Source organism: Stegostoma tigrinum, chromosome 19 (assembly GCF_030684315.1).
Source record: "Stegostoma tigrinum isolate sSteTig4 chromosome 19, sSteTig4.hap1, whole genome shotgun sequence".
NCBI lineage: Eukaryota > Metazoa > Chordata > Chondrichthyes > Orectolobiformes > Stegostomatidae > Stegostoma > Stegostoma tigrinum.
In genome coordinates this window covers 16,767,221-16,901,141 of record NC_081372.1, presented here as the reverse complement: position 1 = coordinate 16,901,141, position 133,921 = coordinate 16,767,221, and the positions used below count along the sequence as shown (strand labels likewise).

At 41.7% G+C, this 133,921-nt stretch overlaps 1 protein-coding gene and 1 long non-coding RNA gene across 3 annotated transcripts; one reads left to right on the top strand and one right to left on the bottom strand.

Annotated features, from left to right (window-relative positions):
- Positions 1–22,458: 22,458 nt before the first annotated feature.
- LOC125461243 (uncharacterized) lies at positions 22,459–31,850 on the bottom strand. The gene is made up of 3 exons (XR_007249440.2): positions 31,750–31,850; positions 27,088–27,378; positions 22,459–22,525 (listed from the first exon to the last, which is right to left on the bottom strand). It is a non-coding gene; the product is annotated as an uncharacterized LOC125461243 (long non-coding RNA).
- A 568-nt stretch (positions 31,851–32,418) lies between these two features.
- LOC125461363 (translocating chain-associated membrane protein 1-like 1) lies at positions 32,419–133,491 on the top strand. Of its 2 annotated transcripts, none has more exons than XM_048550057.2 (11): positions 32,419–32,507; positions 78,293–78,356; positions 97,959–98,077; positions 110,269–110,385; positions 110,481–110,539; positions 114,482–114,566; positions 117,528–117,598; positions 119,149–119,253; positions 121,742–121,885; positions 126,632–126,792; positions 129,963–133,491. In XM_048550057.2, the coding sequence occupies exons 2-11, from the start codon at positions 78,314–78,316 to the stop codon at positions 130,034–130,036; spliced, it is 978 nt and encodes a 325-aa protein (XP_048406014.1). In that variant the 5' UTR covers positions 32,419–32,507; positions 78,293–78,313; the 3' UTR covers positions 130,037–133,491. The 2 variants fall into 2 exon arrangements, with proteins under 2 accessions (XP_048406014.1, XP_048406013.1); XM_048550056.2 differs by having other exon boundaries at positions 32,435–32,814.
- The last annotated feature ends 430 nt before the right edge of the window (positions 133,492–133,921 follow it).

Sequence of the window (133,921 nt, the reverse complement as noted above, 5' to 3'; positions counted from 1 at the left end):
TAATGAGGTCAGGAGTTCAGTGGCAGGTGAAAGCCAAAGCAAGAATCAATGAGCAGGGTAGCCTTGAGTCAGCACTGTTGGTGACTCCTTCCATTACATGGCTGATGGTTGAGGATAGACTGACGGGGTGACAAATGGCCAGGATAAATGACTGGATATGTCCTCCTGTTAGTGGTCAGATTATACTTGGGTGATTTTGCATGTTTCTGGTTGGATGCTTGCATTGCAGCTGTACTGGCCATGTATGGCTCGAAACAAGACTAGTTTTGAAACACAAGTCTTGAGTACTATTGGCAGAATTTCATCAGGGGCCATAGCCTTTGCAGTATCTTTCAGTGATTTCTTTATATCACCTGGGGTGACTGAATTGACTGATGATTGCCATCTGTGATACTGGGATCCTCAGGAGGAGTTTCAAACGGCCCATCCATTTGGCATATGTGGCTGAAGGTGGTTGTAAAGTGCTTCAGCCTTGTATTTTTCACTTGTGTTGGGCTCCCCCATCATTCAGGATGGGTATTTATTTAGCATAATGTTAAATCACACAACATGCTCAAAATATCTACACAATAAACTATGCAGTAGTCTCTCCTCCTGGGCAGATGGATGTGCGATGTGGAGATTGGTGAGGAGGATGTCAAGCAGGTTTTTGTTAGTTCCCTAATGACAGAATATAGGGACGTAGGGGTATTATCGCTAGACTATTAACCTGGAAGCTCAGCTCATGTTCTGTGGACCTGGGCTCAAATTCCTCTATGGCAGATGCTGGAATTTGAATTCAATAAAGGAACTGGAATCAAGGTTCAAATGAGGACCAGGAAGCCATTGTCAACTGTCGGGAAAACCCCATTTGGGTCATTCCATCCTTTAGGGAAGGAAATCTGCCATCTTTACTTGGTTTGGCCTACACATGACGTGTACCTAGCAATGTAGTTGAATTGTAACTGCCCTCTGGACAGTGAGGGATGGGCAACGAATGCTAGCAGAGCCACATATGCCTCCACATCCTGTGAGTGAATTGAAGAAAGAATAGCAGCTACCTTCTCTGAAGAACTGTGACTAACATTGGTTTTAGTGAACTTTTTGTTAGTGGCCCACATGCAAGCTAGTCAGCAAATTTAATGTTAATAGGATTAAACGGAAAGTATTAAGTTAAATTCAAATTTGGCTCTGTGGCAGTGAGTGAAGGGTTATGGTCACTTGGTGTTTTTGCAACCATGAGGTTATTTCCAGTAACTTTTGCTGAGCTCAGTGCTGAGTGTCTTGTTTCTGTCAAATGTCAATGGTTAAACTTAAATACAAATGACATAATGAAGATGTTTTCTCTTGATACTTTACTGCAGACATAAATAGATTGATGAAGGAGAGTCTGGCCATGTCTGAAAGGGAGTAGTCAGAGAGGCCATAAAGGGATAGAGATCCAGGTAAGCTCACATGGGATCACATATATTCTACACATTTCTTCCAAACCCACCACCACCAATTTCTCCCGTCTTGATAGAACCACCCTACCTCCCATCCTTACTCACGTATCAAAATATCCCGTTTTGACCACCCACCATACAGTTGGACATCCTGCTTTCAGTGGAGGTGTAATAATCGGTTACAGTAAAACTCTCATCAACATCAACCACCCAAAAATGGGAGCAATGATTGTAACCTAAAATTAAACTCAACCATGAGTTCAGAACTTTATGAAGGATCTAATCCTAAAATGGGACTCTGTTCCTCAAGCTTGTGCTAGGAAATATTCCAGGGTCAAGGAGCACTAACATTTTCTGTTACCCACACATTAAAATGTGGGATTATAAATTCAATGTCAGACTAAAGTCTCCTGTTTCAGGAAAATGAAACAAGGTACCAGTTCCTTGCATTTGAACTCTAAATTAATTGGACCACTGTATTTACACTGTAGCCCAACAGCATGACAAAGATGACACTTATTGAAAATGTTAAAAATAGAACAAAACTCTTGAGACATGAGAACTATTAAAGTGCAAGTACAATAGCATCTAATTTCTGTCATTTGTTCAGAGCTATTTTTGTACCTCTTTGTGCTCTCTCTTCAAGGTTTTTCAAATAAACAAAACCTAAATGCCAATCTTGTCATAGAGTCATAGAGATATTCAGCACAGAAACAGGCCCTTTGGTCTTGGAAACAGAAATCAGATCTAATCAAGCTTGTGTAATTCCACTAAATGCTAAGGCTATGGTCACGTTGTTCTGCTTCAAATAGCCACTGCATTCTGAGCAGTATGTTTTCCAAGGTCAGCAAGCAGTACATGGATCCTCTCTCATTCCTAGAAGCCCATCAGCCAATTGTATGACATGCCACATAACTAGATACAATCTAGCCAATACTGAGGAAGAAAAATTGATATCTCACCTAATTTCCACTAAACCTTGTAAAGTCTTTGTTTCATAAGTGAATAAGATTAGTGAATGTTATCTTTTTGACAGGGGGCATTTGGCATCTGACACACACAAAAAAAGTGCATTCCATTTAAAAGGGGGTGTTTAAGGAAGACTTGAGCGCAATTTCTTTTTTGTTTTCACACAAAGGGTCGAAAATGCTTGGAATGTGCTGCCACAAGAGATGGTGAGAGTCCATACACTAGCAATGTTTCAAAGGCATCCCGTCAGACATATGAATAGGCAGGTAATAGAAGGTTCTGGACACCATACAGGCAAAAGACATCACGTCTTGGTGGGCCTAAGGGCGTGTTACTAAGCTGAACTGTTCTTTGTTTTGTGATAGTAGGAAAAAGGAGGGTCTAGGTCCGAAACGTCAGCTTTCCTGCTCCTTTGATGCTGCTTGGCCTGCTGTGTTCATCTAGCCCTTGTTATTTCTGTTCTTTGTTCTCTGTTCACTTGCATATTAAAATGTTACTCTGTTAATAAAGGAACTCTGAAAAGAATGAATGTGATTTAGAGGAGTGTCCCTAGCACTGAACCAAAAGGTTTAGATTCAAGTCCTACCTAAGGGTATGAAATCCATACTGTGTATTGTAGTACATCCAGACAGATTTTTTTTTATAATAAGACAGGATATTACAAAATCATACATATAATAGGCTTGGAATGTAAAATAAAAATTCATGGATGTTACACAAATTCTGTCCTTCTCCATTTGCTCAAGCAATCTATTTTACCTATGTTGAAAACACCACCTTTACAGGAACAGGCTGTGGGAGTCGCTTGCTTTGTAGTGGATATTGGTGGCCAGCCTACCCCAGAAACAGAAACAGAGATGTCAAGGAAGGGAAGGGAAGAGTCTGCGATGGACCAGGTAAAGGTGAAAGCAGCATGGAAGTTGGAAATCAAACTCATAAACCTTTTGAATTCTGGGGGAGAGGAGGAAGCAACGCCAACGATATCATCGATAAACCAGAGAAAGAGTTGTGGTTGGGGGTAAAATAGGACTAGAACAGGGAATGTTCGACATCAACTGCAAAGAGACAGGCATAACTGGGGCCCATGCAGGTACCCATGGCCACCTCTGAGCAATCCTTGTGGAGGATAGACAATTTAATGATTGTATTTAATTCAGCCAGATGGACAGCATAGAATATGAGCTCCCTGATTGGGGTTGTTAATCTGGTCCAATCAAGGAGCCCTGGCTGACAGCTATATACAGGAGTACCAGAGGTTTTGTTTGCACTGAGAGCTGGCCCTTGGGAAGCCAGACCAGTGTCAAGTATGATACACATGTAAATAAAGGGTGACGTAATGTTGGGATATTGGACTCTGTGGAGTTATTTCGGATGTGAAAAGTGATTGCAAGTCCAGGTAAAGAGGAGGCAGCTAGAGCCTGCAAACTGGGAATTCTGAAACTGACATACATCCGCAATTCCTCTGACATTTTAAGTGGTAAGGGACTTGATTAGGGAAGAACAAAACTGAGTGGAGATAGGATGAGATTAGTTCTGTTGGTCAGGAGCAGACAGAAACAATGGGTCTGCCTGGGCAGGTCTAAGTGTGGATTTTAGGAAAGAGGTAGACGCAAGCTGTGCGGGATTGAGCAACTATGAGCTTGGAGAAAATGGGAGAGGAGATCACTATGAAATGAGGTTAGTGACCGTTATGTACACAGTAGCCTGATGTTCCATGGCGGGGTCATGGTCCAGGAGCAGACAGGTGGAAGTACCTGAGAGCTGGTGCTCAGCCTGTGCAATGTAGAGGTCAGTCTGCCTGACAATACAGCATCACTCTTGTCAGCAGGCTTAATTACAAAGTCTGGGTTTGATCTGAGAACACAGAATGCAGTCAGCGCACAGGGAGATAAGTTGGAATAGATAAGGTAGGGCAGAGAAATTGAAACAACTAATGTCATGTCGACGGTTTTCCATGAACAGGTCAAGTGCAGAAAAACGGCCGGTGGGAGGGTTTGGCAAACAGAGTGGTGCAGTGGTTTAGATACTGGCTTCTTCCACATGGGATCCAGATCAAATCTAGATTAACTTGACATCTGAAAGTCACCTCTGTCTGTAAACTCGTAAGGGAGATGCATGACATGCTTTTGGAAACTCTCAGTTCAATCTTAAAACTGTTCCTAATTGGAAATGCAATATTTAGCAGTTTTCCTCAATGAAGCCAAAGAATGATTGGTGTCGGAGATAGAAATAATGTTACATTGATACAGTAAGAGATTTTCCTTTATGGCTGGGGCTGTGGCATTTTGTCAAGACAACAGAAGAAATTTTGTTTGATATCTTACATGGCTTTATCTGACAAAAGTGTTTCATAGCTGTGACGTGGGAAGAGTTCCATTCCCTTAACATTCACATCTTCATTTCGTAGACTGAGAAAGAAATGTAGCAAATTTCTATCAAGAACATAAGAACCAGGATCAGGAGTAGGCAATTCAGCTCCCTGAGCTTGCTCTGCATTTTGAAACAATCATGGCTCATCTCATCTCAGCCCCAACTCCACTTTCTCCACAACCATTCTACTCTTTACTAATTAAAAATCCGTCAAATTACTCAATGTTGCAGCATCCATTGGACAATGGAGTGGTGAATTCCATAGATTCATGACCCTCTAGAGAAATAATTTCTCCTTATCTCTGTATTGACTACAATATCGAGATTAGTAACTCCACAGCTTCTGACGTTTTGGAAGGAGCAACCACTGATTAGAATATTGGATAGTGTATCAGAACACGAGTGTAAATTGGGATGAGACTTTGAATTCATAATCTCTCAAATGGTTGAGTCATCAAACTCAGCATTAAATTGTAGTACTATGAATTTTTATTCAAATCAGTCTGCATAAATTACTTTCACAATGAACTGCACCAGGTTTTACAGTTGAGGATGGATTTATGGAGCACTGCAGGTGTCCAATGATTTTATTGGACTATGATGTCTTAAACTTGTCAAAAACATAATAGGTAATTTTAAAAATATGTAATATATATAAATTTGTGAGACGCAATTACTAGGAATTAAATTCTGCCAGTTTCTATATGGCCCGCTTGGGCGATTGCATCGCATATTTTTCTTCAAAACAACTCACGATAAATTCCTGCAATGACAATTTAAGTGCATAGGGACAAATAAATTGAAAATCTTGAGGAATGATAATGATACCTCTAGATTATAATAGGTGACATACCTCAGCTTCCTCTTGACAAATCCTACTTTTGTCCTTAGTCCTAAGATACTTCATAATCTTCAGCCAATTCAAACCACATGATGTTATATCAAGAAAAGGGCAAAGGAAACAGCAATTGAAAAGACAACTTGAAAACACTCCAGCAGTAGTACTGAAGACCTGTGCTTCAGAACTAGTTGGGTGCCTGGACAAGCTGTTCCAGTACAACTACAATGCTGACATTTATCAGGCAATAGGGAGAATTGCCCAGTGAGGTCCTGTCCACACAATGCAGGATAAATCCATCCCTGTCAATTTCCACCCCATCAGTGGACTCTCAATCATCATCATGGAAAACATTGTCACTACCAAGAGGCACATCTGTTACATTAACCTGCTCACTGATACTCAGTTCAAGTTCTACCAGGGACACACAACTCCAGAACTCATTATTTCCTTGTCCCAAATATAGACAGAGGTGCTGAACTCAAGTGGCTAGTAAAGTGCGTCTGCTTTCACGTCAAATTGATTGAGTGTGGCGTCAAGGATCTCTGGTAAAACTGAAATCATTGGGAATAAGGGAGAAAGTCTTCCAACGATAACAAAGTGTGGGGCTGGATGAACACAGCAGGCCAAGCAGCATCTTATGAGGAGAAAAGCTGATGATTTGGGCCTAGATCCTTCACCAGAAAGGATCTGGGCCCGAAACGTCAGCTTTTGTGCTCTTAAGATGCTGCTCGGCCTGCTGTGTTCATCCAGCTCTACACCTTGTTATCACTGATTTGGACCAGTCATTTAAATACCGTGATTGCAAGAGTAGATCAGAGGCTGTGAACTCTGGCCCAGGTAACTGTCTTCCTCATTCACCATCGACAATATTGGATTCAGTGATGGTAACTCCATTTCTAATAATACTCAATGAATTGCAGCAGTTCAAGAAGGTTACTCATCACCTTCTCAATGGCAATCCAGTGTGAATGCTGGCCTCACTAGCAATGCACACATGATTTTATTCTTTTATGTAAATAAAAGACATAAATCCTACAACATTTAGTTAATCAACTTACTATATGCTACATTGATATTTTGTTCAACATAGCTACCATGTGGGAAATTATTTGGAGTAATAGCCCCAGCTTAAGAGTGGACAAAATTAAAAATTTAAATCAAGATTTTATAGCTGCTGTAACATTGAAAAAAAAATGATGATAAAGTGGATTTGTTGCATGGTAATGTTGTTGTTTGCTGCCTTAAGAATAACATTAACATTGGAAAGGAACAGATAGCAAATTAGGTGGAAAGCAAGGCACCATTAATTTTTAATGGTTGTGCTGCTTTAGTTATCATTGCTTTCTTCATCTTTCTCCGTCTTTTATTATAAACCACTATGCCACACTCATCAGCTATTCTCCATCATTTATTTGAATTCCTTGTATCATTTCTGTACTCTCTTTCTAAGCTTCAAATTCCCCTAGGAACCTTCTGCTCCTCCTCTCCCTCAACTGCATGTTGTCAGGAGCATATATCTTTTCCACCTCACTTGTTCCTTTGATTACCTCCAGCTGTGAGACTCTTTATCCAACACTCAGTCATGGTTGGGATTTGGGTTTCTTTAGCTCAATACCTAGAATAATAATGGCATCCAAACATGTGCAGCAAAATCCACTCCCTCGCTGACAGGATTCAAGATCAAGTTGTTTACATGTCAGCACTAGTGAATATAGAAGTAATGAGAAAACGTTTAAAGGAATTGAAAAAATGACTGTGACAGCTTAATTATATTTTCATTTGAATAGTGGGTGGCTTGATTTTAAATCCGAATTTGAAAATCCATTGCCCATATATTTTGGGGTTGCAACCCTACTTTGCATTTTTGCTGCTCATGCAATGTTATTTTCAAGTGTAGATATCCAAATTCAGTCAGTATTTAGCTGCGTACGAATTTGTTGTGCAAAGCTCAGTCAGGAGATGGAAGTTGCTGCTTAGTATGGTGATTAAACTTGGAGACTGCGTTTGTAGAGGTGGAAAGGTATAATCTTGGAGGTACGGCAGCCTCCCTGTGTAGAGAAATGACAAATGACAAATGGCCAACTACAAGGTGCTGAACCTGATCCAAATTTTTAAAGAAAATCTTGAATACTTAAATATATTCATGAATAACAAAAAATCGTAAATATTCCCGCACTAAAACGAATAGGACTGTCACATAAGGGACATGTTTATGGGCAACACAGTGGATCAGTGGTCAGCACTGCTACCTCACAGCATCAGGGAACTGGGTTCAGTCCCACCATTGGGTGACTGTGTGTGTGGAGTTTGCATGTTCTCCCTGTGTTTGAGTGGGTTTTCTCTAGGTGCTCCGACTTCCTCCCACAGTCCAGTCACAGTAAAAGTGGGGTTATAGGGATAGGGTTGGGGGCTATGTCACGGTGGGATGCTCTTCGAAGGGTCAGTGTAAACTTGATGGGCCAAATGGCCTCTTTCCACACTGTAGGGGTTCGATGATTATATTCTATGAGTCTACATGCACCAAACTGTCAGGGATCAGTGATTTGTAGATTACAGATTGCTTTTTTGTCCTTTACACGAGTGAGAAAAGCTGATAGCAGCTTAATCCGTCATTCATTGCAGGAGTGGGGTCCTGAGTCTTTCATCCTTCCTCCCTTTGACAAATTACAGCGCATCCTGAGGTGTTGGACCATTGAAAGGCTGTCAGGAAAGGCATTTCCAGTCTTGTTCTCATACCCACTAGTGATTGAGATTCTTGGCCGATATGCCATTCTCATTTAATGTGTGTGAAGAATATTTTGCTATTGTGTGCGTAACAATTGCTGGCCAAGACAATGCCCACATATTGCCAAGGAGAATTGTTTAATAGTACATAGCATGATCGAATTGCCTCGTGAGTTTTATATAGATTGTACAAAGGGGAAACAGAAATAGAAATTGCTGGAGAAACTCAGCAGGTCTAGCAACATTTGAGGAGAGAAAGCACAGTTATTATTTTGAGTCCAATGACCCTTCTTCAAAGCTTAACAAAGCTTCATTTCAAAGTACTGATTAAATAAGTTGATGGCTGGTTCTTCAACAATCATCCTTTTTGGTCAAAAGTGTCTTTAACAAGGATAAAACAAAAGAACTACAGATTCTAAAGATCTGAAACAAAACCAGAAATTGTTGCAGAAATTCACTGGACTGAAAATGTTAACTTTGTTTACTCTCCACAGATGAGTCACACCTGATGAGTTTCTTCAGAAATTTCTGTTTTTGTTTGTTTCAGATCTTCAGCGTCCGTACTTCATTTGTACATCTTTTACAAGATTTTCCGCTGTATTATTGAGTGCAATGTAATGTCTAAAATTTCTGGGTGTTGTTCTTCCATTTCTTGGGTGTAAAATAAATGAATATAGATAATTCCCAGTACCATTACCCATCTCTTCCATTCCAAGATTAATCTTAGTATTTGCTGCTCATTTTACCAATATAATAATACCAATGTAACCAATGTACCAAATATATTCTGATCAAGTTAGCAGTGCTGATTTGCGTTACTGCATGAAATTTCAATTTGCAGTATGAAATACACACCTTTAAAGCAACAAATATTGTCGTCTAATCTACTTGACTTTCATTTTCACCTGAAATAGCCACCTCCAAGAAAATAACTAACAAAGCCTTTGCAGCTCCCAAGGAATCTCTGCTTTTTTAAGACTTTCACTACTGCCAAAGTATCAAATCATTTCCAACAAAATCTGACACCAAACTCTAATTTTGACTTCCTGTTTCCTAGGTAGAGGGAAGTATGCTGGAGTTGGTTCTAAAATCTCTATTTCTGTTCAGTCTTAGTCCCAGACTACTTCTTGTATGTGCAAAATCACAGAACTAAGTTCACTTTACATCACAGATTCTTCATGAAGTATTGAATTTTGTTATAATTTTTGCTAATGTTGTCATCCTGTACAAAACGCACAAAACCAAATTAAAGATTTAGGAGCATACTTCTATTAAACTGTTTGCATTTACTAAAACTAGTTACTCTAATAAAAAAAAGGAAGAATTTCACGCAGTTAGTTTGTCACTACTTTAACTTTGGTGCTGTTTACATGCAAGATTGATAATCACCCCTGTCACGGGCAAATTTCAGATGTTTCCCTGTATTTACCAATGATTGCTACATTTATATGTAGATGTGTGCACTTCCTTACCATCTGATTCAAATTTAGTAAACCAGCAGCAAGCTTATGTATGTCTAACATTGTTTTTTTTATTTTCTCACATATTTGCTGGTAAGGTGAATAAAAATGTGGCATCTCACTCTCTCAACATATCCACATGACAAATGTAGACAAAACTACATAGTTGGTTCTGCTGCAATGTGACATTTGCATTCCTGTGCAACATCACATTATAGAAAATCATGCTGTAGAAATAATGGAGCCTATGGGAAAAGTGGGGTTGGGGCAGATCACCAAAAAACGTCACTCAGAATCGCTTAAAAATCACTCAAAAGCCTAACAAAAAGGATAACATGGTGTGAATAAATGTTTAATTCATATCTAATAACAAAATAAAAGTAAATTTAATATCTTACCTTGAAAAAATGTCAAGGTGACTTAATAGGGCAGGAGGTTTTTGCTGCTTTGCCTTTTTTCTCCTTTCATGAAGAAACTGTTGACAGGGTGCCAAATAAGATTTTGTTCCATGAACTGTTTCTCTGCTGCTTTCTGCATTGTAATCTTTGTCCTGTAAGAGCTGCAACCGCTTCTCAATTTCCCTCAGGCTAGAAGATAAAACAGGAGTGGAAAGCTCTCATGATGCTGAATCCTGGACTTCATCTCCAGCTTCCACTTATCCCTCAGGGACAAGTTGTTGTAGATCAGCTGTAGAGATGTCTTCACATGTGGGACTCAAGCAGCTCTTCAACATCCTCACTCTCCACTTCTTCAAATCCAACTTGCTTTGCAAGATCAACACAATGCTCTTTGTTGCTTGGGAACTCCTCGGACGATCAAAGTCTTTAAAATCTTGAAAAGAATCTGGGAGAAGTTTCCATCAAACTCCATGCAAGCAGTCCTCACCGACATCACCGCAGGCCTCCACGATGATGTTAATTATGTTCTTGATGTTAAAGCTCTTCCAAAGTTGGACAACACTGTCCTTATCCTGCTCAATGGCTGCAATCAGCCTCTTAAATGTGCGCCTTAAGTAATAAGCTTTGAAAGCTGCCATTGCAAACTGGTCCATGGGTTAAAGGAGAGAGGTTGTGTTTGGGGGTAGAAATAGTACTTTGATGTTTTCAAAAAAAACTTACCAATCGTGGGAGGATGGGTTGGTGCATTATCCAGGAAGAGGAGGATCTTGAGATCTAAATTTCTTTTCCTGCAATGCTTTATAAAACATCTTTCAAAACATCAACAATAAGGTCGGAAAAAAATTGCCCCATCATCCAACCTCTTTTGCTTGGCCTAAAGTATATGCCTCGAGTATACTTAAGGTAACCTTTCAAGGCCTGTGGATTGGCAGAGTGGTACACCATTACAGGCTTAAGCTTTAAGTCTCCACTCGCATTGGCACTTAGCAGTACAGTCATATGATCCTTTGCCACTTTAAAATCTGAAGTGTGTGCTTCATTTATAGAAATGTAGGTTCTTGATGGCATTCACTTCTGGTATAAACGTGTCTCATCCAAATTGAACGTTTGATCTAAATTATAGTATTCTTTGTCAATTAATTTTTAACTTTGGGACAAAATGCCATTGCATGCTCCTTGACTGCACTGGAGCTTTGCCACATCACGTTATGTTATGGAAAGGTCAAAAATCACATGAAACCAGGTTGTAGTCCAACAGGTTTATTTGAAAACACAAGCTTTCAAAGCTCAGCTCCTTCCTCAGGTGTAATGTGTGAGAGAGGGTGTGAGACACAGAATTTATAAGCATAAAGATAACAACTCTAATACTCTTGTTGAATCTTTGATCAACGAGGATGGAGACTACAGATTAAAACACAAAATCCAGATTCGTTTCAAGTCATTGTCCCAAGATAAATCAAGCTTTTATCAATGTATACAAGAGGTGACATCTCAGGTCAGACAATGCATTTTAGGCGTGAGGTCTTGCTTAGAATCTGCCTATGTTTTAAACTGGGATCAGGTTTTCTTTGAGGAAAACAGAATGTACCCAGAGCTATGCAAATATCTTTGATAAAATCATCCAGATGAGGGCCATGGTGCAAAATATCACCCAAGCACAACGCATGGCCATCCAGGTTCTTAAGACCAATCACAAGATAATCAGCAAACCAGCAGACAAAGGAGGAGCCATCATCATATGGAATAGAATGGGCTATTGCAATGAAGTGTCCTGACAAGTGAACAACCAGGAACACTGCAGACAACTACCTGTCAATTCAATCAGAGAACACACCCATGAACTCAACAGACTGATCAAAACTTTTGAAACAGTCCTTCAAAGTACCTTACACACTCTCATCCCACATACTTCTTGCGTAGAGGACTTTTACTGCCTTCCAACTATACTCAAAGCCAAAACACTTGGACGTCCCATTGTATCATAACTCTGTGTGAGAACCTCGCTGGCTATACCGAGGGCATCTTGAAACCCATTGTACAAAGACATCCAGCTTCTGTCGCAACATGGCAGATTTCGTACTGAAACTCAGGACTCACGGACTAGTTGAGCCAGAAACACTTCTTGTCGCAATGGACATTTTGGCACTCTACACTCGCAACCCCTACAATGATGGCGTCACTGCACAGCCTCAGTATTCAATACCAACAAATGCCAATTTCCATATGCCATCCTGCAACTCATCTGCTTCATCCTCGACCGCAGCATCTTCACATTTGACAACTGATTCTTCTTTCAGACACACTGAACAGCCATGCAGACACCCCAATATGCCAAAGTTTTCATGCACAAGTTCGAACAAGACTTCTTTGCTACGCAGGACCTCCAACCAATGCTATACACTAAATACATGGATGACTTTTTCTTCCTTTTGTCTAATGGTGAGGAATCATTGAAACAACTACATAGTGCTATCAACTTGTTTCATCCTACTATCAGACTTACTGTGGACTACTCTTCAGAATCAGTCTCATTCTTGGACACACACATCTCCATCAAGGATGTGCGCCTCAATACCTCACTCTGCCGTATGCTCATGGATAACTTTGCCATGCTGCACTTCTCTAGCTTCCACCCTAAACATTTTTAAAAAGCCATCCCCTGCAGACAAGCCCTGTGCATACATAGGATCTGTTCAGATGAGGGGGAATGCGACGGACATTTGAAGATGTTGAAGGGCGCCTTCATAAGAACGGGATATGATGCTCAACTTATTGATTACCAATTCTATTGTGCTACAATGAAAGACCGTGATGGCCTCCTCAGAAGACAGTCATGAGGTCCAACCAATAGGGTAGCCTTCGTCATCCAGGGCTTCCCCGGAACACAGAAACTATGCCACGTTCTTCGCAGCCTTCAACGCATTATCAATGGCAATGAGTACCTCACCACAATCTTCCCTATGCCCCACTTCTTGCCTTCAAACAACTGCCAAGCCTTTACCACACCATTGTTCACAGCAAACTACCCAGCCTTCAGAATGACACCACACAATCCTGTCATGGCAACCTCTGCAGGACATGTCAGATCATTGACATGGATACTACCGTCACACATGGGAACACCACCGACCATGTGCACGGCAGATACTCATCTGACTTGGCCGATAATGCCTATTTCAAATGCTGCGGGCAAGGTTGCCCTGAGGCATGGTATATTGGTGAGACAATGTAGACGCTACAACAATGCATTACTGGACACTGCACAATGATCACCAGACAGGGGTGTTTCCTTCCAGTGGGGGAGCACTTCAGGGGTTAAGGACATTCAGCCTCCGATCTTCAGGTGAGCACCCTCAAAGGTGGCCTTTGCGATATACAACAGCACTAAATCACTGAGCAGAGGCCATAACAGGGTTGCATACCCATGAGGATGGCCTCAATTGTGATCTTGGGGTCATGTCACACTACAGGTGACCCCACCACACGATTTACTCTCACACACATACACATTCAAACACACACGTATCATTTTATCCAAGATGTTTGTGTAGTTACAAATACATTCTGTTTTGCTCAAAAAAAACCTAACCTCAATTTAAAACATAGACAGATCCTAAGTAAGACCTCACACCTAAAATGCATAGTCTGACCTCAGATGTCACCTCTTGTATACGTTGATAAAACCTTGAATTATCTCAGGACAATAACTTGACAGAAATTTAGAGTTTGCATTTTAATCAGTAGTCTCCTTCCTAACTGATTAAAGATTCAACAGGGAGCAGCCAGTTTTAGGATTTGAGATAATGGGAACTCCAGATGCTGGAGAATCCAAGATAACAAAGTGTGGAGCTGGATGAACACAATCTTAGCAGCATCTTAGGAGCACAAAAGCTGACGTTTTGGGCCTAGACACTTCATCAGAAAAATTATTACCTTGCTGCTTATAAATTCTGTGTTTATATCCTCGGTCTCACACTACACCTGTGGCAGGAGTTGAGCTCAGAAAGCTTGCATTTCCTGTTGTGCTTTAGAAATAGTGTTCCCTATTCATTTGTTGTGTCATAGCCAATTTGCATTGCCATAACATGCATTATAGCAGAACCAACTGTACAGGTGAAGATAAAATTGTAATTAGAAAAGCAGAATTAGACTCAGTCTCTATTTCAGGGCAGACTTGATGTTTCTTAGTGGAGTTGATGCTTTGACTGGAGTGAAGGTGTGGAAGGCAAAGATTTCTTGGTAGCTGTGCAGATTTTTGAGGATGATCTATTTGGAGTCAATATGTTGAACATCAGGTTGCAGTAATTTACAGAACAGGTTGTTTTTCTCTCTCTCACACTCTCTGTCTCTCCTTTAACATATTGCAGGTAAATACTTAGTTGCTTAGCTGATTGCAGTGGCCTGATGACTTTTCTGTCAATACTTCATTTGTGATGAAATTCTGTAGAAAAAATGCTTGAATTCTGTTATATCTTTGGTTGAGGTGTGTTGGGGAATGGACTAGGGTGTCCTGGAGGGAACAATCCCTTCAAAATGAGACAAGGGGACTGAGGGGAAGATGTGTTTGGTGGTGGTGTCCTGTCAGAATTGTCTGAAATGGCGGAGAATGGTTCTTTGAATGGTGGGATGAAAAGTGGGGGCAAGGGGATCCCATCATGTTGTGAGTGATGAGAAAGTGCAAGGGCAGAAGCACTGGTGATAGGGTGGATACCATTAAGGGCCCTGTCAACTACAGTGTGTGGAAAACCACCCACATGGAATAAGCAAGTCACGTCAGCAGCACTGGTTTGGAAGCTGGCATCATCCGAACAGATGAGACATAGGCAAAGGCACTGGCAGAATGGGATGGAGTCCTTGCAGGGCGTGGGGTGTGATGAGCTGTAGTGAAGGTAGCTATGGGAGTCAGTGGCTTTGTAGTGGATGGCAGTCAACAGTTTATTCCCCAAAATGGAGACAGAGATCAAGGAAAGGAAAGTAAGTGTCGGAAATGAATAATGTACAAGTTATACAGGGGTGGAAATTGGAGTCAAAATGAATGAAATTTTCAAGGTCCTGGTCAGAACATGAAGTGGGCACCGAAGCAGTCGTCCATGTACTGAGAAAATAGTTGTGGTAGGGGGCCCATGTAAGATTGGAACAAGGATTGTTCCAAATACTCCATAAAGAGGCAGGTATAACTGGACTCATGCAGGTGCCCATAGCCACTCCTTTGTTTTAGCAGAAGTGAGATGAATTAAAGGAGAAATTGTTCAGTGAGAGAACAAGTTCAGCTGGATGGAGGAAAGTGGTGATAAATGGGGATTATATCAGGTGTCTCACATGAAGTGTCAAGTCATAGTTCAAATAAGATAAGATGGTAGTTCAATCAGCAGACTGGATTCTTCTCCCATGTGTGGTGTAGTCAACCAAAACCTCTCCTGTTTGCAAAGGAATATCTGCTTTCTCACAATGAAGGTTTTGAGGGGCCTTTTTTATCCTCTAGCTCAGAGAATCACATTACGAGGTATCTTTTGTCTTCTTAAAAGATAAGACATTCCAAGTCACTAAAGTGTCCATAGTCCGCAGTAGCCAGCTTGATGTCCATTCTTTTTAAATGTAGCTTTTAAAAGAAATAGTCCTGCAATATTTGTGACATCATCATGTTTCTGCAAAGCCACCAAACTGTCCAACACCAACTCACATTCTTATGGCAACTTTAAATCATCCTAAAACACTTCATAGGAGCATTAATAATCAGAACTTAAAACCAGTCACATAATAAGATAATAGCAAACTGAAAAAGACACCTTTGTTGATACCAGCAATATTTCCAGATTTTTAAAATTAAATATAAATTCTCAAACTGCCATGATGAGTATTGAATTCACATTCTTTGATTTGCCAGGAAGATAACAATGAGACAAGGATGCAGGAACAAGGATACAAGAACAAGGATATAAGAAGGGATTTTCCAAAGTATATGGCCACAGTGTGATCAGAGTGTGGGTGACTTTGTCCAAGTGTGAAGGAGATCTAATGAGGGTGTGGGCATTTGGGAAAAGAGGGGAAAATTGGTGTTTTAATTAAGAAATAAAGTCTCAGAGCCAGCAATGAGAAAGAGGGAAAATGAAGAATGGAGGCCGACCTGCACCGAGATCAAAGGTAACATGATGTCACAGGTGCAGGGAAAGCAGTTGATTGGTGAGAACAATTCGTCAGTATTTCTAATCTTTAAAGTGAATGTTGGATCTTGACTTTGTGTTGAAGTCTGTAGTCTTTTTTTCTCCCTTTTTCTTGTTAGCTTGTTATTTTTTCACTTTAAGTTTATCATTATTCTGTTGGTAACAAATAACTTCGGGGTTATGTGATGGCAGGTGGAGTTTAATTCTGTAGTATGTGCGAAGTCATGGACATACCATGCGTAGTAGGCAAATCTATCTGCAGCAAGTGTCACCAATTGCACAAATATGAGCACTGAGTTTCCAAACTTAAGCAGTGCCTGGAGTCACTGTAGTGCATTGCAAGGCACATAGCTATGCGGTTTGCAAGTATAGGAAGGTGGTCACACTGCAGATTAGTAGCATACAGGCAGTGAGGTAATGGGTGACGACTGGCGTCACAATAAACAGGCAGGTTGTTTTGAGTACTGGGAATCTATCATACCTGCTAATCTATTGATGTGTAATGAGAAAGGGCCAATTAATGATTAACAAGAGGTTGGAAAGTATGGAAGTACCAAGTGACCTAGGTGACCTCATTGACAAGTCACTAAGGGCTGACATACAAGTGCAGAAAGCTACTTGGAAAGCTAATGGAACGTTAGCTTTTGTGGAAAGAGGATTTGATTACTGGAGTAATGAGATCTTGCTTCAATTTTATAGGGGCTTGGTCAGATTGCAATTGGTGTCCTGTACGTAGCTTTGGTCTCTCCCTCTCAGGAAAAATATAATTGCCATAGAGGGAGTGCAACAAATGTTCACCTGGCTTGGCAGAATTATCCAATGAAGTGATATTAGTAAATTGGGCTTGTATTATCTGGAATTTTGAAGATTAAGAGGTGATCTCATTGAAACTTATAAAATTTTTAAAGGGATAAACAGGGTAGTTGCACGAGATGTTTCTCCTGGTTGGGGAATCTCGAACTGGGGGCATATTTTAAAAATAAGGGAGATGCCACTTACTCCCTGGATGAGGAGAATGCTTTTCACTTGGCAGATTGTGAACCTTTGGTATTGTCTACGACAGAGGGCTGTGCAAACTCAGTCTTTGAGTATGTTTAGGAGTGATAGATTTCTGATTACAGATAATATATAGGGTTGTGCTGATGAGGTGGGTAAAAGGCATTGAAATCTTTGATTGGCCAGAATTGTATTGAATGGTGGACAGGCTCAATAGGCTCAACAGCGTACTCTTGAACCCATGTTCCTATTAAAGTGTTAACGAACATCCCACTGAGCTTTTCTATGCAAATTTAATATATATCTTTAGAAACTTGTCCAATAACCTTTTGAATGCTGTAGTAAATTTAAAATCTACAACATAAGCTGGTGATCTACCACGCAGGGGTAAATAATCCTCTATGTAGTATCTCCTGAAATATAGGTCAAAGAGGCAGGGATGGAGCCAGTGAAGGTGAGTGTAGGTAGGGAGGGGATAGGTCAGTCCATGGAGGACGGACAGGTCAAAGGGATGGGATGAGGTTAGTAGGTAGGTAATAGGGATGCGGCTTGAGGTGGATGGAGGGGATAGGTGAGAGGAGGAACAGGTTAGGAAAGCAGGGACGAGCTGGGCTGGTTTGGGGATGCGGTAGGGGGAAGGGAGATTTTGAAGCTTGTGAAATCCACATTGATACCATTGGGCTGCAAGGTTCCCAATGTGGATTTCACAAGCTTCAAAATCTCCCTTCCCCCTACCGCATCCCCAAACCAGCCCAACTTGTCCCCGCCTCCCTAACCTGTTCCTCCTCTCACCTATCCCCACCTCCCACCTCAAGCCACAGCCCTACCTCCTACCTACTAACCTCATCCTGCCCCCTTGACCTGTCCGTCCTCCCTGGACTGACCTATCCCCTCCCTACTTCCCCACCTACACTCACCTTTACTGGCTCCATCCCTGCCTCTTTGACCCGTCTGTCTCCTCTCCACCTATATTCTCCTCTATCCATCTTCGATCCGCCTCCCCATCTGTCCTTATTTATTTCAGAACCCCATTCCCCTCCCCCATTTCTGATGAAGGGTCTCGGCCCGATATGTCAGTTCTCCTGCTCCTAAGATGCTGCTTGGCCTGCTGTGTCCATCCAGCTCTACAACTTGTTATCTCAGATTCTCCAGCATCTGCAGTTCCTATTATCTCTGTGACTATTTCCATATGGATTCCCAGCCATTCCTAAACTTTATGATGAACTAAATTTTTCTGGGACTATTACCAAAATTCCATTATTGCTATAATGAAATACGTGAATTATTAAGAGGCTAAACACGAATTAAATCAAGGGATAGAAAGAAGGAATAAATTATTGCAAATTAGGCATGATAACAGGTCAATACTTAAAATAATTTTATTTGTTAAACCACACAAATTTTTGAAGAGATGCAGAAACTGGTAACCAAACGGAATGAGAGGCTGGATGAACACAGCAGGCCAAGCAGCACTCAGGAGCACAAAAGCTGATGTTTCGGGCCTAGACCCTTCATCAGAGAGGGGGATGGGGAGAGGGAACTGGAATAAATAGGGAGAGAGGGGGACGCGGACCGAAGATGGAGAGTAAAGAAGATAGGTGGAGAGAGTATAGGTGGGGAGGTAGGGAGGGGATAGGTCAGTCCAGGGAAGGCGGACAGGTCAAGGAGGTGGGATCAGGTTAGTCGGTAGATGGGGGTGCGGCTTGGGGTGGAAGGAAGGGGTGGGTGAGAGGAAGAACCGGTTAGGGAGGCAGAGACAGGTTGGACTGGTTTTGGGATGCAGTGGGTGGGGGGGGGGGGGGGGGGGGGGGAAGAGCTGGGCTAGTTGTGTGGTGCAGTGGGGGGAGGGGGATGAGCTGGGCTGGTTTAGGGATGCAGTAGGGAAAGGGGAGATTTTGAAACTGGTGAAGTCCACATTGATACCATTAGGCTGCAGGGTTCCCAGGCGGAATATGAGTTGCTGTTCCGGCAACCTTCAGGTGGCATCATTGTGGCAGTGCGGGAGGCCCATGATGGACATGTCATCTAGAGAATGGGAGGGGGAGTGGAAATGGTTTGCGACTGGGAGGTGCAGTTGTTTGTTGCGAACTGAGCGGAGGTGTTCTGCAAAGCGGTCTCCAAGCCTCCGCTTGGTTTCCCCATTTCCCCAATGTAGAGGAAGCCGCACCGGGTACAGTGGATGCAGTATACCACATTGGCAGATGTGCAGGTGAACCTCTGCTTAATGTGGAATGTCATCTTGGGGCCTGGGATGGGGGTGAGGGAGGAGGTGTGGGGGCAAGTGTAGCATTTCCTGCGGTTGCAGGGGAAGGTGCCGGGTGTGGTGGGGTTGGAGGGCAGTGTGGAGCGAACAAGGAAGTCACGGAGAGAGTGGTCTCTCCAGAAAGCAGACAGGGGTGGGGATGGAAAAATGTCTTGGGTGGTGGGGTCGGATTGTAAATGGCGAAAGTGTCGGAGGATGATGCGTTGTACCCGGAGGTTGGTAGGGTGGTGTGTGAGATCGAGGGGGATCCTCTTAGGGCGGTTGTGGCGGGGGCGGGGTGTGAGGGATGTGTTGCGGGAAATAGGGGAGACGCGACCCAAGACATTTTTCCATCCACACCCCTGTCTGCTTTCCGGAGAGACCACTCTCTCCGTGACTCCCTTGTTCGCTCCACACTGCCCTCCAACCCCACCACACCCGGCACCTTCCCCTGCAACCGCAGGAAATGCTACACTTGCCCCCACACCTCCTCCCTCACCCCTATCCCAGGCCCCAAGATGACATTCCACATTAAGCAGAGGTTCACCTGCACATCTGCCAATGTGGTATACTGCATCCACTGTACCCGGTGCGGCTTCCTCTACATTGGGGAAATGGGGAAACCAAGCGGAGGCTTGGAGACCGCTTTGCAGAACACCTCCGCTCAGTTCGCAACAAACAACTGCACCTCCCAGTCGCAAACCATTTCCACTCCCCCTCCCATTCTCTAGATGACATGTCCATCATGGGCCTCCTGCACTGCCACAATGATGCCACCCGAAGGTTGCAGGAACAGCAACTCATATTCCTCCTGGGAACCCTGCAGCCTAATGGTATCATGTGGACTTCAACAATTTCAAAATCTCCCCTTCCCCTACTGCATCCCTAAACCAGCCCAGTTCGTCCCCTCCCCCCACTGCACCACACAACCAGCCCAGCTCTTCCCCCCCACCCACTGCATCCCAAAACCAGTCCAACCTGTCTCTGCCTCCCTAACCGGTTCTTCCTCTCACCCATCCCTTCCTCCCACCCCAAGCCGCACCCCCATCTACCTCCTAACCTCATCCCACCTCCTTGACCTGTCCGTCTTCCCTGGACTGACCTATCCCCTCCCTACCTCCCCACCTATACTCTCTCCACCTATCTTCTTTACTCTCCATCTTTGGTCCGCGTCCCCCTCTCTCCCTATTTATTCCAGTTCCCTCTCCCCATCCCCCTCTCTGATGAAGGGTCTTGGCCCGAAACGTCAGCTTTTGTGCTCCTGAGATGCTGCTCGGCCTGCTGTGTTCATCCAGCCTCACATTTTATTATCTTGGAATTCTCCAGCATCTGCAGTTCCCATTATCTCTGGTAACCAAATGGTCACTGTCTGATCAATTCAAATCTGTTATTGGTTTGTTTGCATTTAAGATTATTCTAGGATTTCGTTCAGTGTAATTAAGATTGAATAGTATAAACTTGTACCTTTCAGAAAGCAAGAAAATATTGCAAATTATTTTCAATTAACTTCTCGTTAGAATACTCCTATTGTAGTATAGTTGAAGGACAGCAGAGGGCAGACTTTTAATTTCAAAAACATAGCCTATAAAACTATCCTTTGTATACATACTTAGTTACTAAAGCAGTTTGGGTTTGTACAGTAGTATATGAAGAAACAAACAAACATTGGAGTTTGACTCTATCTAGCAAACAAAGCAAAGGCATTTCTTACATGTATATGGTTATATTTAGATATACTTGAGGCATTGGGAGGGTCCAAAAACTGCAAGGACCCCCATTTAACTTCAGCAGAAAGACCTGAGACAGCGGTCTTTCTCCACTGTGCTTTGGCGTCAGCTGCTCCAAGCTTTATTGAGTCCCTCATCACCTAGTCCTGGACCTTGGGATGTGCTAGTCTGCAACGTTCAGTCAAAGTCAACACCTTGCTCTGGAAGACTGACATGTTTGGGCAGACCAAAGGGCATCTTTCACTAAGTTGATGATCCTCCAGGTACAATCAATGTTTGTCTTGGTATGTGTCCCAGAAAATAGACTGAAGAGCGCAGAGTCCTGTGTCACTCTGGATGAGCATTGACAAAAACCACTGCATCTTTCTTCAGACATCCTTTGCAAAGTCACATTCCAGCAGATGTGTCACAGTGTCTACCGTCCCCTGCAGCTACTTCAAGGATGATGTGCAGTGGTGCAGACAGTCCAGGTACACATGAAGGATCTCATAGGTACAGCCCTGTTCACTAGCAGCTAAACAATGTCTTGGTGCTTGTTGGAAGTTCTGGTGATGAGGTATTCTGCCAAATGATTTTGACAGTCTACTCAGAAAATCACTGACCAGGATCTGCTCTCCCCTTTTCCTGCAGGGTCTTGAGGAAACTATGTACTGATCACTTCCTGATGGACTTGTGGTCATTGGTGCTTTTCTTTGCAAATTTCTCCACAAAGAATAGATAATACAGAATAGTCCAGCTACTTGGAGCGTTCTGTGGCAACAAGGCCAGACCGGTTCTTTGCAACACCAGAGAGAGGTAGCACCTCAACAGGAAGTGACACTTTGTTTGCATATTCAGGGTCTACGCACAGCTTGATGCAGCCACATATAAAGGTGGCCAACAGGTTGAGGGCAGAATTGGATATGTGCTTACCCCCAATCCAGAGCTTTGTACATGGTCTCTCTATGGACATGGTCCATCTTACATCTTCAGATGAAGTGAAGGGTGGCTCAGGTGAATGCAATGGCTCATCTTCTGGGAAGGAGACAAACCTGCACGATGTACAATAACAGACAGAGTGCCTCACTCCTGATGACCAGGATTTTACCCTCAATGGAGAGGGAGTGGTGCTCCCAGAAGACCAGTTCCTGCCTCACCATGGCAATGCGCTCCTCCCAAGATTTTGCACATGCTCTGGCCCATCCGAACCATATTCTCAGCACCTTCAGGTAATCTGTACTGACAATGAAAAGGATAAAGGATTAGTTGGCCCAGTTCCCAAAAAACATGATCTCTCTTGTCTTGATTCACCTTTGCTCGTGAGGCCAGTTGGATCTGGTCACAGACACTCATGAGTCTGTGCACTGATAGTGGATCTAAGCAGAAAATGGTGACATTATCCATGTACAGGGAAAATTTGACTTGCAGGCCTCCATTGTCTGGAATAGTCAGCCATCTCAGGCTCACATCCTTCTTGACAGACTCGGCAAAAGGTGTTAGACAACACACAAACAAGGCAGGAGAGAGTGGGCAGCACTGCTTGACCACGGATCTGATTGGGAAGCTGTCTGATTCCCATCCATTAATTGAGACTGCACTAACAATGTTGGTGTACAGCAGTCGGATTCAGTTGCAGATTCCCTCCCCAAAGCCTGTCTTGAACAGCACATCCCACATATGGGTGTGTGATATCCTGCCAAAGGCCTTCTCCTGGTGCAGGCTGATGATGGAGTCAAGCAGGGCTGCCCACTCTCTCCTGCCTTGTTTGTGTGTTGTGTAACACCTTTTGCCGAATCTATCAAGAAGGATGTGAGCCTGAGATGGCTGACTATTCCAGGCAATGGAGGCCTGCAAGTCAAATTTTCCCTGTACATGGATAATGTCACCATTTTCTGCTTAGATCCACTATCAGTGCACAGACTCATGAGTGTCTGTGACCAGTTCCAACTGGCCTCAGGAGCAAAGGTGAATCAAGACAAGAGAGATCATGTTTTTTGGGCATCCAGTACCTTGTCCTTCACATAGGCGATCTTATCCCTGAGGAGTGTAAGGCTTTCAGAGATCAGTATAGTACAAGTTTGGTCTGGATGAATCATTGATCCCACAGGAGACTGACACGGTTGGCTATGTGGGTTAACCATGGGAAATACACAGTTACAGACATCGGCTACGGGCTTGAGTCTGCCTGGGATGCTTTTTGGAGGTGCAGTGTGGACTCAATGGGCTAAATGGCCTGTTTCCATACTGTAGGGATTCTATGATTCTATGACCTTAGATGGGATTTTGTAACCTACATTCAGCAGTGAAATGAGTTACTAATTTCCAATTTCCTCCCTCTTCCCCTTCCGCTTGTAGATGAGAGTGTGGATCTTTATGAATTGTACCTGCTACTTGATAGGAGCATACTGTTGTACACCTCCAAAAGGTCCTGGCCAATTATGTCTCACTGAACTAGATAAAACTTGGCTGGTAAGCCATTGCTTCCAGGTATTTTATTCTTTTCAAAGGACTCGAAGGCCTTGGTCAGCTCATCCAGAGAAAACAGCTGAAGCAGCCTCTCCCATGTGCTGATATCTAGGGCCTCCGTGATAAAGGATAGGAATGACTGGGAGACTGTGCTGTCTGAGGACTTCGTGTCATACAGTCTGGCATTAAAGATTTTGCTGATTCTCACGATGTCATCCTGTGATGACACTACCCAGCAATCTTCTTCATTCAGATTGCTGATCACAGTGGTTTCCCTGCATATTTTCTGGAAGAAATAACATGAACATATCTCATCCTGCTCCATGGTGCAGACTCTGGACCAGAAGATTATCTTGGAGGCATCTGAGGTAAAGAGTGGCTCTTCACCTGCTGGAGATCATCTGTGACATCAATTCTCATTGTCTGCAGCAGGAGTTGGTTCTGCATGCTTTTCTAGAGTTGGACAGTCTTCCACATCCCTCTCCCTTGCCTGTGAGAATGAAGAACTCCTTGAAATTCCCCTTGACTGTCTCCCACCAGTCCACTTGAGACTCAAAGAGGGCTTCATGGTTCTCCAACCTGTGTAATCCCTTTTGAGGTCTTCAGTGTTTTCATATTTAACTTCCACATTCCATTGCCAGCCATTGTTTGTCCTGTTGAAGGTCAACCAGCAGGATACAGTGGTCAGAGAAGAACACTGGATAGACATCAGTGGATCTGAGCGAGAATGTGCAAGACATGAACAGGAAATCTATCCTTGGGCGACTAGACCCATCTGACTGTGACCAGGTGTATCGACACTGCTTTGTCTGCAGGGATTGTGAAAACGTCATGCAGCCTGGTGACTGTAACTCTTTCCATCAGGATTATGGACGTGGTACTTGGCTTGCTGTCAGTCACTCCAGACCGTCCATCTGTATCAATGATGCAGTCAAAGTGTCTGGCCAGAATGGCTGGCCTGAACATTGCCAGCTGCAGTGGGAGCTGCGGCAGAAAGACTAGCTGTTTGCTCTTTATCATCAAGGCATACACGTTAATTAGACTTGGGCAGTATTTTTGGACATAAATGTCTGCTGTGAGGAGGTGCCCACACACCACCTCCTAACATCAGAGATGGTAAAGTTGCCTCCTCCAGGCAGAATACCGAGGCTAGAGAATCAGCTATTGTTTCCCCTCCCGACCATATTGATGACGCATCGGCCCATAACGTTGAGCATTTCCTGTAGCTGCTGAGATGCAGCATCCCACACCTGTGCAGAAACACTAAGTCCACTTTAACATTGGGCCAGTAAGCCAGCATGGGAACATATTATGTATTAGACTGAATGCCATGCATGATAATACTGAGAATTTTAAAACCACTTTCAGAGTTGAAAGAATTATCTGTGGACCCAAAGTCCATTCATGTACGATGCTGGGAAATTCCCTGCATCCTTTTGACCACCATGAAGCTGCTTCTTTCCATTTTGCTGGAAATGGAGGTTTGATGTGATTTTGTGGTTGTTTCTTACTGGTATTCATTCCCCTGCATTGTTTGTTTCCTCCTCCTCCACTGACTCCATCTCTTCAGGTGGAGTTTGGGTTGATTGCTATTCCTCTATGCTGGCTAGCCTTTTCTTCGTGCCTGCTTGTCTCTCTTGCTAGTTGTCCCTTATTTGAGTTTTCTGGCTGGAGGGTGGCACTTTACTGTCCTTTGTGGGTCTATGGCACACGTTGTCACTTCCGACCATCTGAGTGTATGTGGCCCCTCCACGTCTTGGGCAAGCCTTCTATAGGTGGCCTGCTTCCCCACATAGGTTGAAGCTCTTGGTCTCCTTGCAGTTCTTGGTCAGGTGTCCCTCCTGTTCCTGCAGAGGGTTATTTTACAGTCTGTTGCTATGTGCCCTGACCTCCACAGTTTTGGCAGTCTCAAGGCTACCTCAGGTACGACAGGTAGCTTCAAGCTGTACATGCCTGCTGCTGGCACATAGGGGTCATACATTTGGATTGTAACAACCTAGCTCCTCTGTGCATGGTGAACAAATAGTTGTGCTGCAGACAGAAGGGAGAGGGGACCTTCACCTGCTTTCTCCTCAAGTACCTTCTAGGAAATGCTCACATTGCTTCTTGATCCTGGAGGTCATGTCGAGGTAGCACTGGCTGGGGAAATCCAGCAGACAGAAAATAACTGCTGCTCGGGACCCGCTGGAATCTAATAGGGCTCTCTACATGAAAAAGGTCTGATTGACTGCTGATCCTTTCTTTGCCTTCTTCACAGTCACCCTGATTGCAAGACTCCCTGGCCTGGGGCATGGGCACTAGCAGAGACCATTGCTCTGTTTGGTTGGTTATTGAACTGGTGTTAGGACAGCAGAAAGCAGACAGGCAGCTAAACCATTTCAATGCTACTTGCAAGTGCTGCTGTGCAACCATGAGGGAGGTGTGTGACCATTGCCCCTTCATCAGTTTCTGAGTAATGTTTCCACCTTAATGAAAAACACTTAAGAAATTATGTTTTAAAAACACTTGACATTGGTTTGGTTTTTACCCATTGTATCATGACCACTGTAACAGTGCATTTTTTGAAATATTTTCAATATTCTGCTATTTTTAATCATACCACAATTATTAAAAATCTTTCCAAAACTATTTAACAAGTTAATTTCCTGCAACGTTTTTTGACTCCTGCCAATGAAAGATCTTCAGAGTGAGGCTGATTTAAAAAGAAAAGTCATAATGTTATTTATTGTAGTTCAATTTGATTATTTCTTTTTATTTAATATTATTGATTGAGCTAAAAGTTTATTGAGTAGTAGCTGGTAAATTATTTTCCTTGGGAATGCTGTCGGAGCAACAGCCAATAAATGGCTCTCAATGCTAATGGCGAGAGCAATTTAAGACTCTTAGTCAACTCCAAATTTTCAATTAAATTTTCTGATATAGGAACTACCAGCTTGATAAGTTAGTGAAATAAGATTAGGATGTATTGAAAATTAGAAAATTTGTTGTATGGGTTTGGTGATTTAATTTACTGTCACATTCAAAGAAATACATTACAGGAAAATGTGCCTCCATCATATGTTAAATGTTGTGACCTCATGGCATGTGTTCTCATTTTCCAGTTTCTAGGACATGTTAATTTATTTTTCACACAACTTTTAAAACATAATTTCTTAAAATGCAACATGCTTTCACAAAAAATGCAGTTGTTGCTGTTATTCCTCCTAATACAGAAAAAGAACCAATTAAACGATTTGTCTTGGAAAACTCTGGAATTTAAAATGATTGATTAAATAGTTCATTCATAATAGGTTATAAAATATAACTTTGAAACAATTATAAATTTCTAACCAGGAATAAAGAAGACTTGAGAATCCTGTCCTTTTCTTGTCTTGTAAATGTAAAATATTCTTGTGGTATAATATGTTCCACATTCAGAGACCTGCACTTGAATCATGGGCACTCTGGCTTGTCACAGATGCAGAGCCGATGTCAGATACAGCACTGTGGAGTTGAGTTGTGTAACAGATGTTTTGTATTTCAGCACCTTTTTCTGACTTATAGCAGAAATGCATTGCAAGATGTTCTGGAGATGTCTACAGTTTTTCACTTGGAAACTCTAGGGTGAGCATCTTCTGTTGTCTAAAAATAAGAAAAAAATGAGTTGTTTATGTGTATGATTCTGCCAAGAGAAGTCAAAATTTTGTTAGAATTAAAGTGGGAGGCAAAATCCATCACACAGATTAAGGAATGATTAGAACACATTTATTTTCTTGATGTGAATCTGTAATAGACTTAATGACATTGTGGATTAATTGGCTTGATTACTGATGAGCAGCTGTATTAATATTTGTGAATCCTGTGGAATATGGCTGTTATGATAACATTTAATGATCTGTACTTAATCAATATAACTGACAATAACATGTTTAGTCCTCTGATCTCTTTCTCATAATTGCCAGTGAAACTTCATTAGAGATAGGAACTGCAGATGCGGGAGAATCCGAGATAACAAGGTGTGGAGCTGGATGAACACAGCAGGTCAAGCAGTATCTTAGGAGCAGGAAAGCTGATGTTTCGGGCCGAGACCCTTCATCAGAAATGGTGGGGGGGGCAGGGGGGAAAGAGGGCTCTGAAATAAATAGGGAGAGAAAGGGAGGCGAATCGAAGGTGGATAGAGGAGAAGATGGGTGGAGAGGAGACAGACAAGTTAAAGAGGCAGGGATGGAGCCTGTAAAGGTGAGTGTAGGTGGGGAGGTATGGAGGAGATAGGTCAGTCCAGGGAGGACGGACAGGTCAAGGGGGTGGGAGGAGGTTAGTAGGTACGAAATGGGGGCGTGGCTTGAGGTGGAGATAGGTGAGAGGAAGAACAGGTTATGGAGGCGGGGACGAGTTGGACCGGTTTTAGTGAGTTACAGCCTCCGACCTCATCGTTCCCCAACTCTGCACCACCCGCTTCTATCCCCTTCCCAAAATCCACAAACCCACCTGCCCTGTTGACCCATTGTGTCTACCTGCTCCTGCCCCACCGAACTCATCTCCACCTATCTGGACTCCATTTTCCCCCCTTCGTTCAGGAACTCCCTACCTATGTCTGTGACAGCATCCCCGCCCTCCACCTTCTCCAGAACTTCCAATTCCCCAGTCCCCAACACCTCATTTTTACCCATGAATATCCAGTCCCTATATACCTGCATTTCCCATACAGATGGCCTAAAGGCCCTCTGCTTCTTCCTGTCCTGCAGGCCTGACCAGTCCCCCTCCAGTGACACCCTCATCCGCTTAGCCGAACCCGTCCTTACCCTCAACAACTTCTCTTTCAATTCCTCCCACTTCCTACAGACAAAGGGGGTGGCCATGGGCACCTGCATGGGCCCAAGCAATGCCTGTCTCTTTGTAGGTTACATGGAAAAAAATCCCGCTTCCCTACCTACACTGGCCCTAAATCCCACCTCTTCCTCTGTTACATTGATGATTGTATCGGCACCGCCATGTGCTCCCACGAGGAGCTCGAACGGTTCATCCATTTCACCAACACCTTTCACCCCAACCTGAAGTACACCTGGTCAATCTCTAACACCTCTCTCACCTTCCTGGACCTCTCTGTATCCATCTCGGGCAACCACCTAGAATATGATATTCATTTCAAGCCCATCGACTCCCACAGCTACCTAGAATACACCTCCTCCCACCCACCTACCTGCAAAAATGCCTTCCCCTATTCCCAATTCCTTCGCCTCCGCTAAATCTTCTCCCAGCATGAGGCATTCCACTCGCATACAACTCAGATGTCCTCCTTCTTCAAGGACCGCAACCTCCCCCCATCGGTGGTCGAGAACGCCCTTGACCATGTCTCCCACATTTCCTGCAATTCATCCCTCACACCCCATCCCTGCAATAACAACCAAAAGAGTATTCCCCTTCATCCTCACGTACCACCCCACCAACCTCCAGATCCAATGCATCATCCTCTGACACTTCTGCCATCTGCAATCCAACACTGGCACCAAAGACATTTTTCCCTCTCCACCCTTGTCTGCATTCCGGAGGGACCACTCTCTCCATGACTCCCTTGTCCACTCCACACTGCCCTCCAGCCCCACCACACCCGGTACTTTTCCCTGCAACCATAGGAAGTGCTACACTTGCCCCACACCTTCTCCCTCATCCCCACACCAGGCCCCAAGAAGACTTTGCACATCAAGCAGAGGTACACTTGCACATCTGCTAATGTGCTATACTGCATCCACTGTACCTGCTGTGGCCTCCTCTACATTGGGGAAACTAAGCGGAGGCTTGGGGACTGCTTTGCAGAACACCTACACTCAGTTCGCAATAAACAGCCGCACCTCCCAGTCACGAACCATTTCAATTCCCCCTCCCATTCCTCAGATGACATGTCCATCCCACGCCTCCTGCAGTGCCACAATGATGCCACCCGAAGGTTGCAGGAACAGCAACTCAAATTCCACTTGGAAACCCTGCAGCCCAATGGTATCAATGTGGATTTCACAAGTTTCAAAATCTCCCCGCCCCCCCAACTGCATCCCAAAACCAGCCCAACTCTTCCCCACCTCCCTAACCTGTTCCTCCTCTCAACTATCCCCTCCTCCCACCTCAAGCCGAACCCCCATTTCCTATCTGCTACCTCATCCCGTCCCCTTGACCTGACCGTCCTCCCTGGACTGACCAATCTCCTCCCCACCTACACTGTCCCTGACAGGTTCCATCCCTGCCTCTTTGACTTGTCTGTCTCCACTCCATCTATCTTCTCCTCTATCCATCTTCGATCTGCCTCCTCATCTCTCCCTATTTATTTCCGAACCCTGTTCCCCTCTCCCATTTGTGATGAAGGGTCTAGGCCTGAAACATCAGCTTTCCTGCTCCTAAGATGCTGTTTGGTCTGCTGCGTTCATCTAGCTCCACACCTCGTCATCTAAACTGGGAAGCTCCTTTCCATAAGCAGGCTGGTCACCAACTACTCCAAATAACATCCATCGCAAATGTATTATATGTGATGCCTTCATCATAGTATCTTCAACAATAAAGCAGTAGACAGTACTAATAAAGAATGCTTTGTTTGAACGAATGACCAAAGAACATGGTAGAATGCAAATGAAAAGAACTACGCAAAATTGTAGGTAAGGGACTGATCGATGCAACCAAATAATTATTGATAGCAGTTATCACGAAAATTGAATTTCACGGTACATAGAACATAGAAAAGTACAGCACAGTACAGGCCCTTCGGCCCACGATGTTGTGCCATGGAATAATCCTAATCCAAAAATCATTAACCCAGCTGTGGGTAATCTGTCAATAAATGGTTTTAATTGAGGACAATCCTGGTCGACATCCATCATGCAAAAGATGCAAATTTCAAAGACAGTTGAGGTCTTTCTCCCTTAACTTTCCTATGGCCAGTGCTGGACCTGGTCACCAGGAAATTTGGGAAAGTCTTCCTCACCCCTGAATAATTTTACATTTCAAACTGCCCTGAAAACCTGCAGGAGGGAGGCCAAGAGATATAAGGTGAAGTCTCCAATGTGGAGCTTATGGCCCATATTAAACTAGCTGCAAAGTCTCAGAAACTCTATTGTAGTTGCACACCTATTTCAGGTAAGGTGATAGAATTTCATGGCTTTGAATTTGCAAGAAACTGTTTTTAGTGAGGCTACATCTTCAGTGATTAATTAGTAAATTGCACTCTTAGAACTAATATATATACACAAATACAAATTAACAATAGTAATGATTTGAATGTTATATGTCACTCAGCAAAGCCCCGAGTTATGCGACACAGAAGCCAAGACAAAACGTTTTGATACGTCTGCTTTCAACAATTCCCAGGTCTACAGTGATGCCATACTAAGCTCCAGGTTATTGTAACTTGCTCAATTTTTTCTCCCTATTAGGAATACGCCACATATCACTTTGACAGCTCAGGCATGACTGGAAGTCTGCAAAAGGACTTGCCACTGGCACATTCCTAAGTCAAACTATTCTGAGTTGTGGTATGTTTACACATCCAGTAACTTTAAACTCATTGGCTACCCGCATAACATCACTCACTTCTTTTGTGCCTTGAAATATACAAAACACCAAAAACAAGTGATTGCTGACTTTTTTGTTTTGCTCATTTTGAAAGACATTTTAAAATGAAACTCAGACAGCAAGCCCAACATTTTAAAGCAGACATACACAGCCACATGATCTTTTTTTCTCAAAACCATGCTCGTGCATATTTCATTTGGCACAAATCTGACTGGATAATACTAGAGTTTTCAACTTGAACGTTTATGTTTGTTTAAAAGAAACTAGTAGTCCTCTGATTAAATCATTAACCTCCACTTTCCGATCAGGCCATTTCCCTTTTAACCACATTACCTAAAGTGTTCAATGCAGCATTTATTAACAACAAGAAAGCCAAGTTTTCACATTAGGTCAAATTGTTCCAGATATATTTGGTATCACAAGTAGAAATCATTTTTTACAAACTCAGTGGTTACATACCTCAACAGTAATAAAACAGCTACTTCCGTGGACACAACTGCATCTGCAGGAAACCAAAACTTCACAATTTCATTTTACATAATCATTTTGCAATACTTTTGCTGTTGGCACAGATGTCAAAGGGGCATAGTTTAAACAGTCTGTGTTTAATGCAAGTTGCTTAAAGTCACAAAACTGTGTGGATTTAATTTTGAGTGAAATACAAATTTTTTTAAAACTAATTTTGTTTGAAAAGGGAGTGTCAAATTGAACATAATAGGAAAAAATGGCCATAAATAGAAAATTTAATGCCATAACAAAATGGTTTCACACTGACTGTATGATATATGCCAGAAACACCGCCTCAATAAGATAAGCCCAGCACTGAGAGACTCATAAGCAACACCTTGTTTGACAGTTGACACTTTAACTGGCATCTGCTGGGAAGCCATTTGCACATGCGCTGACGCCGAGCGTTTGACTCAACCCAAACCCTTCGCTTCCCATTATCCTCACGTCTGGTTGGTTGCTCTACGTCGACCAGATGGACGGAATTGTCCATTCCGAGCTCCTAACCGGCCTGTCAATCAGCTGACGGCCAACAGGTGCCCGAACGACCGTTAAGAGGCGCGGCATCGTGGAAACGCCGTGCTTGGATTGGTCACTGTGGCTGTCAGTCAAAGTTGTATGGGCGTCAGGAATGGTCGGCGTGGCGGTGGGCCGAGTGGCGTCAACACTGTACAGTTGTTGCAGGAGACGGTCGGCGAGAAGCTGGCTTGGTGGGTGTTAGGGAACCTGAGGAGGGAAGTGAAGTGGATATACTTTTATTATTTTTATTTTAAACACCTTCCCGACCCCGTTTTCTTACTCCCCTTCCTCTTGACTAAAGTTTTATTTTGTTTACGTTGTAGTTCGAAGGGAAGGGGGGGGGCATAAGGGTAAAAGTAGTTTCGGTCGTCAGCCGTCATGGGCCTGAGGAAGAAAAGCAAAAATCCTGCCGTCTTCAGTCATGAGTTCGTGATCCAGAACCATGCGGACATCGTGTCGTGCGTCGCGATGGTGATTCTGCTGGGGCTGATGTTCGAGGTAAAGGAAGGATTCATGAGTGGTCACGTTGACAAAAACGGCAGAGGCCCTGACTTGAATAGAAATATTCCCCTCGCCAACCTTGCGGGATTCAAGGAGGGAAAATATCCGGACCTGGGCTGACGAGAATGGTTGTCTCCAGGTGGAATGGGCTAGGTGTATACTGAGGTAGCCAGCCTTGATCCGTTAAGATTATTGATGTTTTAGAGGCGTTTCATGGGTTCGTGGACTCTACCGCTTTCCCCAAAGTGCTTTTTACTCTTACTGAACTTTAATATCATAATTTTAAAAACCAAAGTAGGTGGTTTGTTTTGTTTTGTAAATCGCCATGAAATATCAGTAAGAGTACAGCTCAATTTGTACCGATCTTATTGTTAATGGAATTTGAAATTTCAAAAATGAAGCCTTCAGTGAACGCTGAATTATTCCTCTACAAAGGAAATATTGTCAGTGAACAATTGGGTGACTTTGTTGCTCGGTAGTTGTCATTGGAAGTTAAAATCTCCTTTGTGCGTAGTTACTGATACTGGCTCGAGTCAACCACACGATCAGAGTTTCTATGTGATTGAAGCCGGATTTTTTTTGGTTTGAGAAATAAATGCTTCCAACGTCTGCCAACATATTGTCCGACAACCAAAGGGATGATTTCATTTATGCTCCGTTTTCTTCAAGCTGGAGACAAATTGTTTTAAGCTTTACTATGGCAAAGTGAATCATCTTTGTCACAAGTGTTATGCCCCAGTGTGCCTTTAGATAAGGCTTGATCATCCAGAATCACTTGCCAGAATTATGTTGATCATAGAATATTTTCCGAAGTAACTAAATAGCAAGCATTTTGAGTAAGGTCCCCACTTTTGCTGTACCTTTAATGTCTCTCTCTGCTTTGTGTTTTTGCTCTCCTGAGGGCTTCTGATGCTTCTGCCACTTATGTTTTTGCATTGTTTCTAAAACAACCTAAATGGAAGCAATTTGAATTGTCTGTTGTAGCAACTGAGACACCCAGCTGTTGTAATGATTGCTTTGCCTTGAGTTTTGTTGCCAGCGTCTTGTCCTATATTACCCTGCAACTTCAAAATCTGCAGCATTTTTTTATTGACACAGGTTAGTCCATTGTATAAGTTTTAGGTCTGATTTTGGGAAGTTTTTGTTACTGCTCCAATGATTTCAGTAGACATAACAATATAATTTTGGGCAGCTTAATTGAAGTTAAAAAAACACGAAGCAGTTTTGGGTGATTAGTTTCTGGAATTGTGTTTTTATGACAAGAGATTGTACAGATCATGCCTGTGCACATGCGATTTAGAAAGAATGTGATGGGATACGCTACTGAAACATGAGATCCTGAGAGGACTTGGCAGAGTGGATACCAGGAGAATGTTATGTCTCATGGAGAGTCTAAATGGAAGTGGAAGAAGAAGAAGAAGAAGAAGAAATCTCTCTCGAAAGCCTGAGAAGAGAAATTTTCTCAGTGATGAGGATATGGAATTCTCCTTGACGTAAAGTAGTACAGGCGGAGTCTTTTGAATTTATTCAAAGATGAGTTTGGCAAGCGAGTGGAGAGTTATGGGGGCTGACAGGAAAGCGGAGTTGAGATGATCACTTGATGAACCATGACCGTGCTAAATTCAGCAGGGTTGAATGGCCTATTTTGACTCCTGAGTCCTGCGTTCATATGACACTGAGAGGTGTATCTTAGCTAGGGAATTTGGAACCAATGTTATGTGCAAATTAAGTTTAACTGTAGTTTGTCCCTTGAGAAAGCATGTTGACTTTCACTTTGTTTAAATAAATAATGGATTGTTTGTTTGTTTGCTTTGTGGGTGAATGAATTATTAGATAAACCTGTAGGAGATTGCAACTGGGTCAAAATGTTGGAGCTCCCTCCTTAACAACAATAGATGCACCTACATAGTTCAACTGCAGTAATGAAAGAAGGCGGCTTATCGCCAACTGATTAAAGGTAGCCAGGAATGGGTAATAAATGTGTCCCTGCTGTGGGTGAACACCCACAGAACAAAGAATGGGAATAGGTTTTTAAAAAAAATTAACACCAGTCAACAGCTAACAAGGACCAAAAATAAACTGGCCAGCCTAACCAACCAAAAGGACAATCATTGGTCAGACACTTGGATAATAAACCTTTCAGACAAGAAACTAACAGACACAGAAAGTTGTTGTAATACACGGACTCAACTACAACCACAGAGATGCTAACAAGACAAGAATTTCTAGCCACGCTGAAGACCAACAACGTCAATGTGGAAACACAACAAGCTCTAAGACAGTCAGAGTGGTCCTGACACTGACCAGAAGGAGCGAACTTGATACTCGAACACATAAAGGAAGGACCTAGAAGGACTGAAACAAGACAATAACATAATACTACCGGTGAACAAAGGGCACATGACAATAATACTAAACAAATGGGACTACCTCACTAATGCACAGGTAAGTGCAAATAGACCGAACACCACAATTGGGTAATAACATAATCTACACATCAGAGAGAGTCAAACAGACGGACAAATCAACAAAACAGGCTACCTAAAAATGAAAGCTTTCCAAAGATGTACTCCTCATCACCGTCCATCACATAGATTAGCCAAGGAGCTACAATGAAGCTTAAAGCACCTCATCAGCAAATCACCCCACTCAATCCAGGAGTTCCTCAAATCCTTCAAGGACATAGGAATAGACAATGATGAGACCCTGGTGTCATTTGATGTTACCGCCCTAGTCACATTGATAGACATACCACTGGCAAAAGAAATACTAGCAACACTCCTAACAGAATGACCCCTGTGTGATACCTTCTCCGCAATGTGCTGAAAACTACTGGACTTGTACCTCACGACCCACTTTTAGCTTTTTAATTGCCAAATTTACAAACAGATCAACAGGACACCCATGGGGTCATGGGTCTCTGGAGTAATAGCAGAAGCAGTGATGCAGAGACTCGAAAACATAGCCCTTCCATAAATCTAGCCCAAACTAGGGAATTGATATGTGGATGGCGCTTTCGTCGTCATCAAACAGACCGCCAAACTAGAGGACACACACAACCTAGTACCCAACACTGTCACCAACATCACATTCACCAGGAGAGAAAAGAACCAACAGCTTCCAATCCTAGATGTCATGGGAGAACTCCGGGCCAACAGGGAATTCCTGATGATGATACACAGAAAAGTCACACATACTGACCAAGTCCTGAATTTCAACAGCAACCTCCCCACCACCCACATAGAAGTCGCATAAAAATACTATTTTAAATAAGCGACAACACACTGTAGCAACCTGGAACTATGTCAAAAAGAAGAGTACCTTCAAGTATTTAAGGACAACAGAAACCTGAACAACTGGATCAGATGATGCTTATCACACAAGTAACAGCAGGAGGATACAGTGTGCCCTGACACACACATCACGCTGTCTTACACGAGCACCGTATCTGAATTGCCCACAAGACTACTGCGACCATTGCGCATCAGAGTAGCGCACAAACCTATGTTAACTCAAACCAAAGACCCCTTATCCACTATGGACAGAGCCAGCATGGAAAAAAAGGTCCCATGCAAGGACTGTGACAAACATTACGTTGGATAGATAGGAAGGAAACTGGCCACAAGAATACATGAACACCAACTGGCAACCAATACTCACTTGTCTCCATTCACACAGACAAAGAGAACCACCAGTTTGACAGGATACTGATGTTGTCCCAAAGAAGGCCGAACAGAGACAACCCCGGGAATCCCTAGAGGTGTGGTTCTCCACCAAAAGGTCATCAATAAACATGTAGCATTAGACCCTGTATATGCGCCACTGCGAAGGAAAGCCGGAAATGAGGTAACCAATTCCAACGGACCCCAGAGTTTAAATACCAGATGGGCAAACACAACTCCCCATCGGAGGCTGCACTGATGTTACCCAGCATGGTAATGAAACGTCTGAGAACCAACCGCTGCATCCACAACCCGAGCAACAAATTTATTCAAGAACCTTTGACATTTTTCATAATGAGCTAAAGACTTAATTTTATCTTCTCGCTTATTTGTCACCTGGGTTGCCACAGTTGAATATGAAATATCAACTTTGCTGAATTGTGGACTTCTCTCTGAATGAGAAATCATGAAATTGAAGCTTGTTAACTTGTCTTTAATGTGTTACTAGGCTGACAATTCGCTGCAATAGTCAAGATTAGTTCTTCTGTCAATTCTCTAATGCTTAATCAGCCTAATTCTGTGTAATGGTACAACAACAGTGCAATAAGAAGGCAGTTCCAGGATTTTCACCCAGTTACAGCCTACGATAACGAAATCATTTCTAACGTGCGTTACTCACCACTTTCCGACCTCCCAAAAACCTGAGGTTGTGCATGTGAAATCAGCTGACGGACTACATGACACTTTTTTTTTTCCCTTTATGAAGAACAGGGAGTGAATATCTTGGCTGTCAGTTAACCCTATTAAAACAAATTAACTGGACTTTATTGACTTTCACTGGAATCTTGTGTGCGTAAGTTGTAGTGATTGCCTGCAACACTGGAGCCGGTGAATTACTGCTAAACTGCAGCGCCTTAAATTTTGTGATAACGCTTCATATATGGTTCAAGTTCTGTACGTAAATGGAGATTACTTTTTTGATATACTGGAGTTAGGTATTTTGAGTTCCAGAACACTTTAGATACTGTGAAATGCTCACCTTTTAAGGAACATAGCTTGTTTACCTTGAGGCTTGTAGGTTATACATCAATAGGAAGTTGAATAATGGAATCTAATCTAGGTAACAGGATAAAGGAGATATCGTCCCTACCATCGGAATGTGGGAAGTTCTGAAACATTCAAACTTTTCATGGTATAAGTGTTATGAGTGTTTTCAGTAATATAGCTGTCTGGATGAATGAAAAGCTTTTGCTAAAATGCTTCATGAAAACTCCCAATTAAGTTTTTAAAATTGTAGGATTCTACAGTTGATTATGGGACTGGATTAAAGTACACCTGAAAGCCGTATAGTTTACTGGGAGATGCTTGTCAAATGAAGTCTAGCTTTGACCCATGTTCATAAACTGTCTCAATGTTGAGATAATTACATTTCTTGCTGATATGCTATATGCAGAGCAATAACGGTAGGAAAGGAGTGAAAGAAGTCTGAAAAGATTTGGAGTGACTCTACAATGGGGTAGATGAGTGGTATTTAAAATATAACATTTGATAAATGTCAATTATTCATAATCGATTGACTGACTGAAAAATAGAACACAAGCAGATTAGATGGCCAAATTAAATTCTGTTATTTGAAATGAAGTGAACTTGTTGATTCAAAATCTGAAACATTAGCAGAAATTACTTGAGAAACTCTGCAGATCTGACAGCATTTCTGGAGAGAAAATTAGGATTAATGAAATATTGAAAATGCCACTCATATAATAACGATAAAAGAAATTTGAGTGTTCAGACCTTCCTACGTTATGCTGTGGAGAGTACCACCTCCTGCTTAGAATGGACTCTTATTCAAATTCTTCAGCATCCATAGTTCTTTGTTTTATTATTCGTTCAAGGGTTAATATGCTGTGTTTTCCTCAGCTTTTACTCCATCTTTGTTCATCAACTACTGTCAGTTTTGTGATTACAACCTTATCCTGGCCATAACAGTGCCATGATTAGAATTAGCATTTCCAAACCTGGGAAGGCACAAAGTGTCATTGCAGACCATTTCAGTGTTTTGAAATTCATTCCCTGGATGTATGCATCACTGGCAATCCAACATGTACGACCTACACATAGTTGTTGACTTTTTAAAGTTTTGATGGACCCTCTTTTTGAATGTCTCCAGTCCACATTGATGTGCCAATGGTAGGTAGAGAGCCCCAGGTTCCTGATCCAGGAGTGGTGTATGAAGTTTTGACTTGATGTTTCGGCAGCATTCTTCCTACAAATTGAATTATAGCGAATGATGTTATGATGGGTCGTTATCATTCATCATCATCTTGGTACTGGACTTGTATATGTACTCTTTTTATAAGTATTAAAGGTATGTTATCTAGGCTATTAGATGTGGTTGGTGTTGCAGCTTCAAGTGATTACTTAATAACCTGCCTTGTACATTGTAGATGGTAAGGAATTTTGGGTGGTCTGAAATAGGTCTCTCTCAGTTAAATACCTGGGCTCTGGCCTCCTGTATTGGCATTTGACTGGCTGGTCAAGTTAAGTTTGTGGTCAGTGGTGACCTGAGGATGTTGATGGTGGGAAGCTGCAGTAATGGTGACACCACTGAAAATGAAGGCACGATGGTTCAGCTATCATGTTGAAGATTGTTGTTCTCAAACTGCATGTTCATAGTGAAACATAATTGAAGATAATACATTTATATTAGTTAGATCTTATTCAGTCTAGAAAATATATTTGGGAACCAACAGAAATAAACAAAAGTTCAAAGGAGAAGTGAAAAACCATTAGAGAAATGAAAAGGGATAATGAAAAGATTGGTACTGAATGCAAAGGGGAATTACAAAGCCTTCCACAGGAAAACAATAGTACAGATGCGATTAAAAGGAGGAGGATAAGTTACAGGTCATAAAGGGAAGTGGCATGGAGGTTGTATGGCTTTGCTGTCAAATGAGTACTTTGTATCTTTTTTTGCCAAGGATGATAGTGAGAATGGTTCAAAATTAATAAATAGGACATGTTGGGTATGTTGTTCATACTTAGGATTGGTAAGGCACAGGGACCAGAGGTGTTGTATCCAAGGAAATTGAAAGAAGTGAATGAAATTTAGAAGGCCATTGGCTGTAAACTTTCAGTATTTCTTAGACTTAGGGAGATGTCAGAGGACTGGAGAATTAGAGACATTATGGCCATGTTCAAGAAGGATTACCAGGATAAGCCAGCAATTATAGATTGGTCATCTTAACTTCAGTGGTAGGGAAGCTTCTAGAAATAACTACTTGGGATATAAGTGGTTGTCAATGTGGAGAAAGGTTAGTTTATTTTTCAGAAGAAATCAGTTTTGATAAACCTGTAGGAGTTTTCTTTGAAGAGGTAACAGGCTTGATAGTTCTTGCGGTTTAAACAGCATTACTGTGAATGCTGTAAATCATGAACAAGAACAGAGTTGCTGGAAAAGCTAAGCAGGTCTGGCAGCATCTGTGAAGGGTAAAAAAAGAGTTAACGTTTCGGGTCCGGTGACCTTAACTTTTATTTTCCATCATAGATGCTGCCAGACATGCCGAGCTTTTGTAGCAACTTTGTTTTTGTAATGATGTTGTGTACATGAACTTAAAATGTTTGCAGTGCCACACTTTTTTGATCTGTGAGAAAAGTTATAGTTCCTTCAATAAACGGGATAGCAGGAGTGTGAATTCAAAATGGCTGAGTGTTGGGAGCCAGAATGTAATGGTCATTGGGCATTTTAAAGGCTGGTGAAAGGGTTTATAGGAGAATTCTGAAATGGTGAGTAATGGAATCCTGCTTCTCTTGATGTACACTAATGATGAGAGAATTTGAAACATTGTAAACCACATAGGGGACAGTACTGACTTCCAAAGGGACATAGACAAGTTTGAGAAGGCAGATGACTTGTCAATGAAATTGAATATGGAGACCTGTCCTGTGGCACATTTTAGAATGAAGAACAAGGGCAGACAAAGTGAAAAAGGGGCTACAGCACAGAGATTGCAGGAGCAGAGGGACCTAGGTGTATACATTCAAGTGGTGGAAGGACAGGTGGAGAAGGAATTTAATAAAGCATGCAATACAATGGGTTGTTTCAATAGAGCTGGAGAGTACAAGAGCAAAGTAGTTATTCTGAACTTGTAAAATACTTTTTTTCAGCCCTCAGCTGGAATATTGGATACAGTCTGAGCATTACACCATAGGAAGGATGTGAAAGTATTGGAGAGAGTGCACAAGAGATGGACAGAAATTGTTCCAGGGATGAGAAGCTTCAATTATGAATGTTGATTGGAGAATTCAAAACTGCACTTTGGATAGGAAAAAAAAGCTAAAAGAAATGATGAAGGTCTCAACATGAGGCATTTGGATACGGTAGACAGAAATTGCTCCTGCCCAAAAAGGATTGAGAATGAGGGCAGGAATAAAGTGGCTTTGAAATGTGACATGAGGGAAAGTCTTTCTCCACACAGGCAGTTTTGATATAGAATATGCTGTCTGGAGGTGTGGTTGAGACAGAAAATCAAAAGAATATTGCATGATTAGTTGAAAAGAAACAATTGTAAATGAACATGGGGTGGTGTGTGTTGCAAAGTAAGGTAGAGTACTTGTGGAATGGAAGGCAGGACATTAAAATTTGTTTGTAAAATTTTGGGGGCTGGGTGGTGTGGGGGGGCGGGGGGGGGGAAAGAGTGTGGCCCTTTTAAAAGACTATTTGCTTTTTTTTAGGCTTGGAGATTTAAAAAGGCACAGACTTCCTGAAATTGAAATATTTGTATCAAAAGGCTACATGGTTAGCATTAGTCTTGTTTTGTTATTAAGGCAACCAGTTTGAATCAGCCAACTGATTTAAACCAAGCATTTAGAGATTTAAAAACCAGTTAAATCTGATGGATTTTGACAACCTAGGACTAATCCTATTGTAAGAAACTGATGGATCATCAAGAGTATAAAGTTGGTGAGAGAGCAATTGCCATCTGGTAGAGTTGACTACCACCAGCCCAAAAGAGAAAAATCACTTATTCTCTCAGAATTCTCGAAGTTGTCAGAAAACCATCATCCGACTAGAAGTACAACGGCATTCTCAGCTAATATTCCTGATGCAATAATTTGACAGAAAAAGGTATTCCTTTTGGAAGGGCAGTGGAGAAGAGAAGCCACAGAACATTTTTGGAAGATGTGTCCTGGCTGTAATTTTGAGAGACTAAGTTTTTTTTGAAAAATTAATTTTGGTTATATAAGTGGGACTTCTATTAATTGGAACAGTGTACCATGAGAATTTTGTCTTATTCAGGAATAGTTCATAATTTAGGGGGGAATTGTTTGATTTGTTCATGGTTCAGTTAATTTGTTCACTGTTAGATAAATTGGTTGTTGATTATAAATAAAATGAACTCCTTTCACTCATCTAATTTCTTCATAACAGGTTGGCGGGTGAGAGGCAGATTATACCACTTTTCACGTTTCCTTTAACGGATTATGAGGCAAAGTGAGCTTCTCTGGGTGTTTTGAATTTTTGTTTTCAGAGGAGTGTCCCTGTCCGCTCTAACAGTGGGAAAAGCAGCTGAATGATGCTGAGTCATAATTTTAGTTGGAGATTTAGTGTAGGCTCGATGGGCTGAATAACCAGCTGTACTAAGTAAATCAGTGTTACTCCGTTCAGTTTGGGCATGATACAACAGGAAATTGAGTTTTGGAATGTTGCAGGAAACAGATGAGAAAAATTGTAATTGTAGAGGGACTTGTTAGCTTAAATCTCCAATTTAAGAATGGACATAATTCAAAATCAAGCTGAAATATCTTGCTTTGAATCAGGAATTCGAGAAATAAGTAGCCATGAGTGAAAATCAGTTTTGAAAAATATTGTGCTCGGATGACTTTCTTTCCTGAAAGTTCCCATAAAAATTGGAGCATCTGTTCTTAAATTCTGGCAGTTTTGCGCTCTCCTTCTTTATCGCTTGTATTTTTCTCCATTTTACTTTCCTATGTTAGTTGGTAAATATCTTTCAGTTTATTCCACACTATTTAATTCATTTCAAATTCTTCCCTCCTTTTTGACCCATTTGATATTTTCTTATTTTTTTTGTGATTTGTCATTGAATTGTCTTCCATTACATAGAACATTTCTTTTAGAATTAGAAGTAACTTATTCAATCCAACAAAAATAGTTTGTACATCAAGAATAGTCTAGCGTGTTACTCTGGTGACAGACACCAGAACCAGTCGAAGCACATCATTTATTATAAGTTGGGACTAAACGCTAAGCCCAGTCTTTGGCCTAAATGGAGTTCACTTAGTTGGAGAATTCCGTGTTTAGTTTACAAGTTAGAATACAGAAAAGGAAAACAAACCTGTGCAAATGTACTGAACCCTTGTAGCAAGTGCTGAGAATGTTGTTATCACTGACCCCAGTATTTGGAATGTGTAATATAGTTTAGGTTGGGTATATGAAGTTAGCAATGATGTTTTTGCACACTTGGGCAAAAGTATTGTACAGGGTATCGGGAACATAATCTTTGTTGACACTGACAATTTTTTATTAAAGTACTATCAGCTTCTGTAGATGCCTATGTTATCATAATTATTCTAATATTATTAGCATCATTAATCTGATCATCAATTCATTTTATGCCTCACTTTACAGTTTAAACTACAGTAATTTAATGGATCATGTTTAAAATGCTTGTCCAGCTCTCTGTATACAATCGATGTTTTCCAAATGAACTTGAGGGTGAAGTTTGCACATTCCCACTGCGTCTGTGTAGGTTGCCTCTGATTTCTCCCACGGACCAAGGGTGCGCAGGTTGTGGATTGGCTGTGCTAATTTGTTTGTATTGTCTAGAGTGGGAAACAGAGGGTTAGGGTAGCAGGTGGGTCTGGGTGGGAGGCTCTTTGGAGAGTCTGTGTGGACTTAATGGGCCCAATGCAATCATCTAAGCAAATGAGAAGAGTTGGCCATCATAGAACTGACTGGAGCCTTGTAGTTGATGGGCAGAGTTTAGGAAGTTAGGAGGATAGGTTGCTCACTTTTCTGTACCTAGCTTCTTGCCTGCCTTGTGGCCCTGGCATTTGTACTGCTGGCCTAGTTGAGTTGCTCATCAGTAGTAATGCTCACTGATGTGAGGATTTCTATGGTAATACTTCTGAGTATGAAATGAAAATGGTGAGATTCTCTCTGGCAACTGTTTTATGCCTGGTACTTGTGCAATAGTTACTTATCACTTATCAGCCCAAACCTGAATGTTGCCCAGTCCTTGCATGTGAGAACACTACTTCATTTTGAGGGATTGTGACTATCACTGAATGCACTGCAACCATTGGTAAACATCTATACTTCTGACTTAGATTGGCAGCTTTACATTCCAGGATACAGATGTTTCAGACAGGATAGAGGGGAGATGTAAAAGATTTTGGGGGAATTGCACGATCACCAGGTGTACTGTGGGCGGACACCTCCGATGGCTGATACAGTGAGCCAATATGGGTAGAGCTCAGGAACAGGAAGGGTGCAATCACAATGTTTGTGGTTTACTGTCGACCTCCGAACAGCCAGTGGGAGACAGAAGAACAGATGTGGAGGTAGATTTTGGCAAGATGTAAAAGTAATAGGGTTGTTGTTGTGGGTGGTTTTTAACTTGCCATATATAAACTGGGACTCACTTAGTGCTTGGGGCATAGATGGGGTAGAGTTTGTAAGGAGCGTCTAGGAGTGCTGGTTGAAATAGTATATAGATAGCCTGACTAGGAAGGGGGCCATACTGGACATAGTGTTGGGGAATGAGCCTGGCCAGGGGGTCGATGTCTCAGTAGGGGAGCAGCTTGGGAACAGTGATCACAATTCCTTAAGCTTTAAGGCACTGATGGATAAAGATAAGTGTAGTAGTCAGGTGAACGTTCTAAATTGGGTGAGGGTTAATTACAACAATGTTAGGCATGAACTGAGGAATGTAGATTGGAGGCAGATGTTTGAGGGCAAAGCCATGTGTGCTATGTGGGAAGCTTTTAACTGTAAGTTGATGGGATCTCTGGTCCAACATATTCCTGTAAGGATGAATGATCAGTATGGCAAGTTGAGGGAGCCTTGAATAATGAGACATATTGTGACCCTAGTCAAAAAGAGAAAAGAAGCATTTGTCAAGGTTAGGAGGCTGGCAACACAAAACAAGGGTAAAATGCAAGGAAAGTCGTAAGAAACTTTGGTCCTCCTGATTGCTTGCTTAAGGGATCGTGAAAAGTAATTGGCCAGCAGGATTATAGCAAAGCCCAAGGCATTTTATACATAGATAAAGAGCAAGAGGGTAGCGAGGGAGAAGGTTGGGCCACTCAAGGGCAGGGAAGGGAATTTGTGTTGAGCCAGAGAAAATGGGTGAGATATTAAATGAGTACTTTGTATCATCCAGAAGGACTTGCTGGATGATGAGTCTGGGGAAGGGTGTGTAGGGGCATTGGGTCATGTTGAGATCAAAAGGGAGGAGTCTTGAAAAACATGAAGGCCGACAAGTCCCCAGGGCCTGATGGGATATACTCCAAAATACTGTGAGAGGCAAGGGAGGAAATTGCTGGGGCCTTGAGAGAAATCTTTATATCCTCTGTGGCTACAGGGGAGGTCCCAGAGGATTGGCTATTCTACAGTATTGTTCCTTTGTTTAAGAAGGGTGGCAAGGATAATCCAGATAATTACAGGCTGGTCAGCCTTACATTGGTGGGAGGGAAATTATTGGAAAGGATTCTTCGAGACAGGATTTACTCCCACTTGTAAATAAGTGAGAAACAGCATGGTTTTGTGAAGGGCATGTCATATCTCACGGACTTGGTTGAGTTTTTTTGAGGAAGTGCCAAAGATGATCAATGATGGTAGGCCAGTGGATGTTGTCTACATGGTCTTCAGTATGGCCTTTGACAAGGTTCCTCGTGGCAGGCTGATACAGAAGGTAAAGTTGCACCGGGCCAGAGGTGAGCTTGCAGGATGGATAAAAATCTGACAAAGAAGTCTGAGGGTAGCAGTGGAAGGTGTATTTCTGAATGGAGGGCTGTGACGAATGGCCTTCCTCCGGGATCAGTGCTGGGACCTTTTGTGATTCGGAGGAAAACCTAACTAGTTTGATTAGTAAGTTTGTGGATGACACAAAGGTTGGTGTGGTTGCCGATAGCAATAAAGACCATCAGAGGAAACCGCAGTATATAGATCGGTTGGTGACTTGGGCAGAGAGATGGAGTTTAATCTGGAAAAATATGGGGTAATGCATTTTGGGAGGCCTAATCCAGATGGAAAATATGAAACCAGAAATGTCAGAACCCCTAAAAGTACCAATAGGCAGAGGGACCTGTGGACAGGTTCACAGCTCAGTGAAAGTGGCAATGCAGATGAAGACGGTAGTCAAGAAGGCATATGGCATGCTTGCCTTCATCGGCTGGAGAATTGACTTGGAAAAAGTGGCTGGTAATATTGCACCTTGATAGAAATTTATTTGGGCTGCATTTGGAATATTGTGTTCACTTCTGGTCGCCACACTAGCAGAAGGATGTGGTGGCTTTGGAGAGAGTACAGAAGATTTGCTGGGATGTTGCTTGGTATGGAGGGCATTAGCAATGAGGAGAGGTTCGAGAAACTTGGATTGTTCTCGTTGGAACAGCAGAGGTTGAGGGGTGACCTGATAGAGTTCTACAACATTATGAAGAGCATGGACAGAGTGGGCAGTCAGAAGCTTTTTCCAGGATTGAAGTTGTATCAGAGATAATGGGATTTGCAGATGCTGGAGAATCCGAGATAACAAATTGTGGAGCTGGATGAACATAGCAGGCCAAGCAGCATCTTAGAAGCACAAAAGCCTACATTTTGGGCCTAGCCCTTTCATCAGAAAAGGGGGAGGGGAAGAGGGCTCTGAAATAAATAGGGAGAGGGGGAGAGGCGGATCGAAGGTGGATGTTGGAGAGGAGGCAGCCAAATTAAAGGGGCAGGGATGGAGCCTGTAGAGGTGAGTATAGGTAGGGAGGGGATAGGTCAGAGGACGGACACGTCAAGGGAGCGGGATTAAGTTAGGTAGGAAATGGAGGTGCGGCTTGAGGTAGGAGGAGGGAATAGGTGAGACCAAGAACAGTTCAGGGAGGCAGGGACGAGCTGGGCTGGTTTTGGGATGCAGTGGAGGGAGGGGAGATTTTGAAGCTGGTGAAGTCCACATGGGAACCCTGCAGCCCAGTGGTATCAAAGTGGAATATGAGTTGCTGTTCCGGCAACCTTCGGGTGGCATCATTGTGGCACTGCAGGAGGCCCAGGATGGACATGTCATCTGAGGAATGGGAGGGGCAGTTGAAATGGTTCGCGACTGGGAGGCGCAGTTGTTTATTGCGAACCAAGCGCGCAGGTGTTCTGCAAAGCAGTCCTTAAGCCTCCGCTTGGTTTCCCCAATGTAGAGGAAGCCACAACGGGTACAGTGGATGCAATTTACCACATTAGCAGATGTGCAGGTGAACATCTGCTTGATGTGGAAAGTAACCTCATCCCGCCCCCTTGACCTGTCCGTCCTCCCCAGACTGACCTATCCCTCCCTACCTACCCACCTATATTGACCTCTACAGGCTCCATCCCCGCCCCTTTCATTTGCCTGTCTCCTCTCCACCTATCTTCTCCTCTATCCACCTTCAATCTGCCTCCCCCCTCTCCCTATTTATTTTAGAACCCTCTTCCCCATCCCCCTTTTTGGAAGAAGGGTCTAGGCCCGAAACGTCAGCTTTTGTGCTCCTAGGACGCTGCTTGGGCTGCTGAGTTCATCCAGTTCCACACTTTGTTATCCCAGGGTTGAAATGTCTGTTACTAAGGGACATAGGTTTAAGATGTGAGGGGCAACGTTTAACGGTGATGTACGAGGCAAGTTCTTTTTTAAATGCAGAGTGTGGTGGATGCCTGGAACCCGCTGCTTGGGGAGGTAGTGGAAGCAGAAGCAGATATGTTAGTGACCTTTAAAGGGCATCTTGACAATTAGGTGACTAGGATGAGAATAGAGGGATATGGTCCCCGGAAGGGTAGGAGGTTTCAGTTGTGATGAGCACCAGGTTGATGTAGGCTTGGAGGGCTGAAGCGCCTGTTCCTGTGCTGTAATTTTCTTTGGTTATTCTTTGACTTGACATAATCTCATAGGTAAAGCAGCTGAAAGTGATTTAAGCCGAGAAGTCAGCTGTAAGAAATGCCTGGAGGAGAGTCCTTGTACTGTGGACAAGTTTTCCATAATTCTTATTGACTTGTTAGTTTTGTTAGGGCTCCAAATGCTACCTGTGGTTAAATGTCAGTTCTGACAGGGGTAATCACTCTTGTCTCACCTTTGGAATTCTGCTTTTTTATCCATGTTTGGACCAATGCTGTCATGTGATCTGGAGCTGAACAAGCTTTGTTTGATAGCGTACTGATGACGCTTATTTTGACAGTGTGGTAATTGGCCAGATGAGATTTATTCTGCCTTATATGAAGAAGACATAACTGGGCTAATGCCTTGCTACTGCAAAGAGGTTATTCTCCAGCACAATAGGGGAAAACATTCTTCAAGCATTTTGGAGATTCTCTCTCTTGATGGCTCTGTTGAGGAGTGTAGTTCATATGCCAATTATATACACATCACTTCGATCCCACGTGCATTTTCTGCTGTTTGCTAGTTTCACCTGTTTGTGAGGTTGCCATGGTGTGTTCAACATTGGAACTGGTAAAGCAGACAGATCCAGAGTTCCTGCTCCTCGACTCGTCTCTGCCAGGAAATGTGTACTTGTCAGCAAGATTTTATTTCCCAGTTTAATGATCAGTGTAGATTTATATATGCAGCGTAGGTATTTGAATGATGTACTTGGGTTAGAGGGACTTTGAAGGGGAGGAGTGGAACTGCGATATATTTTATGCTGGCAATGAACAAGACCTGCAGAATGTTAAAACACGATATGTAAAGATTTGGCCCCACAGGCACGAAGTCAGTGCTGGAGCTAGCATAAAAATCTTGCAGCAACTCGTCTACCTGACCCTCCAAATGATCTGGTCCAGCATGTGGCGTGTTTACTGTTTGTACTTCAGCTTCTGGAATGGCTGATAAGCTCGTGGAAGCAGAGTGGAAGCAAATCCCCTCTGGTTCCAGGGAACAAACTAAGACAGTGACTATTTTTGACTGCATATGAATCATTTTTATCATGAACTGAGAAATATAGTTCAATTTGCCACTGACTCTCAACTGCTGGTAGGGTGCCTATTCTTAGCACTATTACTATCAGCTACAGGTGGTAATATCTAACGCTGATGCAACTTTTTAAAAAGAGAACAGGACAATGTTGAAATGCTGTCCATAGAGGTGAGTTTGCGACATCAAGTTTGGGAAGTGGCAGAGTGTAGTAAGTGGCTGATCATTTTAGACCCCAGTTCGTAGCAGTGCCAAAACTGAAAAGCCCAGTGAATGTTCTTCAGTTTCTACGTGTGATTCCCAATTCCGATAATACACTTCCTTTACTTGGGTTTCTGATGTTATTTGGATTGTTTTAGTCATTTTCTCTGTTGCTGACCTCTGTCCCAATTGCACGACTATTTTAGTTAATCCTTTGGGTTGAGGGACCCTTCCTAAAAATTTGACCCAAAATGGTAAATCTACTTTCTCTCACAGATTCTGCACGCCTGCTGAATTTTTCTAATCATTTCTGTTTTTTTGTTTCTGATTTACAGCATCTGCAGTTTTTATGGTTTTTGCAAGAGTATTTTAATTTAGTTTGTTTGGGAAGATAATTGACTGTAAAGGGTCCATTTTGACACTTGAAAATAATGCTCTTCCTTGTGATATCCATATTTCAAGGAGAACTTCAGCACTTGGTTTTCATTTAACTATTTGCAAATACCTCATCCTTATTGTGAAGGCAGAAGTTTAAAGAGATTAAAGTATCTTGTGTGGGCAGTAACAATTTAATTGTTCACTTCAGGCATTATAAACAGCTGCCTAAGACGCTAACCTCTCTTCAATCTCACCGACAACCCGCTGCTCCCCTCCCCAAAAAAAAACAGTGCCACCGTGCATAGTGTGACTCTGGATTTATTGAGTTGAAGTTTCAGGATGCTGCCTAAGTAGAAGTCCGTGGAACATCTGTTTTACTTCATGGTTGGTCAATTTTGTTATCTCAGACAGCTTTCCAGGGAGGATGTTACATAATAGATGTGAGTGCAGATGTTTGAAGAAGCCTTTACGAAGTATGTAACGAACAGAGTGGGATCTTGTGGTGCACTGGTAGTGTCCCTTCTTTGGACCAGTGGCCTGGCTTTTAGCCCGACCTGTTCCAGAGAAGCCCTGTAACATGTCTGAACAGGTTGATTTAAAATTTCTATAACAAGCAGCGTTAGTTTTCCAAAATTGGAATTCAACATTTGTTGTTCAGTGGGTGATAAATAGAAGTATGAGGATTTTAAGGTATGTTCTGATTGATCACAATACTATGACTTAGAACAAAACTGGCACGATAAAATTTATGTATGTATGGTGAGAGCGAGTTCTCAAAGCAGCTCCTAGAAGATTTCTTGATCTTTTTGTTAAAATTCTTATGGTTCATGTTGCACAGCCTCAATCTGGCAATATAGAGGAGAACTAAAACTAAACACTGAGCTAAATATAGTATAATTTTTGCGTGCCGTAAATTCTGCAGATCCAATGTGGGTAATCGTTTGATGAAAGATAATTGATTATTTGTTTAGCTGGATTAAGGTGTTTAATTGCAAACTGTGACTGAATGATAAGTCCATAAGATGTAGGAGTGGAAGTAAGGCCATTCAGCCCATTAAGTCCACTCCGCCATTTAAATCATGGCTGATGGGCATTTCAGCTCCACTTCCCTGCACTCTCCCCGTAGCCTTTGATTCCTTCTGAGATCAAGAATTTGTCGGTCTCTGCCTTGAAGGCATCCAACGTCCCGGCCTCCACTGCACTCCATGGCAACGAATTCCACCAGCCCACCACTCTCTGGCTGAAGAAATGTCGTCTCATTTCAGTTTTAAATTTACCCCCTCTAATTTTAAGGCTGTGCCCACGGGTCCTTGTCTCCCCGCCTAACGGAAACAACTTCCCAGCGTCCACCCCTTCTAAGCCATACATTATCTTGTAAGTTTCTATTACATCTCCCCGCGACCTTCTAAACTCTAATGAGTACAATCCCAGGATCCTTAGCCGTTCATCATACGTTAAACCTACCATTCCAGGGATCATCCATGTGAATCTCCACTGGACACGCTCCAGGGCTGGTATGTCCTTCCTGAGGTGTGGGGCCCAAAATTGGACACAGTATTCTAAATGGTGCCTAACTAGAGCTTTTATAAAGCCTCAGAAGCACATCGCTGCTTTTATATTCCAACCCTCTTGAGATAAACAACAACATTACATTTGCTTTCTTTATAACGGACTTTACCTGCAAGTTAACCTTTAGAGAATCCTGGACCAACACTCCCAGATCCCCTTGTACTTCTGCTTTACGAATTTTCTCACCATTTAGAAAATAGTGCATGCCTGTATTCTTTGTTCCAAAGTGCAAAACCTCACATTTACTCACGTTGAATTTCATCAGCCATTTCCTGGACCACTCTCCTAAACTGCCTAAATCTTTCTGCAGCTTCCCCACCTCCTCAGTACTACCTGCCTGTCCACCTATCTTCGTATCATCAGCAAACTTCGCCAGAATGCTCCCGGTCCCTTCATCCAGATCATTAATCTATAAGGTGAACAGCGGCGGCCCCAACACTGAACCCTGCGGGACACCACTCGTCACCGGTTGCCATTCCGAAAAAAGAGCCTTTTTATCCCAACTCTCTGCCTTCTGTCAGACAGCCAATCCTCAATCCAAGCCAGTAGCTCACCTCGAACACCATGGGCCCTCACCTTGCTCAGCAGCTTCCCATGAGGCACCGTATCAAAGGCCTTTTGGAAGTCTAGATAGATAACATCTACTGGGTTTCCCTGGTCTAACCTACTTGTTACCTCTTCAAAGAATTCTAACAGGTTTGTCAGGCATGACCTCCCCTTACTAAATCCATGCTGACTTGTTCTAATCTGACCCTGCACTTCCAGGAATTTAGAAATCTCATCCTTAACAATAGATTCACGAATTTTAACAACTACCGAGGTTAGGCTAATCGGCCTATAATTTTCCATCTTTTGCCTTGATCCTTTCTTAAACAAGGGGGTTACAACAGCAATTTCCCAATCATCTGGGACTTTCCCTGACTCTAGCGACTTTTGAAAGATCACAACCAAAGCCTCTGCTATTTCCTCAGCCACCTCCCTCAGAACACTAGGATGTATCCCATCGAGGCCAGGAGATATATCAATTTTTAGACCTTTTAGCTTTTCTCGCACTTTGTCTTTTGTAATGCCTACCATACTCAACTCTGCCCCCGGCTCTCCCCAGTTGTTGGCATACTACTCATGTCTTCCACTGTGAAGACTGACACAAAGTACTTATTAAGTTCTTCAGCTATTTCCTTATCTCCCATCACTAGCCTTCCAGCATCAATTTGGAGCAGCCCAATATCTACTTTTGCCTCTCGTTTGTTGCTTATGTATTGAAAGAAGCTTTTACTATCATTTCTAATATTACTAGCTAGCCGACCTTCATATTTGATCCTCTCCTTCCTTATTGCTGTCTTTGTTATCCTCTGTTTGTTTGTTTTTGTAGCCTTCCCAATCTTCTGATTTCCCAGTGCTCTTGGCCACTTTATAGGCTGTCTCTTTTTCTTTGATATATTTCCTGACTTCCTTTGTCAGCCATGGCTGTCTAATTCCAACCCAGATAATCTTTCTTTTCTTTGGGATGAACCTCTGCACTGTGTCCTCAATTACACCCAGAAACTGTACTGTTTTCTCCTTGAGGCTCTGCTTCCAGTTGATTTTCGTCAATTCCTCTCTCATGCCCCTGTAATTACCTTTATTTAACTGTAACACCATTACATCCGATTTTGCCTTCTCTCTTTCAAACTGCAGACTGAACTGTACCATATTATGGTTGCTGCCTCCTAAGTATTCCCTTACTTTAAGGTCTTTTATAAAGTCTGGCTCATTACATAGCACTAAGTCCAGAATAGCCTGCTCCCTTGTGGACTCCATCACAAGCTGTTCCAAAAAGCCATCCTGCAAACATTCCAGGAATTCCCTTTCTTTGGATCCACCAGCAACATTATTTGCCCAATCCACCTGCATATTGAAGTCCCCCATGATCACCGTGACCTTGTCTTTCTGACATGCCCTGTCTATTTCTCAGTGCTTCTTGTGCCCTCTGGTCCTGATTACTGTTTGGGACTTATGTACAGACCTCCTTTGTAGTTTTTTTGCCTTCGTGGTTCCTCAACTCCGTCCACACAGACTCCACATCCTCTGACCCTATGTCATTCAGTGCCGTAGATTTAACTTCATTCTTAACTAACAAGGCAACTCCAACCCCTCTGCCCACCTCCCTGTCTTTTCGATATGTTCTGAATCCTTGGATGTTTAACTGCCAGTCCTGAACTCCCTGCAACCATGTTTCTGTGATGCCTACCACATCATAATCACTCAAGATGATTTGTGCTGTTAATTCATCTACTTTGTTGCGAATACTACGAGCATTTAGATAAAGTGCCTTCATGCTACCTTTCTTATCATTATAAGAGGAGATTGGAAATCCTAAGATGTCTTAAGCTATCCTTCCTTTTTGCTGTATTCCTAGTCTGCCTTGAGCTTAAACCCACTTGTACACATGTTATCCTGTTGTTTCTCTTTCCATTTAACTCCATACTCCCTGTCTTTTTCACTTTCCCTCCCCCCCCCACCCACTCAGAAGTTTAAAGTCCTACTTTAGCTGTAGAGTTCACTGTTTCATTATGTCATATTCAAACGGAACTGTTCAGAGCCTTTAAAGCCATTGCACTGCCCCTTAATCACCCAGAAGAGTGGATAGAAATAACTGAACAGTGATCAAATTGGCCTGTGGGAAGATTAAATGATCAACCTTTTTGAGCGAATCTATATATAATACACCGTGATTTTCTGTAGGAGTGAATTCACTTGTCTACCTTGAGATGGATATATCTTTGCCCATTTAATCTTTACTTCACACTTCCTTCAACACAAGAGAAATATGGCATCTGATTTGATAAAACAGGACAAATAAATGTTTTCTTTTAACCAGTTAGATTGGAGATCTGTGAATTAAACAGAGCAGCTTAGTCCTTCTTTTCTGCCCACTTTGTGTAGTCCTGTTTATTTTTCAGCAATTTACACTGTATGGAACCAGTGGATAAAAAGAGAAAATTACAGGGAACAGAGGCCTGTCTAAGCAGCAGAGTAGCACCACGGACTACAAGGTGGAGAAAGAATGATGACTGAATCTGCACTGTCTGAAGAACAAATGTAATGAGAAATAGGAAAATGAATTTCTGTTTGCAACTGTAAATTAATTGTTTTGGAATTGTTCTGTGATTTCAGTGCTTTCAGGGAACGTTTGAGTATGTAGTCTACAATAACCTTGCCTTCCATTTCCCCCACTTGACCAATCATTGGGAGCCTCAAACTGTCATGACTGCTCTTGCTTTTGAAGTTTCTCCCTCATTCTTTACCTATTGCTGCATCTTTTCCAATCTTGGGACTCCAAGCATTTTCTTTACATTTGTGTTCGATTTTTTTTTCCTGCTGTTTTTAACTTCTAGTTGACCCTTAACTAAGCAGTGATGGAACATTTTGCTGAAGATTGTTTAAATCCATGTTGTAGTTGATGCTAAGTCTCTCTGCTTTGGAGAAACTCCTGATCAAAGTCCTAGATTGAAGTGTTTTTAACATTGTAATGTGGGAAGCATAGTGTGCTTTGCAACCGCTGTACCTGTTTGTTGCACACCTTTCTGAAATGTTCGCATTTTTTTTGGAAACTCAATTTTTCTTTGCCTTTGTTTAAATTTTCTTGTATCTCCCTTATGTTGAGAAGGCCACTTGATCAGAAATTTATCTTTGCCAATAGTTATTCCAGCATTCAGAGGTTCTTGGTAGGCAAACAGGAGGCTGGAAGAACACAGCAAGCCACGTAACATCTGGAAGAAAGGAGAAGTCACTGTTTTGGGTATTACCCTTCTGTATCATCCAGTTTGAAGAAGGGTAATATCCAAAATGTTGACTTCTCCATTCCTCCAGATGCTGCCTGGCATGCTGTATTCTTCCAGCCTCCTGTTTGTCTCCCCTGGATTCCAGCATCTGTAGTTTTTGTCTCTAACTGTTCAGAGGTTCTATTTTAGTGAGAGTCAGTGGGAACTCGACTCAAAATATTGGCTAACTCTGTATAAAGTTCAATAACTACAGTGTTGATCTGATCTATTAACCCTATGAATTAGCTTACAGCACCTTTCAATGAGCCAGTACACTGCTTTAAAAGTGGCTTTAGAGAAGGTTGATCACCTCCAATATCTTGCCAGTATCCTATTGGTTAAAGGAGGTATTGATGAAGAGACCCAGCACTGTCTTCATTGTGCTTGCAAAGTCTTCAGCCACCTGAGGAAAAGAGTGTTTAAAGATAACATCAGATCCGATACCACGATGATGGTTTACAGAGCTGTGGTGATTTCAACCCTCCTGTATGGCTTTGAGATGTGGACTGTTGACAGAACACACCTGAAGATACTGGAGTAGTGCCACCCATGCTGCCTGTGCAAGATCCTGCAAATCTGCTGGAAAGATGCTCCAACACCAGTGTCCTCAATCAGGCCGACATTCCCAGCATCAAAGCACTGACCATCCTTGATTGGTTATGATGGGCTGAGTATATCAACTGCATGACCGACACGAGACTCCCCATGCAGGTGCTGTACTCCAAACTCTGAAATAGTACACAAGCCCCAGGTGGGTAGAAAAGCTTCAGTGACACTCTGAAGGCCTCACTGGCCAAGTGTGGCATTTCCACAGACACCTGGGAATCACTGGCCCAAGATCATTCAAAAGAGAGGAGAAGCATCCAGTTAGGCATTGAGCACCTCGACCTGTTGTGGGGGCAATAAAGCGGAAGTCAGGCAAAAATGGTGAAAGGAGTGCATTGCTGCACCAATGCCTTGCCCACAACCGCCTTTTTGCCCCAAGTGTAACAGAGCTTGTGGTAGCTGGATTGGTCTGCAAAACCACCTACGTATTCAGCCTGAGATTGGTGGTGTGGAGGTGCCAGTGTTGGAATGGGTGGACAAGGTCAGAAATCACACGAACCCAGGTTATAGTCCAACAGGTCAATTTGAAAACTCGGGCTTTCACAGTGTTAGTGAGAGAGGTGGTCTCTGACAAAGAATTTATAAGTGAAAGGTCAAAGGCTCGCACCATCAGGTTCGTTTTCAGAGACCCTCACAGACTTGATGTAATAGCCTGGCTACAAAACAATCCTTTGTTATTAAGCAAGTACAAGCTGTAGAGGACTGCTGTATACAACCTGGCACAGAGTGCTGAGTTCCATAAGCGATTCTCCCCGAACGGCGGACAGTCCCTGCTTTTTCTCCTCTATGTATGAATTGGCTAATACAAAAAAAATCGCTACATATGGAACATAAAGAGAACAGGATACAGTATTGATTGTTCGCGAAGTGACTGATAACGGCAGGATGCATTTTCAAGTCGCCGAAGTGACGGAATGCAATTTCAAGCTGTTGAGGTGTCTGGCTTGAACAAAAGGTCACTGACCTGGCCACTCCAGTATAAACAGGAGTTTCATACCTTTATGGAAGTATCCTACTCCTAAAGAAGTTTCATCCCCTTGGAGAGTTATGGATGTCTTAACCCTATACAAACATCTCCCACCCAATCCTATTCAGACAGGAAGCTGAATATAGTTTCCACGTTACCACCTCCCCCCCCCACCCCGTGTAGGAAGATGAGGAGCATAAATTCCATGTACCCCCGTGTCGGAAGATGAGGAACATAAATACTCATGACCATTGAGGGTATATTGAATGGTGTGAACCTTTGATCTTTACTTAGAAATTCTGTGTCTGAGTCTACCCCTCTCGCTAACGCCTGAAGGAGAAGTAAGACTGCGAGAGCTTGTTTTCAAATAAAGCTGTTGGACTATAACCTGGGGTCATGTGATTTCTGACTCACCCTGAGAGTGGAAGTGTTCATCCCGTTTTGTAAGGAACAAAAAAAGATGATTGATTAAAAGTGGCTGCAGAAGTTATCTGACTTGTAAACTGGCCATGGAATCTCAAAGTAGATTCCTAAAAAAAAACCTTAGTAAAGAACTGAGTTAACACAGTGTGGAGTGGGGGGGAGCACGGCAGGCCGAGCAGGAAAGTTGGCGTTTTGGGCTGGAACCTCCAGCATCGACAGTTCTTACTGTGGAACTGATTTGTGTTAAGATGGTTGAAAGTGTCAATGTGCAGTACGCACATGCCTTTCCTGCAGGAACTGCCGGAGGCCGAAGGGAAATTTTGGAAACCATTTGAGAAAAACAAAAGTACAGTAGATAACAGTGAAACAAATAGAGCAATCTTAATAGCTTTGATAATGGGAGTGTGATTTTTTTCGTTAGCGTAGTTGCAGTTGTTTCAGTCATCAGTTGTCACATGACTGAAACTCCTTGAGAATAGCCATGCATAATTACCTAACTCTGAGTATTTTTTTACCAAAGCTTGGATCCTATCTCTGCTGTAGGTTAGAATACGTTGCCAAAGCAGAGGATTTTGAACTATGAAAAACATCAGTGGGGCTGTATGGTACCACAGTGGTTAGCACTACTGCCTCTCAGTGCCCAGGACCAGTGTTCAGTTGCACCCCCGGGTGATTGTTTGGAGTTTACACATTCTCCCTGTATCTGCATGGGTTTCCTCTGGGTACTCCGGTTTCCTCCCATAGTCCAAAGATGTGCAGGTTAGGTGGATTAGCCATGGCAAATGCAGTTTTAAAGGATAGGGGAGATGGGTCTGGGTAGGATGCTGCTCAGAAGGTCTGTGTGTATTTGACGGGACAAATAGCCTGCATTCGCACTGCAAGGATTCTGTGATAAGGTGCTGTAACACTTAGTGTGGAAAAGGTCTGATCGCTGTTTAAAAGTCTGTCTGCCTGTTTGTCTCCAGAAGAACAACACTAGTTTCTGCGGCCATGACTAGGTGATTACTAAGGAAATATTAACAAATATTTCTGGCTAAATTTGGTGGTCTAGCATCATCTGTGGCGAGCAATCAGAGTTAACATTTCAAGCAGTTCTGAAGAAGGATCAGCTCAACCCTGCAATGTTAACTCTGATTTCTCTCCACAGATGTTGCTGGAGCCACCAAGTTTATCCAGAAATATTTGTTAACAGACCTGCTGAATTTTTCCAGCAATTTGTTTTTGTTTGCCAACATGGGTAGTTCATTCTTTTGTTTTTTTTAAACAAAGTAAAATTGTAGAAACATATGTGGACTTGAATTTTTTCCCTCCAAAAATTAGCAACAAACTTTGCTAGTTAACTCAAATCTGGCTGGCTTGTTTTTTCATTCCTTCACATTTTGGCAAGTACATAGGAAAATTGCAATTTTTTTTGAGAATATTTCAAACCAACCTTCAGGAAGGAAGAGGGACGAATTTAATCATCCCTCCAGCCTTGGAAGTAGTGATAGAAGCACCAATGTTGATCTAGCAGGGTAAAATTTTATGTTCATCTGTAGTGGAAGGAGCTGATCTTTATGGAGAATGGTAATTTTGTCACTTAGTACATAGCATGCACAATCTTATTGCTTGCAACACTCGTTAACTCCGAGAACTGGTAAGTTATGTGTTACAAGCTTATGAGATCTTAAAAGAAAATGGGAGGTTTTCTTTGGCCGTTATCTTAAATTCGAGTGTTGGTTAAAGTTCATGTCATTATGCAATATCATGCCCCTGTATAATAAAAGTTATCTAAAGTTAGTTCTTTGCAGGTTTTCTTGCAGTCTGAAGGTCAAATGTACTGTTCACCTTATCAATTCAAAAAGCTCCAATGTGCAACTGCAAGAATAGTGAGTGTAATCCCTTTGATTTCTGGTGGCTTTACTTTTGGATAGGATGAAGATCTCCATTAAAGCACTATACTACTTTTGTCCTATGAAGGAGCTTGTCATCTGGTAACGCTTTGTTCACAGGCTGACATTAACCCTTCTGATTCTGCTGTTGTCATTAGTACTGTAGTTGAATGATTCCAACAGGACTAGCTTTGAACAGAAATCACCACAGGATATTGCGTGTTAGCTTTTGATGGAGCCTGCATATTTTTACTTGCATTCGTGTTTTGATCTCCTGTCTGTCAAGAACACGGAGGTAACCACAGCTGTGATGTTTTCAGTTTGGTTCCTTCACCATAATGAATAATTGATAGAGTAGCACCTGTGGTATGGAATTTAATGAATAAGGATCAAAAGTATTTTTATGACACATAATAATTGTCTTGCTGTTGCTGAGGTAAAGCTTTATCCTGTTCAAACTCCTAAATCTATATTTGTGATCTTTTGCAGTGTGTATTTCTTCAGTACATAACTCTCTGATGTAGAAGTTTGTCTTTTCTGTATTCTGGGAGGTTGTGGTCTAAATGTGTGGGCATCTGGTGTTTTCTTCAAAGATAAAAGTGTACCAGTTTGTCATATGGCATGTATGAAAAGCAGTGAAAAAGACTTTTGTCGCTTTGACCGACATGACCAAATGCTGGAAGTTTTATTTTGCGGTTGTACAGCTCTGGAACAATATTAGGCAAGAGATGTTGGCTTTTCGTGAAGAAGGTTTTTTTTAGGAATTGTGTTAGGGCTGTATAATATTGGCTTTTATTTCATTGTCAGATTGTGATGTTTAAAATCACCAAACAATTTGATTTGGGTGGATGCAGAGAAGTTGCAGCTTCTGCTCGGAGATTCTAGAATGAAGAGCTGTAGTCTTCACATAGAGCTAGGCAAGTTAGAAGGGAGCTTAAAAAGCCTGTTTCCATGGAAATGTGGAAATATGGGATTCACTTTCCCCAGAGTGTTACAGATGCTTGGTCAGTTGAAATTTTCATTTGTGAGTTTGTTGACTGGAAGCAGAGCCTAGTGGGGAAGCGTGTAATTGAGGACGCAGTACAGAGGTTCATCCCAAAGAAAAGAAAGATTATCTGGGTTGGAATTAGACAGCCATGGCTGACAAAGGAAGTCAGGAAATATATCAAAGAAAAAGAGACAGCCTATAAAGTGGCCAAGAGCACTGGGAAATCAGAAGATTGGGAAGGCTACAAAAACAAACAAACAGAGGATAACAAAGACAGCAATAAGGAAGGAGAGGATCAAATATGAAGGTCGGCTAGCTAGTAATATTAGAAATGATAGTAAAAGCTTCTTTCAATACATAAGCAACAAACGAGAGGCAAAAGTAGATATTGGGCTGCTCCAAATTGATGCTGGAAGGCTAGTGATGGGAGATAAGGAAATAGCTGAAGAACTTAATAAGTACTTTGTGTCAGTCTTCACAGTGGAAGACATGAGTAGTATGCCAACAACTGGGGAGAGCCGGGGGCAGAGTTGAGTATGGTAGGCATTACAAAAGACAAAGTGCGAGAAAAGCTAAAAGGTCTAAAAATTGATATATCTCCTGGCCTCGATGGGATACATCCTAGTGTTCTGAGGGAGGTGGCTGAGGAAATAGCAGAGGCTTTGGTTGTGATCTTTCAAAAGTCGCTAGAGTCAGGGAAAGTCCCAGATGATTGGGAAATTGCTGTTGTAACCCCCTTGTTTAAGAAAGGATCAAGGCAAAAGATGGAAAATTATAGGCCGATTAGCCTAACCTCGGTAGTTGTTAAAATTCGTGAATCTATTGTTAAGGATGAGATTTCTAAATTCCTGGAAGTGCAGGGTCAGATTAGAACAAGTCAGCATGGATTTAGTAAGGGGAGGTCATGCCTGACAAACCTGTTAGAATTCTTTGAAGAGGTAACAAGTAGGTTAGACCAGGGAAACCCAGTAGATGTTATCTATCTAGACTTCCAAAAGGCCTTTGATACGGTGCCTCATGGGAAGCTGCTGAGCAAGGTGAGGGCCCATGGTGTTCGAGGTGAGCTACTGGCTTGGATTGAGGATTGGCTGTCTGACAGAAGGCAGAGAGTTGGGATAAAAAGGCTCTTTTTTCGGAATGGCAACCGGTGACGAGTGGTGTCCCGCAGGGTTCAGTGTTGGGGCCGCCGCTGTTCACCTTATAGATTAATGATCTGGATGAAGGGACCGGGAGCATTCTGGCGAAGTTTGCTGATGATACGAAGATAGGTGGACAGGCAGGTAGTACTGAGGAGGTGGGGAAGCTGCAGAAAGATTTAGGCAGTTTAGGAGAGTGGTCCAGGAAATGGCTGATGAAATTCAACGTGAGTAAATGTGAGGTTTTGCACTTTGGAACAAAGAATACAGGCATGCACTATTTTCTAAATGGTGAGAAAATTCGTAAAGCAGAAGTACAAGGGGATCTGGGAGTGTTGGTCCAGGATTCTCTAAAGGTTAACTTGCAGGTAAAGTCCGTTATAAAGAAAGCAAATGTAATGTTGTTGTTTATCTCAAGAGGGTTGGAATATAAAAGCAGCGATGTGCTTCTGAGGCTTTATAAAAGCTCTAGTTAGGCACCATTTAGAATACTGTGTCCAATTTTGGGCCCCACACCTCAGGAAGGACATACCAGCCCTGGAGCGTGTCCAGTGGAGATTCACATGGATGATCCCTGGAATGGTAGGTTTAACGTATGATGAACGGCTAAGGATCCTGGGATTGTACTCATTAGAGTTTAGAAGGTCGCGGGGAGATGTAATAGAAACTTACAAGATAATGTATGGCTTAGAAGGGGTGGACGCTGGGAAGTTGTTTCCGTTAGGCGGGGAGACAAGGACCCGTGGGCACAGCCTTAAAATTAGAGGGGGTAAATTTAAAACTGAAATGAGACGACATTTCTTCAGCCAGAGAGTGGTGGGCTGGTGGAATTCGTTGCCATGGAGTGCAGTGGAGGCCGGGACGTTGGATGCCTTCAAGGCAGAGACCGACAAATTCTTGATCTCAGAAGGAATCAAAGGCTACGGGGAGAGTGCAGGGAAGTGGAGCTGAAATGCCCATCAGCCATGATTTAAATGGCGGAGTGGACTTAATGGGCTGAATGGCCTTACTTCCACTCCTATGTCTTATGGACTTATGGTTAAATCTTTTTGTGAGATGTAGATTTGAGCATTGTAGATCAATGGAGTAGCAGAACCATGCTTGAGATGTTGCATAACCTTCTATTTGCCTTAGATTTTGGTGGTAATGATGCCAAAACATGCAGGGTTTGCTGTTGCTGCATCACTGAACTTGGCAGTAACTTTTGAGTACATTGCAGACCAACATGGAAAGTGAGAAGTACTTGTCTGCGACTCTGCAGTGGGTGCACAGTTGACCCCCCCCCCCCCCCCCCCCCGCGCGCGGCCAAAGCTCCAATGAATTGAATTGATGACAGCCTCCAATCGTACAGTTAGAAAAGCCAAGTCCTGTGGATGCTGGAGATTTGAGCGCTGGAAGAACCCTGTATGCCTGCAGTAACTGTGGAGAGTCAAGCCGTCTGAATCCAATATATTTCTTCAGAGCATTTCAGTTTTGAGGAGGAGCCATTCTGGTTTCAAAACACTAACTTTGTTTCTCTCTTCACAATGCTGCCAGATTTCCTGAGTTTCCCTGACAATAGGCTTTTATTCCGCTGCTCTTAAAGCTTTGGTCTTGCTGTAAAAAAAAAATGAGACATTGCAGAGTGTTTTATTCATTCACAGGATGGGGATGTAGCTAGTTAGGCCAGCACTTAGTGCCAACACCTCATTGCCCAGAGGGCAGTTAACAGTCAACCATATTGCTGTAGTTCTGGAGTCAAGTCGGTATAGTTTTCTTCGCTAAATAGATTAGTGAACTAGATGGGTTTTTCTATCAATCAGCAGTGGATTCGTGGTCATCATTAGACTCGTAACTTTGGATTTCTCATTTGAATTCAAATGCCACTTTCTGCCTTGCTGGGATTTCAACCCAGTTCCCCAGACTAACCATCCAGCTGGGTTGTTGCCTTTGCAATGCTATGAGTGAGTTTATAACTCAATGCCAGGTTATTTATATAACTAAACAGCTCGGGTCCTGAAAATAAGTTTTTTTGTATTTGTTGAATGTTGAACACTACCTTAATAAGATTTAAGGGGCTATTTTGAAATGCGTAAGAGAAACATTGCATTGAGTGAGGAAGAAAATGCAAGGGACGAGTCCATCAACCATGGCGAACAAGAAATGCTGAAGATATTGTTAAATTGAAAGAAAAGGCATATAATCATGAAAAGACAAATACAAGTCAGAAGATTGGATAGAATGTAGAAAATAAGCAAAACATTACAAAAAGTTAGTTGGAGGGAAGGAGTATTAAACCTAGCTTGAAACGTGAAAACAGCAAGAGTTTTTATAAAGGTGGTGGGGAAAAATGGGTCTTAAAAGTGCTGTTTCAAGACACTTGATTATATTGGTTTTAATTTTGCAAGGTGCCCTTGATTCCTGGATTGTCTGTGATTGTAAGCAAATGAATTTAACTCCTTTTTTTTAAAGATGGAGGGAAATAGAAAGTATGAAACTACAGGCCACTGGTAAACATCTGTTTCAGGAAACTTGTCAGAAGCTATTATTTAAGAGGCTTTAAGAAGGTATTTTGAAAAATCCAAGGCAATTGAGCAGATTCTGCCTGGTTTAGTGAAAACTGGAAGATGTATTGTCCTCAGGTTATCAGACTCCTTTGAAGTGTCACCATTGTTTTTGTGGAACGTAAGTCATGGTGGAAGGGGTCATATGTTTGCATGGCCATAAGATTATCTGGTTAACAATAAACAGGCATGGAACAGGATGTAACAAGTGGTGTGCCATGGTCATCTCTGGGATTTCAGCAGTTCAGAATTTCAATGACTGAGATGAAGAGATGGAAAATATGTTTACCAAATTTGCTGAATGATACAAAGATAGGTAAGAAAATATTTTGTGAAGAGATCATTGACTATAAAAAGAGTGATCGGTTGTGTGGGCAGAGACGTGGCCGTTGAAGTGTCATATGGGAAACTGTGTAAAATTGTTGATTTTTGCCAGAATGAATAATCATATCTGAATGTGAGATTGCAGAGTTCTGAGATGCAGAGGGATCCTGGTTTGCAGATGCATGAACCAAAAGTTATACAGATTTACCAAAATTAGCAAAAGTAATTTGTTAAACCAGCAGAATGTTATCACTTAACACAAAGGGAGTTGAATACGAAAGTATCGTAATTATGCTTTAGTTGTACAGGGCACTGATGAAACTGCATCTGATGTACTATGTGGTTGGCCACTTTATTTAAGGAAGGACATTAAATGTGTTGGAGGCAGTTGAAAAGGTTTTCTAAATGAATTCCTGGCATGAAAAGGTTGTCTTTTTGGTGGAAAGCTTGGATATTCTAGTCTTGTACCAGCAAAAGTTAGCAGAGTAAGAGGTCCATCCATTTGGGGAAAAGAAACACTTGAAAAATTTGTTTTTTTATTATGTTTTAACTTCAGTCTTACATTTCATCATCTGTGAATGTAAAAGCGAAGGGCAAAGTACCTTTAAATTATTGGCTTCTTGTCTGAGAATGCATACATGTGATCGTTGCTTAACCTATTTGGTCGCAACGTTGCTACGTACTTGGTAAATCCCCTTGATTTCCCAACAAGGTGCACTTTCTTCCATGTCTAGCATGATTCTACCATGAAACACGCTTTCCCATTCCCCTCCCCTGTTGTTATTCTGCAGGGATCATTCCTCTGCAACATGATGGTCCATGTCTCTGTCACTTTCAGGACCTCCTCCTTCTCCTGTGGTACCTTCCTGTGCAACCACCTCTTCCCTCCTCACATCAGGTACACCTTCCAAGTGAACGAGAGATTTTTTGATACTAATTTTAACGTAATTAATAGAATTTGCTGCTCACTGTTACATTGGGTACACCAAACACAAATAGGAATAGGAGTATAGGAACATCGAAGCAGCCCATTCAGCCCTTCATGCCTGTTCTGTCATTCAGTCTGATCATGGCTGATCTGTGGCCTATCTTCATCTACCTGTCATTGGACCATAATCCTTTAATACCTTTTGCTTAATTGAATCAAAAATAGATTTTAAAAAAATAATAACAAATGAGCCAGCTTTCACTGCTTGTGAAGAGTTCCAACCATCTATGCCCTGCTTTGTGTATAGAAGTGCTTCCGAATCCCCCTTGAATGGCATAGCCTTAGTTCTGAGATTATGCCCCCAGTTCGAGAATCACCAACCTTTTGGAAATAGTTATTTTTATCTCCTGTCTTTTGCTGTTAATATCTTGAAGACTTTAGTCAGATCACTTTTAATCTGGATTCAAGAGAAATCAGGCATAATTTATACGCTAACTTAACCCCGAAGTCCAGGAATCATGCTTGTCAACCCACTTTGCTCCCAGATCTTGTCTCACTTCTCCAGGTGGGGTCTGAACAAGGTTTTCCTCCATGTGATACAAAGGCCAGCATTCCATGAGTTTGCTTGATTTGTTTTCTGCTCTCCATTCATCCTGACCTTCTAGTCACTTGCGATTCCAAAATACAATTGTGTTTATGTATTTTCATGCCTGCGAGGCCTGCTGCAGTATTTTAAGTGAGCTTGCTTTGTGCTGGGGCTATAGCATTATATTTCCCACTTGGGCAGATTTGACAGACTTCTGGACTGAACATTTGAAGTTAACTTCAGAACATGAACTGTGGCCTCGATCTGTCTTTTTATTTTGATCATATCACAAGTGTTTTGCTTTTCGATAACCATTATCACACTGTTTGCCTTTGGTGATCAAAGGAGTAATTTTCCTCACCCTCATTCCATCAGTTTTCCCATTTGTTCTGTTTGCCGCCTCTTCCTTCTCCTTTCTCAGTTTTCCCCCTTTGTACAGCATACGACCTACTGCATTGAATACTTATTCAGAACTGAAGAAATGTTCAGTTTTAACTGTTTCTTCACCTACAAATGCTGCCAGACTTGCTGAGCTTCTCAAATGCTTGGTTTTATTTAGAGGTTAATGTTTATTGGCTGTCCTTAGTTGGCATTCACTAATGTAAGTTGCTGTTTGCTGAAGTTTTGCAGTCCTTGGTGTAGTTGTGTTCCCATGGTGCTGTCAGCAGGTTCAAGGACTTTGACCTAACAACAAAAGAATGCTACCATGTGTGTACAAGTCAGAATGATCTGCGTTTCTCTGTACCTAACCTGTTTTAAGTTCACAGTTTTTAGTTGCTTTAGATCTTCATTATGCTTAAGATTCAACCAATTTTACTGCCCATGTTCTAGACTTGTACTGTATCTACCCTTAGTGCAGTGATGTTGCTGTCAATTAGTTCTGGCTGAGTGTTTTGTCCTTCATAGCCGCAGTTTGTTTCAAATGTCTCTTCTGTTAAGTGTGAAAACCTGCCACATTGTGTCCATTCTTCCATTCTTAGAACGACGTAGCATCAGCCCGCCTTCTCAGAGTCATAGTCATAGAGATATACATCATTGAAACAAACGCTTCAGTTCAACTTGTTCATGGTGACCAGATATCCTAAATTCATCTTGTCCCATTTGCCATCATTTGGCCCTTATCCTTCTAAACCCTTCCAATTTGTGTACCTGTCCAGATGCCTTCTGAATGGTATAATTATACTAGCCTCATCACTACCTTGTCTGGCTCATTTCATACACGCACTACCATCTGCATGAAAAAGTTGCCCCATAGGTCCCTTTTAAATCTTTCCCCTCTCACCTTAAACCTATGTCCTCTAGCTTTGGACACTCCTACCTTGGCAAAAGACCTTGGCCATTCACCTTTTCCATTCCTGTCATGATTATATCAACTTGCATAAGGTCACTCCTCAGCCACCGATGGTCCAGGGAAAATATGTCCTGTACAGCCGCAACATGACCTCCCAACTCTGAGACTCGATGCACTGACCAGTAAAAGCAAATGGAACAAATACTGCTTTCACCACCCTGTCTACCTGCGACTTCACCTTCAACGAACTATAAACCTGCACCCAAGGCCTCTTTATTCAGCGGTCCACCTCAGGACATTACCATTAAGTGTATAAGCCTTGTCCTGATTTGCTGAACTAAAATACAGCACCTCATATTTATTTAAATTAAGCTCCATCTGCCACTCCTCGACCCATATGCCCATTTGATCAAGGTCCCTTTGTGCTCTGGGGTAACCTTGTTTACTGTTGACTATGCCCCCAATTTTGGTATCCTGTGCAAGCTTACTAACTATACCCCCTATATTCATATCCAAATCTTTTATACAAATGGTAAAAAGTGAACCCAGCACTGACCCTTTTTGACACAGCTGATCGCAGACCTCCAGTCTGAAAAACAGCCCTTCCACCACTACCCTCTGTCTCCTACCATCAAACTAATTTTGTTTTGAAATAGCTAGCTTTCCCTATATTCCACGTGATCAAACCTTGCTAACCAGTCTACCATGTGGAACCTTGTCGAACGCCTTGCTGAAGTCCATACAGACAACGTCCACTTCTCAGCCGTCATGATTCTTCTTTGTCATTTCTTCAAAAAACTTAATCAAGTTGATGAGACAGTTTCTCATGTACACAGCCATGTTGACTGACCCCGGTCAGACCTTGCCTTTCCAAATTTATATCAGTCTTGTCCCTCGGAATCCCCAAGAACAATATGTCCACCACTGATGTCAGGCTCGCTGGTCTGCAGTTCCCTAGCTTTTCCTTGCAGCCTTACTTAAATAACGGCACCACATTCGCCAACTACTCAGTCTTCAGCATCTTGCCCGTGGCTACTGATGATACAAATATCCCCACAGTGGACGTAGCATTCTCTTCTCTAACTTCAAACAGAGTTCTGGGGTACACCCGATCAGGTCCTGGGGATTTACCTACCTTTATGCATTTTAAGACACCTAGCACAACCACCTCTGCAATACGGGCACTTCTCAAGATATTACTGTTTCCCCAAGTTCTCTACCTTCTGTATCCTTTTCCACTTTAAACACTGATGCAAAGTACTTGTTTAGTATCTCACCTATCTTGTTTGGTTCCACACATAGAAGGCCTTGCTGATATTTAAGGAGCCTATTGTCTCCCTAATTACCCTTTTGTCCTTAATATGTTTGTAGAATCTCTCTAGAATCTCCTTTAACTCGACTTTCGAAAGCTATCATATCCCCCCTCTTAATTGTCCTCCTGATTAAGTATAATCTACTTTAAGTATACTTTACTTCCCTTTCGACTCTTGCAGAGATTCACTTGATTGTTCATCTCTCCATTATACTTTCTACCTCCTCCTCCTTTTTCTTGACCAAAGCCTCAATTCCTCTAGCCATCCAGCATTCCCAACACTTAGCCTTGCCCTTCTCACTAACAGGAACATACTGTTTCTGGATTTTAGTTGTGTAATTTTTGAAAGCATCCCACCTTCCAGCCATCTCTTTACCTGCAAATATCTGCTCCCAATCAACTTTGGAAAGTTCTTGCCGAATGCTATCAAAATTGGCCTCCCTTCAGTTTAAAACTTTAACTTTTAGATCATGTCTATTCTTCTCCATAACTGCCTTAAAACTAATAGAATTGTGGTCACTGGCCCAAAGTGCTCCCCCACTGACACTTCAGTCACCTGCCCTGCCTTATTTCCTCAGAAAGGTCAAGTTTTACACTTTCTCTGGTAGGTACATCTGCATGCCGAATCAGAAAATTTTAACAAATTTCATTGCATCCAGGCCCTTAACATTACGGCGGTTCCAGCCTATACTTGAAGTTTAAATGCTGTACCATAACAGATAACTGAGATCTTTTTACAAATTTGCTTCTCAATTTCCCATTGACTAGATCCTTCCCCCCCCCCCACCCCCAATTCAGTGTAATCCCAATAATGTGATCATCCCTTTCCTTTTTCTCAGTTCCACCCAAATAACTTCATTTGGTGTACTCTCCAGAATACACCCCCCCCCACCCAAGTACACCTGTAATGTTATCCCTAACCAAAAACACCACTCCTCCTCTCTTGCCCCCCCTTCCTATCCTTTACCATAGCATCAGTACCCGGAACATTAAGCTGCCAGGCCTGCCCATCCATAAGACATCTTGCTGTAAGAGCTGTGATATCAGTCGTATAAGACTTTTGGTTCGGCCACATTTAGGGTACTGTGTACAGTTCTGGTCGCCACATTACCAAAATGACATGGATGCTTTGGAGAGGGTGCAGAGGAGGTTCACCAGGATGTTGCCTGGTATGGAGGGCGCTAGCTATGAAGAAAGATTACGATTATTTTCATTAGAAAGACGGAGATTGTGCGGGTTCCTGATTGAGGTCTCCAAAATCATGATGGGTATAGACAAGGTAGATAGCAAGAAGCTTTTTTGCCCCAGAGTGGGGCACTCAATTACTAGGGGTCATGAGTTCAAAGTGAGAGGAGGAAAGTTTATGGGAGATATGTGTGGAAAGTTCTTTACAGAGAGGGTGGTGGCTGCCTGGAATGCATTGCCAGCGGAGGTGGGAGATGCAGACATGATAGTGTCTTTTAAGATGTATCTGGACAGGTACATGGAAGGGCAGAGAGCAAAGGGATACAGACTGTTAGAAAATAGATAACAGGTTTAGACAGAGGATCTTAATCAGCGCAGGCTTGGAGGGCTGAAGGGCCTGTTCCTGTGCTGTAATTTTCTTTGTTCTTTGTTCTTTATCCCAGTCTCTCATTCCTATCCTTGTCTTGGGTTCATTTGACTTACCGGTCAGGCCTTGTCCATTGACTCATGGCAAGGAATCGCTGAAATGACTACACAACGATATGAGCAAGTTTCATCTCTCCATCAGACTCACTGGACTACTCTTCAGAGTGGGTCTTATTCTTGGACACGTGCACCTCCATCAAGGCTGCATACCTCAGTACTTCACTCGGCTGCAAGCCTACAGATAACCTCCTGATGCTGCACTTCTTTAGCTTCCACCCTAAACTTGTTAAAGAAACTGTTCTCTAAGGACGAGCTCTGCGTATACACAGGATCTGCTCAGAAGTGGGGGGAATGTGTTGGACATCTAAGAATGCTGAAAGTCACCATAGAAGCACGGGATACGATGCTCAACTCCTCAGTCATCCATTCTGACATTTCTTAGCAAAAACTGCATTATCCTCGTTAGAAGACAGACACAGGACATGACCAATATATGACCTTTATTGTCCAGTACTTGTCTGGAGTGGAGAAATTAGGCCATGTTGAAAGCTGCAACAAACATGTCATTGATGACCATCTTGCCAAGTTATCCCTATGCCTTCATATCTCACTCTCAAATGACTGCCAAACCATAAACTGACTGTCATTTGCAGCAAGCTATCCAGTCTTGAGTACAACAGTGACCACAGCATCCCACAGCCCTGCCATGGCAACCTCGGCAAGATATGCCAGATCATCAACATGGATACTATCGTACGTGAGAATGCCACCCACCACGTTCTCGGCAGGTACTCCTGCCACTCAGCAAACATTGTCTATCTCGTACGCTGCGGGCAACAATGCCCTGAGGCATTGGTGTCATGGTGAGACCGTGCACATGCTATGACAATGGATGAATGGACACAGCGCAACAATCGCCAGACTGGAATGTTCTCTCCCAGTCGTCGCTCACTTCAGTGGCCAAGGACTTACAGCCTCTGATCTTTGGGTAAGCGTCCTCCTAAGTGGACTTCGAGATGCACTACAACAGAAGTGCTGAACAGAAACTGATAACAAACTTCGGCATCCACGAAGGCTGCCTCAACCATGATGTTGGGTTCATGTTGTGCTATATGTAACCCCACCACGATGTTCTGTATCTGTAAAATTTTCCCTACTGTCCTGTTTTGATGCCATCACCTTGATGGCTTGTTATGATCTCTCTATCTTAATCAGTTTTTACAGTTTTGGATTGTTTGTTAATTTTAGTCAGACCCTCAGATTGCGACTCTTATACTTGTCATGTTGTTCCAGTCATTTAGTTTGTCTCCAGCACCGCTTTATTTTCAATTTTTGTAATTGTCTCTCTGCCTCAATTAAGTGGATCATAGGTCATACCTTCACTTGTTAGTCAGCTGTTCACACTTGAATTTTGATCACCTGCAAAGGTTTGTTGTTCAGCCTGTCATCACTGCACTCACACCATTTTATACTGTCTTTTGATCTTCCTAACTGTGAACTCTGTGCCAGTTTGCTTTCCTCCACTTCACCTGATGAAGGAGCAGAAGTGTGAAAGAACGTGTTTTGTAATAAACCTTTTGGACGATAACCTGGTGTCGTGTGACTTCTGATCTTTTCGTGGCCTCAACTCCACTTAACCCACCCGCTCTCAAACTCTTAATTCCTTTTCTGTTCAAAAATCTATCTTTGACTTAATGTTCAATTAAGTAGCCTTAACTACTTCACTGGCCAGGGACTTGCACAGATTCTGAACCCTTTGAGAGAAGTTGTTTTTCAATTCAGCCCTAAATCTGCTCCCTCTTTCTTTGAGGCTATGCCACCTAGTTCCAGTTTCACCTGCCAGTGGAAGCAACCTCCCTGCTTCTATTTAACATACTTCTTTCATAATTTTGTTTTTATAAAAACTCCCCTCATTCCTATCAATTCCAGTGAGTATAGTTCTAGTCTACTCAGCCTGCCCTCAGCTAATCCTCTCAACTCTGGAATCAACCTAGAGAACCTCCTCTGCACCCTCTCCAATGTCAGTACATCCTTTTACAACTAAGGAGATCAAAACTGTACATACACCTCCCGATGGGGCCTTACCAACATCCTGTATAGCTGCATCATAACACCCTATTTTTAAAATCCATCCCTCTGGCAATTAGGGACAATATTCCCAGGAGTAGCACCAGGCATACCTAAAAATGAGCTGTCAACCTGGTGAAGCTATGAAACAGGGCAACTTGCATGCCCAACAACCTAAGAAGCAAGTAATAAACTCGGATAAGCAATTCTACAACCGACTGATCACGTCTAAGCTGCATAGTTCTGCCACATCCAGATATGAACGCTGGGGACATCTAAACAGCCGACTGGAAGAGGAGTCTCCCCAAATATCCCATCCTGCACTAATGGAAGGGCTCACCACATCAGTGCAAAAGCAAAGGTTGAAGTATTCACAGCAATCTTGAGCCACAAGTACCAGGTGGGTGATCCATCTCAGCCACCTATAGTGGTCCCCAGCATCACAGGTACCAGTCTTCTGCCAGTTTGATTCACTCCATGAGATGTCAAGCAACGGTGGGAAACACTGGTACTGTGAAGGCTACCGGCCCTGACAACATTCCAACAATTGTAATGAAGACTTGTGCTCCAAAATATGTCCTTCCACTAGTCAAGCCATTCCAGCACAGTTTCAATGCTGGCATCTGCCTGACGATGTGAAAAATTGTCCAAGTATGTCCTCTATATTACAAGTAGAAAAAGGTCCAATCTGGCCAATTACTGCCCCACCAGTCTAATCTGGATCATCAGTAAAGCGATGGAAAGTCTGATCAATGCTGCTATCAAGCAGCATCTGCTCAGTGATGCCCAGTTTGGTTTCTGCCAGTATCACTCAACTCCTGAACTCATTACAGCCTTGGTTCACACAGTGACAAAAGAGTTGAATTCCAGAGTTGGTGAGTGGCAGCCCTGGATTCAAGGCATTATTTGATGAAGTGTGGCATCAAGGTGCCCAAGCAGAATTGGAAAAAGTGGGCATTGTGGGTAAACTCGCTGGTGGTTGGAGTCATATCTGGCTCACAGGAAGATTGTTGTAGTTCTGAGGTCAGTCATCTCATCTCCAGAATATTGCTGCAGGAGTTCCTCAGGGTAGTGTCTGAGGCCCATCCATCTTCAGCTGCTTCATCATTTCCTTTCTCTCCATCATACGGCCATAAGTGGGAAAGTTTGCTGATGATTGCATGATATTCTGACTCCTCAGATACTGAACCAGTCCAGGTTCAAATGCAACAAGATCTGGAAAATACTCAGGCAAGTGCCATTCATGCCACACAAATGCCCATAAGAGATAATCTAACGATTGCGGCCTTTACATTGAATTCCCTACTGCCAACATCCTGGATATCGTCATGGACCAGTAGTGCAACTGGACTCGCCACATAGCCTCTCACCTATTCTTGTAGCAGATGCCTAGGAAAACTGTGGTAAGTAACTCATAACTCCCGAAAGCCTGTCCATCAAGACACAAGTCAAGAGTGTGTTGGAATACATCATATTTGCCTAGATGGACGTAGCTCCATAAAATACTCAAGCTTGACACCAAGCGTGCTTGATCGGCACCACATCCACAAATATCAACTCCATCCATCACTGACACTCTATAGCAGTGTGTAGTATTTACAAGTTGCACTGCAGAAATTCACCCAGGATCCTCAGATGCAAATGCAGAACCATTTCCGTCTGGAAGGACAGGGGCATCAGACACATGGAAGCACCACCACCACCAGGTTCCCCTGCAAGTCACTCACTATCTTGACAGGGAAAAATATTGCTGTTCCTTCAGTGTCACTGGGTCAAAATCTTGGAATTTCCTCTCTGAGGACATTGTGGGTAACAATGTAGTGGTTCAAAAAGGTAGCTCACCACCATCACCTCAAGGGAAACTAGGGACAGAAAACAAAAGCTGGTTGGTCAACCAGCGACACGCACTTCCTCCAAATTATTTAAAACAGCAAAGAACTTCTGTTTTCACAGAACACAAGACAAATAACTTCCCAGTCACATGTAGGCTAGACTGGGTAAGAATGGCAGAGTCCTTCCCTAAAGACCATAAGACATAGGAGTGGAAGTAAGGCCATTTGGCCCATCAGGTCCACTCCGCCATTTAAACCATGGCTAATAGGCATTTCACTGCACTCCGTGGCAATGAATTCCACAAGCCCACCACGCTCTGGCTGAAGAAATGTCGTCTCATTTCAGTTTTAAATTTACCCCCTCTAATTTTAAGGCTGTGCCCACGGGTCCTAGTCTCCCCGCCTAATGGAAACAACTTCCTAGCGTCCACCCCTTCTAAGTCATACATTATCTTGTAAGTTTCTATTAGATCTCCCCTCATACCATAAAGGGCATGAGTGAACCAGATGGTTTTTTCCATCAATTGACAATTGATTCACAGTCATCATGAGATTCTTGAATTCTAGATTTTTTTTTTGAATTCAAATTCCACTATCTGCCATGGCGGGATTCAAACCTGCGTCCCCAGAATGGGTCTCTGGATTAACAATCTAGCAATAATACCACGCGGCCATTGCCTCCCAGCTGTGGCAGTGAAAGCTGATGAAATGCCTCAGGGCCTGATGTGCATCCCCGCTTATTGTAATAGAGAATGTCAAGATAATAAAATGTGAGGCTGGATGAACACAGCAGGCCAAGCAGCATCTCAGGAGCACAAAAGCTGACGTTTCGGGCCTAGACCCTTCATCAGAGAGGGGGATGGGGAGAGGGAACTGGAATAAATAGGGAGAGAGGGGGAGGCGGACCGAAGATGGAGAGTAAAGAAGATAGGTGGAGAGAGTGTAGGTGGGGAGGTAGGGAGGGGATAGGTCAGTCCAGGGAAGACAGACAGGTCAAGGAGGTGGGATGAGGTTAGTAGGTAGCTGGGGGTGCGGCTTGGGGTGGGAGGAAGGGATGGGTGAGAGGAAGAACCGGTTAGGGAGGCAGAGACAGGTTGGACTGGTTTTGGGATGCAGTGAGTGGGGGGGAAGAGCTGGGCTGGTTGTGTGGTGCAGTGGGGGGAGGGGACGAACTGGGCTGGTTTAGGGATGCAGTAGGAGAAGGGGAGATTTTGAAACTGGTGAAGTCCACATTGATACCATATGGCTGCAGGGTTCCCAGGCGGAATATGAGTTGCTGTTCCTGCAACCTTCGGGTGGCATCATTGTGGCAGTGCAGGAGGCCCATGATGGACATGTCATCTAGAGAATGGGAGGGGGAGTGGAAATGGTTTGCGACTGGGAGGTGCAGTTGTTTGTTGCGGACTGAGCGGAGGCGTTCTGCAAAGCAGTCCCCAAGCCTCCGCTTGGTTTCCCCAATGTAGAGGAAGCCGCACCGGGTACAGTGGATGCAGTATACCACATTGGCAGATGTGCAGGTGAACCTCTGCTTAATGTGGAATGTCATCTTGGGGCCTGGGATGGGGGTGAGGGAGGTGGTGTGGGGACAAGTAATAGAGAATGTGTTGGTTTTAATCTAATAAAACTTGGTAGATTCTGGAGCAGGCCTATCATATTGGAAGGGGGCAATATAACATCTCTATTTTTAAAAAGGAAGAGAAGGAAAGTCTGGAATGATCGACTTGTTAGCTTAACATCAGTAGGAAGAAAACGTGGGAGTTGATTCAGTTTAAAAAAAGAGTGACAATAGAACACTTTAGAAGTACGAAAGTCAGAATGGATTTATTTAGTTGTATTTGATAGACCTGGAATTTTTATGAGGACATGGCTAGCATAATAAATAAGCAATGTTTGAGAAGCTTTTGTTGAAGTCCCACATAAGAAGAGGTGTGTGTGCAAAATGAAAGCGCATGGAGTTGGTGGTAATGTACTGATATGGGATGAGAATTATTCAACAGGTAGCGAGCAAAGGGTTGACATCAATCTGGTCATTTTTGCATAGAAGGCAGTGCACAGTGGTCTGTGTTTGGAGCACGAGTTAGTCACAATATAAATCAATGAATTAGATGAGGAAATCAAATGCAGTATTTCCAATTTGGCTGTTAGGTGGGACTGTGAATGGTAAGAAGGATCTACAGATACTTCAGAGTCTTTCAGACAAGTTCAAGGAGTGGACAAATGCATGGTTAGTGCAGTATAATATGGATAAGCATGGAGTTCTCTCCTTCAGCATACAAAGTGAATGGCAGTCTGTCTTACGGTGATAGATTAGGAAATATTGATGTTCAAAGGAACTTGGGTGTCCTGTAATCTGGTCATGGAATGTAAGAATTGAGGTGCGGTAAACAGTCAGCAAAAGAAATGGTATGTGGGTCTTCAAGAATGCTTAACTACATGAGGAAGGAAATGTTACTGCACTTGTACAGGGCCTTGGTGAGACGTCATCTGGAGTATAGTGCGCAGTTTTGATCTCCTTATTGAAGAAAATTGAAACTCGCCACAGAGGGAATGTGGCTAAGTTTCACTAGGCTTGTTCCTGGGATGGCATGCTTGCATGAAAGATGGGTGAACTGTGCTTGTATTTATTGGAGTTTTGAAGAATGAAAGAGAATCTCGTTGAAATGAGAAAAATCTAACAGCTGGATGGACTGTATGCAGAGATGATGTTTTGCCTGCATCAGATCAAGGCATCACAGTCTCAGAATTTGTGGTGAAGGCCATTTCAAACTGAAATGAGAGGAAATTTCTCTATTCAGAAGATGGTAAACCTGTGAAATTCTTTACCACAAGTTTTATGAAAACAAAGTCATTTACGAAAGAAATAGATTTACAGTGACTTGAGGTCCCAAGGTGGTATGGGGAGAGAGAGAGTGTGTGGCATTAAAATAGAGGATCAGCTGTGATCTTGTTCCATAATTGATTGGGCTCAGTGGATCAAATGGCTGACTTTTCCTCCAATTTTCTACATTTCTGAAAAGTGGTTTTAAAAGCTTTTTGATTCCTAACACGTTTTAGATGTGAGATGAGCTAACATGCTCTGTAATTTGTCAGTGTTTGAAGTTCATCAATCTAGTGCTCAAGTGTACTGACGAAATATTTGTGCAAGTATTAATATGCTTAGAAATCTTTATACTGCACCTTCAGCAATTTATTGGTCTGACCTTCAGTATTTTCTCAATAACTTGCATTTTCATTCTTAAACAGTAAATACCCTGAAATACTTCCTATTTACTGTCTGTCATCCTTTGACATTTGTAACAAGTACAACCAAGTTGTCATTTTGTCTGTGATTTATTTGAATATGTTCCTCAAGCTGTGCATTTGCTGGCAGCGAATCAACCCACAGATTCTTGTGGATTATTGGAGGAAGTATTCTTGATTCCTTTTCAGAGACAAGTGCGTGGTAATTCATTAAGATTCAATGGAAGGATTATGAGGGGCGTTGTCCAAATCCAAGAAATGTAACCAATGATCGTAAAATAGTATTGTAACATCAAACATGAAGAAACAGAATCAATTACTTTAAGTTTTCCTGTTGAAAAGTTTAGATGTACCTGTCATCCCAAAACAAGATTTGTCATCAACTTTCCTCCCAAATTTGCAATTTGCTTTGCAGATTCTTGTATGGAATTACTGTTAACATCCTCTTCTTTCACTTCATGATGTGGTGTATATGGATTTCAGCAAGGCGCTCGATAAGGTTTCCCACAACAGGCTATTGTACAAAATGCGGAGGAATGGAATTATGGGAGATATAGCAGTTTGGATCGGAAATTGGCTTGCTGAAAGAAGACAAAGGGTGGTAGTTGATGGGAAATGTTCATCCTGGAGACCAGTTACTAGTGGTGTACCGCAAGGGTCGGTGTTGGGTCCACTGCTGTTTTTCCTTTTTATAAATGACCTGGATGAGGGCGTAGAAGGATGGGTTGGTAAATTTGCAGACGACACTCAGGTCGGTGGAGTTGTGGATAGTGACGAAGGATGCTGTAGGTTGCAGAGAAACATAGATAAGCTGCAGAGCTGGGCTGAGAGGTGGCAAATGGAGGTTAATGCAGACAAGTGTGAGGTGATGCACTTTGGTAGGAGTAACCGGAATGCAAAGTACAGGGCTAACGGTAAGATTCTTAGTAATGTAGATGAGCAGAGACATCTCGGTGTCCATGTACAAAGATCCTTGAAAGTTGCCACCCAGGTTGACAGGGCTGTTAAGAAGGCATACAGTGTTTTAGCTTTTATTAATAGAGGGATCGAGTTCTGGAACCAAGAAGTTATGGTGAAGCTGTACAAAACTCTGGTGCGGCTGCACTTGGAGTATTGCTTACAGTTCTGGTCACTGCATTATAAGAAGGATGTGGAAGCTTTGGAAAGGGTGCAGAGGAGATTTACGAGGATGTTGCCTGGTATGGAGGGAAGGTCTTACGAGGAAAGGCTGAGGGACTTGAGGCTGTTTTCATTAGAGAGAAGAAAGTTAGGAGGTGACTTAATTGAAACATATAAAATAATCGGAGGGTTAGAGAGGGTGGATAGGGAGAGTCTTTTTCCTAGGATGGTGACGGTGAGCACGAGGGGGCATAGCTTTAAATTGAGGGGTGAAAGATATAGGACCGATGTCAGAGGTATTTTCTTTACTCGGAGAGTAGTAAGGGAATGGAACGCTTTCCCTGCAACGGTAGTAGATTCGCCAACTTTAGGTACATTTAAGTTGTCATTGGACAAGCATATGGACGTACATGGAATAGTGTAGGTTAGATGGGCTTCAGATTGGTATGACAGTTCGGCACAACATCGAGGGCCGAAGGGCCTGTACTGTGCTGTAATGTTCTATGTTCTGTGTTCTATATTACCATCTCTCCAGATAGCCATTGAATTTACTTGAATGATTTTTAGACCACTGTTCCATTCCGCTCATTTGCCTAACTTACTTTGGCTCCACTGCTCACTGAATAGATTTCAAATTGGCCATTCCTGTAGATGTTGATGAAGAGAAAATTATAGTGTAGGATTTTAGCATGTTAGAAATTTTATGGATTTGATTACTTCAGCAATTAAACATCATTGTCAATTTCCACTTAGTGCCTCAAAGAAGAAAAATATGTGCTTTTCAATTTCATTGGACAATTTATGCTTTATTTTGTTTTGCATGTGAAATGACTGAAGTCTAAGCTGTTTGTCTTTGTTTGCAGATCACAGCCAAGTTTGCTATCATGTTCATCATCGTACAATACAATGTCACACACACCAACATAGGTAAGAGACAGCTATTGGATATTTATTTTGGAGTTTACATCTGGCTTGATTGATGGTAACTTTGTTGTTTAATTAGGTGGTTTTTCACTGAAACTTGCTGTGCATTAACTGAAAAATTTTAATGCAGAACAGCAAGTAAAATAAACCAAGTTACTTGCATATAATATAATGTTAAAGATTTAAAAACAGTAAAAGTACAATCCTATCTATCCCAGCATGATCACTTTATAGTACTTAAAACAGAGAATTCCATTTTTTATCATGTGTGTAGGTTTGATTTAATCATTTGTTTCAATTTCTGCTCTTGAGACCATGCACGTAATGGAGCTTAGGCTTTCCCAGGTCTGAAAAACATCTTCACGATTCTAGCCAAAGACTTCTGGCTAAAACTTTCAAAGTAGAGTCCTAACAATAGAAATTGAGTAATATGTACTTTTACATCCAACTCCCAACAAGGACGACTTCTGTGATCTGAAATACAAACTTTACAAGATATTCATTCTTCTCTGCCATCTGTTGAAGCGAAATAAAATCATGAATCTTCTCAAGGCAAAACAAAGCAAATGCACTTTAATGTTTACTGTGTCTGATTTGAAAACCTCCCAGTGCATTAACATTCCCATTATCACCCCACAGACACTGTCATGCTGGTTTAAAAAAATCATGGCTCAAGAAATATTAACATTCAGCCCCCTTGCTATGGTTAAATCCACTTGGAGTCCTTTGTGAAAATCAGTGTGCACGACACCTTAGTAACAACATATTTGCTTCAGAAAACAATAGGGTAGATAAAGATGAACTAATTCCACCGGTTGATGTTCTAGAATTAAGAGACGTAGTCTAGGAATTAGGATCAGACCATTCAGGAGAGCTATTACAAAGCACTTGTATGCGCCAAGGCTGATAAGGTTTGGAACACTTCCACAAATGGCAGTTGATGCAAGATCATTTAAATCTGAGAAAAATTTGTGTTAAGTAAAGGTATTGAGGGCTATAGGTCAATGGACGTATATCACGGATCAGCCATGATCTCATGGAATGGTAGAGCAGGCTTGAGAGGCTGAATGGCCTACACCTGATACAGTCATGGACACAGTCCACTCACAACAACTTCAGAACTCAAACTTGAAAATAAATGTTGTGTATTCACTAACACCTTAGACCTTGCATCACAGTGGTGTTCCACAGGCCTCAGAGTTGGATCCCTTGCTCTTAGGGTGTACAGTAATAATTTAGAGTGAAATGTGGGAAGTATAATTGTGGATTGCTATCAACTGCAGGTCATGATCAGTGGTTTGGTGAAGTGGACAGAAAAGTGAAAAGTGCAGTTCAGTCAGCAGAAATGAGGTTATTCATTTGGGAAGGACAAACAAAACCAGAGACTAACAAAAAATCGAGGACATTGGCAGTGGTAGAGGAAGTGCCACACCTTAGCATACATGTCTGCAGATCTCCTGAAGGTGGTAAGGCAGACTAGTTCAAAACCCATGCCTGTCACAATCTGGAGGACAAGGGCAGCAGATACAGGGGACCAACGCTGCCTTCAAGTTCTTGTCCAAACCCCTCGTCGTCCAGTTTTAGAAGAATATCATAGTTGCTTCGGTGTTGTTGGGACAGCTTCCCGATTCTCTAATGGCATCTCTGCTTCTAACAAATTGTTGTATCTTTCCTGGAAATCTGTGGCCAGTAAACATGGAAAAAACAGCTGAATAACTCATTCAAATATTTTGTTTGATATGAGCATTTATCCTAATTTTTGAGTCAATTTAACTTGTGCTCATATCCAGCATTACATTGTAAGCATGCATAAAAGATCAGACAACTTGGCCTAAATAGTAAATCATAAACGGTTATGTTCATAGTGCTCTGCCTGTAGCAGTGTTTTCTGTAGAGATTGATATGAAGAACCTTGACAAGGTCTTGGCACTTGGTCTTAAGAAGCTTTGCTAGAATTGTTACTGTTGTTTTGTTTTTAATAAAACATCAGTTGTCAGCCATTTTTGGTCATTTAGCCAAATGTAATTTTTTTTAGAGAAAGATATATGTAACTTCTCTGTTTCGGAATTGTTTCCTTATGGAATTGCGCCTGTGTTTAAAATGTGTGTCCTTTGTTCTCACTCAGGGTTGCTTTTTATATTTGTCATTAATTTGCATTAAAACCAGTCTTTATTGTTTGGTTTTGTTACTGTGGTGTTATTATTGAAAAAATTTAGAGCATGGTTGTAAATTTCGCAATTTGGGTTTAACTGATTAGAAAATTTTGAGTTTAATTTGCTGTAAGCATGATGTAAACAATGTATACGACAGGAACATTGTATCATTTAAAAGAAGATAGATGTGTCCAATATTCTAGAAGTTGATGTGTTGAATTTAATGTTGCATTTACTTGCAGGTCAGATTGCAATTTTGAACAGTGTGTTTATTTGTTTGATCGCTCAGTTAATAAGCTTGAGAAAAAAAGCAAACTGGTGAAACGAATCGTCAGCTTTTGTGCTCCTGAGATGCTGCTTGGCCTGCTGTGTTCACCCAGCCTCACATTTTGTTGTCTTGGATTCTCCAGCATCTGCAGTTCCCATTATCTCTGGTGAAACTCAGCAGGTCTGGCAGCATGTGTGGGGCAGCGAGAGTTAATGTTTCCAGTCTGATGACCCCTCTTCAGAAGAAGTTAGAGTTTGGAAGATATTCTGAGAGACTGAGCCAAAAAACACTTCTAAGAACTATTGTAATATGTAAGCTGGTGTTGAATAGACTTGTTTTCATAGGAGATGCAACACGTGATCGAGTTCTGACACTGTATCAAATTAATCTCAAAAGAAGCCAAAGGCAGGCAAGCTGCTACTGACTACATAGCTGCCTCGAAAATAGTGGCATGCTGACTTGCTCCTGAAGTGACCAGAGTGCTTCAGATCTGGGCCTAGTGGATTGGGCTCAATGCTAGCCCCAATTCTATTCAAAATATATATACACTGACTTCCCAATGATTGTCTTGCAAGTTCATCTATGCTGATGGTATCTGACATGTCTCTGAAGCTCTGTCCATCTATATCCCAGACCATATACTTAATAATATTAAAAAATTGATAAATGACTGCAGCACACAGCATTGTGCCCTGAATCACTTTGAAACAATGTACTCTGCATTCACAGTGCTCGTGTAAAAGAATGCATACTGTCATGGACGGTTAGAAACTAAAGCCTAACCGATGATTAGATAAATTGGTTGCATGGCTGGTTGACGGAACACAGAATGATGCTATAATAGTGTGGGTTCAATTCCAGCAGTGGATGAAGTGACATGAAGAACTCTGTTTCTTGATCTCTTGTATCTCTTGAGGCATGGAGACCTTCAGGTTAAACCAGTTGTGTGTCTCTAAGGGAGCAGGCCTTTAGTTCTGTGGAACTATGAGAAGTTTATCTTAGCACAAACCAATATGCTTGGGTGTAGCACTTGATGGCATGACTAGTTCTGCTGGATCTGCACAGAGTGCTTCTGCCACACTACTGAATCTCATTTTTATTTTTTCATGACATGGGCTACACGTTTATGTTCCATTCCAATTTGCCTTGCAGAAAATGGCAGTGAGCTGCTGCCTTAAACTTCTGTCACTATTGGGGGTGAATGGATGTTAGGAAGTGAGTTCCAGGATTATGACCCAGTGGCAGTGAAGGAATGAGTATGTAGTTTGAATCAGGATTGTGTATGACTTGGAGGAGAATTTTCAGATTGTGGTATTTTTATGCATCTTCTTGAAAGGTCAGGGTCACTGGTTTGGAAGGTGCCTTGGTCTGTTAGTGCATTGTATCTAGCAGCAGGTACATACTGTATCTTGGTGAAGGGAGTAAGTCTTGAAAGTGTTCTATGGAATGGCTAGTTAAGCAGATTACTTTTTCCAGGATGGCATGAAATGTGAGTTTTGTTGGAGCTACACTTGTCCAAGCAAGTAGAGAACATGTCCTCACACATCTGACTTGTGCCTTGTAGACAGCGCTGGGAAGTCAGGAGAGGAGGTAATCACTGCAGAATTGCTAACGTTGTGACCTGCTGTTATACTCTGAGTATTTCTATGGTAGGTCCATTACAACCCCCAGAATGTTGGTGGGGGATTCAGTGGGGTAACATCATTGAATGTAAATAACAATAGTTTCTTTTATTGAGCATGGTTATGTTGTGCCACTGTGTGGTGTGAATGTTACTTGCCGTAGATCAGCCCAAATCTGAATGTCATCCAGGTCTTGCAACTGCCAGGATTACGTTAGTATCTGAGGAGTCACAAATTGTACAATCATCAGCAAATATAGCCACTTCTGACCTTGTATAGAGGGTTGTTGAAGCAGCTGAAGATGGTGAGGCCAGCAGCACAATCTTGAGGAACATCTGCAGAGATGTCCTGGAGCTGAGATGACTGACCTGCAACAATCACCTTTATCTTCCTTTGTGCTAGGTATGACTTCAATGAGTAGAGTTTTGCCCTGATTGCAATTGATTCCATTTTTGAGGGATCTTCAGGAGTAGTTGGAAAGTTGCCTCGACATCAAGGGCAGTGAGTCGCTGCACTCAAGTTCAGCACATGTGTCCTTGTTTAAACTAAAGCTGTAGATAGGTCAGGAGTTGAATGGCCCTGGTGAAACCTAACAACATCATTGAGCAGTTTATTTTCAAGTGCTATCTGATCACACTGTTGACAGCACCTTCCATCACTTGACTGATAGGTGACAATTGGCCAGGTTGAAATTGTTAGGCACTTTATGAATCAGATATATCTGGGAAATTTCTTTTTATGTTGGGTAGATGACAGTGTTGTAGCTGCACTGGAATATCTTGTCCAAGTGAAGGGCTAGTTATGGAGTCATAAAGATGTATAGCATGGAAATGGACCCTTCAGTCCAACTTGTCAATGCCGACAAATATCCTAAATTAATCTAGTCCCATTTGCCAGCATTTGGCTCGTATCCTTTTAAACACTTCCGATTCACATGCCCATCCAGGTGCCTTTTAAATGTCGTAATTATACCAGCCTTCACCACTTTGTCAAGCAGTTCATTTCATACATGACCCTCTGTGGAAAAAGTTGCCCCTCAGGTCCCTTATAAATCTTTCTGCTCTCTTCTGAAACCTATGCCCTCTAGTTTTGGACTCCCCTAGCCTGGGGTAAAGATATTGTTCTGGAGTACAAGCCTTCAGTAATTTTGTTGCAGTATTTGGAGGATCCATAGTCTTTACCTATTAATATGACATGGAGTGGATCAAATTTGGATCAAACCTGATAATTGCGATATTGGGGACTTTACAGGGGAGGCAGAGATTGATGTCCATTTGGCTCAAGTTACTTGCATATATTTGAGTCTTGCCTTTTTGCATTGATGTGCTTGGCTCCCACATCATTATGGCTGGGGATACTTATGGAGCCACCACCTCTTGGTAGTTTAGCTGTCCACAACCATTAAGTGAATGTTGCAAGGCTAGAGATCTGATCCATTAATTGTATGATCACTTTGCCTTGTCTTTGCATGCCATTTCTGTTGAGCATGGAAATAATCTTGTGTTGGGGCTTCAGCAGGTTAACACCTTTTTTTGTAGACCTGGTGCTATATCTGGCTTGCCTTCCTGCAATCTTCAAAGACCCATGGGATTAATCTCCTGGCTTATGGCGATGGCAGAGTGGGGGATCTGTTGAGCCATGCAGTTTCAGATTGTGATTGAATATAGTTCTGTTCATTGTCCACAGTGCTTCATGGATGCTCATCTTTGAGTGGCCAAATTTGTTTTAAGTTCTGATTGAAGAGTCACTGGACCTGAAAGTTTAACTTAGATTTCTGTCTACAGATGCTACCAGACCTGAGTTTTACCAGCAATTTGTTTTTGTTCTTGTTTAAGACCATAAGACCATAAGACATAGGAGTGGAAGTACGGCCATTTGGCCCATCGTGTCCACTCCACCATTTAAATCATGGCTGATGGGCATTTCAACTCCACTTCCCTGCACTCTCCCCGTAGCCCTTGATTCCTTTTGAGATCAAGAATTTGTCGATCTCTGCCTTGAAGGCATCCAACGTCCCGACCTCCACTGCACTCTGTGGCAATGAATTCCACAAGCCCACCACTCTCTGGCTGAAGAAATGTTGTCTCATTTCAGTTTTTTAAAATTTACCCCCTCTAATTTTAAGGCTGTGCCCACGGGTCCTAGTCTCCCCGCCTAACGCAAACAACTTCCTAGCGTCCACCCCTTCTAAACCATACATTATCTTGTAAGTTTCTATTAGATCTTCCCTCAACCTTCTAAACTCTAATGTTTGATTTTGGTTTCCTGTTTTAAGTCTGTCCTGTTTAGCATGGTGGTAGGGCCATGCAACAAGGAGGGTATCCTTGCTGTGAAGACATGATTTGGTCTCCATAATGAATCTATGTGGCATTCACTCCTATGTACAGATGCATTTGTGACAGACTGTTAAGGGCAAGGTCCAAAGATTTTTCCCTTCTGTTCACTTGCTGTCCATCACTCACCCAGTCAAGCATTAATATCCTTAATAGTCTGCCATCTTTGTCAGTCGTGGTGCTGCAGTGTCATTCTTGGTGTAGAACATATGAAATCCCTGCAGTGAGCGATGTGAAATTTTCTCTTTTTTTTGTAGGTGTTTGGATTTTCGGCTCATGGTGCAATGGTGTTTGTTTGTTTTCTGTGAAGGAATTTAAAAAACTCATTGATTTAAATTCATGACTCTCAAAAAAAAATACTGTCAATGAGTAGATAGCTACAAGGCCTTGTGGAGTGTTAATGGAGGTTTGTTTATATTATGGGAGTTTATGACTGACTGAAGAAAGAAAACTGATACATTAGTTTAGCAGATTATAGATGAGCCAATTTTTAAAAGAAAAATTTAGTTTGAAAGCTATTGAATTCAGTTGAAAGTCAACAGGACCAGACTCAAATGTAAACATAACCTTTCTGAGAAAAAGAAGGTTGTTCAAATGAGTTTGGGAGTATTTAAGCTCCAAAAAGTGTAGTTTGTAAAACTTAGAGACATGGAGTGTTTAGTTACAGTTCTGCAGATTTTTGAAGCGTAAGTCTCAGATCTTAGTGAATATTCCAGGATAAAAGACTTCATAGCTCACAGGGCTGGAACTGAAAAGAAACAGAGACGTAGATATCCAACACAAAAACAGAGCCTTTGGTGCGACTAGTCTGTGCCGACCAAATATCCCAAATAAACTAGGCCTATTTGTCACTTAGCCCTCAAAACCCTTCATTTTCATATACCCATCCAGATGCCTATTTCAATAATTGTACCAGCCTCTATCACTTCCTCTGACACCTCATTTCATACATACACCACCCTCTGCGTGTAAATGTTGCCATGTCGGTCCCATGAAATCTTTACCCTCTCACCCACACCTATGCCCTCTAGTTTCTGACTCCCCCAACTAGGGGAAAAGATCTTGTCTATTCACCCTATCCATGCTCCTCATGATTTTAGAAACCTCTTTAAGGTCACCTCTCAGCCTCTGATGCTCCAGGAAAATAGCCCCAGCCTATTTCGCATCTCCAGATAGCTCAAAACTTCCAACCCTGGCAACATCCTTGTAAATATTTTCTGAACCCTCCCAAGTTTCACAGCTTCCTTCCTATAACAGTGGGCCAGATTTGCGCACAGTATTCCAAGAGTGGCCTAACCAATGGTCACAACATGACCTCCCAGCTGCAATACTCAATGTACTGACTAATAAAGGCAAGCATACCAAACACCACCTTCACTATCCTGTCTACCTGTGACGCTGAAGAAGCTGTGAACCTGTCCTCTATGGCCTCTTTATTCAGCAGTGCTCCACAGGACCTTACCATTGTGTATAAGTCCTGCCCTGAGTTGCCCTTCCAGAATGCAGAACCTCACATTTATCTAAATTAAACTCCATTAGCCACTCTTCGGCCCTTGTACTTTGAGGTAACCTTCTTTGCTGTTCGCTGTACAACCAATTTTGGTGTTGTCTGCAAACTTGCTAACCATACCTCCTGTGTTCACTTCTAAATTGTTTATATGAATGATGAAAAGCAGTGGACCTAGCATCAATTCTTGTGATATGCTGCTGGTCACTGGCCTCCAATCTGAAAAGCAACCCTCTGCCACCATCCTCGGTCTTCTACTTTTCAAGCCACTTCTGTATCCAAATAGCTAGTTCTCCATCTGTTCTGTGTGATCCAACCTTGCTAACCAGTCCACCATGAGGAACCTTGTCGAAAGCCTTGCTGCGGTTGAATAAATCCGACTGCTTTGGTAGGGAAGCAGTTTGTCTGGATTTTGCTGACTCTGTTTGAGAGTAGATGGGATATTATTTTGCTGTCTGTTTTGAAATCTATTATTTAGATCATTTTTTAAAACCGATTTCTTTCATGAAATGAGCTTCTGTTTTATTGTTCAAACCAAATCTATAGCTAGGCACGCTTGTGTTTCAGTGAGACACCCCTCAGTAAAGGAACACTACATGAAAAAGAATCTGTAAAGCTAGCTTTCATTGAGTTCGGATTTGCTCCCTGTAACAGGAGCTGGGATTGTAACAAATGGGAACTCTTGCCAGGACCTGAGTTCATGAAATTTAAGTGAGATTATTTATCTCTCTTTAAAGAAGCAGGTTTGTGGCATTGGAGGGCATAAAATGTTTGTTGACAAATGTACAGTGGACCAATTCGTGGTATTTTCATCTGAGTGTGCTAATTAAATTTTGCAGATTTTGTATGAAGTTGCATTCGTGGGTCACTTGGGCAGTTGGAAACATGTACTAAAATATTAAAATGTGATGTTTGGCCAGAATAATATGAAAATGTTAACTTTTTTGCTGTATCTGCCATTTGCTATATGCCATCATTTGATCCATTTCCTTTATTTCTGGTAGCAGATTCGGAGAACCATTGAGTAGTTCCTCAGAGAGGAGATTAGCACTAAGTTAAAGTAATGGTAGAATCTGTGCAGACGTGACCGGTTTAATCAGCCAAATATTTTCCATCTGCAGCATAACAATTCTACGATTTCAAAATCTCTGCCAAATTGCGAGGTCTTTCCAAAAAAAAGTCACTTTAATCCCTTAGCCACTGTGCCAGTGTTGTTGGTATTTCAAGCAAGGACAGAGACTAAGGGGAATTGGTAAGTCCTGTCACCATAATTCCCCTATCTTTTGTGGTGTCTCAGTGTGGTGTGATGGCCTTACACCCTGGCGTGGTCTCAGCAATTAATTCTGATCTTGAGGTGATTCCAGAGCAGTCTCCTGGCCTCGAACCTTGTGATGAAGCCCAGTGGTCTAGAGTCAAGACTGGCACAGACTGGAGGCTAGGTGGCAGGACTGGGTTGGAAGGACCATGCTGAACTTTTTATTTCTACACTTTCTAGTTTTATTCCTGCAATCTGCAATACTGGACCGTTTTATTTATTTTATCATTTTTACCCCCTAAGAACTTGTACTGAAGAATCTGTGTCTAGATACCTTTGTACCCAGGATGGTGCTGTAAGTGGTGACTTGTAAACTTATCACTGTATTCATCTGAGTACATGCGACAATAAAGCTCATTCAGATGATGCAGGGCCACTTACCAGAAACTAGGAATGTGAATCAGCATATTGTAAATATGGGTTCTTCCATATTCTGAAAGCAGAGCCTTCAAGAAAAAAACTCTGCAAAATGGTGGTGGATAGGTTATTTTAATTGTTCACAATATATGAAATAGCCAAAGAAAATACAGTCCGATTTAAGGTTCAAATTTAACGGTATATTCGAAGAAAGGATGACCTGGGAATAAAGCAGTTTACATCTTCAGCTCAGCGCCTGTGATCTGAAGATGCTTCGAAAAAATGACGTCAAACCTTGAAGTCCATTTCGAGATTATCATTAACTGTGCCATGCTGATAATGTCTCCTACATGTAGATTGTGATCGATTGTTTGATTGCAGTGTCTCTGACATTTGATCTCCACATTTTGCTTGGGTTACCTTGCAGTGTATCTCAGACAGTTGATTTGCACCAAACACCTGCTCTTCCCTACTGTGCACGTCACTTTGAGTTCTGCTTCCGTAACAGCTGTGGTCAGAGTAAAGTGCATGCTCTTGAGAGGTTTTGCCAGTTATTGCATCATGTTTTGGTATGGACCAGATAAGCTATCATTGCTTGGTACAATAAGTTTCATGGTGATATTGCAAGCAAATGAATAAAAAATACACTAGGAGCTGATGTGTGAAACCAGGATGTTACAGTACAAGAATCTGAGGCTGTTCAGTCCATTATGTCCATGTGTAGTCTGCAAGAGCAGCTCATCTAATCCTGCTCCTGTCTCTGGTCTTGCACGTGCAGTACTCTTTTCATCACCTGCTTATGGATTGGATCCATGTAGAATGAAGAAAAATTACAGGAAAAACTGCCATATCCGAACAATGCAAATGGATTAGGCGCTTGGAAACAAATCGTGACCCCAGAATTAACCTCCTGTCCTCCACACTTGAAAGCAGCCAACAATGTTCTGTATGTTTCAGAGGTCTACATGCAGCATGACCAGCAGCTTCTTGAATCGCCAAGTGAAGCAATAATGATGAATGATGAGCCTGGGCCATCTAAAAAGAAGCTAAAAATGGTTACATTGCACATGGATTGGGATTTCCTTTTCATAGCTCTAAGAGTTAGAGCATTTGCCTTGATGGTCACCAGAGTAAAATGAGCAAAAATGGAAATTTTGTATGGCACCACACAGTGATACCCAGTAAAATCCAAGGAAGTTTTCCCTTGAACAGCATGCTTCGCACAGAGTTGACAAGCTGAAGGCTGTGGTAAAGGTCAAGTTGTTTTTCAAACCAGCAGCAAAAAGTTAAGGCCTGCACTGAAGCATCATTTGATGTTTGCCAACTTTCAGCAACACATTTGTAGGTAGCCATTTGCTTAAAGAGGCATTGACTGTGGTCACTAACAGTTTAATTAAAAACTTTAACAGCAAAAAATAAATGGCAATCCAGGGGATGCCACTTGGTGCATTTAAGTACAGGATGAGTGGAATCGTTGTTTGAAGGTGTTTTTCAGCAACTACAGCAGAATTTGAAGGGCTGTGACTGCTTCTCTGCAGTTTGAGCCCACTGACATGACTGACACAGTCCAGATGATTGCATTTTGTGATTGGTTTTTAAGGACAAAGCCAAAGATCATCTCGCCGTTTTGCCCTTGAATCAGGGAATAATTCAAAAAGTATGCATTTGTTTGATAAAACATTGCAATCCGGAAGTTGTCTTCTTCACAACTGATGATTTACACCAGACATATTTGGCACAATTTGGTGCATTTTGCAGATGTAATCTTGATTTCCCCTCTTTGGCCATTTACCACTGTCATCCACCAGCAAGCATTAGTGAGTAAAGTTATGGAAATTTTGCATGTAAGAGAGGTTTTGGTTGAGATTGTAAAGTTTAATTTGAGCAAGAGTCTTTTGGCATCACTTGTTTAAGTACTTAGTTGATGAACTCTGCCCACAGTGAACTCATCCTTGTAACCGGATGTTGAGGTGGCTAAGTCAAGTTAAGGCTTTGCAAAGTTTTTCACATATGATTCCTGAAATCATTCTTAAATGGAGGAATAAAGTGTTTAGTGAGCTGTCAGACAGTGCTTTAATTTCAGGTGTCTTACAGGTATAATGTTAAAACCTGGACAAGTTGAACTGTGACTGCAGGGCAAGGACAAGAGACTTTGCAAATATGATCAGTACTGTGACTGTATTCGAATCAAAACTAAGTCTGAGGTCTGAATTCAAACAAAAACACTACAGCAGTTCCTGAGTCTGGAGAAAACACTGGAAAAATTCAAAGATAGTCCAGCACCCTTCAGCCCAGGATGTTGTGCTGACTTTTACCCTAAATTTAAGGTCTATCTAACCTCTACCACGACCTTATACTATCATGCATATAGCTATCTCATAGCTGCTTAAATGCCCCTAATGAGGCCAACTCCACCACCCTCTCTTGCAATGCATTCCACGGCCCTACCACTCTCTGAGTAAAGAACCTACCTCTGATGTCTCCCCTATATCTACCTCCACTCACTTTAAAACTATGCCCCCTTGTAATAGCTACTTCTACCCTCGGAACAAGTCTCTGGCTGTCTACTCTATTTATACATTTTGTACACCTCTACCAAGTCTCCTCTTATCCTTCATTGTTCCAAAGAGAAAAACCCTAACTCTGACGACCTTTCCTTGTAAGGCCTTCCCTCCATTCCAGGCAACATCCTGGTAAATCTCCTCTGCACCTTTTCCAATGTTTCCACATCTTTCCTGTAATGAGGTGACCAGAACTGGACACAATATTCTGGATGTGGCTGAATCAGGGTTTTGTATAGCTGGAGCATAAAACTTCACTGCTCTTGAACTCTATCCCTCTACTAAGGAAAGCTAACACACCATATGCTTTCTTAACAACTCTCTCCACCTGGGTGGTAGCTTTCAGGGAACTGTGGGCATGAACTCCAAAATCCTTCTGCTTCTCCACGCTGCCAAGAATCTTTCCATTAACTCTGTATTCTGCTTTCAAATTGTCCTTCCAAAATGAATCACCTCCACCTAGAAAACTTCAGTGTACGCCAAAGTTGGCAGAACAAATCAACAGCAATTCCAGAAATTAGATGTGATTTGGGAAAAAAAAAATCACCATTTTTGCCCCCATTCTATTCCTTAAAGTAGACATTGGTAGGTTGACTACCAAATTCCACTGGCTGACTGTCAAGCTACTGGAGTTGATGTGGAGACCCTTACTATGCAAAATGATATTTAGCTTAAAAGTCAGATCAAAGAACAGCAATATGAACTGAGAAAAGTGCCCACTTGTACTGTTTCATATTTTTTGTCATGCAAGTGTGATTTGACCCTGCATACCCTTTGTGAGACAGTGTTGTCCAAAATGAAAGTTAAGTTCAAGTATTGCATCACCTCTCAGATTCCCATTTGGACTGAAACAAAGTTTCAAACTATAACCCAGACCTGAAGGCACTGGCAGGTAATGTGCAATTACAGATGTTGAACTGAGGATTGGTAAGTTGAAGATAAATAAATGATTATGTATACTTGGCTTTAGGTTTATACAGTACCAAAATAAAATGTCTAGTATATTTTCTTCATGGTAGATCCTGCACAGTGTGTTGCACTTAAATTCAAAAGGTAATCTTATACATAAAAGAGATGGTGACCACTGATCCTTGTTACTTTGTGCCATGAGTGGACTTGGAATGAGATCACAAGATTTACTTCTTTTGAACTGATGTGTCAACATGAGGCGAGGGGACCACTTAACTGAATTTAAAGAAAAGTTGAAAACCAAAAGTTTAGAGAGTAGACTTCCGATCAATGTTTTGATCTCTCAGACAGAACCTAATCAAAGTATGAAAGTTGACTGAGAAGCATTTGAGGAGTCTTCAACAAACAGCAAAAATTAGAGCAGATGAAAAAGGCCAAGCCTGAATTTTGTTGCCGGAAACAGTGGTCACATTGTTAGTTGCCTCTATGGAACCATTAAAAGTGAGATTTACTGGATCTTAGCAAATAAAGAAATTACGTAAGTTAAGTGATATGGACAGTAGTCAGTTGTCAAGTTCTTAGGGCAGCGAAAGAAAAGGTGAGCAAAGTAAAAATACCATGATAATTAGCGAATTAAATTGAAAATTCAGAAGTTGATCCTCCAATTAGATAATGTGAAGGTAATTAAGAGATTAGGTAGCGTAATATTTTATCACCCAGGAAATTCAAAGTGCAGTACAATGACTGTTGGAAAATCCTAATTTCATTTGTGCAAATATGATACACAAGCATCCTTAACTCTTCCTGATGTTCATGTGGAGACTGCATCACCCCTGAAGAAATAACCTTTCAGACTCAATCCAGGGAAATTGGCTCCCACTGAAGGAGTTCATAATGGACAATAACATAATTGAACCAAGTAGTTTGAGTTTACCTATCATGATGCTGGAACTGGATGGGTCATTATGATTCTGTATTATCGCAAAGTTATTAATAAAAATAGACTTGCATCCTGTCATGATTGGAGGATGGCTTTGAAATAATTTGACACATGATTCCTCAAAATTGACTTCTTCAACACAAAGTTATGCCATTTGAAATTTTAAAAATTGAACAAACTGTTTAGCAATCAGTCGTCAAAACTGTTGAAGGGCCATTTAATAATGTTGCGTATGTAGACAACTTAATGGTTTTCAACCAGACTTCGGAAGATCAGAGAACATTTGACTGATCTTATGACAAGATTGGTCCTTGGTAAACAGACAAATCAGTTTAAGATTGATATTTGCTAAAGTGAAGGTCACTTATTTGAGCCTCAGTGTGGGACAAGGCCAAGTAATACCTAGAGAAGTGTAAGTAAGGACTATTTTGGATTTTACCATGTCTAGGACAGGGATATGTGAAATTTTGCGCTTTCTTGATCTGTGTGGATTTAATTGGGGACTAGTTCCAAACTTCAGCATTTCAGTGGCTCCTTTAACAATTTGGTTTAAAAGGCAGAAAATTTGAATAGATATAAGAATATCCAGAGTGCCTCTGATAAAACAAACTGTGGTGACAACTGCACTGATTTTCTTTAGCTTGTCAAATTATGAGAAACCATTCAAAATGGCTGTTTATGCCAGTGATAGTGTTGTGGGTGCTGCTTTACTACAAAATAACAAAGTGGTGATTTAACAGACTGTAAGTAAGTTTTTGAAATAACTGAACATGTCAATACAACTGTTTGGAGGAGGAGATGTGAAATCCTTGTCCTCTGCACACCAGTTTTGAAATATACATAAACAATAATGTGTAAGAAATTGTTATTTTGATGTGACACAGTCCTTTTTTTGTAGGAAAACATTTGGGATGAGAACATATTTTTCTTTTGGCAGAGCTTAATCCTCCATTGTATGGTTTTCCATTCACATATCTGGAAACAATATTACAAAGGGTGCTTTATGATGTCCATGTATGGTGGAAACAGTGCTGTGATGCTAATGACCTTGTGTAAACATATGGTTCCCCTGTAACACATTGTGTGTTCTTTGTTAATATCACAGTGCTGTTAATGTGATATAATAATTTTAAATAAAAAATCTTGATAAAAATGAGTATCTCCCTTTGTTTTCATTATTCTTTGGGGTGATGTGTGATGAAAGTTACCTAAAATGTAATTGAGTTTGTATTTTAAACTATGGTATATGGGTGTTTTTCCTTTTAAAAGAAGGGATTTAAAAATATAGCTGAAGTCAGTCTGTCTGGAGCCACAACTTGATGCCATTATATATGTGAGTGTGTGTGTTATATATATATGTTCCTTTTTGCTATTCACCGCAAGAAAGTCACTGACCATATCCATCCAGCTTGTACTTTGAAAATTCACAACCATGTCTCAACATTACATTGGGGACAACATTTGCTGAATGTTCCTCAATGCACAATGTATGAGGAATTACAATGACAGCCATTTGGGGTGTGATGGTCAGGCTTGCAATGCAGCTCACTGCAGCTTTGTGCTGGAATTTGCCCATCTTTGTACCTAGGCCATGTTCTTTGCATGGAGAAAGGAGATGTGCCACAATGTAACTGTTCCAGCACAGCTGAAGGGATGAGAGGCGTCCTAAGATTCAACCTGGCTGGTTTAAAATTTGACTGTCCATCAGTAGTAATAGTGCAGTTGCCAAAACAAAGCATCTGTGAATCACAGTCTATTTGCCAACCAATCAGCATACTTGCCCACATGTTAGCCAAATTTGGATTCCCCTTGAATTCATATGCTTTGTTTATTGTTCTGCAAGACAAAAAGCTTTGACAAAAAACTTTCTAAGCAATACTCAAATAGCTAAGTATGGTTTTGTGTATGCTAAGTTTCTTAACTTGTTATAAATTCTGAAGATTCATTCTCAAAAATGACTTTTATCTATTCATGTATAACCACCAATGATCACAAGACCATTTTATTAATTGCTCTTGCAGAGAGCCAAAACGAATATGATGGACTTTAGAGTCTTTGTTTTTTAAATATAATTGATCCTTTGAGTTAGCCTGTTACTGCTTTCAGTGCTTTTCCAGTCAAAGCATTTCCACAATTGTTACTACCAATCAATTTCCTGACCAGCATTATTGGAAATATTGGAGACATAAGTGCAGAAAATAAACAAGTAAATGGCCCAGTTTATATGTTAATGAACTATGTAGTTTTTATAAGTATATATTATTACACCCTCAAGTTACTAACGAAACAATATGTAAGCATTAGACAAAGGCATTGAATATATTTAGTGATTCTTTTGATTTTCGTTCTGGTTAGTTGCCTTGTCATTCTAACTGCTGCGTCTTGAGTATTTAGTGTACCTGTCCGTTACATGTTTTTTGGTAGTTTCTCCAGTCTTAATTTTAATTTGTTGATGCATGGCTAAAATTTCACAAATCAGATCAATGAGATGCTCAAGCTGCACCTTAATGCTGGATACTACTTTTGTTTATGCTTGTCGGGATTGCTAAAGAATGTTGTTCCTTTTTTTAAAATTTGAGAGCTGACATTTATTCTTGTTTGAAAACACTTGTATTCCAAATGTTGAGGCTTGAAATTCATAGTTTGTAATTACCAGAATTGATGCCAAGTTAAAACAACTGTTAGATTACACTTTGGAAAATCAGCTGTTCTTATGGTTTTCTTGGTGAGATCATTGCTAGGAAATAAATCTTTATTTTTGTGTGACACATTTCATGACAACTGAATATCACAAAGCACTTTACAGTCAGTGAAGTATTGTTGAAGTGTACTCACTGCTGTGATGGTGGAAATTTGCCCATTTATGTGCGGTTTAGCAACTCTAGTCTGGTAGGGGGGGAGGCGAATAGAAGATGGTAAGAGGAGAAGATAGCTGGAGAGGAGACAGACAGGTCGAAGAGGCGGGCATGGAGCCAGTAAAGGTTAGTCTAGGTGGGGAGGCATGGAGGCGATAGGTCAGTCCAGGGAGGACAGACAGGTCAAGGGAGCAGGATGAGGTTAGTACGTAGGAGATTAGATTAGATTCCCTACAGTATGGAAACAGGCCGTTCGGCCCAGCAAGTCCACACCACCCCTTGAAGCACCCCACCCAGACCCATCCCTCTAGAACCCACACACCCCTGAACACAACGGGCAATTTTGCATGGCCGATCCATCTAGTCTGCACATCTTTGGACTGTGGGAGGAAACCGGAGCACCTGGAGGAAACCCATGCAGACACGGGGAGAATGACAGTTACCTGAGGCTGGAATCAAACTCGGGTCCCTGGTGCTGTGATGCTGCAGTGCTAGCCACTGAGCCACCATGCCACCTTGAGGTAGGAGGAGGGGATAGGTGGGAGGAAGGACAGGTTAGGGAGGCGTAGACGAGCTGGGCTGGTTTTGGGATGCGGTAGGGGGAGGGAAGATTTTGAATCTTGTGAAATCCACATTGATACCATTGGGCTGCAGGGTTCCCAAGTGGAATATGAGTTGTTGTTCCTGCGACCTTCAGGTGGCATCGTTGTGGCACTGCAGGAGGCCCAGGATGGACATGTCATCTGAGGAATGGTAGGGGGGAGTTGAAATGGCTCACAACTGGGCGGTGCAGTTGTTTGTTGTGAACCGAGCATTGGTGTTCTGCAAAGTGGTCCCCAAGCCTCAGCTTAGTTCCCCAATGTGGAGGAGACCACGACAGGAACAACGGGTGCAGTTTACCAAATTAGCAGATGTGCAGGTGAACATCTACTTGGATGTGGAAAGTCGTCTTGGGGCCTGGGATGGAGGTGACGTGGGAGGTGTAGGGGCAGTTGTAGCACTTCCTGTGGTTGCAGGGAAAAGTACCGGGTGTGGTGGGGCTGGAGGGGAGTGTGGAGTGGATAAGGGAGTCACGGAGAGAGTGGTCTCTCCAGAAAGCAGATATGGGTGGGGAGCGGAAAAAGGGGTCTGATTGCAGATGGCAGAAGTGTCGGAGGATGATGCTTTGGATCTGGAGGTTGGCGGGGTGATACGTGAGGACGAGAGGGTTCTGTTTTGGTTGTTATTGCAGGGAGTGGGTGTGAGGGATGAGTTGCAGGAAATGCAGGAGACACGGTCAAGGGTGTTCTCGACCACTGTGGGAGGGAATTTGTGGCCCTTGAAAAACGAGGACATCTGAGATGCACGGGAGTGGAATGCGTCATCCTGGGAGCAGATGTGGCGGAGGTGAAGGAATTGGGAATAGGGGATGGCATTTTTGTGCAAAGGTGGGTGGGAGGTGATATGTTCTAGGTAGCTGTGGGAGTTGGTGGGCTTGAAATGGATGTCGGTTTCTAGGTGGTTGCCAGAGATGGAAACAAAGAGGTCCAGGAAGGAGAGAGCGGTATTAGAAATAATCCAGGTGAATTTCAGATTGGTGTGGAACGTGTTGGCGAAGTGAATGAACTGTTCGAACCCCTCGTGGGAGCAAGAGGCGCCGCCGATACTGTCATCAGTGTTAGGACCATTGTAGCTACGGAAGAGGGATTGTTCCACGTAACCTACAAAGAGGCAGGCATAGCTTGGGCCCACCAAATCTTGGATCAGATTTGTACTGGGTGCTGTTTTTAATTCTTTCCTTTCTATGTTTTAGAACTGGCTGTGATTTGACTTGACAGAACTTTGTCAACAAATAGAGTTTTGGTTCTGACTCTTTATTTCATCTTTTTCCACTTACTTTTGAATATCACATTAAACATGGTATCAGCTATTTTGATGTCAGGTATACCATTGTGTCTCCAGGACTTTGACTAAAACAGGCACCTTGATCTGCAGTAGGAGTTTTTCAAGCCTTGGCACAGGGGTAACACAGTCTATCTTGAGCCGAAGATATTGGATTGAGATCCAAGATGAGCACATAATTAGTGCTAATAATTCAGTGCCATATTGAAGTAAGGCTGCATTGAGTACCGTCTTTCAAATGATTTGGCAGATGTTGAAGAACCTGTAGTACAATTTGTAGAAGAAGAAACGAGGTTCCCTGATGCAGGTTTATTGCCTTACCAGTACATTAATGACCACACAAGTGTTTTATTGCATTGCTGTTTGTGGAATTGTGTTGTGCACAGTTTGACTTAAATTAAGGTAGGAAATGTTATAATTAATGACTGACTACACTTAACGTATTTTTGGTTATTAAGGCATGGAGCTTTCTCAGGTACTGAATATTATATTAATGCAGGTTCATTAATTCTTCCAGCTTGTTGCCAGCATGGCCATAATCAGGGTAAGAGCAGGCAGTGGGTTTTTAGTTTTGGAATGCTGTTGGGACCTTGAAGATACATAATTTATTCTCGGTGCAAAGTGAGGAAATAAATTAATGGCTGATGTCATTTCAGAACTTGTGTGAGAATTTTTTCCCACCTAGATTTAGACATAGGAATGAGTAAATTTTCAAATCATTAAAATCAGTAACAGTAAAATTAACTACTCTGAACTGACGTCTTCATCTCTGCTTGTCCCACCATTTTGCTGTTGTGCCATTTATGATTGTGCTGGGAAGCAGGCTTTGAATGTTGTTACAAATTAATATTAAAAATCCAAAGTGTGCTTATCGATGTTTAATTCTATATTTTCTAATTTGCAGGTGAAGAAATTGATTCTGTCAGCTTCTATGAATATGGATTTAAAGACTTGGCCACCATATTCTTTTATATGTTGATAGCTATCATTCTACATGCTGTGATACAAGAGTATATTCTTGATGTAAGTGAAAAGTTTTGATGCTGTTCTGCAAATTGTGATTGCATTCCTAAGAAAAAAAAGATTGTAACTTTTAACATCTGTATGAATTAATCTCAACTCGATTTGTAGAGGAGAAAATACTGTAGTTGCTCCCATTATGAGGAATTTGTTAATATCCGAATCTCATTGTCCTTCTGTATATCACTTCCTGGTTGCCAGTATTTTAAGTTAGAACAGTAAGCAATATGGCATAATTCAGTCCTGAAAGGTGATCATGTAAGAACCAAAGTAATTCAATTACTTTGTTGTTGAATTTGTAACGTTTATGAGTGACTACAGTGTCTAATTCTAGAATGATAAGTTTTGTCAAAGAAGGTGAAAGTGTAAATCACCAAGCCATATCGTGAGGCCTGCGCAGTATTAACTCTTGAAGCTTGGTATGCTTTTCTCCTGTTCAGGATTTCATTAAACAAGTTGCACACTTAGTAAGCTATTGTCAAAAAAACAAAATAACAGATTACATCCTGATTTACATGTTCTGTAATATTTGATCATGCATATATCAAGGATTTGAGCAATCTAAAGTTACTATATGAAATCCAAAAGAACTGCAGATGCTGCAAATTGGAAACAAACACAGAAATTGCTGGAAAATATCAGGTCTAACAGCATTTCTGAAGAGAAATCCGTTAATATTTTGGGTGACGCTTCTTCAGAACTGATGGTAGCTGGGAATATGTTGGTTTCTGTGCACAAGAGAGGGTTGGAGGTGTGAATGAGCGTGTAAGGATCAATGATAGGTGATTGGAGGTAGAGCCCAAAGAGAGAGAACAGTTAGAAAAAGGAGTAGATAACAACCTGACTAACAGTGTGAATAACTGTTAATGGAGACTACCAAGGGTTTGTGTGTAACAGCAGGCTGTGATCACCAGGCCTGTTGGGGCTAGGACGTTGTAGAGTTCAAGCCCTAACATTATTGAACTTGATGTCAAGTCCAGAAGGCTGCAGGGTCTCCAAGCTGAAAATAAAGTGTTGTTTTGCCCGCTTAAGCTGAGCTTCACTGGAGCATTGCAGCAAGCTTGAGACAGAGGTAATGGCCAGGGAACAGGGTGGTGTGTTGAAGTGATAGGCAACTGGAAGCTGAGGGTCGCTTTTGCAGGTAGAATACAGGTGTTCTGCAAAGCAGCCACCTAGTCTATGCTTCGTTTCCCTAATGTAGAGGAGACCACATGGTGAGCACTGAATGCAGTAGACTACAGATGAAGTGCAGGCCAAGTGCAGCTTCATCCGCAAAGCATGTTTGGGCCCATGGATACTGAGGAGGGAGAAGGTAAATGGGCAACCAGATCTGAACCATCTCCCGCACTTGGGCCTTAACCCTTCTCTCTCTTCTCGCAGCAGCATTAGGATTCCCCTTGTCCTTTTACTGCCATCCCACCAGTACCCATATTCAGAAAATCATTAGCTGGCGTTTTTGCCGCTACCGGACGCGCATTCCCCTCCTCTCCCTTGTCTGCATTCCGCTGGGGCTATTCCCTCTGGGACACCCTAGTCCACTTTTCCTTTGCTCCCAATGCCCGCACGGCATCTTGCTCTGCAATTGCCGAAGATGTAACACTTGCCATTCTTTGGGCTCTATCTCCAGTCATATCTTGTATATTCCTTACTCCCCAACTCCCCCACCCCCACGCTAACTTCTGTATAAAAACTGACATTCTCCTAACTATCATCAGTTCTGAGGAAGGGTCCCCGACCCCAAAATGTTAACTCTGGTTTTTCTTCATGGATGTTGCCGGACCTACTGACTTTTCCACCAACTTCTGTGTTTGTTTGTTTCTGAAGTGATTAACATTTGAATAGTTGTAAGTGGTTTATACATTTCTGGGTTTTTTTCTTGGGCAAAGGAAGACGCCGTGTTCTTGGACCTGTTGTGGTGATTGAGATATCTGTGCAAAATAAGTCTGGCATTCAAATATGATGTGTGGGATGATCATGCCAGAGGAGAACACAGTTGTCCCCACTGCACTGTAAGTTGCATTGGTAAGCTTGGAAGCCAAACATTGGGGTAATAGTTCATTATGCGAATTACACATGTTCGGGCAGCTAGATACCCTGTTCAGAAAAAATTGTGACTTTTGTATCAAACTGGGCTTTGGTATTTGTGGATCATTTGGAGAAATGTAATGTACTATAATTGTAGTTTGCTTTCTTCCATTTCCCTTGCCACATTGTGATTTTTATGAACTTCTCAATTTTCTGTCCCCACTGCCAAGACTTTTTTATGTGGTCAAATCAGCAACACTTTCTGTGATGAAATCAGGAGAGCTTAGCTGTGTGTTCACAGCTAATAGGAATGGTCTACCTTTTTGTGTACTTTCTGACCAACCACTTTTTGAACAGCGCTAGTGAAAACTTGACGGATGGGGCTTACCAACCTGTACTTTTAGCGGTGTTCGTTTATGATACTTTGCAATAAAAGGCAGGGAAGTGACCAATAATACCAAAAAGAGAAGTTCATAATAACCTTGTTTCCTAATGTTTAACAAATGAACAATCTATTTTGTAGATTTATCTTTGTCATTTGCTCTCTTGCTGGAGCTTTGTCTTCGCTTGCTGGTAGCATTCCTATCTCAAGTTCAAATGCAAGATAATGAAATGTGAGGCTGGATGAACACAGCAGGCCCAGCAGCATCTCAGGAGCACAAAAGCTGACGTTTCGGGCCTAGACCCTTCATCAGAGAGGGGGAATGGGGTGAGGGTTCTGGAATAAATAGGGAGAGAGGGGGAGGCGGACCGAAGATGGAGAGAAAAGAAGATAGGTGGAGAAGAGAGTATAGGTGGGGAGGTAGGGAGGGGATAGGTCAGTCCAGGGAAGACGGACAGGTCAAGGAGATGGGATGAGGTTGGTAGGTAGGAGATGGAGGTGCAGCTTGGGGTGGGAGGAAGGGATGGGTGAGAGGAAGAACAGGTTAGGGAGGCAGAGACAGGTTGGACTGGTTTTGGGATGCATTGGGTGGAAGGGAAGAGCTGGGCTGGTTGTGTGATGCAGTGGGGGGAGGGGACGAACTGGGCTGGTTTTGGGATGCGGTGGGGGAAGGGGAGATTTTGAAGCTGGTGAAGTCCACATTGATACCATTGGGCTGTAGGGTTCCCAAGCGGAATATGAGTTGCTGTTCCTGCAACCTTCAGGTGGCATCATTGTGGCACTGCAGGAGGCCCATGATGGACATGTCATCTAAAGAATGGGAGGGGTGTGGAAATGGTTTGCGACTGGGAGGTGCAGTTGTTTATTGCGAACCGAGCGGAGGTGTTCTGCAAAGCAGTCCCCAAGCCTCCGCTTGGTTTCCCCAATGTAGAGGAAGCCACACCGGGTACAGTGGATGCAGTATACCACGTTGGCAGATGTGCAGGTGAACCTCTGCTTAATGTGGAAAGTCATCTTGGGGCCTGGGATAGGGGTGAGGGAGGTGGTGTGGGGGCAAGTGTAGCATTTCCTGCGGTTGCAGGGGAAGGTGCCGGGTGTGGTGGGGTTGGAGGGCAGTGTGGAGCGAACAAGGGAGTCACGGAGAGTGTGGTCTCTCCGGAAAGCAGACAGGGGTGGGGATGGAAAAATGTCTTGGGTGGTGGGGTCGGATTGTAGATGGCGGAAGTGTCGGAGGATGATGCGTTGTATCTGGAGGTTGGTGGGGTGGTGTGAGAGAACGAGGGGGATCCTCTTTGGGTGGTTGTGGCGGGGGCGGGGTGTGAGGGATGTGTTGCGGGAAATGCGGGAGACGCGGTCAAGGGCGTTCTCGACCACTGTGGGGGGAAAGTTGCGGTCCTTGAAGAACTTGAACATCTGGGATGTGCGGGAGTGGAATGCCTCATCGTGGGCGCAGCTGCGGCGGAGGCGGAGGAATTGGGAATAGGGGATGGAATTTTTGCAGGAGGGTAGGTGGGAGGAGGTGTATTCTAGGTAGCTGTGGGAGTCAGTGGGCTTGAAATGGACATCAGTTACAAGCTGGTTGCCTGAGATGGAGACTGAGAGATCCAGGATGGTGAGGGATGTGCTGGAGATGGCCCAGGTGAACTGAAGGTTGGGGTGGAAGGTGTTGGTGAAGTGGATGAACTGTTCGAGCTCCTCTTGGGAGCAAAAGGCAGCGCCGATACAGTCATCAATGTAATGGAGGAAGAGGTGGGGTTTGGGGCCTGTGTAGGTGCGGAAGAGGGACTGTCCCACGTAACCTACAAATGCCATGTTTTAAGCCCCACACCAGAGACAGAAGGACACAATCCAGACAATACTGCAGTCCCAAAGTGGGTGATGCTTTGGCAGAGGTGTTGTCTTTTAGAGATCAGCATAAATTGGCGACCCATCTGTCGTCTCAAGTGAACATAAATTTGATTCTTCAATTAACTACATGGAAAATAGATTTGTGTTATTGTTGTTTGTAAGACTTTACCGTGTACCTTTTAAGCTGTGAAATACTTCGGTAGTTTGTGAAATGTTAAGTGCAGATTTGTTTGTACAATATTCAGCATGTTTTCAGCTACTAATTCTGCTGTGTCTACTAAATATCTGAGGCATGGCCTGTGCTATACAGATCTCTATTTTTGTGCATTTGCTCTAGTTCCGTGCTTTCAACTACTCCCTTTTTATTATCGACCAGTATTTTTCTTATCAAGTTGAGCTATTAGGATAAAAAAATCAGGGTTGTAGTCTAATTGTTTGGATAATGTACAGTATTATTGTGTAAAATGTTCGTGGAGTTTTGGCAGTTGTCTGCAATTATGCTTTTTAGTTACGCACTCATTTGATTTTGCACTCTGATGCCTTGACTACTAATTGAGCGGTATAATTACTTTGACCCTTTCTTTTAAATTGTGTTCTATGGAAACTTTGGTGAAGTAAGACAATGCAACGTGGACATTATTAAAGGTTAAGCCCAAGGTTTATACAGTTTACCAGACATATTTCGAAAGTATTTCAAATAGGGTGCCTTACCTATTACTATTACATGGGTGATTGGATTGTTTAATCTCCCAAGGAGCTATTTTATGATTGACAGCAAGACTGACCATTTACAAACCATGTCAAGATTTGATGTTGCAAACTCTTCCCCTCTCTCGTTCATTGAGGTGTAGAGGAGTTGGGAACAGAACTGATACTTCAACTGATAATAAATCACCATAGTATAATTGGATAACAGCTATGGAATGCACTTGACAAAAATAAATTTAAAAGGCTGCAACTGAATTAAAGTGAAGAGATGTAACTGTGCCATAAGACCTGAACTCCTTTAATATGTGCTAAAGGACAAACACTGTTGACGTCATTAATTTTTGTTTGCGGACGTAGTCTGAGGAATACTCTTGCCAGTTTTTGCCAGAATTTGTTAACTCCAATTTACTAAATAACACAAAATCTACCCATGCTTCAATGTGGGCTTCTATTCCCATGCAGCGACTCTGTTCACTACCCCTTTGTGGTGTTCCATGCCTCAATGTTTGGCTTCACTCTTGGTACTCTTAATTGATTGCTGCTCTTCTAGTCCATATGTGAGACCAGTGTAAGGAATATTGTTTTACACCTGGAAGTATAAAATGGAAAATACAAATCTGGATTGTTTAGTTTTTTTTAATATCTTGAAGGCTAAGTGGATCTGTGTAATCTCTTATTGGCTATATGAAGGTATGCAACTTTTGGAGGAACTGGAATTGATAGCATTGTGTGCCGAACTCTTACCAGGTGCCTTCAGGTTGACATAAAATAAACTACTGAGCATCAGCCTTCGGATTGGTTTTAAGTGGCTGCTTGTATGTCTCCTCCCTGTCTCTTTCTCCCCCCGTCCTGCACTCTGTTTAATCTCTCCCCCCCCCCCCCAACGACTTCTGTTAGTGGAAACAAAATGACCCCAAAGACACTTGGAGAAACTTGAGTCAAGAGCGAGTTCCAACTGACTGATTACCAATTTAAGAATCACCACAGTTGACAAAAATGTGATATCATCAGAAGCCCGAAAAGAAGTGAGAGAAAGTTGCCTCGATTCCTTTGTTGGTTTGGACTCTTGATTCATAGAATTCGTTCTGTTTTGCCTGTTATTTTTGCTGGTGGTTTTCTTGATAAGTAGTGCGTCCTGTCTATTATTTCTATCCTATTTGTGAATGCAGGTGTTTTTGGATGTAAACATGGTTTAATTTAAGTTTGCATACAATTGATTAATCTATTTTCTCATCTGTTAAAGGATAGGTTTGTTGCAATAAATGTTCTTACTTTCTAGTTTATTGATTAAATCCGAGTTTTTGTGAAACAGTGGCATAGTCAAATTTATCCCAGTGATTAAATTGTTCACATCTCACATTTGTCTGCTTGGGGAGTAGTTGGGCTTGACTACCAGCACACCACTTAAATTATGACACTAGCTTTAACTCAAATTACTTTTGAGTTAAAATCTTTGGTGAAGGAATAATCTTTAAGTCCTCATTTCAAGTTATAGTTGTATTTTTGAAAAGTTCAGCTGTAATTGAAGCAACTTTAAGCAAATCAGATGCTGTTATTAAAGCTCTAGTTATTGTATACAATTTTTCATTGTACACATTAAGTTGTAGTACGTTCCTGTATGCTTAAATTCCTATTTTGTAAACGAAATACATTTTGAAGTTCGTTTAATTTGAAAGTTAAAATAAATATGCTAAACTTTCTACTTGCCCCCCTTTACTACTTCTACTTGCTAAATCTCTTAGTTCTCATATACCCTGCTCTTTGGCTCCCTCGCGTGTGCTCTCTGTACCATTCCCTTAATCCAACCTTTTGCTGAATCTCTTGCTGTCAGCCTCTGTAGTTTGTTGTTAACCTCTTTTGAGTCTTTAGCTTAGCCAGGGCACTAGAGATGGGTGGCAAGAGGCAGGATGAACATTTTTAACTTGGATGGAGGTACACTTCAAGCAGAAGATGGAGGGTCAATATGCGGCAGAGACTGAGAGCTGGAAGATTGGCAGTGAGAAGCCAGAAACAGGGAGATGGTAGGTCTCCAGTAATTGACCAGCATTATAAAGAAAGAAGTGAAAATAGTGACTAGCTGTATTAAATTTTTGTTATGCGAACTCTTGGCTCTGCGTGAGGTACAAACCTTTTCTACTGCCTATTTCAAAGGTACCTTCCAAGTGTTTAGCACTTCCATGCCACTCAAACTGGGTGATGGGCTGGATGACCTTCCTTATGGGTGCTCAGTCTTTGCTGCTTTAAAAAGGTCTCCTCTTTCTTTTTACATCTGGAGTGCAATGACTACCTTTTTTTGCATCTGAGCAAAGTGGTTAAGGATTTAAGACCTACCTCAGATTTGATTTAATGGTCCAGGCTGAAACATCCAGTGTCTCCTACATAAATATTGCGCTGTTGAATTGGATGTTAAATCAAAGCCCCATCTGTTGTGTCAGATGGATGCAAAATAACCTATCACAGCCTTCAAAGGAGGCCCATCTACACTGTTTTCTCTGGGTGACAGTTGAACACACTCCCAGCTTGGTTCCCTTTTCAGGTTTACATGCTAGGAGCACAAGGTGGAATCTTTCCAGCCCCTGAATGACATGGTCATTGGCAAATTAGTTGAGAAAATACAGGGAGATCAGTAGAAACGGGATTCTTGACATTGACAGGAAAGGTCCAATTCTATACCCAAATGTTGAAAGGCAGGATAAAACACTCTGAGATAGCAGGAGCTGCTGATGCTGGAGTCTGAGATAACAAGGTCTGGAGCTGGATGAACATAGCAGGCCAGGCAGCACCAGAGGAGCAGGAAAGCTGACGTTTCAGGTCTGGGCCCTCCTTCTGAAGAAGAGTCCCGACCCGAAACGTCAGCTTTCTTGTTCCTCCGGTGCTGCCTAGCCTACTGTGTTCCTCCAGCTCCACACCTTGTTCTGTTTATCATAAAACACACTGTTGTGAGCAGTGAAAGTCTTTGTGCATCCAACTGCATGAATTAACATGCCATGAATTTATATCCCCTCTCGCCAACTACTGTTTAAAAATTAGAATAGCTAGACTCCCTACAGTATGAAAACAGGTCCTTTGGCCCAACAAGTCCACACCAACCCTTAGAGCATCCCACACAGACCCATCTCCCTAATCCCACCTAATCTACACAACCCTGAACAATATAGGCAACTTTAGCATGGCCATTCCACCTAGCCTGCATGTCATTGGACTGTGGGAGGAAACTGGAGCACCTGTAGTAAACCCACGGAGACACTGGGAGGATGTGCAAACTCAGCACAAACGGTTTCCCGAAGAGGAATCAAACCCAGGGCCCTGGCGCTATGAGGCAGCAGTGCTAACCAAAGAGCCACTGTGTCACCTGTACAATTCCTGACATGAGAGTCCGATCAGGAGCCTAGCAACTCCAAGCTTCCATCATAGCCTAACTACCACCCTTCTACCCCTCAAAAACTAGCCAAACTGGATCTGCAGATTTATGGTGGCCTACCCCTTGGACTGTAGTAGTACAGACTTCCTGACATCCCCAAACAGCTGAGAAAACATGTCTAAGCCCTGACCGGCTCCCAGCATCTCAGAGCATCCTCTGTAGACAGTGACCACCACATACCTAGACCAGGGGTAACAAAGTGTGGAGCTGGATAAACACAGCAGGCCAAGCAGCATCTTAGGAGCACAAAAGCTGACATTTTGAGCCTAGACCGTTCGTCAGAAAAAAGGTAGATATGGTCACGGTTGGGGCCAAATTGGGAAGGCTTGAATGTGGACTGTAGTCCATTGGGGATGACCTGGTTCCGTAGGCAGGTGCTGAGGAAGCTGATGTGGCTATGGTACCTGGTTTGCTTCAGGACATGGTCAAGCAATTTCAAGGCTGAAGAGATTACAAGAGAGTTGCGGTGGGAGAGAGGTCCTCTGAGGTTCGTCCGGAGGGAGGAGGGTAACCTCTTCAGGCTAGGCATCCCTGGAAGAGGATTTGCAGTGAGGTTATAATAGTGATCAGAGACAATGGGAACTGCAGATGCTGGAGAATCCAAAATAACAAAGTGTGGAGCTGGATGAAGGGTCTAGGCCTGAAATGTCAGCTTTTGTGCTCCTAAGATGCTGCTTGGCCTGTTGTGTTCATCCAGCTCCGCTCCCAGACCAGGGGCATTGGCCTTGAATTTGTACCAACTGCTCCACACCCTCATGCCACATCTCCAATCTATTTGTAATATAGATTTGCACTCTTATGCTGCACCTTGGGTGTACCAGCACCTTTCATTGAAATGTTGCTGCCAAGACAATTTGTACATGGGGCGGATAGCCCATTCATGGATTAAGCAAAGGAGCATTCCTTGCTTTGTCAGCACGCACTCACTTCATGGCTCTGTTTGCGCGCTTTGACCCCTAAACCAGACTTTAAAACCTGTATATTTCTGCTTGATTTGTTGTTTAGCACAGGCTCAAAGCAGGCACCTTGTCATGGTTGTCTGCAGTCATTTATTATATGGCACCATATACTGATTTCCCACTTGCAGCATCCTACATAAATATTGCACTGTTGAATTGGATGTTAAATCAAAGCCCCATCTGTTGTGTCAGATGGATGCAAAATAACCTATCACAGCCTTCAAAGGAGGCCCATGTACACTGTTTTCTCTGGGTGACAGTTGAACACACTCCCAACTTGGTTCCCTTTTCAGGTTTACATGCTAGGAGCACAAGGTGGAATCTTTCCTGCACCCTGCATGTGCTTCAACCACATTGTCAAGTCTCCGAGTCTGCATGGGGAGCTTGTCGATTAGGGCGTCCTAACACTGTAAATCACTATTATAATTTGCAGTCTGGCCAAACCTTGGACATGGCCCATCAGCTGTTAAAAGTCATCAACAAGTCTGTACCACTACCGTCGCAGGAGTGGGCCACTGTAAATTCTGTAGGTCCAGTGTGACCAGTCTTCTGGGGGATGAGAGGGTTGTGGTTAGTCCCTGAGTCAGCTCAGTGAGGTCAAGGGGGTGTTGGTTTATCAAGTGCCACTCCTGTGATGCAAGGAAAATAATAGCCCCTTAAGGGAGTCTGAATATCTAAATTTCTAGAGCGTGCCTGTTCCAGATCAACACAAACAATTGTTTGGCCTTGGATCCATAATTCCATCCCTCTGTTGGTCACTACCTCATGCTAAACGAGACTGTTAACATATTATTGGTATTAATTTTTGTCCTTGACATGGTATACTGAACATTAATACTGCCAAATCTTGTGGCTGCTGTTTCCACGACTTCAAAATTAGCTGCTTCTACTTCCATCTCAGCAAATTCAGCACCTGTAGTTTACATCCATGCCATTGTCAATTTTGAGAGCTTGGCAACCCGCTAGTCTTGTTTCTTCGAAGTAGATTTCATTCCAAAGTCAGTATGCATATTATAGAACAACAAGCTATACTCTGTCATCAGGACTGTTTTCATAGTTCCACGTGAAATTTAAATCTGAACCTCCTACCCTACTTATCTCATCTCTTTAGCTCCCTCAAACTCTCCAGTTTGAAGATTGTGCACTTTTGGTTTCCTTCCCTCTTTTTATTACATCATCACGGATTGTGCTTTCAGCTGCCCAGGGCACAGCCTGCAGAAAGTCTTATCAGACCTCCTGCCTGTCCATCCTTTCTATATTTTTCTTTAAAATACCTCTTACTCAGTTCTCCGACTAACATTTCTGCTGGCTCTTAATTATTTTACTCTTTGTTTATGCATTAAGGGCAGTATAAAAATAGATTGCTATTTCTCCCCACTGCTCCTTCCTTTTAGTGTCATCTTAATTCCTCTTCGTGTTGACATTTCATCCCATCAATTTTTACAATATCTAAATTTTCACCATTTCTGTTTGTGCTATCCAAAACTCTGGTTTTCACTTGTTGTGGACTGGATGATTGTTAGATTAGATTAGATTCCCTACAGTGTGGAAACAGCCCCTTTGGCCCAACAAGTCCACATCGTGCCTTGGAGCATTCCACCCAGACCCATCCTCCTATAACCCACACACCCCTGAACACTACAGGCAATTTAGCATGGCCAATCGACCTAGCTGGCTCATCTTTGGATTGTGGGAGGAAACTGGAGCACCCAGAGGAAACCCATGCAGACATGGGGAGAATGTGCAAACTCCGCGCAGACAGTTGCCAGAGGCTGGAATTGAACCTGGGTCCCTGGCATGGCATTCGTTTCCCCACTTATTGCTTCCACACCTGATGCATCCAGCATTTTCTCACTTGATGCTTTTAAACCACTGTGTTAATTGAAGTAGGTTTCTTCTGGGAATTAAGAAAATCCATTAAGTCTCGGTAAATGTAAACTTTTCTATTCTTTCCTAATTACTCTGATCTATAACTGCATGTATTAATCCTTAGAGATATTTGCTTTCTGCATGGTAGACCATAACCATTAATGCAGATCTTCCATTGGTCACAGACTCATAACGTAAGTGTACAAGTTGAGTATAAGTGCGTACCAGAAACCTGGTCATAAGATTGTATCTCAAAAGGGTGAAATATGTCAGAATTCAATACTTTCCTCAGACTTAGCTGTCAATCAAAATATCAGGATCTGACTTAATTTTTCCTTCCGCTTCAGAAGGCTTTGAACTACTTGTGCAGATATATCAAAAAGCAAGCATTTTGCTGACTTCTTTTCGCTCAGCTATCTTTCATGGTTAATTTATTAGGAAATTAATGGGATTATTTGGACGATTTACACAATAGAGTAAATCCAGTCCGAGTTGGGTATCCTCATTTGAATTGCCAATTCATGTGATTTGTGCAGATAATTTTATTTCAAGTTAGCCATTGTGTACCCACATGATGCACAGCTCCTCAGATGTTGCCATTGACAAAAGGATCCAAACAAAAGTGATGTAGCTGTTTTGGAATCAAGCCAGGAAAACCAAACTGAGGGAAGCATCGTTTCTATTCATTGCTAATGGATTGCTATAAAAGGGGAGATGGGAGGAAGACTCCCTGATTTTTAAAAGTGAATCCACAAACTCATGCTGTACCAGCTCTGATGCAGTGGCACTATTTGGGCACGTAATGAAAATTACAAGAATTGTAGATAGTCACACAATGTATTTTTCCATTTTTATCACTAGGTTGGAGAATCACATTGATTTTTATCTGCATCTTAATCAGCTAGGTTTACATTTTGAAATCAAGGTTGCACGATAAGTCTGTAAAATTCTTTCCTTTGTAATTTTTATGTTTTTTTTCCAGAAAATAAACAGACGGTTACATTTGTCCAAAACGAAGCACAGTAAATTCAATGAATCTGGCCAGCTGGCATTCTTCTATTTGTTCTCCTTTATCTGGGGCGGAAGCATCCTGACTGGAGTAAGAATCTATCTTTGAAATATTTCATTATGTAATTTATATTGTATTATTGAAGTTTGTAATTTTCTGATGTTTTCTTTTTTGCCCCTGCCTAGGAGAAATTTACTACTGATCCTACTCTCTTATGGGAAGGATATCCACACACTCATATGTTGTAAGCACATTTTCCAAAATTTCAGCTAAGATTAAGATACTTAGTTTAAAAGAAAATATTAAGAGGTTCTGGAAGAATCACATTGGAAAATGAATTAGGAATCTGAAATACTTTTATTCTGTTTTTAAATTTCATGATTTCTGTTCAAGCATTCTTATAGAATGAGTGTCATAAGATGTTTTATGTAGAATTTTGTTGCAGGATATCTGCTTGTGAATTGTTCACCAACCGTGTGGCTTGACTTGTCTTTAACTTCTGCTCGCCAAAATGCAGCAAGTACACTTTTCTGAGCTGGAGTAGATGACAACATTGCTTAAGTATTGGTGCAATATAGGACAGGATTGAAGAATAAAGGCAGGATTAACTTAGCCATAATATTCTGCACAGCTAAATAGTTGATTCCCCTGCATCGGCTTCATTTATGAACACGTCTAGAATGAAATACTGGATGGTTATGGATACCAATGGAATTGTATCCAGCAAGAACTGACATTTTTAGAGGAAGAGGAAAAAAAAGGAAATGATTTAAAAATAATGAAAATGTTTAAATATTCACTTTTTCTCTGAGTATTCTAGATCCTTTATTTTCTCCTGTAAACAGGCAGCTTTTTTCCATTAATCCTTGGTTGAAAGGCTCACTCATGGACACCAGATAACACTTTTTGAACTGAAAAATCAAGATTTTAAAAAAAATTGATTTAATCTGAATACAACTGAGTATAATTAAAAACACTGACCAGTGAGGAAGTTAATTCGAAATACAAGTCATTTTGCAGTTCTTGTCTTTCCAAATACATGTAAATCCCGTCCAGTGTACCCACCACTGTTGCCAGGCGCATTAGTATATAGTTCCTTGGCTTTTCCTTATCACCTTTCTTAAATAGTGGCACTGTGTTAGCTAACCTCCAGTCTTCTGGCACCTAACCTGTAATGACTGATGGAACAAGTGTCTCAGCAAGAGGCCCAGCAATCACTTTCCTGTCTTCTCAGTTCTAGGGTACGTGTGATCAGGTCCTGGGGATTTATCTACATTTGTGTTTTAAGCTGTCTAATACCTTCCCTGTAGTGTGGACATTTTCAAGATATCACTATTTCCCAATGTTCTCTACGTATCCTACTCCACACTAAACACTGATGCAAAATACTTGTTCAGTATCGTCCTTCATCTCCTGTGGTTCCACACATAGGTGACTTTGCTGATCTTTAAGGGGCTCTATTGCCTCCTTAGTTACCCTTTTGTCATTAATGTATTTGTAGAACCCCTTTGGATTCTCCTTAATCCTATATGCCAAAGCTGTTTCAAATTCCCCTTTTGCCCTCCTGATTTCCCTCTTAAATATACTCCAACTGCCTTTATGCTCTTCTAGGGATTCACTTGACCTCTGCTATCTATACCTGACATATGCTTCCTTCTTATTCTTGACGAAAACCAGTTCTCCAGTCATCCAGCATTCCTGTGATTAAAGAAAAGAGAATAATGAGACTTTTCAGATTATGTAAGTGGTTTTCACAATGTGTTATTTTGTTAGCATTGAGGATCTTTGTTTAGGTTGATACTCTGAAGGTGTCGTATCAGGATCCTTTTTACAGCTCATGCAGATAAAGGCAATAATATTTCAACTTTAGAGATATTAGGAACTGCACATGCTGGAGAATCCGAGATAACAGGACGTAGGGCTGGATGAACACAGCAGGTCAAGCAGCATCTTAGGAGCAGGAAAGCTGACGTTTCGAGCCTAGACCCTTCATCAGAGAAATGTTTTTCTGATGAAGGGTCCAGGCCCAAAAGGTCAGCTTTCCTGCTCCTAAGATGCTGCTTGGCCTGCTGTGTTCATCCGTACTTCAAATATAGCTTTCTATCCATGAGCTTCCAAGTGCTACTAACAGGAGATTGGGCAGGGAATTTCAAATCTAGCTGCTGATTCTGCAGCATGAAAACTCTTTCACACAAGACAGTACAAAACCCAGTTCAAGCTCTGACATCTCCCCAACAGACCGACTGTCTCTTCCATAACGTTCCAGTTACCGTTCAATGTCTGCCATCAGCTTAAGCGTAAGGTTTTTTTTTCTAGCTGGAACTAATTCTCAGACACCAACCTTATTAGTCGTAACCTTCTGTCTTGATCAAGAACCAACCTGCGTTCAACTTCTGCGCCTGGCCTCAGGAATAAATGGCTAGTTTGCTCTGTTTTCCTTGTAACATGAGCTATTACCAATGGTACAAAAGTCATGTTTAACTCTCAGTTCCCTGTTCACACCTCTGAACCAAAATTGATAAAAGAATAAAACAAAAATCATGAAACGTCAGCAGAGGCTTTAAGAAGGTACTGTTAAACAATATCGTATTAAAGGAGTCAAGTTGTTTATGTCTCTTGGTCTGAGCCGGAAGCCCTCAGTTCAAGCTCAACTCCAAGAATTGATGATCACATAAGTTGGGCTCAGTTGTGGCCAAATATTTAGTGTTCCAATCCGTAAGTCCCTTGAACACAAGGTAGTAGAAGTGGTGACAGAGGGAGAAATTCTTGGCAATTTCATGTGATGGAAATAAGTTAGAGTCTTTCCCATTATTGACAGCTCCAGTCTGCAATGTGCATCTGACAGTTCTGAAGAAGGGTTGCTGGAGCTAAAACATTAACTGTGGAGAAAAATCAGATGCTGCCAGATCTGCTAAGATTTTCCAGGAATTTTTATTTTTGGTGGATGTGAAAAGTGTATGTTGTGACATCATCTCTGACTGCTGTCGGGGCCCTGTACCCGAGTTGAGTAGAAGGTAGATGTCGTTTAGATTGCTGTGAACGGCATAAAGTTTGATCCTCCTAGTGGGTGGGTTGAGTCCCACTTCCTTGCTCAATGTGTGCAGGAGACTACAGCGCTATGCATTGGCCTTGCTTTTGGGTTTTAGGTTTGCAAAATCACTATTGTTATATATTGTCCATCAGTGAACAAAGACAAGCAAATCATTTGTGTTATCCCATCCTGAAGAACTGAACTATTTGATCTTGGCGAGGAAGACAGAAATAATGTTGCATTGGCACAAATGAGCCTAGAACATGCAATGTAGTATTCAGTATTTCTACTTAAAACACTCTTCAGCCATTCCATCTAGAAAGTGAACCTTTTGGGCAAATTAGATGAGGACACACTGGGTTTTTAAAAGAATTTTACATTACTTGGATTACTTAGATTAGATTCCCTACAGTGTGGAAACAGGCCCTTCGGCCCAACAAGTCCACACCGTCCCTTGAAGCATCCCACCCGGACCCATCCCCCTGTAACCCACACACCCCTGAACACTACGGGCAATTTAGCATGGCCGATCCACCTAGCCTGCACATCTTTGGACAGTGGGAGGAAACTGGAGCAGAGGAAACCCACACAGCCTTGCGGAGAATGTGCAAACTCCACACAGACAGTCACCCGTGGTGGGAATGGAACCCAGGTTCCAGGCGCTGCCACCGTGCCATTTATTTGCATTTACTTGAATGAGATGCCAGACTACAGCCAGAAAGCTGGGGCTGGTGGTCTAGTTCAAGCTTCTTAAGAGCAAGTTAGGTAACATCTTATTCGGGTGTAATGCAAGGGTATTTTAAGATTATGGAACAGAAGTGGCTAAACAGGTTTGCGAAGATCATCCGCCGTGATCCATTTTAATGGTGGAGTATGCTCAAGTAGTTCAATATCAATTTCTTTTGAAGTACAAGAATGAAGCTTTCAAACGCATCTTGGAGCTGAGATCATAATAGATTCAATAGCAACCAGATTGAAAATGCATTTGTGTACAATTAAGCTACTTCTAACTGATCATCCATTTGAGTCACCAGTAACAGCTATGGAGGATCATGGTGACAGAATCCTGTTTTAAAAACTGATCTGTGTTATGCAAAAACTGAAACATCTATAAATACTTGCTGTACTGTGGATTCAATCTTTTATTTGGTTCAGTTTTCAGGTGAAGTTTTTCTACATTTGCCAGATTGCCTATTGGCTCCATGCATTACCTGAGCTCTATTTTCAGAAAGTTAGAAAGGTAATTATGTACCTATTTATTGTTATTTATACCATCACAATAATGTAACCAGATAAAATCAAATTTGTCGTTGAATTTACACAAGAGTGCAAAATGAAAAATGCCAGCAAGTGGAAATGGAAAGTTGGAGTAATTCAGTAATCTTTTAAGGCCACAGAGTATGGACATCTAATAGGATGCCTACTGCCCCCCCTCCCCCGCCCACCACACACACACACACACGCGCACGCGCGCACACACACACGCATGCGCACACACACACACACACGCATGCGCGCACACACACACACACACACGCATGCGCACACACACACACACACGCATGCGCACACACACACACACACACACGCATGCGCACACACACATGCGCGCACACACACACACACACGCATGCGCGCACACACACGCATGCGCGCACACACACACGCATGCGCGCACACACGCATGCGCACACACACACACGCGCACACATGCATGCGCGCACACACACACGCATGCGCACACACACACCACGCATGTGCGCGCACACACACACACCACGCATGTGCGCGCACACACACACACCACGCATGTGCGCGCACACACACACACACGCATGCGCGCACACACACGCATGCGCGCACACACACACACGCATGTGCGCACACACACACGCATGTGCGCACACACACGCATGTGCGCACACACACACGCATGTGCGCGCACACACACGCATGTGCGCGCACACACACGCATGTGCGCGCACACACACGCATGTGCGCGCACACACACGCATGTGCGCGCACACACACGCATGTGCGCGCACACACACGCGCACACACACGCATGCGCGCGCACACACGCGCACACACACACATGCGCACACACACACGCGCACACACACACATGCGCACACACACACACCACGCATGCGCGCACATACACACACACACCACGCATGTGCGCACGCGCGCGTGCACACACACAGAAGCTGGTACTCGTTTGACGTTCTGCAACCAAATTTCCCTGACCCCATTGCCGAATTCTTTGTTCATCCTCTCTCTAAATAAGAGATGCTTAGGCACCGCCTATGCATTCTCTCAAGAGGGACTAGTAGGGTAACCAAATTAGAGTGCTCTGGATAACAAGAAGTTGAAAATATTAAGAAAAAACATATGCTTATTGCAGGTGTGGTAGAAAATAGAGACCCAGACTATGTGCCAAGTCCAGAGGGGTAGTGAAAAAATAAGAGGATGTAAAAAAAACTAGTAAAAGAGAATTCTGAAGTCTTCAATAGACATAGTGGTAAGAGGCAAGGTAAAGTAAGTAAGGCAAGTAAATGGTAAGAATTGCCAATGTTGAGCCAAGCAACTACGTAGTTGTCAATTTACCTTCAAAATTCGGGAAGCATCTCAAAACAATAATTTGAAACCAGATTAATAGTCACCTGAACACACGCAGGTTAATTTAGGAGAGCCAGTATGAATTCATTCTGGGAGAATCATGTTCAGCAGCCTACTGGAGTTTTTTTAAAATCAGAAAACAGAAGGTTGATCAGGGCAATGCTGCTAATGTGGTATACATGATCTTCCACAAGGCATTTGTTAAAGTGCTGATTTGCAAGTTATAGCTCATGGAATAAAAAGGAATAGTTGCAACGTGGATGCATAATTGGCTGAGTGATAGAAAATAGGAAATGGTTACTGGATGTTTTTGGGCTTGGAGATGTATTGTGATGGAGCCCCTTAGGGTTCAGTGGTGATACCCCTGTTTTACCTGGATTTTAGGGTCTGAGGTACAATTTTGAAGTTTGCTGTGGAACTTTGAGAATAGTGCAGAATTTCAAACAGATACAGACAAGCTCTCAGGCTTTATTAGTAGGAACGCAGAGTACAAGTTCAAGGAGGTTAAGTTTGGCCCTAGCTGGAACATTGTATACAGTTGTAGGGCCGGAGTTGAAGGAATTGGTGACCATGCAGAAGAGGCTTACTAGAATTTTTCCAATCATGAGGAATTTCAATTATGAAGATACATTGGAGAAGTCCAGTCTGTTGTCCTTCTCTTCATCACAAGATGAAGATGAGATCTGATTTAGGAGAAAATATTCCTGTATGTGAAAATGTTGACAGTAGTCTAAAAGAAACAAAAATCATATAAAAGCTTTTACACATGAGTCTGGAAAGTGCTGACAAATGTGTGATGGAGGCGAGTTCAGTCAAGACATCGAAAAGAAATTAGATGTTTATTGAAAATGAAGCATGTGCAAGGTTATGGGGAGAAATCAGAACCATGGCACGACTTGAAATACTGATTTGGAGAGCTGATAGAGATGATGAGGCTTAAGGCAGCCCCTCGCACAGTAACAATTGTGCAGTTCTGTTGACCAATCAGTCTGCCTAGCAAATAATGTTTTAGAAATTTTCTTTTTCTGTTGTAGTTTAGAGGAGTAGCCATGATTTGACTTGACGATTTTTGTGATTATTTGCAGAATATGAAGAACAATCGATAAATTTAGTAAAAGCTTTAAATGATGGTTTAATTGTCATCTCCATTAAGGACCATTACATAGAGTAATTCAGAATGTAAGGAAAAGATATGTGGGTTCCTTTATTGGTTGCGCTTCTAAGTATCATTTGTTTTACTGCTAAAATGTTTTGATTTTAGTTTTTCTTTCTTGAAGTTCTCCAATCCAGTCCTCAGTAAGAAACTAGACAGGCAGTTGAGCCAGACTGTTCCGAAGCCTACGCTAATCCAGTTGTTCACCTTTAGCTATAAGTTATGCAAGAGTGATTCAAGCTATATGCCTGACTTCCTGCCTGCCTGCAAGAGAGAACATGGTACCCTCTGAGCTTCAACGTCTGGTGACATGGCTGGAATTGGGAACTGGGGAACCGAGGCAAATATACACCTGTTTTAAGACACACATGATGTCATTTTTTTAGATTTTGCTCCTCATGTGTTTCAAATGATTGAATCTTACAGGAGGATATCGCTCGACAGCTGTACTACATTTGCCTTTACATATTCCATATTACTGGTGCCTATATATTGAAGTAAGTTTTTAATGTGCCTGATGCAGTTTTTCTTCAAAATTCGATACAATTTTCATGATTGGAATTTGTTTTTATATAGTGGAACTCCTAAATGTAAGGAATACCCCTCGCTATTTTCCCTCCACTTTATTATGAAAAATATTGGGTAATTGAGGTTCCCTTGAACAAGGAGAATATTGACCTTCTGATCATGGGTGCAAGAAGCCCATTGTTTATGACATTACTTACTTTGTTTCATTTTGGATCTTTATGAAATTATCCTTGACCTCTCAAAACTTTTCTCTTGAAATGAAGCAGTGTGTATGGAGAGCTACCTGTTGAACCGTACACTCCTCTTACATCCCTTTCTTCTTGTGTTGCCAACTGTCTGCTACCACTTACACATTGTTCTCCATCCATTCTATTTCTTTTTAAACCTTTTGGTGTTAGGGAACATAATAAACATAGATTTTGAAAGAAGTGTCATGCTAGTACACAGTGAAACTGGTTATTAATTGTAACCCACTTGTTTCCTGCAACCGGCTGCTAATATTTGCTTCTAGAATCTTCTTTGAAGATGTGGGCAGGAGTAATTGAAATTCATTTGTAATGTATTGCATGTATAGCAAATAGATAATACAGCAGCCTACAGGCTGGACCTTTAATATTCTAGCTTGTCATTTTGATATTTAGAAAACTTACTTAGACAAGTTGGATCACTGACAATTTTTCTCATTCTAGCTATTAGTATAAAGCCAAAGTTTTGGAATATAGTGATTTCTCTTTCCATTAACTTGTTAACATATTACTTATGTGTTTGGATGCAGGACAATGTATTTGTATATTTTGCTTAGGACATATTCAACCAAATGCCATCCAGTCAGCAAATTCTCTTCAGTTTCTGAGATAATGTGACCAATGTTTGACGTTTCCCTTCTTGAATGCAGTGAATTTATTGAGAAGGATCATCTGGCTAGAAGTTCTAGAAATTTGACATTGCTGGCACCTAAGTTGATCTATAACAATCTGTTTTCTGGGAGTGCCTTACAGATAAATGAGCTTTTATATTTTTGGTGTATTGTTATTGATGAAATTGATGAACTGGACAGTGAAGTTTTTCAAATAATTGCTTGTCTTTCAATTATGATCAGTTCATTTACTGTCTTCATCCCTTCTTGCTGCATTTTTCAGTGCAATATGGCAAACTTCATGTCTAATCTGACAGCACATAGCATCTGTCCTTTGCTAACTTTTAAGTTTTAAGTTGATACTAGGTGTTATTAATCAATTGTGTGGATGTATGTGGTTGTTTTATGACACAATGGTAGTGTCCTTGCCCCTGGACCAAGAGACCCAGGTTCAAGTCCCCCCTGCTCCAGAGCTGTGGAGTAGTATCTCTGAACTGGTTCATCAGAAAAACAGGTTAATTAAACTTTTCAGGAAATTATAAAATTGTGGTTGTTTTCAAGAGGATGTTCTGTTCAGAATAAAATTGATAGTCTGACTTGATGTTTAGAAGTATACTGCATTCATGTATTTTAAATTTTGTTTGCGTTTTTTTATCTTTGCAGTCTTCACAGACTGGGCTTGACTCTCTTGGTGCCACATTACCTGGTAGAGCTCTTGTTTCATGCATCACGATTATTCTACTTCAGTGATGAGAACAAACAAAAGGGGTAAGTGAGTTTGTAGATTTACGTTAGGAGTATGAACAGTTTGTTATTTTCTCTCCCTTACCGTACGAACCGTGGGAATGATGTAGTACAAAACAAGACACCATGTGATCATGTGAGAGCCTGAACCGCTACCACTAACTCAGGCAGTGAATTCCAGACACTGACCCACCTTGTGCTTTTGGGGAAAAAAAAATTCCTCATGCTCCCCTCTAATCCTTCTGGCCACTTCGCCTGCATCTATGACCCCCAATTTTTGAAATCTCTGCCGAGGGAAACCGGTTCCTTTTGTCTACTCTACTTCCACCTCTCTCACAATTTTGCATACCTTAATCATGTCACCCCTCAGCTTCCCTGTTGCAAGGAAAATAACCCCAACCCCTCTAATCTCCTTGTAGCTACAATTCTCCAGCCCTGGCAACGTCTAGTAAATCTTCTATGCACCCTCTTGAGAACACTTATGTTATTCATGTAATGTGGTGACCAGAACTGCATATAATACCCTAGTTGTGGCCTCGCTAATGTTTTTACACAGTTTCATCATTAGATCCCTACTTTTGTATTCTATATGTAGATCTTCACTCCATAATAGGAATACATCCAGTAGTTAGATAAATTATTGGGTTGTTCCTTCAAACCAATCTTGGTAAGCTCAAAAGTAATGACCAGTTTGAAAAGGAGAGTTGATGAAAATAGAGAAAAAAGGTGAGCAAATAATAAAGAAAACAGTGACACCTGAGAATGCTACTGAATATCAAAAGAATAATTAGGGTTCGTGGAAATGCTGAAAGGTCAAATGAGAAGGTCTAACTGAAGAGGAAGAATGTATGAATGAGAGATTACAGTCTTGTTGTATATGAGTGGAAGTGCAGGTGTTGAGGACAATGTGGAAAAATGGTTTAAGGTAACTAAATAAAGGAGTTAGTCCTGGAAAAGGCAGCAGAAAACTACTGGATCCTGATAGTAAGCATCCTCTGATGCTGAAGCAAGTTAGACAGAAAATTGAAAAACTTCTTGCTGCCTTTTCTTTTCAGGTCTCAGATGTAAATTGTGAATTGGACACAGGAAGGCAGTCAGTGTACCACCTCTATTTAAAAAGGAGAGATTACGACCAGGACCCCAGTTAGTGCAATATCGCAGTAATGTCAACCTGTACTTTGTCTAAGTGTTGACTGACCTGAGTATTTCCAGTTTTTTAAAACAAAATTAGTTAGAAACTAACTGACAGAAACAAAACGGTTGGATTAGTAGCAGTTTCATTGAAAGAATTGTTTGACACATTGGGCAGTACTTGTCTATTTAGGTTGTTATTGTTTTGGATGAGACCTCGGAGGACAGCCAGTTTGTAGACATGACAAAAATAAGTCTCAGAACTGAGTAAGATTGTAACTTGAGTGGGAAAGGCTGATCAAATAGGGAACCTTACTAAGGATAAAATGGAGCATGGACTGATGTGTGGTCCTGCATTTTTAGGAGGAAAAGTCAAGCATACACTCAGTCAGCCCATGTTTAAAAAAAGAGTTGGAGGGATAAAATTACTTTTCTTTATTCCATGGAATGTGAGTGATGCATTTCTTGCCTCTCCATAATTGCCTTGAACTGCATTGCTGTGTGTGTCTCGTCGTATGTAGGCCAGACCAGGGTAAGCTTGACAGATTTCCTCCCATAAGAGGTGTGAGTGAACCAGTCGGATTTCTATGGCAACCAATTATAGGTTCATGGTCACCATTACCAAAACTAGCTTTATAACTATTTTTGAATCAACCTGTTCAGACATGTTATTACACACCTCTGAAGTAAGTAGGGCTTGAACCTGGGACCCCTGGTCTAGAGCTAAGAATACTACCACTGCACCACCAGAGCTCCTTTGGACTAGCTTTATATTTCAGATGTATTAATTGAATTCGTCTTCTGCCAACTGCCATTGTGGGATTTTAAATTGGTGACTCTGGGACAATAACCTGGGTCTCTGAATTTCTAATCTAATGGCATTACTACTGCACTGTTTCCTCTTGAACATGAACATAAATTCCTTACATGGTGCAAATGTAATTTAATCAAACCAGCAGCTTTATAAAGTTTACAATTAGAAGGAGGAAATAGAAGAACAAAACAATAATTACTAATTTGTTCTCTGCGTTGATTAGGCAAGAAAACTAGACAATAATACCCAGAAAAATACCTAAATGCAATTTCCACTGATTTGGAGAATTGGTGAACTGCTGTGATCAGTTTAAACTAGGAATGGGGTGTGTGGTCAGGCAAACATGCTTCACAGGTTTTGGCGCTTGAGTTCCTTTGTGACGTGATTGAAATAGTCAAATACAGTATGCTAATATATTGTGCTTTTTGCTTCAAATACTACCAATAACTGATGATCACTGGAACTTTAGGATATACTGATGATTACATTGTGCTGAATATGTACTGAAAAAATAATAGAAACATGTTTATTTTGTACTTCAAATAAGATTTGGTCTATTCTCTTTAGCTTCACTCTCTGGGCTCTACTTTTCGTAATGGCTCGCCTCCTCACTTTGACTCTGTCTGTCCTCACGTTTGGTTTTGGCCTTGCAAGAGCAGACACTCGAGACTTCTCAGTTGCAAATGGAAATTTCAACACGCTGACTGTCAGGTAGGCAACTAAAGTGATTTTGAGTGTTTAATGTTTGAAAAACAATCATATCTAAGTTGTCTGCATGAGGACCTATGTTTCATATTTTAATGTAAAGACATGGGTTACCATTAAATAATCTTTTGTTATGAATTGATTTGTGTTTAGTGAAACTTAGCATTCTTTATCTTTTAGAGCCTGACTTTGTTGAAAAACTATTTGCACTTCTTTCCTACTGTGCATGTCCCAGTTGTTAGCGTCACCCTTGACAATGATGGTTATTGGACTTTCCCACTTTTATTATTTAGTTGGTAACTTCTGTGAAATTGCAAGCCTTCTGATATTTCATGTGAATTTTTCCTCATTCTGTACGGATATACTTGGTCCGTGCTCAGCTAATCAAAATAACAAGCTGACCTAGGGCACAGTAGCCAGTAGCTGAAGTTACCAAAGAACTTGTGTATGTTAATTATCTAAAGAAACTTGCAAATTTAGCTTGAAGTATTGTTACTTTAAACCCAAGAAATCAATTTTATCAATTACTAACATAGGACATTGCATCCCTTGAATCCCTTGTCTGTTGTGACTCTTTGCAACACTTAATGACTGGGTTTTTGTGTAATTGGCTTCCCTTTAGCTTGACTAAAACCTGTCCGGCTTTTGCCATTTGTTGCGCACATTATCCTTTGAAGAGAAAATTAATTTTAAACAAGTTGGTCACCACTGCAGTTTGGCATCGTTAGCAACCCTTCTGTGACCATGAAAATCTTTTTGAATTCTTTCCATTATCTGATTATCTTTTGTAAGTATGGCGGTGAGCGCATTGAACCATCACTGAATTTAATGGAATAAATATTGATTCCTTCAGTTTTCAGTGAACAGGTCTAATTTTAAGTCACAGAACACTTGCATTTTACAGTTGCTGTCATGCTACTTTTAGATTTTAGGAAATTTGGTTTCTAACTTCAGAATCCTGTTTTCCAACACCATTTAGTACATTATATAAAGTTAAGATACAAAATCCCAAATACGTTTGTCTAGATTGTGCATAAATGTGAAGAAACCCATTCCCAGGAGTACAATGTAGGGGTTCGAGCCAGTTAGAATTTCTATTATTACACTGTTTCTCCATCATTTAAGTCATTATTTTTCATTTTTCCATTTTTTAATTATCCAAACCTGTTAACAGAAAAGGAAGATTTTTCCCATGAAGAGAAAACCATCTGTCATTATTGCATCACAAGGTTTTGAAAATATGAAGATTTTTTAATCATGCTTCATGTTCCACTATAAACTTGATGTAACTGTATGTTCTTGGATTTTTAAAAGTGTTTTGGCAGGAGATCTATTAAATTGGTAGGCAATTGAAGAAGTGTTTGAAACCCAATCTATAATATTTTGCCTAGGATATCTTGCTTTTAAAAAAGGTCTGGTGGCGACCGTGCTGTTGCACTTCTTGCAACTGCTGTGAAGGCAGTCTTTGTGATCTTCCATTAGAATGTTTCTTCCTTCACTGTGCTGGACAAATAACCTAGAGAGAGGCTAGAATTGGAACGTGCTGCAACAATTTGACTAATTGAAAGTAGTCAATATAGTTGAATACTGTCCCTTAAAAACAGCATATTTTTAAGGAAAGGTAGTCAAATACATTATATATAGTTTCGCTGAGGTACTGAGTGGAGCATAATTACCAAGTTTGAGCAGTTGGCTAAAAGGATGTTTTATGTTTTAATTGAGCTATCACTCAATGAAGTATCAGATTGCTTCAATCTTAGATAAATTCTTTAACTTAATTATGCAGATGGAAATATACAAATATCCTCAATCTAGGATAACAAAGTGTGGAGCTGGATGAACACAGCAGGCCAAGCAGTATCTTAGGAGCACAAAAGCTGACGTTTCGGGCCTAGACCCTCCATCAGAAAAGGCCTCTCTCACACATTTTTCTGATGAAGGGTCTCGGCCCGAAACGTCAGTTTTTGTGCTCCTAAGCTGCTGCTTGGCCTGCTGTGTTCATCCAGCTCCACACTTCGTTATTTTGGATTCTCTATGTCTGCAGTTCCCATTATCTCTGATCCCCAATCTAGGTAATGGTTGATTGCTTTTGAAATAAACCATGAGGTAATAAACCATGAGGTAATCTCATCTTTTAGGGAAAGGATAGCCACTGGAGTTTATTTCTTTGCTAAAATACAAGTCAAGATTTGCCAAGCTGATTAAAAGTTATTTTTTTGTGTAAGACCTGCTTATGTATAAACATTGTTTCGGGATGGTTAATGGCAAAAATATCTCATAATTTATGACTGATTGGTCTGACATAATGATGCAGAAAAACAGCTCATTGTATTCATGCACCTAATTGCTGTCTTGAGCCAAAATTAAATCTCTTTTAGAAACTTGTCAAGTAGTAAGTAGCCCTGATGACTTTTTCAGGAACTATTATTTGAATTCGTCACTGAAATGCTAGTCGATATGTTACTGGACCTCATAGCATTTTAAGTTATCCTGCATAATACTTATAATATGAGTGTACACCACACAAAGAGTGGTTTAATATTTTTAAAAAGAGATATTTAATGACAGATTAATTAGTAGTATCAAGACCATATCATTTTTGAAACTCCATCATTTTATGCATCCCTTGATTAGTGAGGTTAGATCACATGGAATGTAGAGAGAATAGCTGTTTGGATACAGAACTGGCTGTAAGGCAGAAGACAGATGGTGGTGGTGAAGGGTTGCTTTTCAGACAGGAGTCGGTGTACCACAAGGATCAGCGCTGGGTCCACTGCTTTTTGTCATTTATATCAATGATTTGGATGTAAACATAGGAGGTAGGGTTAGTAAGTTTGTGGATGATATCAAAATTGGAGCTGTGGTAGACAATGGAGAAGGTTACCTCAGTACATTGGGATTTTGATCAGATGAATCAGTGGGCTGAGGAGAGGGGAAAGATATAAAAAGGATCTAAGGGGCAACTTTTTCACGCATTGGGTGGTGCGTATATGGAATGAGCTGCCAAAGGAAGTGCTGGAAGCTGGTACAATTACAACGTCTAAAAGGCATCTGGGTCAGTGTGTGAATACAGGCCGAATGATGGCAAATGGGACTAGACTTGGATGGGAAATTTGGTTGGCATGGACGAGTTGGACTGAATGATCTGTTTCCATGCTTTATATTTCAATGTCTCTGAGATGAGACAGCCAACCTATTGCGCTGCCATGGTACTCCTATAGGCTCCACGCCTGCCTCTGGCCACTCCCTGTAGGCATTTTTATTATTTTACAGGTGCCCACAACTTTTACACATGCACCATAGAAAGTATTGTGTCTGGGTGCGTAATCGTCTGGTATTGCAACTGCTGTATCCCGGGCTGATGATAAACTGAGGAAAGTTTTATGTATACAGACCCTCACAGAAGCCAAACTCCCATCCATGGACTCCATTTATATTAGTTGCTGTGGAAAGGCTGCCAACATCATCAAAGACCCCTCTCGCCCCAGAAACACACCGTTCCAACCTCCTGTTAGGCAGAAGATACACAAGCTTGAACACACGCACCAGTAGGTTCACTAACAGCTTCCCTGTTGTTGTTAGACTACTGTATGGCCTTCTCTAATTTCAAGTTAATGGAGATCTTGCTAATGTTGATCATGCTTTGTGCACCTCCTGTGCAGCTGTGATTTTGTATGCCTCACTGTGTGTAAACACCCTATGGTGTGTATGTCCTCGATTGCTGTGACTGCTGTACTGCTTGCAAAACCAAGCTTTCCACTGTACTGAGGTACATGTGACTGCAATAAATGAAATCAAGTTAAAATCAAATATCTTGACAGACCCTTTGGCTTGAGACTCCAATGGATGAGTCAACCATGTCATGGAATTGAGTACTTTTCACAATAATTGAGTACTGTAGGCAAGAAATTTTGAACAGAATCTGGTAATGTCTTGGCAGCATCAGAGGTGCAGAAATTCTGAAGAAGGGATCCTGACCCAAAATATCAACTTCCCTGATCCTCTACTGCCTGACCTGCTGTATTCCAGCTCCACACTGTGTTGTCTCTGACTCCAGCATCTGCAGCTCTTGCTATCTCCTAGTAATGTCTTATGGTGTTTTTTAAAAATGCATGTAATATTTCATTGAAAAATCATACAAGCATCAGTGATTTTGCCTTTTTTAAAGTTCAGTGTGTTCACTTGGTTTTTCGTTAAGGGTTTTACTGCTTGCAACAAATATGAAATGAATGAGAACAGATCTAAGTTTTATTTACAATATGAAAAATATTTCATAGAATTGTAAACAGGGGAAGAAATATGCCATCTCCCAGCAACCAGCAGTCAAGCCTGCAGGCAGGTGGCTGATTGTGTAGTTACAGAAAATTCTTCACTATTACTGGCCACCAAGAGATGCAGGATGACTGACGACTATTATTCTCCCTTTAAATTATACTCCCTTCCTGCAGAGAAATATCGTAATGCTGTTTTCTATTGCTCTAATTTGCAAGATCACTGGAGAACTGTGATTGGCCTTCACTCCATTGCATTTCACAGCCAATACGACCCAAAGAGATTGTTTTAAATGAAAAGATGCTTTGCTGAAATTACATTTACAGATGACTCTGCGCTGAAATAGTATGTATGTATTTATCAATTGTGATATTATAACAAGCTAGTGCTATGTTATAGTTTGCATTTGTTTTTGTGCAATTTTTCAGAATTAGTAGCTATGTTGTTTATTGACCTGAATTTCCTTTTATTATTGAACAGGATTAGTTGCTTAGCTGCTATTTGCCTAACACAAGCATGGATGATGTGGAAGTTTATCAATTTCCAGCTGAAGAAGTGGAGGGAACACACCCAGAATCAGATCCCCAGAAAGAAAGTAGCGAATACCAAGAACAAGCCTTCAAAAAAAGAGTATAACAAGGGTCAGTATTAAAACCTAGAAAATCTTTCTCAAGCATTCAATCTGTGATTTAATCTTATAAAAATATTAATAATTAATAAAAAATAGTCAGCATTCTGTTGAAGTTATAAACCCAATTCAGTGGAAAGGTAACTTTATTTAAACAGTTGAAGCTGATTCTGAGTTCCTGTCTAGATTGTCCCAGGCCTGTATTGCAACTTTGCAGCGTGACCATGACAGCCCTAAAACAGCGTAACTTGTTCTTTTTCTGAGGATACCATCAGAATTCAAGACCCAGAAAGCAAATACATTTTATGAGCCATGTGTTGTTATTACCTGTCACAGACCAGATTATGTTACATCCACCTTAATAATTACAGAAGGTTTGAGGCTAGTAATGATCTGAGGAACAGCAACTTCAAGAGATTTTGGAGACCAAGTAAAGATAAATGAAACATTGAAAAGTGGTCAATTGGATAAAACTAATTTTTTTTTTATTAAGAAGGCTTTACTTGTGAATACCTTAAATGTCTGTAATGCTGCTCAAAACCCATTATGGGGAGCCCTTTTATTTAAACCTAGAAACAAGCGTTAATGGGTTTTATGTACCGTGGAAAAGCCTTTTGCATCTTGCATGTTGCTTCATCTTACAAACACACAATGAATCTATAATGGAGTCCCTATCAGACCTGTGTCATTTACATTGCATCAGTCTGATTAGATTGAAACTGTTCAGTTCCCACCTGAACTGATACCTTAAAACAATAAATTAGCATGTTGCTCAGAATAATTTGTGGTAACTCTCTTGTTCATTATTATATAAAAAAACTGTTCTCCTATAAAAGGTATCTTGGAAGATCTAGAGGTGGAAAGTCACTCATATGTACAGAGTTGTGATAATTCCCTGGGGGAAAACAGTCATAATTTAGTCTCTACATGGCTCGAGCACAAGTCCTCATTTCATTGAACAATGCTTCCTGGATCATGAGAATTCATGTGGTCTAACAGTGCACTAATAAAAAGTGAACAAAATTTCTGCCCTCAATTTAAATTAAAATTGACAATCTTCAGTTTTCTTAATGATCAACTACTCTCCAGCTTCCTTTTTTTGTTTCTTCGTCTTTTGTGGTCAGACATTTTCTAGTCATGTTTATCTCTTCATTATTCTTTCAGCTGCTTACCTCCCCATAGCTGTTCGGCAGAACTATATTTTATGGTTATTAAAGTTCCAGGACAGGAAACTACACGAGTTCCTCAGGTAGTGTCCTCTTCTTGACCACCTTCAGCTGCTTCATCACTGACCTTCCCTTCCACCATAGGGTCAGGAGTGAAGATGTTCCTTGATAAATGTTCAATGTTGGGCACTATTTGTGACTCCTCAAATAGTAAAGCCTATATGCCCAGATACAGCAAGACCTGGACAATATCCAGGTTTGGACTGACAAGTGGCGCAAGTAACCTTCGTGAAATGGTGCGAGGCACTGACTCGAACAGAAGAAAACCCTCACCCCCTTAACATTCAGTGAGAAGATAACCTGGATTAGCCTACTGTGTCTACAGGTGTAGGTCACATGCTAGAAATCCCACGAATGAATGCATCTCCTGATTTTCTAAAGCCTGTCTACTTTCTACAAGATAGAAGTAAGGAGTATAATTAAATATTCTTTATTTGACTGGATGAGTGCATCTCCAAAAAATCCTGGACAAATCTTGATTGACTTGATAGACAATACACCCTGAAACATTGACATCCTCTGCCAGCACTTAACAGTAGCAGTAGTGAAAATTATCTACAAGGTAGACTGCAGAAATTCACCTTAACTCCTTAGACTCTGTCAGACAGCACTTTACAAACCATGGATTCAGATAACACGGAGCAAACCCTTGAATTCAACTTGCCCATGCCGACCAGATTTCCTAAACTAAATGACTCCCGTTTGCATGTGTTTATCCCGTATCCCTATAAACTTTTGCTGTTCAGGAATGCAGGCATGCTAAGTAGTGCTCAGGCTCTTGAGCCTGTACACTTCAGGTTAGCCGCATCCTTCTCTCTCTTCGTTCTTTTTGTTTTTCTTTCTCTTTTCTTCCATCATCTGACATTGTGGGGAAGCCAGAGTGGTGTCGAAGGGTTGTCATTGGCAGCGGTGGTGGTGCCTGGAGCAAGGACTCCTGGTTTCATTAGGAGCCTGAACTCGGGAATTTTTGCCATAGCAGCCCTGCTCCTGCGTAGCCAGTAGATCCACAGCATGGATTTGGCTACGACAGCGCTTGGTGTCACAGTAGGGTCATCTGTTGCAGTAGTGCTGAATGGATCATCTGTGGCGGTGTCCAGAACAGGTCTCCTGGCTGTGGTAGGCCCACAGTGTGGACTCAGCGGGTGTTTGACTGCAGCAGTGATGGCGGTGCCTGCTCCATGACCTTGCAGAGATCTTTCAAAAAATAATGCAACTGGTTTGTTGACTCCTTGCAGAGAAGATGAACTCTCGATTTAATGTTACTAGTCTTTTATTCTTTTTATAAACTCAGATGGCACTGTATTGTGGCTACACTTGCCACTATCCTTCTAGATATATATGACAATAAATAAATATTCATTTACCTGTCCAAATGTCTTTTAAATGTTGTAATTGTACCTGCACCTACTACTTTGCCTGTCAGTTCATTCCATATGCGCATCACCCTGTGTGTGTGGAAGAAGTTGCCTCTAAGGTCCCTTTGAAATCTTTCCCTTCTAACATGAAACTTATGCCCTAGGGAAAGGACTTTGGGTATTCACTTCATCTATACATCTATTATTTCACAAACCTGAATAAGGTTACCCCTCAGTCTCCCGTGCTCCAGGGGAAAAAAACTCCCAGCCTGTCCAGACTGTCCTCAGTGCCATCTAGATAAGAGAGCAGGAGATGTGTTGGAACACCACCACCTGCTATTTCTTCTGCAAGAAACGCAACATCCTGACTTGGAAATGTATTGCTTTTCCTTCAGTGTTACTGTCTCAAAATCTTGAAACTCTCTTCCCACTACCAATCTGGGTGAACCCGCAGCAGTTGAATAAGAACAGCTCATCACCACCTAAACCAGTCCAACGTTTGGCCATGATGCTTACAAGTGGTTATTGGTTCAAGAACCAAATATATTAGTTGACTTGAGCTATTTTTGTTCCCTTACTGTTTTGTTTTGTTATTTTTGCAGCTAATGCATCAAACGGAACAGTGAAAACAGAAAGTGGAACTTCACCACGTGCAAGGAAAGCAAAAGCTTCGTGAAGCTGGATTTTAAAAATTGGCAAATTTGAGGGAAAAAGAAACTGATGATCACAAATCTCTTCAATCTTTTCACACCCCTAAACCACTCTACTTTCATTTCTACATGCTAATCAGAGTTGAGCAAAGAAAGTGATGGCAAACCCTGTTGAGACACTCTTTGTGTTCTTATAAACGAAAATGAGGTGAAACTCTTGCTGCTCCAAACAGATTAGCTATTGGATTAGGCCTTGAGTGGTCAGTACTCAGCTTTGGGGTGTGCACATGTAGTATTTTTATGTTCTTGTCAGTTTCGAATGGTGGCTGGAGGACACATGAATGGTGAACAAGTAACTGTGCGAATTGGGGTGCGATAGAAAATGACCAGTTGGATGCCTTTACCAAAGGCTGTTTTGGGTCCAGTTACCAAGACAGTAGGCATGAATATTGGAATTGCTAACAGTGTGTTCGGAATTAGATATGAAAATTGTCTTATTACCTGGAGACTGGGCCAATCACAGCTGCGTTGTTATTCTTTAATTTTCTGTTTCCTGCCCCTTTCTGATGCTTGTAATGTTGTGATGCTTAGATTTCAAAGTATAAACACACCAGATCCCAACAAACTGTGAATACAAGTTCAAATGAGAATTGTAACTGTTCCCACACTGTTTTTCCAATCTTGAAAAATGAGTCAGCATCACCCTGGCTGGATATTATCTATCAGTCTCCGTTTTTGCACAAAAGATATGTTGACCTGAAGTAATCATGATGTTCCTGAAAATAATAAGGGCACATGATTGGAGCAGTATCCACACTACAAAAACTGGTTTAGACCCCAATATTTTTTGGTAGATTGTTCAAACATACAGTCACTTTTGCTGTAGAGTTTCCGCAGCTTGTTCAATCCATTGTGTTAGGATTTTTCTTTTTTTCATAAAAAGTTTGATAAATGCTGCCATTTATACTCCAAACTTTTATGTAGGGTTTTGTTTTACTTTTGTGGCTTTAGAAGATAATGTACGCATTTGACATGCAATCTTTACCCCCTCCCTCAAGTTTTAAGTGCCCTTGATAAAAAATGTAAAAATGATCAGCCAAAAACACCCATCTTGCAACTGTACAGGAACTCAGCAAAATGTTCTTTTCAAGGGGGAGGCTTTTTAATTTTTTGAGTAAGAAAATGATCCTTTCATGTTTAGCGTTTTGCATTTTTAGTTGCTTTACCCGTAGATGTGTGATGGGAACTGTGCCTTAATCTTGACCAGATATTGTCGTCTTCTCTATTTTTAACATGAAAAGGCATCAGAGTTTCTAAACCATCATGACCCTAGTCCATTTCACTGTTTATTATTTTCATCTCAAACAAGAGTGGCTTGAGCATTTTTAAACTAATGTTTATTTTAATCAAAGAAGAAATTCTTCTGTTTCATGTGGCTCTGGAACATAGTTGTCTTAAATGGTGTTTATCACCAATAATATTTTACATAACAGGTAAATATTTTAAAACAGATCATCTTCAAAACATACATTGTGGGGTCTGCTTTGCCCCATAATCTTCCCTGCTGAAAGACAATTAAATGATTTATAGATTGTTTCTCTGTTAGCCTTCTCCCAACTTATTTTCCTTGTTTAGGATCCCCATATTTAGGAAAATGTAGCACATTTTTACTTTGGGGTTTATAAGAGAGAAGAGTAAAGATGTACAAGACTATTTTTACACTCTCTTTTTGGTTAACAGATACTGTTTAACATATATACACCCACAAAAATTACTTTGTACCAATTTATCACTTTGACAAAAGTTGTGCAATGGGAAGATACCTCTTAATAGTTTGTTCTTTATTTTCTACCAAGTACATCAAATAATTTCATCAAGCTAACCCAAATTGGACATTTTGCGACACCTAAATAGAGCCTTATTTGTTGGCCATTTAGCTTTCTCAGAATCCCTTGTATGCACATACTGAAGTTATAGTGCATTTGTGTATATCAGACCTACCAAATGAGCTTGTGTACACAGGCTTGCTTTCCTAACTGTCTGTACCAAGTCACCACATGTACACATCCTTGCTTACAGAATCGCCTTATATATGAGCCTACGCTGATTCTTTTGTCCTGAATCAGTGTATATCTATTTCATTATATCAAAACGCTGGTGTGTACAGATGTATTGACCATGTGCCATATTGGGAATGTATGCAAAGACATGCATGTGCCCAATAAACTAATAGTTTAATCTGTCTATATTGAATCACCATGTACACCATTTATTTATATAAATTCAACTGTGTACACTCTCTTGTATTATGAACCACTGAGTAGAATCAACTTAGCTGTTTGTCTTTCTATGCAAGTAGAAAGTTTTAAGGTTCTTGTAAATCTCTATGAACAATTCCATGAATTGTTTCCTTAAACAATGTTGAGGTGAATCCCACTATTACATACTGATTAACACAATGTGTTGGTGCCTGAATTGGAGCACAGTCCAAGCTTCTCATCCCTGCCTGCTGCTTTGAATGTTGCATGTAGAATCAACATACAGGAAGGTAAAATATTTGATCAAATGCTGTTCGACTATTTTGTTCTTGCGTTTGGAGTGGAGGATAAAATTTCACATGACAGTGGTTTCACTGTTTTCACCTTAATTGTAGTATCCCAGATCTGTGACAGTGGATGGGAAGTTTCCTCTTTTCTATGTTGGAACATTTGTATACAGACATTAATTGCATATTTTCTGTAGACTGGATAAAAGATGCTACTGTGTGACTGCTACTGTGCTTAATCGGTACTTTAGGGAGGACATCCTGTGTGACTGACAGGATTGGCAGAGTTGACAAGAATATTGATTTTATTCATAAGGAAATACTGAAACTTCAGTGAGATATCAAAAAGCAGACGTTTCCCAGTCTATTTTCTTAAAAGTATATATAAATAAAATTGATTGTGCTTTTTTTTAAAAAGAAAAGGGGACATTATCAGTGAACAGCTTATACTTTATTATGTTGACATGAGACAAAACCATTTAGCCGGTTACAGTAAAAATGACAATAGTCCTGAATCTCAGAAGCCTTTCTGAACTCAGTCGTGTAAATGTTGTTCATTTTGTTTTTCTGATACATTTTGTGAATCAATGTAACTGTAATAGCTTCTAGTTCCCAGACCATTTGCTTTTGCCTTCTGATAAATTTGTAGCTAGGGCAGTGGGAGATGTGTTTATTTCTCTACTGGTACAACAGAAGATAATTCAAGGTGACTTTTATTTAACTTTACATAGTTTGTTATTTTTGTTATTATTGAGTTCTAGGTTATAGAACAATGTCATGTTTTTGAGTTGCTACTCTAAACATGTTAGAATACCAAGCTCTTGTGTATGTTTGATGGCAGGGTCTTGTAAGTTTAACATACATTTGAATCTGTTATAAAACCACTATTTCTGCAATCTGGAAAATAAATTTGTTGCCTCATCTGTGACATTTTAACTTGCTGGTGATAATTGATGTTTTGACCTTTTATTATTTTAAAGATATGTCTACTTGCAAAATGGGACTACTCGGTGCAAGATTTGTTTTAGAAGAAAGCAAGTTTTTATTTAACAGATACTGTAGATTGAATTACATGGACAAATACCAGCTATGTGTAGTATATGCAATACACAATTTGCAGTTCGATGCTGCAATTCAACCTGTGGAGATGCTTAATCACTGGAAATACAGCTATGTCAAAATGCATGTAGTCAGCTCTGACATAGAAATGCCGTGTCCTATACAAGAAAATGAAACCAGACACTGAACTGAAAGCTTCTTGGTCCTACAACTGATTAGAAAACAAACTGGAATCCTTTGAGGATGTAACTAGTAGAGTAGGGGAGCAAGTTGATGTGGTTTATTTGGATTTGAAGGCTTTTGACAA

What these genes read in the sequence shown, in the direction of transcription:
- LOC125461363 (XM_048550056.2), top strand. Translation starts at nt 32,695, where the DNA reads ATGGGCCTGAGGAAGAAAAGCAAAAATCCTGCCGTCTTCAGTCATGAG. An exon ending in GCGGAAGCATCCTGACTGGA is followed by an intron (nt 110,386 to 110,480) that starts GTAAGAATCTAT and finishes GCCCCTGCCTAG; the next exon opens with GAGAAATTTACTACTGATCC. An exon ending in AAAAAAAGAGTATAACAAGG is followed by an intron (nt 126,793 to 129,962) that starts GTCAGTATTAAA and finishes TTATTTTTGCAG; the next exon opens with CTAATGCATCAAACGGAACA.